Source organism: Salvelinus fontinalis, chromosome 4 (genome assembly GCF_029448725.1).
Source record: "Salvelinus fontinalis isolate EN_2023a chromosome 4, ASM2944872v1, whole genome shotgun sequence".
Taxonomy (NCBI): domain Eukaryota; kingdom Metazoa; phylum Chordata; class Actinopteri; order Salmoniformes; family Salmonidae; genus Salvelinus; species Salvelinus fontinalis.
In genome coordinates, this window is record NC_074668.1 from 51,603,131 (window position 1) to 51,747,309 (window position 144,179).

The window sequence follows — 144,179 nt, forward strand, 5'->3', positions numbered from 1 at the left end:
TTTCACAAAGTCTGCTGCCTAAGTTCGTACGATGGCAATTTGCATATACTCCAGAATGTTATGAAAAGTGATCAGATGAATTGCAAAGTCCATCTTTTCCATGCAAATTTAACTGAATCCCCAAAAACATTTCCACTGCATTTCAGCTCTGCCACAAAAGGATTCTCTCGTTAACACAGGTGTGAGTGTTGACGAGGACAAGGCTGGAGATCACTCTGTCATGCTGATTGAGTTCGAATAAAAGACTGGAAGTTTCAAAAGGAGGGTGGTGCTTGGAATCATTATTCTTCCTCTGTGTACCATGGTTACCTGCAAGGAAACACGCGCCGTCATCATTGCTTTAAACAAAAAAGGCTTCACAGGCAAAGATATTGCTGCCAGTAAGATTGCACCTAAATCAACCATTTATCGGATCATCAAGAACTTCAAGGAGAGCGGTTCAACTGTTGTGAAGAAGGCTTCAGCGCGGCCAAAAAAGTCCAGCAAGCGCAAGGACTGTCTTCTAAAGTTGATTGAGCTGCGGGATCGGAGCACCACCAGTACAGAGCTTGCTCAGGAATGGCAGCAGGCAGGAGTAAGTGCATCTGCACGCACAGTGAGGTGAAGACTTTTGGAGGATGGCCTGGTGTCAAGAAGGGCAGCAAAGAAGCCACTTCTACCCAGGAAAAACATCAGGGACAGACTGATATTCTGCAAAAGGTACAGGGATTGGACTGCTGAGGACTGGGGTAAAGTCATTTTCTCTGATGAATCCCCTTTCGGATTGTTTGGAGCTTCCGGAAAAAAGCTTGTCCAGAGAAGACAAGGTGGGCGCTACCATCAGTCCTGTGTCATGCCAACAGTAAGAGACCATTCATGTGTGGGGTTGCTTCTCAGCCAAGGGAGTGGGCTCCCTCACAATTTTGCCTAAGAACACAGCCATGAATAAAGAATGGTACCAACACATCCTCCAAGAGCAACTTCTCCCAACCATCCAGGAACAGTTTGGTGACGAACAATGCCTTTTCCAGCATGATGGAGCACCTTGCCATAAGGCAAAAGTGATAACTAAGTGGCTCGGGGAACAAAACATCGATATTTTGGGTCCATGGCCAGGAAACTCCCCAGACCTTAATCCCATTGAGAACTTGTGGTCAATCCTCAAGAGGCAGGTGGACAAACAATCCCCCACAAATTCTGACAAACTCCAAGCATTGATTATGCAAGAATGGGCTGCCATCAGTCAGGATGTGGCCCAGAAGTTAATTGACAGCATGCTAGGGCGGATTGCAGAGGTCTTGAAAAATAAAAATTGATTCTTTGCATCAACTTCATGTAATTATCAATAAAAGCCTTTGACACTTATGAAATGCTTGTAATTATACTTCAGTATTCCATAGTAACATCTGACAAAATATCTAAAGAGACTGAAGCAGCAAACTTTGTGGAAATTAATATTTGTGTCATTCTCAAAACATTTGGCCGCGACTGTATATATAAGCAATTGTTCTTCCAGGACAGCCTTGTACGTGGCTTGATTCATGCGTCCTTCACAAAGACAAAGCAGCACCCCCAGATCATCACCGACCCTCCATCAAATTTCACAGTGGGTGTGATACATTGTGGCTTGTAGGCCTCTCCAGGTCTTGCACACACTGTGAAATTTGGTGGAGTCTCTGTGATGATCTGGGGGTGCTTCGGCAAGGCTGGAATCAGGCAGATTTGTCTTTGTGAAGGACGCATGAATCAAGCCACGTACAAGGCTGTCCTGGAAGAAAACTTGCTTCCTTCTGCTCTGACAATGTTCCCCAACTCTGTTTGGTTTTTACAGCAGGACAATGCTCCATGCCACACAGCCAGGTCAAGCAAGGTGTGGATGAAGGACCACCAGAACAAGACCCTGTCATGGCCAGCCCAATCTCCAGACCTGAACCCCATTGAAAACCTCTGGAATGTGATCAAGAGGAAGATGGATGGTCACAAGCCATCAAACAAAGCCGAGCTGCTTGAATTTTTGCACCAGGAGTGGCATAGTCACCCAACATCAATGTGAAAGACTGGTGGAGAGCATGCCAAGACACATGAAAGCTGTGACTGAAAATCAGGGTAATTCCACCAAATATTGATTTCTTAACTCTTCCTAAGATAAAACATTATTATTGTATTTGCATTATTTGAGATCTGACAACACTGCATATTTGTTTCTGCAAATAAGTGCTCTAAATGACAATACATTTATTTGGAATTTTGGAGAAATGTTGTCAGTAGTTAATAGACTAAATAAAAAATTTTTTTTTTACCCAAACACATACCTATAAATAGTAAAACCAGAGAAACTGATAATTTTGCAGTGGCCTCAATTTTTTCCAGAGCTGTATATGTTTATAGATGTGTGATGTGCATTTGATGTAATGATGCAGGGCTCATCCGTAAAAGTATTGATGCAGGGCACCAAAGGTTAAACAAAATAAGTAATAGTCAACTTGAGTTCTAACTTGATTTAAAAAAATCCTCAATAGTGGTAGAGACTCTGACTATGATGAACTCTGGAAGCCAACTCCAAAGAGACCACATTCAAATTCTCCATCCCCCACTCATTCAAACATAGGAACTGGTTCCTCCAGTCTGACCCCTGCTGCTGTCTCTGGCTCCACACCTACCCCATAATGGCAAAGCAAAAACAGATTTTTAGAAATTGCTGCAACAATTTTTTATGTTTTACCTTTGGCAGCGATTAAGTCTTCTTGGGTATGATGCTACAAGTTTGGCACACCTGTATTTGGGGAGTTTCTCCCATTCATATCTGCAGATCCACTCAAGGTCTGTCAGGGTGGATGGGGAGAGTCGCTGCACAGCTATTTTCAGATCTCTTTAGAGATGTTCGATCGTGTTCAAGTCCTGGCTGTGGCTGGTCCACTCAAGGACATTTAGAGTCTTGCCCTGAAGTCACTTCTGCGTTGTCTTGGCTGTGTGCTTAGGGCACATCACCCCAGCCTGAGATGATGCTGCCAACTCCATGCTTTACCGTAGGGATGGCCAGGTTCGCTCCAGACGTGACAATTGGCATTCAAGCCAAAGGGTTCCATCTTGGTTTCATCAGACCAGAGAATCTTGTTTCTAATGGTCTGTGTGTCTTTAGGTGCCTTTTGGCAAACTCCAAGTGGGCCTTCATGTGCCTTTTACTGAGGAGTGGCTTCCGTCTGGCCACTCTACCACAAAGGCCTGATTGGTGGAGTGCATTAGAGATGGTTGTCCTTCTGGAAGGTTTTCCCATCTCCACAGAGGAACTCTGGAGCTCTGTCAGAGTGACCATCGGGTTCTTCGTCACCTCCCTGACCAAGGTCTTTCTCCCCGGATTGCTCAGTTTGGCCGGGCAGCCAGGTATATGAAAAGTCTTGGTGGTTCCAAACTTCTTCCATTTAAGAATGATGGAGGCCACTGTTCTTGGGTACCTTCAGTGCTGCAGTAAGTTTTCGGTACCCTTCCCCAGATCTGTGCCTCGACACAGTCCTGTCTCGGAGCTCTACGGACAATTACTTCAACCTCATGGCTTGGTTTTTGCTCTGACATGCACTGTCAACTGTGGGACCTTATATAGACAGGTGTGTACCTTTCCAAATCATGTCCATTCAATTGAACCTCCCTGACCAAGGCCCTTCTCCCCCGATTGCTCAGTTTGGCCAGGCAGCCAGCTTGGCCAGGCAGCCAGAGACTTGGGGTTCCAAACTTCTTCCATTTATGAATGGGGTGTGAATACTTTCTGAAAGGGGAAAGGGAGAAACCTAGTCAGTTGTACAACTGAATGCATTCAACTGAAATGTGTCTTCCGCATTTAACCCAAACCCTCTGAATCAGAGTTACGGGGGGCTGCCATATACAACATCCACGTCTTTGGCGCCCGGAGAACAGTGGGTTAACCTCCTTGATCAGGGGTGGTTACTGACCCAACGCTCTAACCACTAGGCTACTGTGTTCCTGGGGACCTTCAATGCTGCAGACATTTTTTGGTACTGTTCCCCAGATCTGTGGCGAGACACAATCCTGTCTCGGAGCTCTATGGACAATTCCTTTGACCGTATCGCTTTATTTTGCATTGACATGCACTGTGAACTGTGGGACCTTATATAGACAGGTGTGTGCCTTTCTAAATCATGTCCAATCAATTAAATTTACCACAGGTTGACTCCAATCAAGTTGTAGAAACATCTGAAAGATGATCAATGGAAACAGAATGCACCTGAGCTCAATTTCAGGTCTCAATGGGCTGAATAAGGTATCTGTTTTTTTTCTTCTTCTGTTTAAAAAAAATTAATGTGCAAACATTTTTTGCTTTTTCATTATGGGGTATTGTGTGTAGATTGATGAATAAAAAAAAATCGAATAAATACATTTTAGAATAAGGCTGTAACATAAAATGCGGAAAAAGTCAAGGGGTCTGAATACTTTATGAATGCACTATAGTTATGATTCAGTTATGGAATTATTGGATTTTCCACTGCTGGGGACAGGCTACAAATTGTTTGTGGACAACTTTTACACAAGCCCTACCTTGTTTACAGACCTGAGGAAACTGAATATATGGTCTTGTGACACCATTTGTCCCAAAAGAATGGGTTTTCCAAAAACAAAAGTAAACGACATGCCTAAGAGGGCGGATAGGGGTAACATGCGACGGATTTGTAAAGATGACCTGCTCTTTGTAAAGTGGATGGATATGTTGTTGATCCAAGATGGCGTAGCAGTGAAGATGTGTTTTTGTTCGTCCTCTCGTGTATTTTTGTATTTTTCTTATTTTTTGTAAATATTTCAATTTTATTTTCCCTCTTTTCCATTTTAATTCGATTATACCTTCCGGTAACCTGCCTCACCCAATGTGATACGGAATCGCTATTATTTTAATTTTAGAACACATTCAAGAACCACCAGAAGCTAACAAGCTAATTAGCTACAAGCTATTTAGTCATTGTTAGCCACTGCTAGCGGCTTTTACCTTCTGCACAGATACCAACCCTGTTTTTAGCCTGGATAATAACCTGTTTTTAGCCTGGATAATACTCGCCAATCTACCAGTACTGGACTGTCTCTCCACTACAACGCCGGTTTCCTGCCGTAATCCCTGGACCACTACTTCTGATCTTCATAGCTAGCTAGTGGCAAACTTCCCTGCCACGGACCTAGCCGTGAGCCAGGCGCATCTCCCGGCTAGCAAACTAAATTCTACAATACCTCTTTGCCATCTGGCTTGGATCCTCTGTCAACACGGCGCCCCGCCGCACCACCACGACTGGTCTGCCGACAAATACTCCATCCGCTGTGCCTTCAACCGGCCTCCGTCGGAGCAGACGCTCCCACTAGCCCCGGGCTACTAACTTTAAACGCCGTGTCGCCCGCGTGCTAGAGTAGTGGCGACTACTCCGCGGCTTCCCTGTTCCATCTACTGCTGCCCCCTGGACACTATGATCACTTGGCTACATAGCTGATGCCTGCTGGACTGTCCATTAATCACGGTACTCCATTCTGTTTTTTAAATTTTTTTTATCTGTCGGTCCCAGCCGCGAACTCAGGCTCTGGGTGTATTTAATCCGACCCTCTCCAGTCAACGCCATTTTACCTGCTGTTGTTGTGTTAGCTGATTAGCTGTTGTTGTCTCACCTGTTGTCTTAGTTAGCTCTCCCAATCAATACCTGCGATTACTTTATGCCTCGCTGTATGTCTCTCTCAAATGTCAATATGCCTTGTATACTGTTGTTCAGGTTAGTTATCATTGTTTTAGTTTACAATGGAGCCCCTAGTTCCACTCTTCATACCCCTGACACCTCCTTTGTCCCACCTCCCACACATGCTGTGACCTCACCCATTATTACCAGCATGTCCAGAGATACAACCTCTCTTATCATCACTCAGTGCCTGGGCTTACCTCCGCTGTACCCGCACCCCACCATACCCCTGTCTGCACATTATGCCTTGAATCAATTCTACCACTCCCAGAAATCTGCTTCTTTTATTCTTTGTCCCCAACGCTTTAGGCGACCAGTTTTGATAGCCTTTAGCCGCACCCTCATCCTACTCCTCCTCTGTTCCTCGGGTGATGTGGAGGTAAACCCAGGCCCTGCATGTCCCCAGGCACCCTCATTTGTTGACTTCTGTGATCGAAAAAGCCTTGGTGTCATGCATGTCAACATCAGAGGCCTCCTCCCTAAGTTTGTTTTACTCACTGCTTTAGCACACTCTGCCAACCCCGATGTCCTTGCCGTGTCTGAATCCTGGCTTAGGAAGGCCACCAAAAATTCTGAGATTTCCATACCCAACTATAACATTTTCCATCAAGATAGAACTGCCAAAGGGGGAGGAGTTGCAATCTACTGCAGAGATAGCCTGCAAAGTAATGTCATACTTTCCAGGTCCATTCCAAAACAGTTCGAACTTCTAATTTTAAAAATGAATCTCTCCAGAAATAAGTCTCTCACTGTTGCCGCCTGCTACCAACCCCCCTCAGCTCCCAGCTGTGCCCTGGACATTATTTGTGAATTGATCGCCCCCCATCTAGCTTCAGAGTTTGTTCTGTTAGGTGACCTAAACTGGGATATGCTTAACACCCCGGCAGTAATACAATCTAAGCTAGATGCCCTCAATCTCACACAAATCATCAAGGAAACCACCAGGTACAACCCTAAATCCATAAACATGGGCATCCTCATAAACATTATCCTGACCAACTTGCCCTCCAAATACATCTCTGCTGTCTTCAATCAGGATCTCAGCGATCACTGCCTCATTGCCTGTATCCTCTACGGGTCCGCTGTCAAACAACCACCCCTCATCACTGTCAAACGCTCCCTAAAACACTTCTGCGAGCAGGCCTTTCTAATTGACCTGGCCCGGGTATCCTGGAAGGATATTGCCCTCACCCTGTCAGTTGAGGATGCCTGGTCATTCTTTAAAAGTAACTTCCTCACCATCTTAGATAAGCATGCCCCGCTCAAAAAATGCAGAACTAAGAACAGATATAGCCCTTGGTTCACTCCTGACCTGACTGCCCTCGACCAGCATAAAAACATCCTGTGGCGGACTGCAATAGCATCGAATAGTCCCCGCGATATGCAACTGTTCAGGGAAGTCAGGAACCAATACACGCAGTCAGTCAGGAAAGCAAAGGCTAGCTTTTTTTAAGCAGAAATTTGCATCCTGTAGCTCTAACTCCAAAAAGTTCTGGGACACTGTAAAGTCCATGGAGAACGAGAGCACCTCCTTCCAGCTGCCCACTGCACTGAGGCTAGGTAATACGATAAATCTATGATAATCAAAAACTTCAACAAGCATTTCTCAACAGCTGGCCATGCCTTCCACCTGGCTACTCCAACCTTGGCCAACAGCTCCGCCCTCCCCCCCGCAGCTACTCGCCCAAGCGAACCCAGCTTCTCCTTTACCCAAATCCAGATAGCAGATGTTCTGAACAGGCTGCAAAACCTGGACCCATACAAATCAGCTGGGCGTGACAATCTAGACCCTCTATTTCTGAAACTATCCGCCGCCATTGTCGCAACCCCTATTACCAGCCTGTTCAACCTCTCTTTCATATCGTCTGAGATCCCCAAGGATTGGAAAGCTGTCGCGGTCATCCCCCTCTTCAAAGGGGGAGACACCCTGGACCCAAACTGCTACAGACCTATATCCATCCTGCCCTGCCTATCTAAGGTCTTCGAAAGCCAAGTTAATAAACAGATCACTGACCATCTCGAATCCCAACGTACCTTCTCCGCTATGCAATCCGGTTTCTGAGCCGGTCACGGGTGCACCTCAGCTACGCTCAAGGTACTAAACGATATCATAACCGCCATCGATAAAAGACAGTACTGTGCAGCCGTCTTCATTGACCTGGCCAAGGCTTTCGACTCTGTCAATCACCATATTCTTATCGGCAGACTCAGTAGCCTCGGTTTTTCTGATGACTGCCTTGCCTGGTTCACCAACTACTTTGCAGACAGAGTTCAGTGTGTCAAATCGGAGGGCATGTTGTCCAGTCCTCCGGCAGTCTCTATGGGGGTACCACAGGGTTCAATTCTCTGACTCTTTTCTCTGTATATATCAATGATGTTGCTCTTGCTGCGGGCGATTCCCTGATCCACCTCTACGCAGACGACACCATTCTTTATACATCTGGCCCTTCCTTGGACACTGTACTATCTAACCTCCAAACGAGCTTCAATGCCATACAACACTCCTTCTGTGGCCTCCAACTGCTCTTAAACGCTAGTAAAACCAAATGCATGCTTTTCAACCGTTCACTGCCTGCACCCGCCCGCCCGACTAGCATTACCACCCTGGACGGTTCCGACCTAGAATATGTGAACATCTATAAATACCTAGGTGTCTGGCTAGACTGTAAACTCTCCTTTCAGACTCATATTAAACATCTCCAATCCAAAATCAAATCAAGAATCGGCTTTCTATTTCGCAACAAAGCCTTTTTCACTCACGCCGCCAAACTTACCCTAGTAAAACTGACTATCCTACCGATCCTCGACTTCGGCGATGTCATCTACAAAATAGCTTCCAATACTCTACCCAGCAAACTAGATGCAGTTTATTATAGTGCCATCCGTTTTGTTACTAAAACACCTTATACCACCCACCACTGCGACCTGTATGCTCTAGTCGGCTGGCCCTCGCTACATATTCGTCGCCAGACCCACTGGCTCCAGGTCATCTATAAGTCCATGCTAGGTAAAGCTTATCTCAGTTCACTGGTCATGATAACAACACCCACCCGTAGCACGCGCTCCAGCAGGTATATCTCTCTGATCATCCCAAAAGCCAACACCTCATTTGGCCGCCTTTCCTTCCAGTTCTCTGCTGCCTGTGACTGGAACGAATTGCAAAAATCGCTGAAGTTGGAGACTTATTTCCCTCACCAACTTTAAACATCTGCTATCTGAGCAGCTAACCGATCGCTGCAGCTGTACATAGTCCATCTGTAAACAGCCCACCCAATTTACCTACCTCATCCCCTTACTGTTTTTATTTATTTACTTTTCTGCTCTTTTGCACACCAGTATCTCTACTTGCACATGATCATCTGATGATTTATCACTCCAGTGTTAATCTGCTAAATTGTAATTATTCGCTCCTATGGCCTATTTATTGCCTGCCTGCCTACCTCATGGCTTTGCACACAATGTATATAGACAAATGTTTTATTTTATTTTTGTATTATTTTTTTCCTACTGTGTTATTGACTTGTTTATTGTTTACTCCATGTGTAACTCTGTGTTGTTGTCTGTTCACACTGCTATGCTTTATCTTGGCCAGGTCGCAGTTGTAAATGAGAACTTGTTCTCAACTAGCCTACCTGGTTAAATAAAGGTGAAATAAAAAATAAATGTAAAAAATAAAAAATACCAGAGAGGTGGTCATGTGCTTCAGTATCCACAAATCGTACAGTGGTGATCACGTAAGCAGGCGTGTGAAGGACGCTAATGGGGTATGGACCAAGAAAAATGTCCCTGCTGCTGTAAAGGATTACAACAAGAGCATGGGAGGTGTGGACCTGTCAGACGTGCTGATAGGCTACTACAATGTTCTCCACAGACAATTAAATGTTACAAGACTTTGTTCTATCACTTCATCGACATTGCTAATGCATTCATCCTCCAGAAAGAAATTGTCAAGAGCTGTGGATATACACAGTGGTTCCTCCTATAAAAGTTGTGAGTTTAAGCCGTGGGATTTAGAGGTAATTTGTGGTTTAGCACGGTACCCTGCATCACCACTTCATCGCTCCAGACCAGCGTAAGGGGCAGTTAGAGCACTGATTATGCTTTTGTGTCCTACTGTGTCTCTAACTGACAATGAATGGGTGACATAAACCTAAATAGAGACTGATAAATTGGGCCCAACTTCAGTATCACCTACTGAAACTGTTGATACACTAAAGTTTTTATTATTTTATTTTGTTAGGATTATTTTGCTCTTACTGTAGTACTGTAGGCCACTCCCGACCAGTCACGTTCTACAGCACCTGAGTGGTGCAATGGTCTAAGACACTGTTTCCACAGTGCAAGCTGTGTTGCTATAGATGCGGGTTCAATACCCATGCGGTCCTCGACTGGGAGACCCATGAGATGACTGTAGGATTTTGGTTTTTCTCCCTAAAACAGAAATAAATCATTCTAAATAACAAACTGGCTTTATTTACAAATTAGTAACAATGTCTCACCCCATGTTCAAGAATGGCCTTTTTCCTCACTCATTTTACGTTATTTGAAAACAAAATATTCCAAATATTTAAGGTGCATTGCACTAATAATAGCGCTGACTAGGGAAACATTCCCGCTGTTCTGTTCTTAGTGTCAGTCGGCACGTTCAAACTAAAACAATGTAGCAAATGTATTTATGCTTTTATTAATAAAATGATAAAAATACTCCTTCAAAATGTCGATGTTTATTTAGTTATGGATCCATAATGAATTACTATGGGAATAAATATCACTGAATTACAGAAATATCCTCCAATCCTCTATATGTAATTATTGGCGGAGAGTCAGGTCGATATTTTTCGATATACTGTAGGCCTACCATAGACGACATGAGTCTCACTAGTGTTGCGTAATGTGCTGTTAAAAGCGGTGTAGGTCTTATTTACTTAAAGAACATATTGAAGTTAGATGCAATAGCCTACAACTATTTTAGCACCGTTTCGCGCTGCTCTGAGACAAGCATGTGTCGTGACGTTGTATTAGTTAATGTGACGACTGCTGCTCATCGAAGGATTAACGGTTTATAATTGCGTGATTAAATGAATCAGGCAATTATTAGTGACCAGTGTTCCATGACTATGTACTATCAGGTTGTGACAACTAGGTGACTAAGTCTATTGTTGTGCTATTATTGTTGTTATTATTTTTTATTTAACCTTTATTTAACTAGGCAAGTCAGTTAAGAACAAATTATTATTTACAATGACGGCCTACCAAAAGGCCTCCTGCAGGGATGGAGCTGGGATTAAAAATATAAATGTAGGACAAAACACACATGACGACAAGAGACACCACAACACTACCCAAAGAAAGACCGAAGACAACACAGCATGGCAGCAACACATGACAACACAGCATGGTAGCAACACAATATGACAACCACACGGTAGAAGCACAACATGGTAAACATTATTGGGCACAGACAACAGCACAAACGGGCAAGAAGGCAGAGACAATACATCACGGGAAGGAGCCACAAGTGTCAGTATTACAAGGGGTATTAAAAGGGGTAAGCTAGCTAATGTCACATTCAGACTCTTTTAGAGTCAAATGGCAAGTGCTCTCAAGGACCTCAGCTACCCGAGCCACAGCCTGTTCACTCTGCTACCATCCAGAAAGATAGGTCAGTACAGATGCATCAAAGCTGGGACCGAGAGACTGAAAAACAGATTCTATCTCACAGGCTGTGGTTTGGGTGGCTAAGGTCCTTGAGAGATTAGAGTCAAATGTGTCTGTTCCCTCAAAGTGAACTTAAACCTATATCTCCAGCAGCTCAACAGGCAGGGCACACGTAAAAAGAAGGGGGTGATCAAAAAAACGAGTGGTGGATTTAATAACGGCTGTAGATATTGTCAGTGGGGGCCAGAGAGGAGCACTACAGGGACCATGCCAGCATCTGCACCTCACCCATTAGCTAGCTCACCCCTTCTAATAACACATGGCGCTGGTGATCTACAATCCACCAATCACGAGGAAGTGTGATGTAAACAATGAATAGATGCGGCATACTCATGCTCTTCAGCCTTTGTGGCTGTGTTATCTAGTGGGAACCCTTTAGCACGGTAGGCGCTGGTGCTTGTTGCCGTGGTCTTAAAACGAAAGAGAAAATCATACCTGCTTGCTCTAATTGTGTAGTACCTCGTCTGTACTCCGTTTTGTTTTGCCAACTTTTTGGTATGTTCTCTGTGAAGTAGGCTACGGGAGTGTTGTAACTTCTTCCACCTTGGCTTAGTGTTGGCACGCTAGCTGGAAACGATCTATTTTTGAATTTTCTCGCTATATAGCTATTGGATTTCTCTTCCCCCCCACTTGCTTTGGTGGGCCTGCACTCTTAAAAGTTTTACCATCAAATGGGCCCAGCCAACAATCTGTAAGTCTTTGCTCTCTATTTGCTTTTGATATGCAGTTATGATTTAGTTGTGGCGGTAGGCTAATAGCTAGTTAGCTAAAGAGCTAACACTAGCTGGCCGGCTAGCTTGCTGGCTAAGTTAACTGCATATACAGTGCATTCGGAAAGTATTCAGACCCCTTCCCCTTTCCGTTACAGCCTTATTCTTAAATGGATTAAATAAATGTTTTCCTCATCAATCTACACACAATACACCCATAATGACAAAGCGAAAACAGGTTTAAAAAAATGCTTGCAAGGAGACTCGAAAATTGAGCTTAGGTGCGTTCTGTTTCCATTGATCATCCTTGAGATGTTTCTACAACTTGATTGGAGTCCACCTGTGATAAATTCAATTGAATGGACATGATTTGGAAAGGCACACACCTGTCTATATAAGGTCCCACAGTTGACAGTGCATGTCAGAGCAAAAACTAAGCCACGAGGTCGAAGTAATTGTCCGTAGAGCTCCGAGACAGGACTGTGTCGAGGCACAGATCTGGGGGGTGGGTACAGAAAACTTACTGCAGCACTGAAGGTACCCAAGAACAGTGGACTCCATCATTCTTAAATGGAAGAAGTTTGGAACCACCAAGACTTTTCATATACCTGGCTGCCCGGCCAAACTGAGCAATCCGGGGAGAACGGCCTTGGTCAGGGAGGTGACGAAGAACCCGATGGTCACTCTGACAGAGCTCCAGAGTTCCTCTGTGGAGATGGGAAAACCTTCCAGAAGGACAACCATCTCTGCAGCACTCCACCAATCAGGCCTTTATGGTAGAGTGGCCAGACAGAAGCCACTCCTCAGTAAAAGGCAGATGACAGCCCGCTTGGAGTTTGTCAAAAGGCACCTAAAGGACTCAGACCATGAGAAACTAAATTATCTGGTCTGATGAAACCAAAATTGAACTCTTTGGCCTGAAAGCCAAACGTCACGTCTGGAGGAAACCAGGCACCATCTCTATGGTGAAGCACGGTGGTGGCAGCATTATGCTGTGGGGCTGTTTTTCAGCGGCAGGGAAAGGAGAGACTAGTCAGGATCGAGGCAAAGATGAACGGAGCAAAGTACAAAGAGATCCTTGATGAAAACCTGCTCCAAAGCGCTCAGGACCTCAGACTGGGGCAAAGGTTCACCTTCCAACAGGACAACGCAGGAGTGGCTTTGGGGCAAGTCTCTGAAGTCCTTGAGTGGTCCAGCCAGAGCCTGGACTTGAACCCGATTGAACATCCCTGGAGAGACCTGAAAATAGCTGTGCAGTGACACTCCCCATCCAACCTGACAGATCTGCAGAGAAGAATGGGAGAAACTCCCCAAATACAGGTGTGCCAAGCTAGTAGTGTCATACCCAAGACGACTCAAGACTGTAATCGCGGTCAAAGGTGCTTCAACAAAGTACTGAGTAAAAGGCCTGAATACTTATGGATAGCGCATTCGTTAAGTATTCAGACCTATTCCCTTTTCCACATTTTGTTACTTTACAGCCTTATTCTAAAATGTATTAAATTCATTTTTTCTCTCATCAATCTACACACAATAACAAAGCGAAAAGGGATTTTTAAGAAAGTTTTTCAAATGTATTAAAAAATAAAACAAAATGTGGAAAAACTCAAAAGGGTCTGAAAATTTCCCGAATGCACTTTATCTAATATTTGATAACTGGTTAGCTGGTGTTATGTACTTCCAAAGCTTTGGTTAACTCTCATATAGCTATAAGCTAGGTGTTGATAGAAACTGGGTGACTCATTCAGTGCTAACGTAATGTTAGCAGGTTAGTAGGGCTAACACTAACACGGAACCCAAACGTGCGCCATCGTGCATACATTTATTTTGTCCCCCTAAACGAAACGCGATCACGACACGAAGGTTAAAATATCTAAACAAACTCTGAACCAATGACATTAATTTGGGGACAGATCGAAAATCATTAAACAACATGTATGGCAATTTAGCTATTTAGCTTTCACTTGCTAGCTAATTTGTCCTATTTAGCTAGCTTGCTGTTGCTAGCTAATTTGTCCTAGGATATAAACATTGACATTCTGGATGGCAGGATAAGACTAACATGGCCATGCAGTCATGGAGCGTAGAGCTGAGGATAGCCAAAGTGTAATGAATAAAATATTACACCTAAACAGGTGTCGTGGGGGGGTCTCCAACATATTACAATTTAAAAGGCAATTTTTTTTTAATTACAAGTTAAAAAAACTATAATCCTTTAAATTCTGCTTGGCATGTATCATTCTAAGAAACAAGAGAGGTGATGGCTAAAGTCAAAACCTGGCAGTATTAGTATTGGTACCTATCGATTCATAGTTCATAAGGCTAGATTATGCATTCAACTCCAGGCTCCTAATTAAGGGCCAGAAAGGGACCTAAACTAAGCTAGGTTCACTGGTTTTAAAGAGAGAAGGAAATCAGTAGAAGAAACCACAATCCTTAAGGACTAGAGTTGAACACCTTTGGTCTAAATGTCTGGTCTGCAGCCAGCCTCAGCAGCCAAACAGTTTGAACATCTCAACTGATTCCAAGAGGAACAATTGCACTGTGGTCAATACAAAAATGCTACACAAGAGGTTCAAACTAGTGCTGCCATCAAACTCCTCAGTTTTATATTGGGCCCACTCACCTGTAAAGCAGGTTACATTGAAGGAGTGTAGAGACAACTGGGAAAGGATGACTGGCAGTCATGAGAAGGCTGTGAAATAAAACACATTGCTGTCAAGTCAGGTGTTGGAATTCATCAGATTCTATTTCTGATGGTACTGACCTCATCCCCAGGTGTGCATAACTGGCACCTAGAGCCTGGTAATAATATGCTACAAAGAGAGACTTGAAAGGGGTGTGGTTAAAATTTAGTCTGGAGAGGGAGCGAGCCTGCTACAGATGGTGAAAATTGGTAATCAATCAAAATAAATGTTCTATCACACTGACCATATTATTTTTGGGTAGCCCAATTGATTCTGAGTTTGGGAATATAGTTTATATGTGAGAACTATTTCTAAGATGCGTCCGATTTTCCAAACTCACTTCCTTGTAAAAATCAGTTGCGCTGCTCGCGCTTTGAAGTCCACAATGAAAGTGAGGGAGGGGTTCTTAGGGTTACACTAGATGGTGGTCTGTGAGATCAGCCAATTAAAACTGGTGGCTGTTTTCGCCGCTCCTGCCAAGTCCCGTTCTGAGGCGGTGTGAAACCAGACGTCTCGACAGACTGGTGGGCGAGACTATGATGGCACAAATATCACCTCCATACTGGTAACGGTTGTTAGCTCTTGTACTGTTCCAAATGGATTCCAGCATCAACGGATTCTATGACAATAATAACAGAACACATCATTTGTCTAACATCAAATAGTGCAACTTTCATCTGCACTGAGGGACTCAAGTTCTGTAGCCACTGGAGGTGTACCTGTGGATGTATTTCAAGGCCTACCTTCAAACTCAGTGCCTCTTTGGATGACATCATGGGAAAATCAAAAGAAATCAGCCAAGATGTCAGAAGAAAAATTGTAGACCTCCACAAGTCTGGTTCATCCTTGGGAGCAATTTCCAAACGCCTGAAGGTACCACGTTCATCTGTACAAACAATAGTACGCAAGTATAAACACAATGGGACCACGCAGCAGTCATACCGCTCAGGAAGGAGATGCATTCTGTCTCCTAGAGATGAACGTACTTTGGTGTGAAAAGTGCAAATCAATCCCAGAACAACAGCAAAGGACCTTGTGAAGATGCTGGAGGAAACAGGTACAGAAGTATCTATATCCACAGCAAAACAAGTTCTATATCGACATAACCTAAGAGGCCACGCAGCAAGGAAGAAGCCACTGCTCAAAAACCGCCATAAAAAAGCCAGACCGTTTTCAACTGCACATGGGGACAAAGGTCGTACTTTCTGGAGAAATGTCCTCTGGTCTGATGAAACAAAAATAGAACTGTTTGGCCATAATGACCATCGTTATGTTTGGAGGAAAAAGGGGGATGCTTGCAAGCCAAAGAACACCATCCCAACCGTGAAGCACGGGGGTGGCAGCATCATGTTGTGGGGGTGCTTTTCTGCAAGAGGGACTGTTGCACTTCACAAAATAGATGGCATCATGAGGCAGGAAAATTATGTGGATATATTGAAGCAACATCTCAAGACATCAGTCAGGAAGTTAAAAGCTTGGTCGCAAATGGGTCTTCCAAATGGACAATGACCCCAAGCATACTTCCAAAGCTGTGGCAAAATGGCATAAGGACAACAAAGTCAAGCAATTGGAGCGGCAAGCACAAAGCCCTGACCTCAACCCTGTAGAAAATGTGTGGGCAGAACTGAAAAAGCGTGTGCGAGCAAGGAGGCCTACAAACCTGACTCAGTTACACCAGCTGTGTCAGGAGGAATGGGCCAAAATTCACTGAACTTATTGTGGGACGCTTGTGGAAGGCTACCCGAAACGTTTAACCCAAGTTAAACAATTTGAAGGCAATGCTACCAAATACTAATTGAGTGTATGTAAACTTCTGACCCACTAGGAATGTGATGAAAGAAATTAAAGCTGAAATAAATCATTCTCTCTACTATTCTTCTGACATTTCACATTCTTAAAATAAAGTGGTGATCCTAACTGACCTAAAACAGAATTTTTTTACATGAATTAAATGTCAGGAATTGTGAAAACCTGAGTTGAAATTTATTTGGCTAAAGTGTATGTAAACTTCCGAGTGTATTTTATCTTCTTTAGGTCGAGTTCCACTCTGAACACTATGACAAAAACACTAAAGACTAAATGGCTCTCCTCCAGCAACAGTTAAATCTTTAATCTAGGGTCAGCTACCTCAGGGGCACACAAAATAAATGCAGGCTCATCTTTATTTACAATTCCACTTAAGAATATGTTTCCTTTGCTAATACAGCAGCTTTTATTACTTCTGCCAACCCTTGCCTACACACTACTCAATTAGGGGACACCTTGAGGTCATTATGGAATAATTACTCATTTGTTATTGATGACAAATGTGCTTTTGGCATGGGAACCACTGTCTATTAGCGCAGTGCAAGTGCAGTAGAGCCGTGCCAGTAATTCCCATGCCGACATCCCATGTAGTGGATCCGCTTGGCTTCCTGTCTCCCAACTTTTAAAATGCCCATTTAGCACTCCCATTCTGATCATCAATTTAAAGCAGAGGTCATCTGATGTGTAATTACTGGAAGACTTTAAGGGGTTGACGTCATCGTCTGCATCCCAAATGGCACCCTATTTCCTATATAGTGCACTACTTTTGAAAAAAGAGTTGTGCACTATGTAAGGAATAAGATGCCATTTGGGACAAAGCCTTTCTCTTTTCGAAACACATGACCATCTGGGGCTAGGGCTTGATGGCAACAGTCATAAAGGATTAGGCCGCAAGTCGACAGACTTCTACAACTTTGTTTGCTAATGTGTTTTACTGCATAAGTGAGGGGATGGGGGCATGTATTTCACTAATGGACTAAATTAAGAATGACAGACCAGAAAAGACATTAGATTTATGGTATTTTTTTCTGGCAGAAAACTAGTTTTTACATTTGCTGTCCACATGCAATCATCATTTGTCCTTCTATTCCTGGAAAAAAATCAAATATAATCAGATTAAATTCATACTCAATCTTGAGAGAGTAGATTTAATTGAAGCACGGTATACAGCAACAAAGAAAACTGTTAGGGAGATTGACAAATCATTATACAGATAAACTTTTTAACTGTACAAAAATAAAGATTCTATATTTTCACAAAAGCAATTGTGGCAAATTACTGAGTCAAACAACTAAGAAAGCATAGAAATAAACAAGTGAGAATATATATTGTCTCTACTCATGTTTATGGCATATAAAACTTTATACTTAAGGTATCTAAATCAAACTGTATGCTACAGAAAGATTAACTTGTTAGTCCAGTGATATGGCTCTTTGGGTAACTCCACAGTTAAACTAATTTGCCATTGAAAAGGCAGCAAACATCTAAAAACAGGAATGTGCATTACAATAGCCCAAATGGTATCAACTGCCCTAGAAACAAACAAATGACTTGACTTTTAAATACAAGGTTATCTGTGCATATGAGAAAAATGTACACAAAAATCATAGGTTAAAGTATGTCTTGTCATCAGAAAAAATTGTAGGGAGTAATCATTCAACGAATCATAGCATACATTCTTTCTTACACAAAAACAATTATGTTAGCGAGAAACAAAGTGTACTGGTTGGGATACTGTGGGAGCTAGGCAGTTCAAAAATATAAATAAATCACACGTTACATTTGCCATACGAAAACAAATATTTTGAACAGGTAGAATGAAAGCGGCTTAGCAGTCTTGAGCACAGAAGACATGCTGGGTTTATATTTGCACTTGGTGAGAGATGCAACACCAAATTTCAAAACAACATTTTCCATATAAGCAGTGAATACATCAAATTGGGAGAGCATCCGTGTGAATATTACACTAACAATCCTTATTCAACAAATATACTTAAATACCCATGTACATGAGGATACATACATAAGATTAAATCAAACACAGGCTTAAAGCATTTATTACACTTAGGCTTAAAACTAGGATGTCTAATGTAAGAATAATAACTCATTTATCAGCATATGTGTCTCAAAACCGAAATTAGATATCGCACCTTCCAGAACAGAAAACAAAACAATGACACAGAAGAATAACATGATTGAATAAGAAATGACAGATACCATACCAGGAATTTAGTTAGAAATTAAAACTTTTTTTCAACAATCACACATTACATTTCAATCTCTCAAAATTTAAAATGTTCTACGTAAAAACACAAATCAAAAAGCAAACGCATGCTTAAAACATGATCGTTCACAAAAACAAAACTGTCATTATACTCAATCCTCAAGACTGCTAAGCCAATACCATTGTATTGCAAAAACTAGACAAAATAGATTATACGACATCTTGTTCAAAGACACATACATACATAAAAAAAAAAAAAAAAAGTATACTCAAGACAAGTATATCCCAAAATTGCCAAGTAAAATATCAGTTTTTAGGTTGAGTTATTCTACAGCGAATGCATTACAAAAAGGAAAGGTACGACGCAAAGTTTTGAAAATATACTTTAGAAAAGTCAATAGTACTGTTAATAGTTCTCTTTTCGTCTCAATGATTCCAAAGTCTTAAATAGATGGGTGTCCACTCTAATGCTCCTGGAAGACATTTTAAAAAGGAAAATGTTATGTAGTTTACCATGTACGCAAGAGCACATCCCAATACACACATGCATGTAAACTTTTCAAGACTTGCCAGTAATAGTTTTAACATAGACTGAGTGTACAAAACATTAAGAACAGCTGTGATCCCTTATTGACGTCACTTGTTAAATCCACATCAATCAGTGTAGATGAAGGGGAAGAGAAAGATTAAGGATTTTAAAGCCTTGATACAATGACACATTATTATTGTGTATGTGTGCCATTCAAAGGGTGAATGTGTAAGACAAAAGATTTAAGTGCCTTTGAATGGGGTATGGTAGTATGTGTCAAGAACTTCAATGCTGCTGGGTTTTTCACGCTTAACAGTTTCCCGTGTGTATCAATACCGGTCCACCACCCAAAGGACATCAAGCCAACTTGACACAACTGTGGGAAGCATTGTAGTCAACACGGGTCAGCATCCCTGTGGAACGCTTTGGACACCTTGTAGAGTCCATGCCCCAACGAATTGAGGCTGTTCTGAGGGCAAAATGGAGTAGGTAGGTGCAACTCAATGTTAGGATGGTGTTCTTAATGTTTTGTACACTCAGTCTATATAAAGAGAAAGTGCTGTTTAGCGGCAGAGCTGTTCATAGGCAAGGAAAGGCACTATAAAGAGGCAGAGAGAGCTGTTTGAAGGCAGAGACAGAGCTGTTCAGAGAGAGCTGTTTAGAAGCAGAAACAGAGCTGATTAGAGACGTAAGTTTAGAGGCAGAGTGGTTTAGAGGCAGAGACAGAGCTGTTCAGAGACAGAGCTTTTTTAAAGACAGAGAGCAGTTTAGAGTCATAAAGAGGGAGACCTAATTAGTGGAAGAAACCATTGTATAGAGAGCTGTTTAGAGACAGTGTTAGTATAAGTTTGGCAGTGTTGTACATTACCTGAAGATCTGGGCCCTGGGTTGCCTGTGCACCCGGCCAGAGGTACGCTCCCTGCTGCCTGTAATATTCTGCCATAGCTGCACTGTATTCCGGGAGTGAGCTCTGCTGCTGAGATGTCTGACCTTTTGGGGCACAAGCGTATAGACATTCCGAGAAAACAGCATCAAATAACGCTATCACAATTGAAATTGCAATCTTGATTATGTCTAAAGACAACTGACAAAATGAATGAGACTACTCTGTTTCTTATAATAATCCTCCCATGCTTTGCTGTAGTCATGGACAATACTCTGAGCTTGGGTCTTTTGGCCTGCAAACACAGCGTTATCTGCAATGTCTACTACTGGAGATATACTGCTCCAAACGCCAAACCTCAAGCTTTGCTGCAGTTGCACTAAATGTATGGCAAAAATATTGCAATTGTTCGAAAAGTCATGTGAGTATGACAGGGTTTTTACTGTCTCAGAGCACTTGCCTAGCTTTTTATAATACTGCTCCCAAGCTGTAGAGTAGTCCATCTGGCCTGCCTGGGATCCATTGTGACCTGTACCCAGATAAAATAACATTGCATTAAATATAGAACAAATACCAGTGTATTTCAAATGGACTCTAACTTTTTTTTTCTTGCGATACAGCCTTTTGCCCAAACCTGTCAGAAGTAATTTGATTTGGGAATAATAGGAACATTTAAATGAAACGGTTGACTAACTAAAAGCCTTTCTGGCAATTTCTTGACAATCTTTATGTGTTATTTGTTGCACATTTATGTTTCCCCAACATCATTGGTTCAAGCCATGGTAGACACCCCTTTCAATTGGCTTAGAAGTAAAATAGATGAGTGGATGAAAGCTAATGTGTACCTTCTACACCTGGTTCACTGCACGATTAATCCAATTTACATCGAAATTGTGATATTGACACGTGCAATATACATATCGCAAGAGGCGGCGAAATGATCAAATGCCACTCAGCCGCATGCAACGTCTGTTTTTATAGTTTACTCGCTGTTACTTAGGATTTTTTAGATGCTTGAGCAGCAATTTCCCACAACTACTTCACCGATTACTGAGCACCCCGAGATGAGCAAATACTCAGAGGGCACCGTTATCCTGGACACATCGAACTCTGACAATCGGCTTGTATGCATTTATGAGTCTTAACTTACATTTGAGAGATATTTGTAAGACACTGAAATGAGCAAAATGTTGCAGAGTCCATCTTCACATGTCTATTTCATATACAGTGCATTCAAAAAGTATTCAGACCCCTTGACTTTTTCCACATTGTTACGTTACAGCCTTATTCTAAAACAGATTAAATTGTTTTCCCCCCTCAATCTACACATAATACACCATAATGACAAAGCAAAAACAGGGTATTGACATTTTTGCAAATTTATTACAAATTTAAAAAACTTAAATATGACATTTACATAAGTATTCAGATTACAGCCTCGATCCTTCTTTGGTATGACACTACAAGCTTGGCACACCTGTATTTAGGGAGTTTCTCACATTCTTCTTTGCAGATCCTCTAAAGCTCTGTCAGGTTGGATGGGGAGCGTCGCTGCACAGTTATTTTCAGATCTCTCCAGAGATGTTCGAACAGGTTCAAATCCAGGCTCCGGCTGGGCCACTCAAGGACATTCAGAGACTTGTCTTGAAGCTACTCCTGCGTTGTTCTGGCTGTATGCTTAGGGTTGTTGTACTGTTGAAAGGTGAACCTTCACCCCAGTCTGACATTCTGAGCCCTCTAAAGCAGGTTTTCATCAAGGGTCTCTCTGTACTTTTCTCAGTTAATCTTTCCCTTGAGCCTGACTAGTTTCCCAGTCCTTGCCGCTGACAAACATCACCACCTCATGATGCTGCCACCACGCTTCACCGTAGGGATAGTGCCAGGTTTCCTTCAGACATGACGCTTGGCATTCAGGCCAAAGAGTTCAATCTTGGTTTCATCAGACCAGAGAATCTTGTTTCTCATGGTCTGAGTCCTTTAGGTGCCTTTTGGCAAACTCCAAGCGGGCTGTCATGCGCCTTCGAGGAGTGGCTTCCGTCTGGCCACTCTACCATAAAGGCCTGATTGGTGGAGTGCTACAGAGATGGTTGGCCTTCTGGAAGGTTCTCCAATCTCCACAGAGGAACTCAGGTTCTTGGTCACCTCCCTGACAAAGGCCCTTCTTCCACGGTTGCTCAGTTTGGCCGTGCAACCAGCTCTAGGAAGAGTCTTGGTGGTTCCAAACTTCTTCCATTTAAGAAAGAAGGAGGCCATGGTGTTCTTGGGGACCTTCAATGCTGCAGAACGTTTTTGGTACCCTTCCCCAGATCTGTGCCTTGACACAATCCTGTCTCGGAGCTCTACGGACAATTCCTTCAACCTCATGGCTTGGTTTTTGCTCTGACATGCACTGTCAACTGTGGGACATTATATACACAGGTTTATGCCATTTCAAATCATATCCAATCAATTGAATTTACCATAGGTGGACTCCAATCAAGTTGTAGAAACAACTCAAGGATGGTCAACAGAAACAGGATGCACCTCAGCTCAATTTCAAGTCTCATAGCAAAGGATCTGAATACTTACAGTTGAAGTCGGAAGTTTACATACATCTTAGCCAAATACATTATACTCAGTTTTTCACAATTCCTGACATTTAATAATAGTAAAAATTCCCTATCTTAGGTCAGTTAGGATAACCACTTTATTTTAAGAATGTGAAATGTCAGAATAATAGTAAAGAGAATGATTTATTTCAGCTTTTATTTCTTTCATCACATTCCCAGTGGGTCAGAAGTTTACATACACTCAATTAGTATTTGGTAGCGTTGCCTTTAAATTGTTTAACTTGGGTCAAACGTGTCAGGTAGCGTTCCACAAGCTTTCCACAATAAGTTGGGTGAATTTTGGCCCCTCCTTGCACGCTTTTTCAGTTCTGCCCACACATTTTCTATAGGATTGAGGTCATGGCTTTGTGATGGCCACTCCAATACCTTGACTTTGTGGTTCTTAAGCCATTTTGCCACAACTTTGGAAGTATGCTTGGGGTCATTGTCCATTTGGAAGACCCATTTACGACCAAGCTTTAACCTTCTGACTGATGTCTTGAGACATCATTTTCCTTCCTCATAATGCCATCTATTTTGTAAAGTGCACCAGTCCCTCCTGCAGAAAAGCACCCCCACAACATGCTGCTGCCACTCCCGTGCTTCATGGTTGGGATGGTGTTCTTCGGCTTGCAAGCCTCCCCTTTTTCCTCCAAACATAACGATGGTCATTATGGCCAAACAGTTGCATTTTGTTTCATCAGACCAGAGGACATTTCTCCAAAACGTACGATCTTTGTCCCCATGTGCAGTTGCAAACCGTTGTCTGGCTTTTTTATGGCGGTTTTGGAGCAGTGGCTTCTTCCTTGCTGAGCGGCCTTTCATGTTATGTCGATATAGGACTTGTTCTGTGGATACAGATACTTTTGTACCCGTTTCCTCCAGCTTCTTCACAAGGTCCTGTGCTGCTGTTCTGGGATTGATTTTCACTTTTCGCATTAAAGTACATTTAACTCTAGGAGACAGAACGCGTCTCCTTCCTGAGCGGTATGACGGCTGCGTGGTCCCATGGTGTTTATACTTGCGTACTACTGTTTGTACAGATGAACGTGGTACCTTCAGGCGTTTGAAAATTGCTCCCAAGGACGAACCAGACTTGTGGAGGTCTACAATGTTTTTCTGATGTCTTGGCTGATATCTTTTGATTTTCCCATGATGTCAAGCAAAGAGGCACTGAGTTTGAAGGTAGGCATTGAAATACATCCACAGGTACACCTCCAATTAACTCAAATGATGCCAATTAGCCTATCAGAAGCTTCTAAAGCCATGACATAATTTTTTTGAACTTTCCAAGCTGTTTAAGGGAACAGTCAATTTAGTGCATGTAAACTTCTGACCCAGTGGAATTGTGATAGTGAATTCTAAGTGAAATAACCGGTATGGAGTGGTTGAAAAAGGAGTTTTAATGACTCCAACCTAATTGTATGTAAACTTACGACTTCAACTGTATGTAAATAAGGTATTTTTATTTTTTTAAATTAATTTACACAAAAAATGTAAAACATGTTTTCACTGTCATTTTGGGGTATTGTGTATAGATTGATGAGGACATTATTTAATTTAACCTATTTTAGATTAAGGCTGTACTGTAACAAAATGTGGAAAAAGGGAAGGGGTCTGAATACCTTCCGAATGCACAGTAAACACAGTGTAAAATTATTTCAAAACAATGTTTAAGCTGAGAAAATATAAATACAAAGTAATTGCTGCAGCGTTTTAGCCAAGTGCAACCAGCTTGATCGTTGCGTTGACCATTCTGTTTCAGTGGTGAACATAGAGATCAGCCTGGTTCCACCATGTTAGCAGAGTTAATATTAATTGTAAAATACAAGACAACGTTGCCAAATGTTTACGAGATGTGCTTAAGACAAGTTGTAGCGCTAAGGTGACTTACTGTGGTCTTGCTGGCCTTGAGGCTGCCATGTTTGATAACCAGTCCCCCATCCCCCTGTCATTAAAGTCTGGACTCCACTGCCACAACTGATCAAGACAGAAAGCAGGCAGAACGACAGCAACACAAAGAAAATGCATATAGTAGACAAAAAATGACAGGGACGAACAGAAACTGTGACTTACTTTTGATGAGTTGCAGGGCTTTGAGTGTAAGGGCTCAACCCAAAACTACCATTGCTCACTATTCCTGAGCCCTGGGAAAAAAACGAGACATTCAACATTGTCAACTAGAGTAAAAAACGACAGTTAAATTAATTTAAATCATGGTGGTATTTATTTAGTCGACTAACAGTTAATAATGAAACATAGAAATTGCAAGCAATTTGCCTAGGTACCCTTGCCTAGCTTTTATTTGTTATTTAACCAGGAAAATACCATTGAGACTCCCTTTTTCAAGGGAGACTAGGCCAAGAAGGCAGCAACAATCAATACATTACATAATTAAAACATACAACATGATCCAGCCTAAAAACAGTATTTAAACTCCTCTGTAACAGAGTCTCCATCAATATTTTAAATTCATTCAGTGGCACTAACAAATCTAGATGAAGCATGGATTGTAGACTATTCAATGCGTCTTGTGCACAAGAAGAGAAGGCAGTCATGCTTAATACTGTGAAGGTCCTGGGGACTTTAAGTAGCAACCACCTAGCAGACCGGGTATGGTAACTGCTGGTGGTAAAGGAGACCAGACTACAGAGGTAAAGAGGGAGTTTACCCAAAATGGCTTTGTAGATGAACACATACAAATGTATTTTTCTGCGCATATAAAGGGAGGTCTAATCTACCACTTGGTACAATGTGCAATGGTGGGTGAGTGTCTTGGCATTTGTAATAAAGTGCAAGGATGCATGATAAACAGAGCCCAGTCTCTGTAAGACGGTGGCCATAAGCGGGAAGTAAGCCTCATTACGAAAATAAAAACCCAATTTCAGCTACCAAAACTCATTGCTTCATCCAAACGCTACGCCACGCCCACGAACGTTAGTTTCTTCTCCGCAATGAGTCTGGATCTAAGTACTTCCACAATGATTGTTCCCAGAAACCGATGGGTTGGGCCAGAGTAAGAACATACGTGGGTAAAGCGGCATTGTGAAAATTCACCATTGGCTTTGATAGTCTGAATTGTTAGAGATTATCCATTCGCTGGTGACTTTGTTTTGTACAACACCCCTCATTTTGATGTCTCCACAAACAACTTCAAAGACGGCCATCTCAGACTGAAGTATGTAGCGAACACATAGCAGTGGAAAAATTCTGTTTAAGTCGCCAGCAATAGGTAGTCGTGTTGACTTATCGAGACTTAATCGTTGGACTTAAAGGCACTTGACTTGGGGGAACTTACTCCGATCTTGTCGTCAATGAGCTGGCATGCTACCTCCATCTGTTGCGGGGTGCCTCTGATGGAGAAGACGCGAACATTGGGGTCGGTGTTGGGAGGGGGGTTCCTCTGCAGCTCCACGTGGGCTCCAGACTGCTGGTTGATACTCTTGATGGTATCTCCGCCTGGACAAACAACACACATCATCACACCACACAAGACCACTGATGGCTGGGAATAACACATCCTTTGTTATCGCCCTTGATGTTTTGGATGCAATAGTGTTGGGCCGATATGATAATGTTGGGAATTGGCAATATTTGACCTCGATGATATATGGTTAAGATATCGTGATGCGCAAGATTATTCTCCATTTGAAATCAAAACCGTGCAGTTTAACTAAATTATTTTTAAATGACAAATGATGTTTTTCAACATAACAGTATTTTTAATGAGCAACTATATTATCACAAATAAGTACACAAATAGCACAGTCTGGAATTATTTAGTCATTAGCCGTGCAAAACGATATCGGATATCCCTTTAAATCTTTTGATGATAATATGATCAACCAGTACTTCACCTGCATTCATACACACTGCATATAAAAAGGTGCATTTCTAATATTATGACTCAATGGCCGAGAGGTTTGGAGTTTGTATTTGAAGTGTAAGGGAATGTTGTACGCTTATTAACTAAAAAAGGAAGCAAAAAAGTATACCTCTCCACGTCTCAGTTTTCCTTTACATCTGTGAAAATTTGCAACAAAAATAGATCGCACATCCCACTGACCCGACATAAAGGGTGAGTGCCACCTGATGAGTGCCACCAGTCTATGTGTTGTCTGCAACTCGACTTCTGTATGTGGGGAGCAATTACACGTCAGGCCAAACAGAATCATTACGGCTGGGGAAGGATTTTTTTCTTTTATTAAACTGTATTCATTTTTTTTGTTGAATTTTGCGGTCTGTGGCTCTTTTGAAGCGAGCAGGGCAGGCATTCAGAAATCGGTTCCCCCCTGTGCCAAGTCCTCTCAAAGACCCCGGACGGCCACCCGTTCCTTCCACCTCGACTCAAAAGAGCAGGCTGGCTTCTCGAGTAGGGGCCGCTGATGTCCGAACATCAATTACATGTTTGTTCACATTTTGGTGACACGTTGTCAACCCCGCTTGAACCCGGGCTGAAAAAGACGGAGAAAAGAGTCCTCCTCCCGCTGCCAATAGACTACCCCGGGGCCATAAACCCATTGTCAACCAAATTAAACTTCTGCTTTAATGAAGCCATTATGAGGTCTCCAGTCAGAAGGAGAGAGGAATAAAGGCACTGACTATTCAGTGCCAAGGAGTGGGCCATGGTTAGTGGAGATAATAAGGCCCTCTCAATGAAGCTGCTGGTTCAGGTTGCCAGAGACAGAGAGGGGGATTTGGATTTAAGATGAATTTATATGAGGGAGACGCAGGACCACTAAGTACTATCTCTTATATGTGAATAAGAGTTTGTAGCAGTCAAACCCACATTATCTTTTCGTACGACCTGTATGATTGCGTGTGCCACGGGTGTTAACCGTACCTGTTCAGACGCGGGTGTATTAAAATGTAGCTTTAATCTGTGCAGAGGAATTAGGTTGGACGATAATTTCAGAATGGTTTAGAGACAGTGTTGTTCGAATGCATTTAGAAAGTCAATCAAGTTGTTGGAAAAACTAGCATTTGTGAAGAATTTAGTAAACAGTGTAGGTAGGTCCTGATCATGTATGTCTACTATCAATATTGTTGTGCAAAACACTTGCATCCATTTCCTACCATTTCAGATACCTGCTGCTAGCATTCAGTAGCACAAGTAGCGGAAGGCAGAACTCTGTTATGACTGCCTGCTTCTCGGGCCCAGAAGATATGATATGCATATAACTGGTAGATTTGGATAGAAAACTCTCTAAACTGTTAAAACTGTTAAAATAGTGTCTGTGAGTATAACAGAACTGATTTGGCAGGCAAAATCCTGAGAAAAATCCATTCAGGAAGTCGTTTTTTTTGTTGGTTTTGTAGTTTTCTATTCAATGCCATTACAGTATCCATTGACATAAGACTCAAATTGCAGTTTCTATGCCTTCCACTAGATGTCAACAGTCTTTAGAAATTGTTTCAGGCTTGTATTCTGAAAAATTAGGAAGTAAGAGCAGTCTGAATGAGTGGACCCTAAAGTGTCACAGAGCTTTTTCATGCGTGCGACCAAGAGAGTGCGTTTCTTGTTTACCTTTTAAATTGACAATGTTATTCTCCGGTTGAAATATTATCAATTATTTAGGCTAAAAACATCCTGAGGTTTGAATATAAACATTGTTTGACATGTTTCTATGAACTTTACGGATACAATTTTGATTTTTTATCTGCCTGTTTTGAGCCTGTGGATTACTGAAGAAAACACGCAAACAAAACAGAGATTTTTGGATATAAAGAGACTCTATCGAACAAAAGGGACATTTATTGAGTAAATGAATGTCTGCTGAGTGCAACCATATGAAGATCATCAAAGGTAAGGGATTCATTTTATCTCTATTTCTGACTTGTGTAACTCTTCTACTTGGCTGGTTACTGTTTGTAATGATTTGTCTACTGGGCTATGTTCTCAAATAATCGTAAGGTATGCTTTCGCCGTAAAGCATTTTTAAAATCTGACACTGTGTTTGGATTCACAAGAAGTTAATCTTTAACCTGTTGAGGATGGGGGCGCTGTTGAGACTATTTATGCTAATCGGGTAATTTTTGAAACGGCTTCCCACAAAATCCTTGATCGTACAATATGCATATTATTATTATTATTGGATAGAAAACAGTCTATAGTTTCTATAGGAGTTGAAATTTTGTCTCTAAGTGGAACAGAGCCCATTCTACAGCAATTTCCCTGACATGGAGTCAGATTTCAGAAATGTTGGCCACTGTTCTGGAGTCAGTTAAAAGGGCACTGTTATTGCTATGACTATACAGACACTGCTTACGTCTTCCCCTGGATGCCTTTACGTGATGACGATTTCAATGGGGTCGATTGCGCGTTCACAGGCACTACAAATGAAAAAACCCTGAGGCTAGTCATTCTTTTGGAGCTGCGTCATGCGCCTAGAGGACACCGGCCCGCACCTGTTCCAAGCATTAGTGAAGGGGGTAATATTACTCGGGTCATGTTTCTACTCGTTATGGGAGTTAAAAACATCATAAGGTAGTTAATTTAAAGCGTTTTATAGCAATTTATATCCGTTTAGTGCGATTTTGGGACATTTATTTCTGAAACGCTGTGAATAGCTGGGCACGCTTTCAGTTCATCCCGAACGCAGTTGGCATTTCCACATGGCAAGAGGACAGCTTTCCACCAAAAGACGATTACTCCCAAGAAAGGATCCTTTGCCCAAGATACTGATGGAAGAACAGCTCAAAGTAGGACATTTTTATTATGATAAATCGTGTTTCTGTCGAAACATTTTAGTGGCTTAGGACGCCATGTTTTTTGACGTAGCTTCGCTTGGCGCAAACTGTATTGAAAAGTAAGGATAAATTAAAAAATGTAATTCCGCAATTGTATTAAGAATTAAATTGTCTATCAATCCCTGTCCACCCTATATTTTTTAGTCACGTTTATGAGTATTTATGTATAAGAGTAGATCACTGTCTAAGTGGCGCAAGGACATTTTCTGACCAGCTGAGCTACATTTCACATTGTCTAACCATGATTTTGGTGGCTAAATATAAACATTTTCGATCAAACTCTATATGGATTGTGTAATATGATGTTACAGGAGTGTCATCTGAAGAATTCTGAGAAGGTTAGTGAAAAAATTAATATATTTTTGGCGATGTTGACGTTATCGCCCACTTTGGCTAGAATCAATGCTGGGCTGCTATGTGCTATGTGCTATGCTAATATAACGATTTATTGTGTTTTCGCTGTAAGACACTTAGAAAATCTGAAATATTGTCTGTATTCACAGGATCTGTGTCTTTCGATTCGCGTATGCTGTGTATTTTTACGAAATGTTTGATGATTAGTAAGTAGGTAAACACGTTGCTCAATGTAGTTTTTCTAGTCCATTTGTGACGGTGGGTGCAATTGTAACCTATGCCATCTACCTGAAATATGCACTTTTTTCTAACAAAACCTATCCCATACCATAAATATGTTATCAGACTGTCATCTGATGAGTTTTTTTGTTGGTTAGGGGCTATAAATATCTTAGTTTAGCCGAATTGGTGATGGCTACTGGTGTTGGTGGACAAATAAAAGATGGTGGATTATGCTAATGTGTTTTTAGGTAATAGATGTACATCTTTACATATTGTGTCTTCCCTGTAAAACATTTTAAAAATCGGACATGTTGACTGGATTCACAAGATCTGTGTCTTTCATTAGCTGTATTGGACTTTAATGTGTGAAAGTTAAATATTTAAAAAAAATATTTTTTTTGAATTTCGCGGCACTGGTTTTTCAGTGGGGGGGGGGGGGGGGGGGGGTGTGCCGCTAGCAGCACGCTGATCCTAGACAGGTTAAACCTATGTAAAATATGTTTTGTTTTCTGAATTTTTATAATGAGTATTTCAGTATTTGAATTTGGCACCCAGCAGTTTCACTGGCTGTTGAAGAGGTGGGACGCTAACGTCTCACGTACCCAAGAGAGGTTAACAAGTGAATTAAATTGCCACATTGTAAGTACTTCCCAAGTCAATAATATTTTCTTATTATTAACATAGGAAGTACTTACAAGGTGGCAATTGAATATATATATACATATACAGTTGAAGTCGGAAGTTTACATACATCTTAGCCAAATACATTTAAACTCTGTTTTTCACAATTCCTGACATTTAATCCTTGTAAAAATGAGTTAGGATCACCACATAATTTTAATAACGTGAAATGTCAGAATAATAGTAGAGCGAATGATTTATTTAAGCTTTTATTTCTTTCATCACATTCAAAGTGGGTCAGAAGTTTACATGCACTCAATTAGTATTTGGTAGCATTGCCTTTAAATTGTTTAACTTGGGTCAAACGTGTCGGGTAGCCTTCCACAAGCTTCCCAAAATAAATTGGGTGAATTTTGGCCTATTCCTCCTGACAGAGCTGGTTTAACTGAGTTAGGTTTGTAGGCCTTGCTTGCAAAATGTTTTTCAGTTCTAACCACACATTTTCTATGGGATTGAGGTCAGAGCTTTGTGATGGCCACTCCAATACCTTGACTTTGTTGTCCTTAAGTCATTTTGCAACAGCTTTGGAAGTATGCTTTGGGTCATTGTCCATTTGGAAGATCCATTTGCGACCAAGTTTTAACTTCTTGACTGATGTCTTGAGATGTTGCTTCAATATATCCATATATCCAATATAATCTGTCTGTAAACAATTGTTGGGAAAATTACTTTTGTCATCCATAAAGTAGATGTCCTAAACGACTTGCCAAAACTATAGTTTGTTAACAAGACATTTGTGGAGTGATTGAAAAACGTACGTAAACTTCCAACTTCAACTGTATATACACACACATATACACACAATCGTTCAAAAGTTTGAATAGGTTAGAGCCAGGCAACTCTGGGATGCTGGCCTTCTAGGCAGAGTTCCTCTGTCCAGTGCCTGTGTTCTTTTGCCCATCTTAATCTTTTATTATTATTGGCCAGTCTGAGATATGGCTTTTTATTTGCAACCCTGGATAGAAGGCCAGCATCCCGGAGTTGCCTCTTCACTGTTGACGTTGAGAGTGGTGTTTTGCGGGTACTATTTAATGAAGCTGTCAGTTGAGGACTTGTGAGGCGCCTGTTTCTCAAACTAGACACTAATGTACTTGTCCTCTTGCTCAGTTGTGCACCGGGGCCTCCCACTCCTCTTTCTATTCTGGTTAGAGCCAGTTTGCGCTGTTCTGTGAAGGGAGTAGTACACAGCGTTGTACCAGATCTTCAGTTTCTTGGCAATTTCTCGCATGGAATAGCCTTCATTTCTCAGAACAAGAATAGACGGACGAGTTTCAAAATCAAGTTCTTTGTTTCTGGCCAATTTGAGCCTGTAATCGAACCCACGAATGCTGATGCTCAACTAGTCTAAAGAAGGCCAGTTTTATTGCTTCTTTAAATCAGCACAACAGTTTTCAGATATGCTAAAATAATTGCAAAAGGGCTTTCTAATGATCAATTAGCCTTTTCAAACGGTAAACTTGGATTTGGCAACACAAATGTGCCATTGGAACATAGGAGTGATGGTTGCTGATAATGGGCCTCTGTACACCTGTGTATTCCATAAACAATCTGCCGTTTCCAGCTACAATAGTCATTTACAACATTAACAATGTCTACAGTGTACTTCTGATCAATTTTATGTTATTTTAATGGATAAAAATGTGCTTTTCTTTCAAAAACAAGAACATTTCTAAGTGACCCCAAACTTTTGAACAGTACTGTATGTGTGTATGTATGTACAGTGGGGAGAACCAGTATTTGAAACACTGACGATTTTGCAGGTTTTCCTAGTTACAAAGCATGTAGAGGTTTGTAATTTTTATCATAGGTACACTTCAACTGTGAGAGACGGAATCTAAAACAAAAATCCAGAAAATCACATTGTATGATTTTTAAGTAATTAATTTGCATTTTATTGCATGACATAAGTATTTGATACATCAGAAAAGCAGAACTTAATATTTGGTACAGAAACCTTTGTTTGCAATTACAGAGATCATACGTTTCCTGTATTTCTTGACCAGGTTTGCACACACTGCAGCAGGGATTTTGGCCCACTCCTCCATACAGACCTTCTCCAGATCCTTCAGGTTTCCGGGCTGTCGCTGGGCAATACGGACTTTCAGCTCCCTCCAAAGATTTTCTATTGGGTTCAGGTCTGGAGACTGGTTAGGCCACTCCAGGACCTTGAGATGCTTCTTACGGAGCCACTCCTTAGTTGCCCTGGCTGTGTGTTTTGGGTCGTTGTCATGTTGGAAGACCCAGCCACGACCCGTCTTCAATGCTCTTACTGAGCGAAGGAGGTTGTTGGCCAAGATCTCGCGATACATGGCTCCTTCCACCCTCCCCTCAATACGGTGCAGTCGTCCTGTCCCCTTTGCAGAAAAGCATCCCCAAAGCATGATGTTTCCACCTCCATGCTTCACAGTTGGGATGGTGTTCTTGGGGTTGTACTCATCCTTCTTCTTCCTCCAAACACGGTGAGTGGAGTTTAGACCAAAAAGCTCTATTTTTGTCTCATCAGACCACATGACCTTCTCCCATTCCTCCTCTGGATCATCCAGATGGTCATTGGCAAACTTCAGACGGGCCTGGACATGCGCTGGCTTGAACAGGGGGACTTTGCGTGCGCTGCAGGATTTTAATCCATGACGGCGTAGTGTGTTACTAATGGTTTTCTTTGAGACTGTGGTCCCAGCTCTCTTCAGGTCATTGACCAGGTCCTGCCGTGTAGTTCTGGGCTGATCCCTCACCTTCCTCATGATCATTGATGCCCCACGAGGTGAGATCTTGCATGGATCCCCAGACCGAGGGTGACCCCCGTCATCTTGAACTTCTTCCATTTTCTAATAATTGCGCCAACAGTTGTTGCCTTCTCACCAAGCAGCTTGCCTATTGTCCTGTAGCTCATCCCAGCCTTGTGCAGGTCTACAATTTTATCCCTGATGTCCTTACACAGCTCTCTGGTCTTGGCCATTGTGGAGAGGTTGGAGTCTGTTTGATTGAGTGGGTGGACAGGTGTCTTTTATACAGGTAACGAGTTCAAACAGGTGAATTCTTACTGGTTGGTAGGTGATCAAATACTTATGTCATGTAATAAAATGCAAATGAATTACTTAAAAATCATACAATGTGATTTTCTGGATTTCACAGTTGAAGTGTACCTATGATAAAAATTACAGACCTCTACATGCTTTGTAAGTAGGAAGACCTGCAAAATCGGCAATGTATCAAATACTTGTTCTCCCGTCGGTCCGTCGGTCGGTCCGTCCGTCTGTCTGTATATGACTAACACACTATGCACCCCTTTAAGGAATTTCGTACAGGATTGTTCTATCGCCATGCCCATATATTACACACTGGGGTTAGGAAGGAACATGGCTCGTCGCTTTGGTTGTCCCCTTCTTCTCACTAGGGTTGTGGTGGAATTGAAGGGTTTGTGGGGGATGTAGGTCTGACAGAGGGGTGAGCAGAGGCACTGGCTGCATGTGGCATCGTAAAGACATTAATCACTGTGCCGAAAAGGGCGTCATGACAGGGCACAGAACGGCTGCCTTCCATCCATATTGGCCCGTTTCTTATGGTAATGCCAAGATGGGGCCCTCTGCAACCAGGTTTATTTGTCCCATTCACCTCTGCACAGAAGGCACTTGACATTTCTATTGCTCAGTTCTTTATTATAGGTGAAGCCCCCCCCCTTCAACCGACCCACCCTAAACACAAATACCCCCGCCGCGGCTCGCACACTCGCGCCGAGCCAATCGCTAAATGGTCAATGACTTTTACATAGCAGGCAATAGAGTGAGCATGAATAGCAAATAAGCTAATTCGAAATAGTCATTCCCTCATTTGAGCCCATTGCCTGGAAAACGGATCTCATTAGAAGGACCGGGGCAATCTTCCAGATGATTGAGGGCTGTTATAATGAAACTCAAACAATTAATATCACATTACTTCACATGCATTATTCCCCTCATTAAGCACTTTACGTAGGAGAGAATAGCACTTTTAAAAGCCTTATACATATATATAAATATATACATATATATATATATACATATATATATATATATATATATATATATATATATATACACACACACACACACACACACACACGACTGCAGGGGGAGAAAGTGGGAGACATAAAGGGGGAGAGGGACTCCATGGCCACCCAGGTGCTTCTGGCACATTAGAGAAACTTAGTAACTTTCATTCTAAGAAATCCGATAAAAAAATTAAAAAATGCACTTCGCGAAAGAGATTGTTAAGCATAACTAGAAAAGTACAATCTGGTGTGCATGCTAGCTTGTGAAGGATTGATTGATAGGATAGCCTGACCATGTGAAAGTTGGTTTGGTGTCTAGCTTGAGCAGAACAAGAGTTTGTGGGTTATTTATACACTGAAAAAAAAGAAAAACATGTAGAATCCCAGAAATGTTCCATAAGAACAAAAAGCTTCTCAAATTTTGTGCACACATTTGTTGACATCACTGTTAGTGAGCATTTAGTTTTGACACTCATTCTGATTGGCTGGGCCTTGCTCCACAGTGGGCCTATGCCCTCCCAGGCCCACCCATGGCTGCGCCACTGCCCAGTCATGTGAAATCCATAGGTTAGGGCATAATGAACTTATTTAAATTGACTGACTTCCTTATATGAACTGTAACTCAGTAAGATCGTTGAAATTGTTGCATAGTGCATTTATATTTTTATTCAGTATAGTTACAGTTGATAAAATTATTTGGACTTGGTGTCTCTAGCTTGAACGGTTCAAGAGTCACTGTTGGTGGGTTAATTTATGCAAATGCATTCACATTTATATAGTGCATTCGGAAAGTATTCAGACCCCTTGAATTTTTACACATTTTCATATGGTACAGCCTTACTCAATGGATAACATTTATTTTTTTCCTTATCAATCTACACACAAAACCCCATAATGACAAAGCGAAAACAGTTTTTTAGAAATGTTTGCCAATTTATTAAAAATAAAAACAGAAATACCTTATTTATATAAGTACTCAGACCCATTGCTATGAGACTCGAAATTGATCTCCGGTGCATCCTGTTCCCATTGATCATCCTTGAGATGTTTCTACAACTTGATTGGAGTCCACCTGTGGTAAACTCAATTGATTGGACATGATTGGGAAAGGCACACACCTGTCTATATAAGGTCCCACAGTTGACAGTGCATGTCAGAGCAAAAACCAAGCCATGAGGTTGAAGGAATTGTCCGTAGAGCTCCGAGGTAAAGATCTGGGGAAGGGTACCAAAAAATGTCTGCAGCATCGAAGGTCCCCATGAAGTGGCCTCCTTCATTCTTGAATGGAAGAAGTTTGGAACCATCAAGACTCTTCCTAGAGCTGGTCTCCCGGCCAAACTGAGCAATCAGGTGAGAAGGGCCTTGGTCATGGAGGTGACCAAGAACCCAATGGTCACTCTGACAGAGCTCCAGAGTTCCTCTGTGGAGATGGGAGAACCTTCCAGAAGGACAACCATCTCTGCAGAACTACACCAAATTAGGTGTTTATGGTAGAGTGGCCAGATGGAAGACACTCCTCAGTAAAAGGCACAACAGCCTGCTTGGAGTTTGCCAAAAAACACCTAAAGGACTCTCAGACCATGAGAAACAAGATTCTCTGGTCTGATGAAACCAAGATTGAACTCTTTGGCCTGAATGCCAAGCCTGGAGGAAACCTGGCACCATCCTGGCACCACCACCAGCATGGTGGTGGAAGCATCATACTGTGGGGATGTTTTTCAGCGACAGGGACTGGGAGACTAGTCAGGATCGAGGGAAAGATGAACGGACCAAAGTACAGAGATATCCTTGATGAAAACCTGCTCCAGAGTGCTCAGGACCGCAGACTGGGACAAAGGTTCAGCTGGCAACAGGATAACGAGCCTAAGCACACAGTCAAGTTGGCAAGAAATTTCATAGTGTAATTTGTGGTTTGCCTTTAAAATAAATGTCCCCCAGTGAAAATGATTAAAACTGATACAAATAGTGGAATCATGCCATATTTGGACTAGATAATGCTAAACCAGGTTGGTATGTTATATAAATTCAACGAAAGACAAAAATCAGTTGAAATCGCACTGTGGATGTAAAATACTTTAGAACTGCATTGGGGAAATAAATAAACTGTACAGCCTAATGTATGGATTGTGCACCCAAGAAATGGGGTATCAGCCTACTTAATGACACTCACAGAACACAACTGTGTAGAATTTACATAAATATTAGCGTCTTAGCTCCGCTCAGCTTCCCCAACGTATTCAAAGGATCATGGCCGTTTGAGACAAAAGCCCTATGCGTACTGACCAACTATGGTTTGCATGCCCTGCCGAAGGACCCTATCATGCAGAATACGTGGTTGGAGTTCGTAGTGCGTATACAGGTATACATGGTGGTGAGTATACAGGTAACTAGACCATAGACTGCTGGTTATGTATGCGGTTATGTACAGTATATCTGAAAAGTTGTATTAAAAAACACAAAGCTTTATAAACAAGTAGGCTAATTTCACAGGCAAGCAGATACAACTAGTAGAGCCATTTTGGTTGTGAAGTACATTAGCAAAAAGCTTAGTCCTTCTTTAGAACAAAATACCACTTTGCTGTCGATTATATCACCCTGTCACAGGCCCTCCCAGTCAACACCCCCTCATAAGATTGCCTGCTCAAATCAAAGTTTATTTGTCACGTGCGCCGAATACAACAGGTGTAGACCTTACAGTGAAATGCTTACTTACAGGCTCTAACCAATGGTGCGAAAAAAAGGTATGTGTGTGTGTGTAGGTAAGTAAAGAAATAAAACAGTAAAAAGATTTGAAAAAAGAGTAGCAAGACTATATACAGAAACCTGTTAGTCAGGCTTATTGAGGTAGTATGTACATGTAGGCATCGTTAAAGTGACTATGCATATATGATGAACAGAGAGTAGCGGAAGCGTAAAAAGAGGGGTTGGCGGGTGGTGGGACAATGCAGATAGCCCAGTTAGCCAATGTGCGGGAGCACTGGTTGGTCGGGCCATTTAGGTAGTATGTACAAGAATGTATAGTTAAAGTGACTATGCATATAAGATAAACAGAGATTAGCAGCAGCGTAAAAGAGGGGTTGGGGGGGGTGGCACACAATACAAATAGTCCAGGTAACCATTTGGTTACCTGTTCAGGAGTCTTATGGCTTGGGGGTAAAAACTGTTGAGTAGCCTTTTTGTCCTAGACTTGGCACTCAGGTACCGCTTGCCATGCGGTAGTAGGGAGAACAGTCTATGACTGGTGTGGCTGGGGTGTTTGACAATTTTTAGGGCCTTCCTCTGACACCGCCTGGTGTAAAGGTCCTGGATGGCAGGCAGCTTTGCCCCAGTGATGTACTGGCCGTATGCACTACCCTCTGAAGTGCCTTGCGGTCAGAGGCCGAGCAATTGCCGTACCAGGCAGTGATGCAACCGGTCAGGATGCTCTCAATGTTGCAGCTGTAGACAATTTTGAGGATCTCAGGACCCATGCCAAATCTTTTTAGTTTCCTGAGGGGGAAAAGGCTTTGTCGTGCCCTCTTCACGACTGTCTTGGTGTGTTTGGACCAATCTAGTTTGTTGTTGATGTGGACACCAAGGAATTTGAAGCTCTCAACCTGCTCCACTACAGCCCCTTGATGAGAATGGGGACATGCTCGGTGTTCTTTTTCCTGTAGTCAAGAATCATCTCCTTAGTCTTGGTTACGTTGAGGGATAGGTTGTTATTCTGGCACCACACGGCCAGTTCTCTGACCTCCTCCCTATAGGCTGTCTCGTCGTTGTCGGTGATCAGGCCTACCGTTGTCTCGTCGTTGTCGGTGATCAGGCCTACCACTGTTGTGTCGTCAGCAAACTTAATGATGGTGTTGGAGTCGTGCCTGGCCATGCAGTTGTGGGTGAACAGGGAGTACAGGAGGAGACTGAGCACGCACCCCTGGGGAGCTCCAGTGTTGAGGATCAGCGTGGCAGATGTGTTGCTACCTACCCTCACCACCTGGGGGCAACTCGTCAGGAAGTCCAGGATCCAGTTGCAGAGGGAGGTGTTAAGTCCCAGGATCCTTAGCTTGGTGATGAGCTTTGAGGGTACTATGGTGTTGAATGCTGAGCTGTAGTCAATGAACAGCATTCTCACATAGGTATTATTTTGTCCAGGTGGGAAAGGGCAGTGTGGAGTGCAATAGAGATTGCATCATCTGTGGATCTGTTTGGGCAGTATGCAAATTGGAGTGGGTCTAGGGTTTCTGGGATAATGGTGTTGATGTGAGCCATTACCAGCACTTCATGGCTACGGACGTGATTGCTACGGGTCTGTAGTCATTTAGGCAGGTTGCATTTGTGTTCTTGGGCACAGGGACTATGGCGGTCTGCTTGAAGCATGTTGGTATTACAGACTCAATCAGGGACATTTTAAAATGTCAGTGAAGACACCTGCCAGTTGTTCAGCACATGCCCGGAGCACACGTCCTGGTAATCCGTCTGGCCCTGCAGCCTTGTGTATGTTGACCTGTTTAAAGGTCTTACTCACGTCGGCTACGGAGAGCGTGATCACACAGTCGTCCGGAACAGCTGATGCTCTCATGCATGCCTCAGTGTTGCTTGCCTCGAAGCGAGCATAGAAGTGATTTAGCTCGTCTGGTAGGCTCGTGTCACTGGGCAGCTCGCAGCTGTGCTTCCCTTTGTAGTCTGTAATAGTTTGCAAGCCCTGCCACATCCGACGAGCATCGGAGCCGGTGTAGTATGATTCAATCTTAGCGCCGTATTGACGCTTTGCCTGTTTGCTGGTTCGTCGCAGGGCATAGCGTGATTTCTTGTAAGCTTCCGGGTTAGAGTCCCGCACCTTGAAAGCGGCAGCTCTACCCTTTAGCTCAGTGTGAATGTTGCCTGTAATCCATGGCTTCTGGTTGGGGTATGTACATACAGTCACTGTGGGGACGACGTCCTCAATGCACTTATTGATAAAGCCAGTGACTGATGTGGTGTATTCCTCAATGTCATCAGAAGAATCCCGGAACATGTTCCAGTCTGTGATAGCAAAGCAGTCCTGTAGTTTAGCATCTGCTTCATCTGACCATTTTTTATAGACCGAGTCACTGGTGCTTCCTGCTTTAATTTTTTGCTTGTAAGCAGGAATCAGGAGGATAGAGTTGTGGTCGGATTTACCAAATGGAGGGCGAGGGAGAGCTTAGTACGCGTCTCTGTGTGTGGAGTACAGGTGATCTAGAATTTTTTCCACCTCTGGTTGCACATTTAACAAGTTGATAGAGATTTGGTAGAACTGTTTTAAGTTTCCCTGCATTAAAGTCTCCGGCCAGGGCGCCAGTGGCGAATTTGCCAATCTTGGTGTTCTCTGGCAAATGCCAAACGTGCTGCCCGGTGTTGGGCTGTAAGCACAACCCCCACCTGTGGACGTCGGGCCCTCATACCACCCTCATGGAGTCTGTTTCTGACCGTTTGAGCAGACATGCACATTTGTGGCCTGCTGGAGGTCATTTTGTAGGGCTCTGGCAGTGCTCCTCCTTGCACAAAGGCGGAGGTAGCGGTCCTGCTGCTGGGTTGTTGCCTTCCTACGACCTCCTCCACGTCTCCTGATGTACTGGCCTGTCTCCTGGTAGTGCCTCCATGCTCTGGACACTGCGCTGACAGACACAGCAAACCTTCTTGCCACAGCTCGCATTGATGTGCCATCCTGGATGAGCTGCACTACCTGAGCCACTTGTGTGGGTTGTAGACTCCGTCTCATGCTACCACTAGAGTGAAAGCACCGCCAGTATTCAAAAGTGACCAAAACATCAGCCAGGAAGCATAGGAACTGAGAAGTGGTCTGTGGTCACCACCTGCAGAACCACTCCTTTATTGGGGGTGTCTTGCTAATTGCCTATAATTTCCACCTTTTGTCTATTCCATTTGCACAACAGCATGTGAAATGTATTGTCAATCAGTGTTGCTTCCTAAGTGGACAGTTTGATTTCACAGAAGTGTGATTGACTTGGAGTTACATTGTGTTGTTTAAGTGTTCCCTTTATTTTTTTGAGCAGTGTATATATATTTTTTTTACCATTCAAGTCTATGGCCCTTTTTTCCCAAAGAAAAGCATTGGAAGTTCATTTAAATATTGCTATATAAAGTCTAAATGCTATCAAAAATATTTTCTCAAGCAACCCGAGTTGGGGCAGTCTGGACACATGGAAGTTGGTTTCGTGTTAATTAAACTGTTTAAGCTCTAGAGCGGGTTAAAGAAATCTAATGATATGATTTGGTAAAAAATCTAGAGTTGTGCTTTGCCTTCAGCAAGCACCCCTATTAATAATTTGAATATTTAAGAAATCTAGAGTTGTGTTTTGCTTAGCATGCACACCTAATAATAGAGAGGACAATGTATAGCTAACAGATCCCGATGCCATTTGATAGAGTGGAGAGTCCTGAATTCAAAATTGATTAAATAATTTCTCCCCCCCTCTCCCATCTATACACAATACCCCATAATGACAAAGTAAAAACAAGTATTTTGAAAATGTAGCAAATTTATTGAAAATAAAATACAGAAATATCTCATTTACATAAGTATTCTCACCCCTTAGTCAAAACATGTCAAAATCACCTTTGAAAGCGATTCCAGCTTTGAGTCTTTCCGGGTCTCTAAGTCTCTAAGAGCACCTGGATTGTGCAATATATGCACATTATTTATTTTTTTATTCTTCATGCGCTGTCAAGTTGGTTGTTGATCAATGCTAGACAGCCATTTTCATGTCTTGCCACAGATTCTCGAGCAGATTTAAGTCAAAACTTTAACTAGGCCACTCAGGAACATTCAATGTCACCTTGTTAAGTAACGCCAGTGTATATTTGGCCTTGTGTTTTAGGTTATTGTCCTGCTGAAAGGTGAATTCATCTCCCAGTGTCTGGTGGAAAGCAGACAACCAGGTTTCCTCTAGAATTTTGCCTTTGCTTAGCTCTATTCTGTTAATTTTTATCCCAAAACAACTCCCAGTCCTTGCCGATGACAAGCATACCCATAACAAGATGCAGCCACCACTATGCTGCGAAATATGAAGAGGGGTACTCAGTGATGTGTTGGATTTGCCCCAAATATAACATTTGTATTCAGGACATAAAGTTAATTTCTTTGCAACATTTTTACTTTAGTGCCTTATCGCAAACATGATGCATGTTTTGGAATATTTTTATTCTGTACAGGCTTTCTTCTTTTCAAATCTGTAACTTAGGTTAGTATTGTGGAATAACTACAATGGAATAACTACAATGTTGTTGATCAATCCTCAGTTTTCTCCTATCATAGCCATTAAACTCCGTAACTGTTTTAAAGTCACCATTGGACTCATGGTGAAATTCCTGAGCGGTTTCCTACCTATACGGCAGGTATTCCCAAACTGGGGTACACACAATGCCTTCGGGGGTACACCAAATAAAAATGTGATTCACATTTATATTTTCCAATAGGGCTATACATTTGGGTGAGTTTTTTTCCTCTCACCTGAGCAGCCTTGTTTCACTGCCAAAAATAAAATTAAACAATCTAGTGTTCAGCGAAATAACAACACAATGTCAAATACAGGTAGCCTAGTCAAATAATTAACATCCAATCACATTAACCGTTACGCTCTCACGGGAAACCTTCACTCTTGCATCGACATTTAGAAACGAAACATGACAATTTGAAAAATAATTCACGGGAGTTTTTTTGAGCGAAAATAAAGACGACTTTCAAGTAGTAAGACATGTATAAAAGCAACAGATACCATTAAGAAGAAAGGGATAGAAGCGTTTTATATGGTGAGCTACCGAGTGGCTAGGACAGGCAAGCCCCATACTATTGTGGAGGACTTAATTCTTCCTGCTGCCACGGATATAGCTTGGACAATGCTAGGGGAAAACATTATACAGACAATGTATTCATCAAACACTGTTTCACGACGCATCAATGACATGGCAGGAGATGTTTTGAAACAAGTATCTGCGTTACAGCTGGATGAGTCAACAGACGTGGTGGGCCTGGTACAGCTCCTGGTTTATGCCCGTTACGGTTATGGGGGGTCAATTAAGGAAGACATCCTCTTCTGCAAACCACTGGAAGCCAGGACAACAGGAGAGGCATTCTTTTAAGTACTGGACAGCTTTGTGACATGAAATAGACTTTGGTGGTCAAGATGTGTTGGTATCTGTACTGATGGCGCAAAAGACATGGCAGGGAGACATAGTGGAGTGGTAACGCGCATGCAAGCAGTTGCTCCCAACGCCACTTGGGTAAGGGAATGCCAAGGGAATGCCTGACAGCTTGAAAGACGTTTTGGACACTAGTGAAACTGGTGCAAGTCCCCTGAACTCTCGTGTATTTTCTGCACTATGCAATGATATGGGCAGCGACCATGTAACGTTTTAACAACATAGAGAAGTGCGCTGGTTATCAGGAGGCAAAGTACTGACACATTTTTTTGAATTGAGAGACGAGCTTAAAGTTTTCTTTACTGGCCATAATTTTCAACTGTCTGACCGCTTGCATGATGACGAGTTTCTCACACAACTGGCCTATCTGGATGATGTTTTTTCTCGCCTGAATGATCTGAATCTAGGATTACAGGTACTCTCCACAACTAAGTCACATAAACCTTAGCCAAAAACATTTAAAAACAGTTTTTCACAATTCCTGACATTTAATCATAGTAAAAATTCCCTGTCTTTAGACAGTTAGAATCACCACTTTATTTTAAGAATGTGAAATGTCCGAAAATTAGCGGAGAGATTTATTTATTTCAGCTTTCACTTCTTTCATCACATTCCCAGTGGGTCAGAATTTTAAATACTAATTGAGTGTATTTGGTAGCATTGCCTTTAAATTGTTTAACTTGGGTCAAACGTTTCGAGTAGCCTTCCACAAGCTTCCCACAATAAGTTGGGTGAATTTTGGCCCATTCCCCCTAACAGAGCTGGTGTAACTGAGTCAGGTTTGTAGGCCTCCTTGCTCGCACACGCTTTTTCAGTTATGCCCACAAATCTTCTATAGGATTGAGGTCAGGGCTTTTGATGGCAACTCCAACACCTTGACTTTGTTATCCTTAAGCCATTTTGGAAGTATGCTTGGGGTCATTGTCCATTTGACCCATTTGTGACCAAGCTTTAACTTTCTGACTGATGTCTTAAGATGTTGCTTCAATATATCCACATAATTGTCCATCCTTATGATGCCATCTATTTTGTGAAGTGCACCAGTCCCTCCTGCAGAAAAGCACCCCCACAACATGATGCTGCCACCCCTGTGCTTCACGGTTGGGGATGTTGTTCTTTGGCTTGCAAGCATCCCCCTTTTTCCTCCAAACAATGGTCATTATGGCCAAACAGCTCTATTTTTGTTTCAAAAGACCAGAGGACATTTCTCCAAAAAGTACGATCTTTGTCCTTATGTGCAGTTGCAAACCGTAGTCTGGCTTTTTTATGGCGGTTTTGGAGCAGTGGCTTCTTCCTTGCTGAGCAGCCTTTCAGGTTATGTCGAAATAGGACTTGTTTGACTGTGGATACAGATACTTTTTGTACATGTTTCCTCTAGCATCTTCACAAGTTCCTTTGCTGTTGTTCTGGGATTGATTTGCACTTTTCGCACCAAAGTACAGTCATCTCCAGGAGACAGAACGCGTCTCGTTCCTGAGCGGTATGATCGCTGCGTGGTCCCATGGTGTTTATACTTGCGTACTATTGATTGTACAGATGAACGTGGTACCTTCAGGTGTTTGGAAATTGCTCCCAAGGATGAACCAGACTCCAATTTTTTTCTGAGGTCTTAGCTGATTTCCCTATGATGTCAAGCAAAGAGGCACTGAGTATGAAGGTAGGCCTTGAAATACATCCGCAGGTACACCTCCAATTGACTCAAATTATGTCAATTAGCCTATCAGAAGCTTCTAAAGCCATGACATAATTTTCTGGAATTTTCCAAGCTGTCAACTTAGTGTATGTAAACTTCTGACCCACTGGAATTGTGATACGGTGAATTATAAGTGAAATAATCTGTCTGTAAACAATTGTTGAAAAAATTACTTGTGTCATGCACAAAGCAGATGTCCCAACCGACTTACCAAAACCATAGTTTGTAAACAAGACATTTGTGGAGTGGTTGAAAAACGAGTTTTAATGACTCAAACATAAGTGTATGTAAACTTCCGACTAACTGTATATTCAATGTGCGGGACAAAATTGAGGCTATAATTAACAAGTTGGAGTTCTTCTCTGTCTGCATTAACTTCTTATGGCTGCAGGGGCAGTATTGAGTAGCTTGGATGAAAGGTGCACAGAGGTGCCCAGAGTAAACGGCCTGCTCCTCAGTCATAGCTGCTAATATATGTATATTATTATTAGTATTGTACAGAAAACACTCTGAAGTTTCTAAAACGGTTTGAATTATGTCTGTAGTATAACAGAACTCATATGGCAGGCAAAAACCTGAAAAGAAATCCAACGAGGAAGTGAGAAATCTGAGGTTGGTCGAATAAATTCATTAAAAATCCTACAATGTGATTTTCTGGATTTTTTTTTCTCATTTTGTCTGTCATAGTTGAAGTGTACCTATGATGAAAATTACAGGCCTCTCTCATCCTTTTTAAGTGGGAGAACTTGCACAATTGGTGGCTGACTAAATACTTTTTTGCCCCACTGTATATGTATTGTGTAACATGTAACATAACACAACAAGTCCTATGAGTGTCATCTGATGAAAATCATCAAAGGTCAGTGATTCATTTAATCTCGATTTCTGCTTTTTGTGACTCCTGTCTTTGGCTGGAAAAATAGCTGTTTTTCTGTGATTTTGCTGTGACCTAACATAATCGTTTGTGGTGCTTTCGCTGTAAAGCCTATTTGAAATTGGACACTTTGGTGGGAGTAACAACAAGATTACCTTTAAAATGGTATAAGATACATGTATGTTTGAGGAATTTGAATTGTGAGTTGTCTGTTGTTTGAATTTGGCGCCCTGCACTTTCATTGGCTGTTGTCATATCACCCCGTTAACGGGATTGCAGCCATACGAAGTTTTAACAAGGACAACACACAGGTCTTTCCATCATTGTATGATGTTTTGTGTGCAAATGAACTCAAGCTTACAGACAATGAAAAATGAGACAGAGTGAAGCAGATGAGTGAGTTGGGTGCGCAATTACGCAGATACTTTCCCGAAACGGATAATACAAACAGCTGGATTCGTTATCCCTTTCATGCCCTGCCTCCAGTCCACTTACTGATATCTGAACAAAAGACCCTCATCGAAATTGCAATAAGCGGTTCTGTGGAAATTACAATTAAATCAGAATCCACGGCCAAATTTCTGGACAGGGCTGCGCTCAGAGTTTCTTGCCTTGGCAAATGTTGCTGTTAAGACACTGATGCCCTTTGCAACCACGTACCTATGTGAGAGTGTGGAAAATGATTTAAGACAGACTCTCTCCAATACAACCCATCATTGCAGAGTTAAGAGCATCCTTTCAAGCCCACCCTTCTCATTAACCTGTGGTGAGATATTCATCATTTTTTTAATGAACAAATAAGGTTTTATATGTAAGATGGCTAAATAAAGAGCAAGAATATTGATTATTATTATTTGTGCCCTTGTCTTATAAGAGCTCTTTGTCACTTCCCACGAGCTAAGTTGTGACAAAAACTCACACTCATTGTTATGTTTAATAAATCAAATAAAATTTGATTAGTCACATGCGCCAAATACAACCGGTGTAGACCTTACAGTGAAATACTTATTTACGAGACCCTAACCAACAATGCAGTTTAAAAAAATACGGATAAGAATAAGAGATAAAAGTAACAAGTAATTAAAGAGCAGCAGTAAAATAACAATAGCGAGTCTATGTACAGGGGGGTTCCGGTACAGAGTCAATTTGCGCATATGTACATGTAGGTGGAGTTATAAAAGTGACTATGCATAGATGATAACAGAGAGTAGCAGCGGTGTAAAATAGGGGCGGGGGGGGGGGCAATGCAAATAGTCTGGGTAGCCATTTGATTAGATGTTAGATGATTAGGAGTCTTATGGCTTTGGGGTTGAAGCTGTTTAGAAGCCTCTTGAACCTAGACTTGGTGCTCCAGTACCGGTTGCCGTGCGATAGCAGAGATAACAGTCTATGACTAGGGTGGCTGGAGTATTTGATAATTTTTAGGGCCTTCCTCTGACACCGCCTGGTATAGTGGTCCCAGTATGGCAGGAAGCTTGGCCCCAGTGATGTACTGGGCCATTTGCACTACCCTCTGTAGTGCTTTGTGGTCGGAGGCCGAGCAGGCAGTGATGCAACCAGTCAGGATGCTCTAGATCAGGGGTGTCAAACTCATTTCGCATCGTGGGCCACATACGGCCTAGGGAGATGTCAAGTGGGCCGGACCATTAAAATTATACCATACTCTGCTATAAATAACCAAAATATCATGTCTTTCCTTTGTTTTGGTGTAAAGAAGCACAAGAACATTAGGAAAATATTGAAATTTAATGAACTATCCTTTTACAAAACATTTCATGAAACACCTCGTATTTCCTTAGACAAATGTGCAATTTACTTTTATCATTCACAAATATGCATTGCAACTGATCCCACTGATTGTACAAAGGCACAAAACTTTAATTGGTACTGAAAAATATAGTAATGCACTTTAAGATTAAATGAGACTTTTAAAGAAAGGAATTTTTAAACCACTTACACATACGCATTGAAAATCTAAATGTAATCCCTGCGTACACCTTACAAACTAAGGAGAGTGATTTTAAATGTGTAATGAAGAAAGTGTTCGCCTGTCCTGTAAATCTGTAAACTTCATACATGAAACATACATACACATACAATACATACTGAAAATTTATGGAGTTGTATGAACAGTAGAATTCCATCACACAACTTTTGTTTTGAAGCTGCTGACTAACATTAAAGTGCACATTTTTTAAATCACCACAGTAAGGATTCATCTTCACAGAGCTGTATTCTTTCAATGCAAACAGTATCTAAGGCAGCATTTTAAAGGTGTTAGTCTAGTCTGGACTTGTATTTGTTCCTGAAACTTGGCATCTTTTGGCCTGTACAAGTGCATCAACACCAGGTGTCATGTCCTGACTAGCTGTCACTTTCAGAATGTCATTTAAGTGCTTGTTTGTGAGCCTTGAACGCATTTTTGTTTTATTGATATTCATCACTGAGAAAATTTGTTCACAAAGGTAGGTTGTCCCAAACATGCACAAAATTTTAGCAGCCAGGGCTGTTAATTTGGGGTACCCTGGTAAGTAGATACTGATAAAATCTGTCCAGACCTACAGAGGCAAATTTGCCCTTCAAATCTGCATCACACTGCAAATCAATTATCTCTAGCTGAATTTCGACCAGCAGATCAGAAGCTTTAACTGTGAAAGGTGAGCGAAAAACTGAAAATTCTGTCTCAAGTTCACCAAATACCTGAAAACGTTTCTCAAACTCCCGCAGTAGTCCTGCAATTTTGTCTTTGTACCGTTTCATGTCCGCATCAGGTCTGGTCACACACACATCTCTCAGACAGGGGAAATGAGCAGGGTTGCCATTTGCCAGTTGCATCTCCCACAAAGTCAGCTTCAACTTAAATGCATGTATGTTGTCAGAAAACTGTGTGACAACTTTTTTGCGGCCTTGCAACATTTTGTTCAGATTGTTCAAGTGTTCAGTAATATCAACCAAGAATGCAAGGTCCCGTAGCCATTCCTGAGATTGTAATTCCAACACCGGTTTTCCTTTTTTCTCCATGAACTGTCCGATTTCCTCTCGTAGATCAAAGAAATGCCTCAGCACAGCGCCTCGGCTTAACCATCTCACTTCAGTGTGGTATGGCAGGCTGTGGGTAATGTTGCTGTCGCTGAGAAGTTTGTCAAACTGACGATGGTTCAGACCTCTGGACCGGATGAAATTTACAGTGCGAACAACCACCTCCATGACGTGGTCCATTTTCAGCGACTTGCAACACAATGCCTCCTGGTGCAAAATACAGTGAAATGTCCAGAAACGATCTCCTCCATTAAGGGCTTGTACTTTGTCTTTGAACTTTGTCGCGACACCTGCTTTCTTTCCGACCATGGATGGCGCGCCGTCTGTAGCCAGGCTGACAGCGCGGGACCAGTCCACTCCAACTCTGTCCAATGCAGCAACGACAGAGCCGAAAATGTCCTCGGCTGTTGTGGTGTCCATCATTGGCACCAACTCAAGAAACTCTTCAGTAACAGTCAATGTCTCATCAACTCCTCGAATAAATATGGCCAGTTGGGCCACGTCTGTGATGTCAGTGCTCTCGTCAATTGCCACGGAAAATGCAATAAATGACTTGACTCTCTGTTTCAATTGACTGTCTAAATCTGCCGATAGTTCCGAAATCCTCTCTGCTATAGTATTCCTCGTCAGGATAATATTGGCAAAAGCTTGTCGCTTCTCGGGACATACAAGTTCAGCCGCCTTCATCATGCATCGTTTAACAAAGTCACCGTCGTAATACGGCTTCGATGCTAATGCTATTTCGCTAGATATTAGGTAGCTGGCTTTTACCGCTGCTTCACTGACTTCTCGGCTCTGGATGAAAGTTGACTGCTGTTTCCTCAGACCCGCCAGCAATTCGTTAATCTTATCTCTTCTCAGTTGTCCTTGCAAGCCGTCATATTTTTCGCTGTGATGAGTCTCGTAGTGGCGTCGAATATTATATTCCTTCAATACCGAAACTTGTTGCAAACACACCAAGCACGAAGGTTTTCCGTGCATCTCTGTAAATAAATAGGACGTGGTCCATTTTTCTTTGAAAATTCTACACTCCTTATCTACTTTTCTCCGTTTGGATAACGACATTTTGGCTAATGAGGGTGTAGCGGAGAGGTAGAGACCAAGGTATTAACAACGTCGTAACAAGCAGCAGATGGCGCATTGATACCGTCTGCTGTTTTCAGTCTGTCTCAGTGATGCGGCTTGTCTTCTACTCTGATGGAAAGAGTGCGCCCCTTAGCGGATAATCCATGAATTGCAGCGAATTAAAAATATTAATTCCATGTCTTTTATGCATTTTTTCCACTTTCAAATTATCCTGCGGGCCTGATCGAACCTCCTTGGGGGCCGGTTCCGGCCCGCGGGCCGTATGTTTGACACCCCTGCACTAGATGGTGCAGCTGTAGAACTTTTTGAGGATCTGAGGACCCATGCCAAATCTTTTCAGTCTCCTGAGGGGGAATAGGTTTTGTCGTGCCCTCTTCACGACTGTCTTGGTGTGCTTGGACCATGTTAGTTTGTTGGTGATGTGGAAACCAAGGAACTTGAAGCTCTCAACCTGCTCCACAGCAGACCCGTCGATGAGAATGGGGGCGTGCTCGGTCCTCTTTTTCCTGTAATCCAATCATCTCCTTTGTCTTGATCACATTGAGAGGTTGTTGTCCTGGCACCACACGACCAGGTCTCTGACCTCCTCCCTATAGGCTGTCTCGTCGTTGTCGGTGATCAGGCCTACCACCGTTGTGTCATAGGCAAACTTCATGATTGTGTTGGAGTCATGCCTGGCCGTGCAGTCATGAGTGAACAGGGAGTACAGAAGGGGACTGAACACGCACCCCTGAGGGGCCCATGTGTTGAGGATCAGCTTGGCGGATGTGTTGTTACCTACCCTTACCAACTAGGGGCGGCCCGTCAGGAAGTCCAGGATCCAGTTGCAAAGGGAGGTGTTAAGTCCCAGGGTCCTTAGCTTAGTGATGAGCTTTGTGGGCTCTATGGTGTTGAACGCTAAGCTGTAGTCAATGAATAGCATTCTCTCATAGGTGTTTATTTTGTCCAGGTGGGAAAGGGCAGTGTGGAGTGCAATAGAGATTGCATCATCTGCGGATCTGTTTGGGCGGTATGCAAATGGGAGTGGGTCTAGGATTTCTGGGATAAGGGTGTTGATGTAGACCAGCCTTTCAAAGCACTTCATGGCTACAGACGTGAGTGCTACGGGTCGGTAGTAATTTAGGCAGGTTACCTTAGTGTTCTTGCGCACAGGCGCTATGGTGGTCTGCTTAAAACATGTTGGTATTACAGACTTGGACACGGAGAGGTTGAAAATGTCAGTGAAGACTGCATCTCAGTGCAAGTGGCGTCACTACAGTCCCTGGTTCGAATCCAGGCTGTATCACGTCCGGACGTGATTGGGAGTTCCATAGGGCGGTGCACAATTGGCCCAGCGTCGTCCGGGTTTGGCCGAGGTAGGCAGTCATTGTAAATATGAATTTGTTCTAAACTGACTTGCCTTGTTAAAAAAAGGTTAAAAATGTCACAAGGATCTGTACACAATTCCTGGAAGCTGAAAATGTCCCAGTTCTTCCATGGCCTGCATACCAAGACATGTCACCCATTGAGGATGTTTGGGATGCTCTGCATTAACGTGTACGACAGCGTTGTTCTAGGTCCCGCCAATATCCAGCAACTTCGCACAGGAGTGGGACAACACTCCACAGGCCACAATCAACAGCCTGATCAACTCTATGCGAAAGTGATGTGTTGCGCTGCATGAGGCAAATGGTGGTCACCCAGACACTGATTGGTGTTCTGATCCATGCCCCTATATATACACATATCTGTATTCCCAGCCATGTGAAATCCCTAGATTAGGGCCTAATGAAGGTATTTCAACTGACTGATTTCCTTACATGAACTGTAACTCAGTATAATTGTTGCATGTTGAGTTCATATTTATGTTCAGTGTAAATTCAGGCTGTAACACAACAAAATGTGGAAAACGTCAAGGGGTGTGAATACTTTAAGGCACTGCTGCCAAAGCATCAGCTACTCTTCCTGGGGTCCAGCTAAATTAAGGCAGTTTATACAATTTTAAAAACATTACAATACATTCACAGATTTAGCAATACACTGTGTTCCCTCAGGCCCCTACACCACCATTACCACATATCTACAGTACTAAATCCATGTGTATGTATAGTGCGTATGTTATCGTGTGTGTGTGTGTGTGTGTGTGTGTGTGTGTGTGTGGGTGTGTGTGTGTCAATGTTTGTGTTGCTTCACAGTCCCAGCTGTTCCATAAGGTGTTTTTTATATCAATTTTTACTGCTTGCGTCAGTTACTTGATGTGGAATAGAGTTCCATGTAGTCAAGGGATCTATGTAGTACTGTGTGCCTCCCATAGTCTGTTCTGGACTTGGGGACTGTGAAGAGACCTCTGGGGGCATGTGTTGTGGGGTATGCATGGGTGTCCAAGCTGTGTACCAGTAGTTCAAACAGACAGCTCGGTGCATTCAACATGTCAATACCTCTCATAAATAAAAGTAGTGATGAAGTCAATTTCTCCTCCACTTTCAGCCAGGAGAGATTGACATGCATACTATTAATATTAGCTCTCTGTGTACATCCAAGGGCCAGCCGTGCTGCCCTGTTCTGCGCCAACTGCAATTTTCCTAAGTTCTTTTTTGTGGCACCTGACCACACGACTGAACAGTAGTCAAGGTACGACAAAACTAGGGTCTGTAGGGCCTGCCTGGTTGATAGTATTGTTAAGAAGGCAGAGCATCACTTTATTATAGACAGACTTCTCCCCATCTTAGCTACTGCATCAATATGTTTTGACCATGACAGTTTACAATCTAGGGTTACAAGAAGCAGTTTAGTCATCTCAATTTGCTAAATTTACACATGATTTATTACAAGATTCAGTTGAGGTTTAGTGAGTGTTTTGTTCCAAATGCAATGCTTATAGTTTTAGAAATATTTAGGGCTAACTTATTCCTTGTCACCCATTCTGAGACTAACTGCAGCTCTTTGTTAAGTGTTGCAGTCATTTCAGTCGCTGTAGTAGCTGACATGTAAAAGTGTTGAGTCATCCGCATACATAGACACTCTGGCTTTACTCAAAGTCAGTGGAATGTTGTTAGTAAAACTTTTTTTTTTTTTTAAAGCAAGAGGCCAACAGGTAACTGTGCTTAGGCCTACAAGTACAAAAACACTTCCAACATTTACAGCATCATGCTAAATGAGTAGAAAACACGTGGTAAAGGAAATCCATATTTTCTACAATGGTTCAATACAATTAAGTGAATTTCGGACATTTCAGTGTTCTGAATGACATAGTGCATTCCGAAAGTATTCAGACCCCTTGACTTAATATAAAATTGATTAAATAAAACATTTTCCTCATCAATCTACACACAACACCCCATAATGACAAAGCGAAAACAGGATTTTAGATTTTTTTAAATTTAAAAAAGAAATACCTTATTTAGATAAATTTTCAGACCCTTTGCTATGAGACCCGAAATTGATGTCAGGTGCATCCTGTTTCCATTGATCATCCTAGAGGTGTTTCTACAACTTGGTGTCCACCTGTGGTAAATTAAATTGATTGGACATGATTTGGAAAGGCACCTGTCTATATAAGGTCCCACAGTTAACGTCAGAGAAACAACCGGCTTGAGCGGTCGAAGGAATTGTCCGTAGAGCTCAGAGACAGGATTGTGGCGAGGCACAGATCTGGGGAAGGGTACCAAAACATTTCTGCAGCATTGAAGGTCCCCAAGAACACAGTGGCCTCCATCATTCTTAAATGGTAGAAGTTTGGAACCACAAAGACTCCTCCTAGACCTGGTCACCCGGCCAAACTGAGCAATCAGGGGAGAAGGGCCTTGGTCAGAGAGCTGACCCCGATGTTCACTCTGACAGAGCTCCAGAGTTCCTCTGTGGAGATGGGAGAACCTTCCAGAAGGACAACCATCTCTGCAGCACTCCACCAACCAGGCCTTTATGGTAGTGGCCAGACAGAAACCACTCCTCAGTAAAAGGCACATGACAGCCAGCTTGGAGTTTGCCAAAAGGCCCCTAAAGACTCTCAGACCATGAGAAACAAGATTCTCTGGTCTGATGAAACCAATATTGAACTCCTTGGCCTGAATGCCAAACGTCACGTCAGGAAGAAACCTGGCACCATCCCTAGGGTGAAACGTGGTGGTGAGAGAATTACAGTATACTGTGGGGATGTTTTTCAGCGGCAGGGACTGGGAGACTAGTCAGGATCGTGGGAAAGATGAATGGAGAAAAGTAAAGAGAGATCCTTGATGAAAACCTGCTCCAGAGCGCTCAGGACCTCAGACTGGGGCGAAGGTTCCCCTTCCAAAAGAACAACGACCCTAAGCACACAGCCAAGACAACGCAGGAGTGGCTTTGGGTCGGGACAAGTCTCTGAATGTCTTTGAGTGGGGCCCAGCCAAAGCCCACACTAGAATCCAATCAAAAATCTCTGGAGACCTGAAAATAGCTATGCAGCGACGCTCCTCATCCAATCTGACAGAGCTTGGATCTGCAGAGAATGGGAGAAACTCCCCAAATACACGTGTCAAGCTTGTAACGTCATACCCAAGAAGACGAGGCTGTAATCTCTGCTAAAGGTGCTTCAACAAAGTACTGAGTAAAGGGTCTGAATACTTATGTAAATGTGATATTTTGGTTTCAAAAAATCTGTTTTTGCTTTGTCATTATGGGATATTGTATGTAGATTGATGAAGAAAAAAAACAATTTCATCCATTTTAGAGTAAGGCTGTAACGTAACAAAATGTGGAAAAAGTCAAGGGGTCTGAATACTTTCCGAATGCACTGTACACTTGTGTTTGTAGCTCTGAGGTTCTACGCTGCTTTGCGCACTGAGGGACTGAGTTGCATTACCTTTGCCGATCACCAGACCACACTTGTCTGCAAGTATCGTGTAGGTGACCTCCTGCAGTCCCCCTGGTGAGCCCATGCCCCAGTTCCCGCGACCTCTTCCCCTTCCTCTTGGTCCTCCAGAGCTTCCAAAGCCATCACGTTCCTGCTCCAATCACACGTCAGATAATGACGTTATTATCCCCATGGGGAAATTTTGTTTGTGGTATACATTAAAACAAATCATCAAGCATAGACAAATGGACAAATCAAGACAATTACAGACAATAAATACAATGAAAATAGAGTGCAGCGATACATAATGATCCAACATTAAATTAAAACTTTTTACATACAGCAAGGAGACACTCACCAGCTAGTACAGATATACCTTGGGTGCTTAACCCAAGCATGGAGTGACATTTATTGACAATGTCCTTCTGATATGACATTTCAAACAATATATTAAAATACATGCCATGCAATATCTTATCAACCCTGATATCGTCTGCGCCTACAAAGTCAACCAAAGGTATGACATATCTGTAAACTGTATTTGACTAGGAGTTGCAGATCTTATTTGCATATCTAAATGGTAATTCTCTTGTAATGGCCACCTGAGCAATACACGCCAGGAGACGAGGACAACATAGGCCCAAGTCCCAAATGGCATCCTATTCCATACGTAGTGCACTATTTTTGACCAGAGCACAATGCAGGAAATAGCATGCCATCAGGACGCAGCCATGGGTCAAGAGGCAGCTTGGTGGAAAATAAATTGACTGGGAAATAAGAATCACAAGTGGTACGTGTGCTTGCTTGGCACATGAGGTTTGTGTGTGTGTGTGTGTGTGTGTGTTAGCTTGCTGTGATGCGTTTGTGTGTGCACTCTACTTGTCCATAATGTGTGCATTCTGTGTAATGTGTTCCTTGCTCTGAGTGTTACCTTGCACTCTGTGTGTGTGTGTGTGTACCTGTGCTGTTTGGGTGAGCTCGTTGATGAGTTGGACAGCGTGCTGACACCTGTCTGGTTGTCCCATCACTTGGGCGATGCGCTCTGGGCTGATGCCATCATCTGTTGGTGGGAGGGAGTAGGGTCAACACTAAGCTAACAGTGGTGACTGACAGCAGATACAGACACACACCAACACACAGAAAGTTGCCTTTCCTCATATATAATTGGTCATGGTACGATAAGAGACATGGCATACCCCAATATAATTCCAACTCTACAGAGAAGAGAAACCTTCGTTCAAATGACACATCTGACATATGCTAAAAGAAATACACGCACACACCTGGTTTGAATTGGATCCTCACTCCGGAATCTTCCTGGATCTTCTTGATCATCTCGCCACTCCTGCCGATGACAATCCCCACTGCAAACCTGGGTACAGCCACCTGAAGGGAGGGATTGGCCTGAAGCATGTGAGCTCAAACATCAAGGGTTTGTTCAAAATGGCACCTTAGTCATTGGTTGTGACATTCACTGGACGTCCTGTACATTGCATTCTTACATCCAAAGTACTTCCACCCAATCTTGACGCAAAGTCGTTTCGGCCACTGCGGAAGTCTCCCTGGTATTTGTCGCGGATGATCTCTATCACCAATTCCCGCGCTTGCTGTGAAGGGGAGAAGAAAATGGGATTCACGTGACGGTACATCCCAGAGGTGACTGAGATGCCATAACGGGATCTACAAAGGAGTGAAGAGTGACCCCCTAATGCATTTTTTAAGTGCAAAATTATCTGTATCACAAATCAGAAATAGTCTAAATAATTGTCAACAGAAAGCCTCACTGGAATGTAGAGAGGAGGGTCTGTGTTGGATTGAAAAGTGAGGATTTCTGCAAATAATTCTGCGTGCACCGTGACTGTCGACTGAAGCCGCACCCCCACCCCACCCACTCTTCACTCACCTGGACCTTGTAGGGATCCCCAGTGATTCTCAGGGGTTTGTCCGCCCCGGTGGGCATGGGGCCATCCTGGATCATCATCATCTTCACTCCTATTCTCTCCTAAGAAAGATCACACACAGTGAATGAATGTGTTGTGCAAGTTGTTTTCCTCTCAATCAGCTGAACGCATTGCTTAGTTCATAGAACTGTGGTTATATGCGTAACCATCCTGGGACAAACAGAGCAGTTTCAGTGTAGAATCTTGCAATTGTATCTAGCTTTGAACATTTGGAGCTATTATCTATTATGACCCCAATGATGAAAGCTTAAGACTTTCACGTACATGTCTTCCGTTTCCCTCTATAACACTCGCAAGCCGTGCAGGTCTCGTTAGAAGGGAGTGTCACAAATCCGCACAGAATGACTGGGGAAAATCAATTGATTCTCTAAAGAACATGACATCATACACAAAGATTGCCTGATCCCTGATGTTTTCCTAAAACTTTCCAATAACCTTCAGACCCATTTTAATAATTTCAAAGCATACTTCCTTCAGACAGAAATTTGGCATTACCTGATTTGATATAGCTTTGTGTTATTTTATCACTTTTATTGAGATAATGACAAAAAGGCCAGCTGAAAAAAAATTGAATCATTTTTACACATTTGTTTCTGATACCCCAAAGTATGCTAACATAGATAATTGAAGAGCTTGATGGTCCATGTTAATACTATCTTAAAACAAATCTACATGCTAGGGCAGTAAATATCATACAGAAAACACTTTTTAAAATATAGTTCAAATGGCATCTCTTGCAGGTTCAACATTTTCAATTATAACAATAAGCTTTGCAAGTTGAAAAAGGTTAGCCTGGAGCCCTGACTATAGGTTAATGCTTTTAGATCTTCCTGACTGAATGAATAAAACCTCTTCTTCTTAGGGAAGCCAATATGAACCTGAGAAATATTGCTTTGATAGCCTAATCGTCCTCTCAAAAAATATGTTTCCATGAAATATCCACTTTCAATGAATTAGGCCTGCTGTCCACAATTAAGTGTAAAACTGACACTGTTTGTTTTTAAAGGAGAATGTGATATCATGTATGAATCAACTTGCCTTTGTAACCTCCCCAACTTACCTTCTACGATGGGTATGGCAACTCGCATCCAGTGAGGTAGTTTCACAAAAGTGGTTGCCTTAGAAATATTAGTGACTACTACTGATGCAGAAAGACATTAAGTAGGGAGAGTATGGAGAAACAAATCTGTGCTAACAAGCCTCGTGAGCTTTGTGTTAATCCATATGAGGGAGATAACGAAAATGGTGAACATGGTACAGGGAACTGCCAAAATAAAGGAAACAGCAACAAGTGTTAGGCCACTACGAACCGCCAGAACAGCTTTGGCATAGATGCGCCTTGGCATAGATTCTATAAGTGTCTGGAACTCTATTGGAGGGATGTGATACCATTCTTCCACGAGAAATTCCATAGTTTTGTTGGTAAAGGAAAACACTCTCAGGTGCCACTTCAGAATCTCCCATAAGTGTTCAGTTGGGTTGAGATCTGGGGACAGAGACGGCCGTGCCATATGGTTTACATCGTTTTCATGCTCATCAAACCATTCAGTGACCACTCTGTGGATGGGGGCATTATGTTGGAAGAGACCACTCCCATCAGAATAGAAATTATTCACCATAGGTTGCAGGTGATCACGCAGAATGGCTATGTATTTATTGGCGTTTACCTTGCCCTCTAAAGAGTTGAGTGGACATAAACCATGCCTGCAAAATGCACCCCATATAGGGGTTAAAGCAACAACAACAAAAATCCCATGACTGAAATTTAAATCCATCTCAGATCAATTGTCTGGGGCCCAGTTAAGATCCTTTTCATGTAAGAAAGTCATGACTATCATGCTTTTAGGGAAAGAAGATCATTTTGTACATGTATTAAACCTGCGAGTTTGACCAATTCCAGGCCCCTTGCTTGGGGGGGTTGGGGGTCCTCCCAGGGATAATTTTTATGTTAAAGGACTGAGAAACTCAGTCCTGGTGTCTTATTAATTTATATTATTTTTCAAACAATAACAACCATACATAAACACAATAAATTGACAAACACATATTTCTAACAACATCACACCTGCTCAGACCCACGTTCCCACCGCAACCATACAAATAAAATAAAATCGTATTTGTCACATGCGCTGAATACAACAGGTGTTGATACTTACAAGCCCTTAACCAACAATGCAGTTAAGAAAATAGAGTTTAGAAAATATTAACTAAACAATAAAATAACATCGACGCTATATACAGGAGGTACCGGTACTGAGTCAATGTGCAGCGGTACAGGTTAGTCGAGGTATGTTTCACAACCACACTCATCCTTCGTCCCCTGGAATATTCCATTGTTTGTAGCACTATGCCATATGGCCTTAAACCTGAACTGTTAGATTTATCTTCGTAGCACACATATACATTTGATTCATCCACTGGCATAGTGATGGAGGATAATTTGATTTCCAGCTTTTAAGTACAGAAAAGTATGGTCCACCCCATTGGGTATCTCACCGCACCCCCATGTGCCATGTCTTGAAATACGCTGATTGTAAGTTTAATTGTAATCTGTCTTTGTAAAACTTCTGATAGCCAACTTTCTAAGTCTGCCCATGACTTTTGGACTTTATAGCACTCCCAGAAGGCATGAATTATTGAGACCTTGTTAGTTTTACACTTAACCTGTTATGGCTGGGGGCGCTGTTGTCACTATTTATGGTAATCGTGTAATTTTTGAAACGGCTTCCTACAAAATTCTTGATCGTACAATATGCATATTATTATTATTATTGGATAGAAAACAGTCTATAGTTTCTATAGGAGTTGAAATTTTGTCTCTAAGTGTTCTGGAGTCAGTTTTAAGGCCAATGTTATTCCTATGAGTATACGGACACTGCTTACGTCTTCCCCTGGATGCCTTTACGTGATGACGATTTGAATGGGGTCGATTGCGCAATCACAGGCACTATAAATTAAAAAACCCTGTAGGTAGGAGCTCCTTTCCAGCTGCGTCATGCGCGTGGAGGACATCGACCTGCTATTTTTCCAAGCGTTAGTTTAGCCTGTTATATTTCTCCGGTCATGTTTTTACTCGTTATAGGAGTTAAAAACATCATAAGGTAGTTAATTTAAAGCGTTTTATAGCAATTTATATCCGTTTAGTGCGATTTTGGGACATTTATTTCTGAAACGCTGTGAATCGCTGGGCACGCTTCCAGTTCATCCCGAACGCAGTTGGCATTTCCACATGGCAAGAGGACAGCTTTCCACCAAAAGACGATTAGACCCAAGAAAGGATCCTTTGCCCAAGATACTGATGGAAGAACAGCTCAAAGTAGGACATTTTTATTATGATAAATCGTGTTTCTGTCGAAACATTTTAGTGGCTTAGGACGCCATGTTTTTTGACGTAGCTTCGCTTGGCGCAAACTGTATTGAAAAGTAAGGATAATTGAAAAAATGTAATTCCGCGATTGTATTAAGAATTAAATTGTCTATCAATCGCTGTCCACCCTATATTTTTTAGTCACGTTTATGAGTATTTATGTATACGAGTAGATCACTGTCTAATATGGCGCACGGACATTTTCTCACCAGCTGGGCTACTTTTGTCATTGTGTAACCATGATTTTGGTGGCTAAATATGCACATTTTCGAACAAACTGTATATGTATGTTGTAATGTGATGTTACAGGGGTGTCATCTGAAGAATTCTGAGAAGGTTAGTGAAAAAAATAATATATTTTGGCGATGTTTATGTTATCGCTCTCTTTGGCTAGAATCAATGCTGGGGTAAAGTTTGCACATGTGCTATGCTAATATAACGATTTATTGTGTTTTCGCTGTAAGACACTTAGAAAATCTGAAATATTATCTGTATTCACAGGATCTGTGTCTTTCGATTAGTGTATGCTGTGTATTTTTACGAAATGTTTGATGATTAGTAGTTAGGTAAACACGTTGCTCATTGTAATTATTCTAGTCCATTTGTGACGGTGGGTGCAATTGTAAACTATGCCATCTACCTGAAATATGCACATTTTTCTAACAAAACCTATCCCATACCATAAATATGTTATCAGACTGTCATCTGATGAGTTTTTTTCTTGGTTAGGGGCTATAAATATCTTAGTTTAGCCGAATTGGTGATAGCTACTGGTGTTGGTGGACAAAGTAAAGATGGTGGATTATGCTAATGTGTTTTTAGGTAATAGATTTACATCTTTACATATTGTGTCTTCCCTGTAAAATATTTAAAAAATCGGACATGTTGGCTGGATTCACAAGATCTGTGTCTTTCATTAGCTGTATTGGACTTTAATGTGTGAAAGTTAAATATTTTAAAAATATATTTTTTTTGAATTTCGCGGCTCTGCCTTTTCAGTGGGGGTGGGGGGGGGGGGGGGGGGTGTGCCGCTAGCGGCACCCTAGTCCTAGACAGGTTAAGACATGACACTGCCATTGTGCTGTAGAATTTGTGAATTTTGTTTCTTGTATAATACATTCTATACATTAGTTTATACTGGGTTAAGAGTACATTTTCGTTAACTGTAATTTTGTTAGTTATGTTCCAACACTCCATCTTGTGCCTATATCAGTATATTTTAAGTCTTGATTCCAATAGTTTATATTTTTTTCTAAGAGATTGTCAGTTGGATAGGATTTCTGCAAGGTACATATTACCTATCATATGGGTATCCTTTTCTGAGTCAAATGGGGTTCCCTCAACTTTGCGCTGATGTCCAAAAGATTTCAGGTGGAAATGTATATATATATATAACTTTTAAGTTGCATGTATTGGAAAATGTCTACATTGGTCAGTCAAACATTGCTTTTGAAATCTGTGAATCTGTTTATTTTTGTGTGCTTACCAGCATTACGACTGTTCCAAATTGGATCCTTTGTTCTTACCCCCCAGGGCAATTGAACTTCTCCCAGAGGCTGCTCCAAGATGCCGCTGGCGGAGAATAGGTATTCAGAGCGGACTTCTAGTCTGACTCAGGAGGCATGCACACCATCCACCGCTTCAGAGTATATTACTCGCTAATGTTCAGTCTTTGGACAATAAAGTAGACGAGCTCAGGACGAGGATCTCGGTCCAGAGAGACATCAGAGACTGTAACATCCTCTGTTTCATAGAATCATGGCTCACTTGGGATATACTGTCGCCAGCTGGGTTCTCAGTACATCGTGCAGACAGGAAAAAAGAACTCTCCCGGAAGAAGAAAGGCGTGGTGTGTTTTTCATGAAAACATACAGAAACTCAAGTGTTTCTGTTCACCCAATCTAGAATACCTCAATCAAATGCCAACCGTATTACCTCCCAAGAGAATTCTCTTTGGTTAGTCGTGTATATTCTCGCTCAAACTGATACCACGACAGCCCTCAAGGAACTAAACTGGACTTTCTGCAAACTGGAAACCGCATATCCTGAGGCTGCATTTATTGTAGCTGGGGATTTAACAAACCAAATTTGAGGAAAACACTACCGAAGTTCTGTCAACACATTGACTGTAGTACTCGTTCTGGAAAAACACCTGACCACTGCTAATCCCCCTTTCGAAATGCCTACAAGGCCCTCCCCAGTCCTCCCTTCTGCAAATTAGATTGCGACTCCATTTTGCTCCTTACCTCCTATAGGCAAAAACTCAGGAAGTACCCGTGCTAAAGTCTTTTCAATGCTGGTTCAATCATGCTTCAAGATTGTTTTGATCACGCGGACTGGGATATGTTTCGGGTAGCCTATGAGAATAACATTGGCGTATACATGTACACAGTGACTGTTGTTCCCACTGTGACTATTAAAACCTACCCAAACCAGAAACCGTGGAAATATGACAGCATTCACACAAAACTGAAGGGGTGAACCACCGCATTTAACCATGGCAAGGTGACTGGGAATATGGTTGAAAACAAACAGTGTAGTTATTCCCTCCGTAAGGCATTCAAACAGGAGAAATGTTAGTACAAAGAAAGTGGAGTTGCAATTCAACGGCTCAGATATGTGGCAGGGTCTACAGACAATCACGGATTACTAAGGGAAAACCACTCACGGACACCGACGTCTTGCTACCGGACAAGCTACACCTTCTTTGCCCACTTTGAGGATAACACAGTGCCACCGATGTGGCTCGCTCACAAAGACTGTGGGCTCTCTTTCTCAGTGGCCGATGTATGAGTAAGACATTTAAGCGTGTTAACCCTCGCAAGTCTGCCGGCACAGACTTCATCCCTAGACGCATCCTCAGAGTATGTGCAGACCAGCTGGCTGGAGTGTTTATGGACATATTATTTTCTCTCCCTATCCCAGTCTGCTGTCACCACTTGCTTCATGATGTCCAACATTGTTCCTGTACCCAAGAAAGCAAAGGCAACTGAAATAAAGTATTATTGTATATTGTTTTTTTTTACCACTTTTGATACGGTAAACTATTCCATTCTTGTGGGCCGGCTAAGGAGTATTGGTGTCTCTAAGGGGTCTTTGGCCTGGTTTGCTAACTACCCCTCTCAAAGAATGCAGTGTATAAAGTCAGAACATCTGCTGTCACCAAAGGGAATACCCAAAGACTCGATCCTAGGCCCCACGCTATTCTCAATTTACATCAACAACATAGCTCAGGCAGTAAGAAGCGCTCTCATCCATTTATATGCAGATGACACAGTCGTACACTCAGCTGACCCCTCCCCGGATTTTGTGGTAAACGCTCTACAACAAAGCGTTCTTAGTGTCCAACAAGCTTTCTCTGCCCTTAACTTCTTGCGACTACAGGGGGTGCTGTTTACTCATATTTGCATTACAGATTAAACGGCTTCCTACTCTCCTACTTTATCGTACAATATACATATTATTAATATTATTGGATAGAAAACAGTCTCTAGTTTCTATAGCCGTTGGAATTTTGTCTCTGAGTGGAACAGAACTCATTCTACAGCAATTTCCCTGACATGGAGTCAGATTTCACACATTTTGGCCCCTGATCTGGAGTCAGTTTAAAGGCCACTGTGAATGCTATAAGGATACGGTCACTGCTTACGTCTTCCCCTGGATGCCTTTACGTGATGACGCTTTGAATGGTATCGATTGCCCAATCACAGCCACTATAAAACAAAAACACGTGTAGGTAGGAACTCCTTTCCAGCTGCGCCGGATGCACGGTGGACACCGACCCGTTCTTTTTCCAAGCATTAGTGGAGCCAGTAATATTTCTCAGGTCATGTTTTTACTCGTTATAGGAGTAATAGGATACAGATCCTGTGAATTACTCTGAGCATGCTTTTCATCCGGACGTGAAAATACTGCCTCCTACCCCAAAGAAGTTAAGAACAAATTCTAATTTAAAATGACATCCTACCAAAAGGCCTCCTGCGGGGATGGGGGCTGGGGTAAAAAATAATAATATAGGACAAAACAGACGATTATTTCTCTGAGTGAAACAGAAGTCCTTCTGCAGCACTTTTCCTGACCAGGAAGTGAAATGTCAGAAATCGATGCTCTTTTCAACTTGATGCCTATACATGGTCTTAACACTTAGGAGTCTGCTGACACTCTATACGCCTTCCTATTGGTGTAAAGAGGATGTCAGAGAAGAATTTTCTTTGCTCCTCTTGGTCTGTGGCGGAAAAAAACCTATTTCTTTGACGTGAACGTCCACTTCCGGTACTCTGAAGGAAGTGGGATTGACTTCTGTTTTGCCTTGATAACGAACGGCTAACGTCTCCGGCTCGAATTTTTTTTGATACATGTGACCATATCATCGTAATGTATGTTTTTTCAATATAGTTTAATCAGATTATTGAAACTTTATTCGGGAGTTTTGCCGTGTTCCGTCCTCTGACTGTGTTTACGTTGGAGAAATTTATGCCACTCGGCTAGTGCCAATGCTAATTGAAGAGGGACATTTGCCATTCTGAATCGAAACAACGACTCATCTGGACAGAGGACACGTTCTTCAACATTCTGATGAAAGATCAGCAAAAGTAAGACCCATTTTATGATGTTATTTCATATATCTGTCGTGCATGTGAATTGGCCGTGGGCGCCCAATTATTTCTGTCTATTGTAGCTACGCTAATATAGCGATACATTTTGTTTGCGCTGTAAAACATTTAATAAATCGGAAATATTGTTTGGAATCACAAGATGCCCGTCTTTCAATTGCTGCAGACTATGTATTTTTCAGAAATGTTTTATGATGAGTATTTAGTTATTTGACGTTGGTGTCTGTAAATATTATGGCTGCTTTTGGTGCAATTTTGGATTGTAGCTGAAATGTAAACTATGGTTTATACATGAAATATGCAAATTTTTCGAACAAAACATATGCTATACAATAAATATGTTATCAGACTGTCATCTGATGAATTTGTTTCTTGGTTAGTGGCTATTTATATCTTTATTTGGTCGAATTTGTGATAGCACCTGATGGAGTAAGAAATTGATGGAGTTAGAAAAAGTTGTCTTTTGCTAACGTGGTTAGCTAATAGATTTACATATTTTGTCTTCCCTGTAAAACATTTAAAAAATCGGACATGTTGGCTTGATTCACAGGATGTGCACCTTTCATTTGGTGTCTTGGACTTGTTAATGTGTGAAAGTTAAATATAAAAAAAAAATAGATTTTGAATTTCGCGCTTTGCACTTTGAGCTGGATGTTGTCATAAGTGTACCGGTGTCGGGCTGCCCCCGTAAAAGGTTGCCATTATTTTGTAAATGTTCTATCCTGAGATTTTAGAGTATTCTGAAAGTTTTCAATATTAATCAGGTATATCAGGAGATCGTCAGCAAATACATTTTGTTTATATTCATGTTTACCAATACTGATACCTGTTATGTTTGGTCCTGTCTCAGTTCAATTGCCAAAGCAAACAGGAGGGGGGAGAGAAGACATCCCTGTCTTGTGCCCCTTTCTAAAGCAAATTCATCAGATAATTTATTATTGGTTTATATTTTTGCTTCTGGATATTTATAAAATATTTTTATGAAATGTATTGTTTCAGCTGGAAAGTTGATGGCTTTCAAAGTTTTGAATAGAAAAAAAAGCCATTCAAGATGGTTGAAAGCAGTGTTACGAGTCTGTTCTTGAGATGAGTGTCTTGGTCTCGTCTCGGTGTCAGATACATTTGTACTCGGTCTTGACTCTATTTTCTTCCCGAGATGAGCCGAGAAAAAAACTAAATTATCAATTTCCATTCATTCAGAGAAAAAAGATGCTTTGCCAGGCCAAATATACACTCCTTTCTTGAAACATTAATATCTTAAGTCTTCATATCTACACTGAACAAAAATATAAACTCAACATGTAAATGTTTGTCCCATGTTATATGAGCTGAAAAAAACATGCCAGAAATGTTCCATTAGCACAAAAAGATTATTTCTCTCAAATGTTGTGCACAAAATTGTTTACATCCCTACTATTGAGGATATCTCCAGGAATGCCGGCCAGAGCAGTTGCCAGACAATTGAATGTTAATTTCTCTACCATAAGCTGCCTCTAACGTCATCTTAGAAAATGTGTCAGTATGTTCAACTGGCCTCACAACTGCTTGCGTCGTGTGAGCGACCGGTTTGCTGATGTCAACATTGTGAACAGAGTGCCCCATGGTTGCAGTGGGATTACGGTATGGACAGGCATAAGCTACGGACAACGAACAAAATTGCATTTTATTGATGTCAATTTCAATGAACAGAGATACCGTGACGAGATCCTGAGGCCCATTTTCGTGCCATTCATCCACTGCCATCACAAATCAAATCAAATGTATTTATATAGCCCTTCTTACATCAGCTGATATCTCAAAGTCACCTCATGTTTCAGCATGATAATGCACAACCCTATGTCGCATGGATCTGTACACAAATCCTGGAAGCTGAAAATGTCCCAGTTCTTCCATGGCCTGCATACTCACAAGACATGTCACCCAATGGGTATGTTTGGGATGCTCTGAAACGACAAGTATGAGAGCGTGTTTCAGTTCTCGCCAATATCCAGCAACTTCGCACAGCCATTGAACAGGAGTGGGACAACATTCCACAGAGTGTAAAAAAAATAGACCACAAGTCTGGTCCATCCTTGGGAGCAATTTCCAAACGCCTGAAGATACCACGTCCATCTGTACAAACAATAGTACGCAAGGATAAACACCATGGGACCATGCAGCCACCATACCGCTCAGGAAGGAGATGTGAAAGTACTTTGGTGCGAAATGTGCAAATCAAGCCCAGAACAACAGCAAAGGACCTTGTGAATATGCTGGAGGAAACGGGTACAAAAGTATCTATATCCACAGTAAAACGAGTCCTATATCGACATAACCTGAAAGGCCGCTCAGCAAGGAAGAAGCCACTGCTCCAAAACCGCCATAAAAAAGCCAGACTACGGTTTACAACTGCACATGGGGACAAAGATCGTACGTTTTGGAGAAATGCCCTCTGGTCTGATGAAACAAAAATAGAACTGTTGGGCCATAATGACCATCGTTACGTTTGGAGGAAAAACGGGGAGGCTTGCAAGCTGAAGAGCACCATCCCAACCGTGAAGCATGGGGTGGCAGCATCATGTTGTGTGGGTGCTTTGCTGCAGGAGGGACTGGTGCACTTTACAAAATAGATCGCATTATGAGGATGGAAAATTACGTGAACATATTGAAGTAACATCTCAAGATATCAGTCAGGAAGTTAAAGCTTGGTCGCAAATGGGTCTTCCAAATGGACAATGACCCCAAGCATTCTTTCAAAGTTGTGGCAAAATGGCTTAAGAACAACAAAGTCAAGGTATTGGAGTGGCCATCACAAGGCCCTAACCTCAATCCTATAGAAAATATGGGTGCAGAACTGAAAAAGCGGGTGCGAGCAAGGAGTCCTACAAACCGGACTCAGTTACACCAGCTCTGTCAGGAGGAATGGGCCAAAATTCACCCAACTTATTGTGGGAAACTTGTGGAAGGCTACCCGAAATGTTTGACCCAAGTTAAACAATTGAAAGGCAATGCTACCAAATACTAATTGAGTGTATGTAAACTTTTGACCCACTGGGAATGTGATGAAAGAAATAAAAGCTGAAATAAATTGTTCTCTCTACTATTATTCTGACATTTCACATTCTTAAAATAAAGTGGTGATCCTAACTGACCTAAGACAGGGATTTTTACTAGGATTAAATGTCAGGAATTGTGCAAAACTGAGATTAAATGTATTTGGCTAAGATGTATGTAAACTTCCGACTTCAACTGTATATACTGTATCTTTGTCTATGCCGCTCTGACACCATTCCTTAGATATGTGTGTATTGGGTAAATGTTGTGAAATTGTTAGATATTACTGCACAGTCAGAGCATTTCGTTACACCTGTAAAAACATCTGCTAAACACGTGAATGTGACCAATAACATTATTTTAAAGAACAGCGCAAATAAGCAATTACAAACGACAGTCCATCATTACTTTCTGAAAATTTCGAGAACATTTAAAGTTTCTTGAAATGCAGGCGCAAAAGCATCAAGCGCTATGATGAAACTAGCTCTCATGAGGACCGCCACAGGAAAAGAAGACGAAGAGATTGCTGCAGAGATTAAGTTCATTAGAGTTACCAACCTTAGAAATTGCAGCGCAAATAAATGCTTTACAGAGTTCAAGTAACAGACACAACTCAACATCACCTGTTCAGAGGAGACTGCGTGAATCAGGCCTTCATGGGTTGAACTGCTGCAAAGAAACCACTACTAAAGGACACCAGTCATAAGAAGAGACTTGCTTGGGCCATGAAACACAAGCAATAGACATTAGACCAGTGGAAATCTGTCCTTTGGTCTGAGTCCAAATTTGAGATTTTTGGTTCCAACCACTGTGTCTTTGTGAGACGCAATATAGGTGAACGGATGATCTCCGCGTGTGTGGTTCCCACCGTGAAGAATGGTGTTGGGGTGCTTTGCTGGTGTCAGTGATTTATTAAAAATTCAAGGCACACTTAACCAGCATGGCTACCACAGCATTCTGCAGCGATACGCCATCCCATCTGGGTAGCGCTTAGTAGGGCTATAATTTGTTTTTCAACAGGACAATAACCCAACACATCTCCAAGCTGTGTAAGGGCTATTTGACCAAGGAGGAGAGTGATGGGGTGCTGCATCATATGACCTGGCCTCCACAATTACCCGACCTCAAACCCAGATGGTTTGGGATGAGTTGAACTGCATAGTGAAGGAAAAGCAGCCAACAAGTGCTCACCATATGTGGGAAGTCTTTCAAGACTATTGGAAAAGCATTCCAGGTGAAGCTGGTTGAGAGAATGCCAAGAGTGTGCAAAGCTGCCATCAAAGCAAAGTGTGGCTACTTTGAATAATCTAAAATACATTGATTTGTTTAACAATTTTTTGGTTAGGACATGATTCCATGTGTGTTATTTCATAGTTTTGATGTCTTCAGAATTATTCTAAAATGTAGAAAATTGTATAAATAAAGAAAAACCCTTAAATGAGTAGGTGTGTCCAAGGTGTAGGAACTGTATGTGCAATGTTAAAGCCTATCTACCCCCTTTGGGATAAAATACTGAGTTTGAACTTTCCAGTTCCTTTTTTGTCATTTAGCAGATGCTCTTATCCAGAGCAACTTACAGTTAGTACACTCATCTTAAGATAGCTAGGTGGGACAACCACATATCACAGGAATAGAAAGTAAATTTTTCCTCAATGACGTAGCTATCAGTACAGTCAGATCTAGAAGTGTGTGTGTGTGTGTGGGGGGGTCAAGTGCTGGTGAGGGTGAGCATTATTTAAGATACTGTTTGCAGAGGTAGGGTTTCAGATGTTTAGGGTAGGGAGGGGACTCTGCTGTCCTAGCTTCAAGGGGAAACTGGTTCCACCATTGGGGTGCCAGGACAGAGAAAAGCTTGAACTGTGCTGAGCGGGAGCTGCCCTCCCGTAGGGTTTGGAGGACCAAGAGACCTGAGGTGGCGGGTTGGGGTATAGGGTTGGGGTATAGGGTTTGAGCGTAGCCTGAAGATAGGGAGGGGCAGTTCCTCTTGCTGTTCTGTAGGTAAGCACCATGGTCTTGTAGCGGATGCGAGCTTCGACTGGAAGCCAGTGGAGTGTGCGGAGGAGAGGGGTGACATGAGAGAACTTGGCAAGGTTGAAAATCAGGCGGGCTGCAGTGTTCTGGATAAATTGCAGGGGTTTGATGGCACAAGCGGGGAGCCCAGTCAACAGCGAGTTGCAGTAGTCTAGACAGATGAGGACAAGTGCCTGGATTAGGACCTGCAACACTTCCTGTATGATGTAGGGTCGTACTCCACGGATGTTGTAGAGCATGAACCTGCAGGAGCGGGTCACTGCTTTGATGTTTGTAGAAAACGATAGGGTGTTGTCCAGGGTCACACCAAGGTTTTTTTTTTTACTCTGGGAGGGTGACACTGTGGAGTTGTCAATTGTGATGAAATGGTCTTTGAGCGTGCAGGCCTTCCCCGGGAGGAAGAGCAGTTCCGTCTTGTCGAGGTTGAGGTGGTGGGCCAACATCCAAGTTGAGATATCTGCCAGGCACGCGGAGATGCGTGTCGCCACCTGGGTGTCAGAAGGGGGGGGGGGGTAGAAGTTGAGTGTCATCTGCATAGCAATGAAAGGAGAGACCATTTGTGGATATGACGGAGCCAAGTGGCTTGGTGCATAGAGAGAAGAGGAGAACCGAGCCCTGGGGGACACCAGTAGGGAGAGTACGTGGTGCAGACACACGTCACCTGGTAGGAGCGGCCTGTCAGGCAGGTTGCAATTCAAGAGTGTTCAGAGCCTGAGATGCCCAGCCCTGAGAGGGTGGAGAGGAGGATTTGATGGTTCACGGTGTCGAAGGCAGCGGATAGATCTAGAAGGATGAGAACAGAGAGAGAGAGTCAGCGTTGGCAGTGCGGAGAGCCTCTGGGACACAGAGAAGAGCAGTCTCAGTTGGTGAGGGTCAAGAAGATCGTTCTGAGAGAGATAATGAGAAAGTTGGTGTTGGTTTCTTGAGGAGGGGAGGAACTTTGGACATTTTGAAGTCAGAGGGGACGCAGCCAGTGGTCAGGGATAGGTTGATGAGGGAAGTGAGGAATGGGAGAAGGTCCCCAGAGATGGTCTTGAGAAGGGAGGAGGGGATGTGGTCAAGTGGGTAAGTTGTCAGGTGGCTAGAGGTCTGGAGAAAGAGGTCAAGGTGTAGGGTTGATCTGTGTACGTGAATTTGTCAAGCTTTTTCCCAAAGTGGTTGACAAATTCATCCACAAAGAGGGGGGGGGGGGGGGGATTAAGGAGGGAGGAGAAAGACCTTTAAGTCTTTACTGAAGACTTATCTCTTCAGTAGGTCATATGATTGAGTGTAGTCTGGCCCAGGAGTGTGAAGGTGAACGGAAAGGCTCTGGAGCAACGAACCGCCTTTGCTGTCTCTGCCTGGCCAGTTCCCCTCTCTCCACTGGGATTCTCTGCCTCTAACAATATTACAGGGGCTGAGTCACTGGCTTACTGGTGCTCTTTCATGCCGTCCCTAGGAGGGGTGCGTCACTTGAGTGGGTTGAGTTACTGACGTGATCTTCCTGTCTGGGTTGGCGCCCCCCCTTGGTTTGTGCTGTGGTGGAGATCTTTGTGGGCTATACTCGGCCTTGTAAGTTGGTGGTTGAAGATATCCCTCTAGTGGTGTGGGGGCTGTGCTTTGGCCAAGTGGGTGGGGTTATATCCTTCCTGTTTGGCCCTGTCCGGGGGTATCATCGGATGGGGCCACAGTGTCTCCTGACCCCTCCGGTCTCAGCCTCCAGTATTTATGCTGCAGTAGTTTATGTGTCGGGGGGCTAGGGTCAGTTGGTTATATCTGGAGTACTTCTCCTGTATTATCCGGTGTCCTGTGTGAATTTAAGTATGCTCTCTCTAATTTTCTCCTTCTCTTTCTTTCTCTCTCTCGGAGGACCTGAGCCCTAGGACCATGCGTCAGGACTACCAGGCATGATGACTCCTTGCTGTCCCCAGTCCACCTGGCCTTGCTGCTGTTCCAGTTTCAACTGTTCAGCCCGCGGCTATGGAACCCTGACCTGTCCACCGGACGTGCTACCTGTCCCAGACCTGCTGTTTTCAACTCTCTAGAGACCGCAGGAGCGGTAGAGATACTCTTAATGATCGGCTATGAAAAGCCAACTGACATTTACTTCTGATTATTATTTGACCATGCTGGTCATTTATGAACATTTGAACATCTTGGCCATGTTCTGTTGTAAGCTCTACCCGGCACAGCCAGAAGAGGACTGCCCACCCCTCATAGCCTGGTTCCTCTCTAGGTTTCTTCCTAGGTTTTGGCCTTTCTAGGGAGTTTTTCCTAGCCACCGTGCTTCTACACCTGCATTGCTTGCTGTTTTGGGTTTTAGGCTGGGTTTCTGTACAGCACTTTGAGATATTAGCTGATGTACGAAGGGCTATATAAAATAAACTTGATTTGATTTGGTGTAAAATCCTTTCCTAGGGTTTGAGGCAGAAGCTTGACATTTAGAGTGGTGGAAAGGGGCTTTCGCAGCGGATACAGAGGAAGAGAATGTAGAGAGGGGGAGTGAAAGGATGATAGGTCCTCTGGAAGTTTCGTTTTCATTCACTTTCGCTCAGCGGCCCGCAGCCCTGTTCTGTAAGCTCGCAATAAGTCACTCAGCCACGGAGCAGGACGGGAGGGCCGAGCCAGGCCGGGAGGAAAGGGGACAGTGCGAGTCATAGGATGCGGAGGAGGAGAGTAGGGTCGAAGAGGCAGAATCAGGAAACAGGAGGGAGAAGGATTTGGCAGAAAGGAGAGATGATAGGATAGAAGAGGAGAGACTAGTGGGAGAGAGAGAGTGAAGATTGCGATGGCGCATGACCATCTGGGTAGGGGGTGAGTGGTTAGTGTTGGAGAAAAGGGAGACTGAAAAGGAAACAAAGTAGTGATCAGAAAGCTGGGGGGGGGGGGGGGGGGGGGGGGGTCGCAGCGAGATTAGTAGGCAAGCAGCCTCTAGCAAAGATGAGGTCAAGAGAGGCAAGGAGGGGAAAGAGAGTTGGAAAGAAATTAATAAAAGGTAGACGTCGGGAGGTTGAAATCGCCAGGTACGAAGAGCGGTGAGCCATCGTCAGGAAATTAGGTTATCAAGGTGTAAAGCTCATTGAGGAACTCTCCAAGGGCACCTGGTGTGCGATAGATCACAATAATGTTAAGCTTGAATGGACAAGTGACAGTGACAGCATGGAATTCAAATGAAGAGATGGACAGGTGAGATGGAGAAAAGAGAATATCTTCACTTCGAGAAATGAGTAGACCTGTGCCCCGACGACCAGATGCTCGAGGACTACGAGAGAAAACATGGTCAGATGAAGATAGAGCAGCTGGAGTAGCAGGAGTAGCAGTGTTCTCTGGGGTGATCCATGTCTCCGTCAGGGCCAAAAAGTCAAGGGCCTAAAGGGCAGTATAGGCTGAGATGAACTCTGCGTTCTTGACCGCAGATCGGCAGTTCCAAACGCTGCCCGAGACCCGGAATTCCAAATGGGTTGTGCACGCAGGATACACTAAATTAGAAGGGTTGCAACCAAGGGGTGGAGAGCGTCTGTAAAGCCTACAGGGAGAGGTGTGAACAGGTATAGAAAACACACACATGGTTGACTAAGCTACAAAATAGCAAAATGAAATAATCAGTAATTAACTATGTAAGATACTCAAGTGAGAGACTGGTGTGGAGCATTCCTGTTTCCTTCCACGAACACCTCGGCAGAACCGTCTTTGTTTCAGCGACAAAACCGCCATGACCGCCACTTACATCTCCCGCTGAGAACCCAGGAGAGACTGAAGAACTAACTAATTGCTAATTCCCTAGCAGAGGTAGAGAGCACACCGCCCTGTACTAACTGCTGATTGTCTAGGAGACGTGAAACCACTCCCCCTCCAATACAGCCACTGATTACCAAAACAAGTCACAAATTGCACTGCCCTTTGATCCTGGTTGATGTGTAAACAACTATCTGCAGTCAGCATTTCTCACACCAAGTAGGCCACTGGGAAAACAGGCATCACTTTAAGTAAATGGCCCTAGCTAGCAAAAATACAGTACTAGGCCAAATAAGATAAAAATTATACTTATCACTCCTGGAGATATCAGGAAACACATTGAATAACACATTCATAAATGGCAGAGAAAAATAGTCAAAAAATAAATCATAAGGAATAAGGTTTTGAAGTGTATGTCCTATACAGTATCTAGGAGAATATTTTTGTTTTTTGGAAACATATTTTACCCCTTATTTTTGTTAGCACAAAACTACCTCCACAATGCCTTCCATTTGTATGGGTTCCCTTCAGACGAGTCCCGTGACACTAATGGGAGACTTAGAGGAAAACGATGAACACCCTCATGCTTGTGAGAGTCTCCCCAATTCCACAATGGGGTCATATTACACCGAACAAAAATATAAACACAATGTGTTAAGTGTTGGTCCCATGTTTCCTGAGCTGAAATAAAAGATCCCAGAAATTTGTCATACGCACAAAAAGATTATTTCTCTCAAATGTGTGCACAAATTTGTTTATACCCCTGTTAGTTAGCATTTCTCTTTTGCCAAGATAACCCATCCACCTGACAGGTGAGGCATATCAAGAAGCTGATTAAACAGCATGATCATTACTACACAAGTGCACCCTGTTCTGTCGACAATAAAAGGACACTAACATGTGCAGTTGTCACACAACACAATGCCACAGATGTCTCAAGTTGAGAGAGCATGCAATTGGCATGCTGACTGCAGAAATATCCATCAGAACTGTTGCCAAAGAAGTCAATGTTAATTTCTCGACCATAAGCCGCCTCTAACGTTGTTTTAGAGAATTTGGCAGAACGTCCAACCGGTCTCACAACAGCAAACCACATGTAACCACACCAACAGTTGCAGTTCGGCATCGTAACAGACTTCAGTGGGCAAATGCTCACCTTCGTTGGCACGCTGGAGAAGTGTGCTCTTCACAGATGAATCCCGGTTTTGGGCAGATGGCAGACAGCGTGTATAGCGTTGTGCGCGCAAGCGGTTTGCTGATGTCAACTTTGTGAACAGAGTGCCCCATGGTGGCGGTGGGGTGTTGGTATGACCAGGCATAAGCTACGGACAACGAACACAGTTGTATTTTATCAATGGCAATTTCAATGCACAGAGATGACGTGATGAGATCCTCTTATGTTTCAGCATAATAATGCACGACCCCATGTAGCAAGGATCTGTACACAATTCCTGGAAGCTGAAAATGAATTTATTTAAGTTGACTGATTTCGTTATATGAACTGTAACCCAGTAAAATCTTTGAAAATGTAGCATGTTGCTTTGATCATTTTTGATCAGTGTAGTTTGTAGCTAAGGCTGTTGTAGTAACTATTTTACCGCCACACTGGCGGCCACGAGTCATGAAGGCAGTCAAATTCCACGTGAATGTTTAGTAACGGTTATAAGTGTTCTCCAAGATCTGATGCTGCTGATGGTCATCAGTAGCCTACCAAACTTGCTAACTGCCTGGTCCTCAGCACTCTATTGTCCCTCTAATCACTCTGACATCCATGCAAATGTAATCGAAAATCTAAATCAAACACTTCATGAGAGCCCAAGAGCTCATTTTGTGCAACATTTCTATAGGCTATGCAATTGCGAGAGATAACAGAGTGATGGCCTATTATATTATAAAGAGGAGGATCCCATCAGCTTTCTATAGACTACGCCTATAATATATACACGGCTCAAAAAAATAAAGGGAACACTTAAACAACACAATGTAACTCCAAGTCAATCACACTTCTGTGAAATCAAACTGTCCACTTAGGAAGCAACACGGATTGACAATACATTTCACATGCTGTTGTGCAAATGGAATAGACAAAAGGTGGAAATTATAGGCAATTAGCAAGACACCCCCAGTAAAGGAGTGGTTCTGCAGGTGGTGACCACAGACCACTTCTCAGTTCCTATGCTTCCTGGCTGATGTTTTGGTCACTTTTGAATGCTGGCGGTGCTTTCACTCTAGTGGTAGCATGAGACGGAGTCTACAACCCACACAAGTGGCTCAGGTAGTGCAGCTCATCCAGGATGGCACATCAATGCGAGCTGTGGCAAGAAGGTTTGCTGTGTCTGTCAGCGTAGTGTCCAGAGACAGGCCAGTACATCAGGAGACGTGGAGGAGGCCGTAGGAGGGCAACAACCCAGCAGCAGGACTGCTACCTCCGCCTTTGTGCAAGGAGGATTAGGAGGAGCACTGCCAGAGCCCTGCAAAATGACCTCCAGCAGGCCACAAATGTGCATGTGTCTGCTCAAACGGTCAGAAACAGACTCCATGAGGGTGGTATGAGGGCCCGACGTCCACAGGTGCAGGACGTTTGGCATTTGCCAGAGAACACCAAGATTGGCAAATTCGCCACTGCGCCCTGCTCTTCACAGATGAAAGCAGGTTCACACGCACATGTGACAGACGTGACAGAGTCTGGAGACGCCGTGGAGAACGTTCTGCTGCCTGCAACATCCTCCAGCATGACCGGTTTGGCGGTGGGTCAGTCATGGTGTGGGGTGGCATTTCTTTGGGGGGCTCGCCAGAGGTAGCCTGACTGCCATTAGGTACCGAGATGAGATCCTCAGACCCCTTGTGATAATATGCTGGTGCGGTTGGCCCTGGGATCTTTCTAATGCAAGACAATGCTAGACCTCATGTGGCTGGAGTGTGTCAGCAGTTCCTGCAAGAGGAAGGCATTGATGCTATGGACTGGCCCGCCCGTTCCCCAGATCTGAATCCAATTGAGCACATCTGGGACAACATGTCTCGCTCCATCCACCAACGCCACGTTGAACCACAGACTGTCCAGGAGTTGGCGGATGCTTTAGTCCAGGTCTGGGAGGAGATCCCTCAGGAGACCATCTGCCACCTCATCAGGAGCATGCCCAGGCGTTGTAGGGAGGTCATACAGGCACGTGGAGGCCACACACATTACTGAGCCTCATTTTGATTTGTTTTAAGGACATTACATCAAAGTTGGATCAGCCTGTAGTGTGGTTTTCCACTTTAATTTTGAGTGTGACTCCAAATCCAGACCTCCATGGGTTGATACATTTGATTTCCATTGATAATTTTTGTGTGATTTTGTAGTCAGCACATTCAACTATGTAAAGAAAAGTATTTAATAAGAATATTTCATTCATTCAGATCTAGGATGTGTTATTTTAGTGTTCCCTTTATTTTTTTGAGCAGTGCATTTCAACTTTCCTAATATTAAGCACATTGCTTATCTTTACAACAGGAGTATAGCCTACCTGGCCGGCATGAAAATGAACAATGGGAAAAGTGTCCTCCATTCGCTAATTAAGTGCATAGATGGCATGTATTTTTTCCTGTTGCCAGTTTCCCGTTTCCAGACAGGTGCATGATAATGGTCCATTCTAAATCAAAACAAATGTCATACATATATTACTTAATACATGTAAAGACAAGATTAAATCAAGAATAGTCTGATTGCGGAAAATATTAGCCTATCACTTTTGAATGATACCCAGCGTAAGGCAAGAAACAACTTTTTCCCCCTACTTATTCTAATCATAGTCGCACACCTCATGTAGCCTAGCCCATAGGCCTATGTTTTGATAAGGTTTGTGTCACAACTAAAAAGTCTACAAATAACTTCATAAAATTAAGCACATTCATCCGCTTTACAAGGGTTGTTGTAGAGCCTAACTGGCATACATAAGCAGCACGTCAATTTCAATTTTGGGGAAGATCATTTTCACCATAAAAATGAACCTTTATAATAGAAGCATTTACATGCATAATCACATTTGCGGTCACTTTTGATAATGGTGTTTTCCCACTAATAGAACATTCGCGCATATAGTCTACTGCCGTGTGTGCATTGCTGCGCTTATGTGAAGAAATAACCTAATAGTTTATCACATTTTAAGCTAAACTTTCTGATTTGTTGCGTCAGCCTCATTGGGTCATTTTTTAAATGATTGTATTAATTTGAGATCTATCGCATCCCACAACTGTTCCATAAAAATTCAGATTATTTCATGCACAGAATTGGTAAACTTTTATACTATGGGGGATAGTAGATTGATATAGGCTAGTGCTTTTGATGTTCGTTAGGCCTACACATCTTGTTGGCTGACGAAAAGTAAATGTGGACAGTTCTTCCAATATCTTCAATATACACCACGGATAAAGACGCACGCAGTTGTGACCCCGAAGTGTCTGTCTTCACTTGTAGCCTGTGAGAAAGAGCCGATCACGTGATGGAGAGCCATGTGAGTGAGAGGTGCTTCAGGGGCATGCAGCACTCAGGGAGAAGGGAACAACGGCCACAAAAGGTATGGATTTTTTTTTATTCGAGGCATTGTCAAAATTGTGAATGAGAGACTGATGAAGTGTGTACGGCCTGCGCAAAAAATAACTTTTTCAAATCATCATTAGGATCGCATCATGAAGCCTTACAATGTATTAATAATCAAAAAACGTGTAACCCAATGTCTGTAGAACAACTAAAGTTAAATGAATAAGCATATTGGAGTATACATTTATTTGTTAACCGCTCAACACAGAACAGCCACATGTGCGTACTCCCTCAAATCGTTTGAAGAAAATATCCTTTCTATTTCATTCAACTTTGTTCAATTGTATTCTTCATACTATAAAATAATGCCACGGAATTCAAACCAGATCTTGTCTGCTAAATTAACTAGTGGAGCCCACAGCCATATGGCATAGCCAGATCAGGACTTGACATAAGGACAAGGATTAATTGAGAAGGTGTAGGCTGTATTACATAGATTTATTAGACTTTTTAAAATGTAGATGTTCCAAAGGTCTGCATCAGTGGCTTATGGGCTATGTGTAGAAGCCAGGAGATGATAATTGTGTTTATGTTAATTAAATGGTAAATTACCGTGAGACTGACAGTTATTTGCTTGACAATTACCGGCTCACTAAATTTCGTGACCGCCACAGCCCTATTTGTAGCCCAAACGGTTCAGACGCTAAAGACAGAAGTTGGCACATCAGTGTTCAGACGCTAAAGATGTTTTGGTGAGAAGACTTTCAGGATGTCTCATTGTCTGACAAAAACCGCTGTAGCTCGGCCACAAAAAAAAGATGCCCAGGGTCCCTGCTCATCTGCGTGAACGTGCCTTAGGCATGCCGCAAGGAGGCATGAGGACTGCAGATGTGGGCATGGGTAATAAATTGCAATGTCCGTACTGTGAGATGCCTAAGACAGCGCTACAGGGAGACAGGACAGACAGCTGATCGTCCTCGCAGTGGCAGACCAAAGGGTAACACCTGCACAGGATCAGTACATCGGAACGTCACACCTGCGGGACAGGTACAGGCTGGCAACAACTGCCAGAGTTACACCAGGAACGCACAATCCCTCCATCAGTGCTCACACTGTCATTGCAGGCAATCTCAACGCTGTGCATTACAGGGAAGACATCCTCCTCCCCCATGTGGTACCCTTCCTGCAGGCTCATCCTGACATGACCCTCCAGCATGACAATGCCACCAACCATACTGCTCGTTCTGTGTGTGATTTCCTTCAAGACGGGAATGTTAGTGTTCTGCCATGGCCAGCAAAGAGCCCGGATCTCAATCCCATTGAGCACGTCTGGGACCGGTTGGATTGGAGGGTGAGGGCTAAGGCCATTCCCCCCAGAAATGTCCGGGAACTTGCAGGTGCCTTGGTGGAAGAGTGGAGTGACATCTCACAACAAGAACTGGTAAATCTGGTGCAGTCCATGAGGAGGAGATGCACTACAGTACTTCATGCAGCTGGTGGCCACACCAGATACGGACTGTTACTTTTGATTTTGATCCCCCCCCCCTTTGTTCAGGGACACATTATTCCATTTCTGTTAGTCACATGTCTGTGGAACTTGTTCAGTTCATGTCTCAGTTCTTGAATCTTATGTTCATACAAATATTTACACATGTTAAGTTTGCTGAAAATAAACGCAGTTGACAGTGAGAGGACGTTTCTTTTTTTGCTGAGTTTAACTGGTTTGGCGAGTGTTCCGTTTTGTGAGAGGTGTGAGATGTTTACCAGGTTTATTTTCTATTAAATAGTATGCTTTACTGGAGTTTAACCTGTAGTTGTTGGCTCTCTTCAAAAGTAAAATATATTATTGCTGCTTAAGTTCAGGAATTGTATTTTCATCTTTACCTTGTAAATATTTCTTAAGGGTTCTTTCTAAAAAATATATTTTGATTTCTCTGTCTACATTTGCAACGGTAAAGATTTATTTTAAATCATTTACGTATTTCATAAATTTCAGGGTCTTGAAAATGTGCACTGTTCATTCTCCATATTCTATCACTAACTGTCCTTTGTAGTTGGGAAAAGTAATATCCAGGTGTCCTGTAAATGATTTGTATGTAGATATGACATTTTTCAGCCTCTTTGGAGGCTCTTTAAATGTGCCTTTTTAATTGCTATGTCTGTCTAACTTGTCAAATGTGTGATTTAAGTCACCTGCTAAAAAAATTGTTCCTGTCTGGATTTGAGCTAATATAGCTTGAATTACACTACGTTCAAAAGTTTGGGGTCACTTAGAAATGTCCTTGTTTTTGAAAGAAACGCAATTTTGTTGTGCTTTTCTTTCAAAAACAAGGAAATGTCTTAGTGACCCCAAACTTTTCATCGGTAGTGTATATCTAAAGAAAACAGATTTACCCCTAGGAGGATATGCAATGAAATAATGTGTATTTCACCCCACGTAAGGTACATTGCAAGATTAAAAAGCAACCTTCTTGGTTTGGGGGCTGGGATATAAGAGAAGAAAATGTGTATTATTTATCAGGATGCCTACAACTCCTCTTTAAATGTTTTTTTTATGCAACTCTTGCAGGAAAACCACATCTGCTGACAATTCCATGTAATATAAAAATGAGAGTCATAGTATGAATACATAATTATTATATACAGTCGGTCAAAAGTTGAGAATGACACAAATATACATTTTCACAAAGTCTGCTGCCTCAGTTTGTATGATGGCAAGTTGCATATACTCCAGAATGTTATGAAGAGTTATCAGATGAATTGCAATTAATTGCAAAGTTCCTCTTTGCCATGCAAATTAACTTAATCCCCAAAAAACATTTCCACTGCATTTCAGCCCTGCCACAAAAGAACCAGCTGACATCATGTCAGTGATTCTCTCGTTAACACAGGTGTGAGTGTTGACGAGAACAAGGCTGGAGATCACTCTGTCATGCTGATTAAGTTTGAATAACAGACTGGAAGCTTCAAAAGGAGGGTGGTGCTTGGAATCATTGTTCTTCCTCTGTCAATCACGGTTACCTGCAAGGAAACGCCGTCATCATTGCTTTGCACAAAAAGGGCTTCACAGGCAAGGATATTGCTGCCAGTAAGATTGCACCTAAATCAACCATTTATCGGATCATCAAGAACTTCAAGGAGAGCGGTTCAATTGTTGTGAAGAAGGCTTCAGGGCGCTCAAGAAAGTCCAGCAACCGCCAAGACCGTCTTCTAAAGTTGATTCAGCTGCAGGATCGGGGCATCACCAGTACAGAGCTTGCTCAGGAATGGCAGCAGGCAGGTGTGAGTGCATCTGCACACACAGTGAGGCGAAGACTTTTGGAGGATGGCCTGGTGTCAAGAAGGACAGCAAAGAAGCCACTTCTCTCCAGGAAAAACATCAGGGACAGACTGATATTCTGCAAAAGGTACAGGGATTGGACTGCTGAGGACTGGGGTAAAGTCATTTTCTCTGATGAATCCCCTTTCCGATTGTTTGGGGCATCCGGAAAAAAGCTTGTCCGGAGAAGACAAGGTTACCATCAGTCCTGTGTCATGCCAACAGTAAAGCATCCTGAGACCATTCATGTGTGGGGTTGCTTCTCAGCCAAGGGAGTGGGCTCACTCACAATTTTGCCTAAGAACACAGCCATGAATAAAGAATGGTAACAACACATCCTCCAAGAGCAACTTCTCCCAACCATCCAGGAACAGTTTGGTGACGAACAATGCCTTTTCCAGCATGATGGAGCACCTTGCCATAAGGCAAAAGTGATAACTAAGTGACTCGGTGAACAAAACATCAATATTTTGGGTCCTGATGAAGACAGGTTGGCTGTCGAAACGTTGTTAATTAAAATTTTGCATCTGAGCTCCTAGAGTGTGCGGCTCTCCTTTATTTTCAGGAAACTCCCCAGACCTTAATTGCATTGAGAACTTGTGGTCAATCCTCAAGAGGCGAGTGGACAAACAAAAACCCACAATTTCTGACAAACTCCAAGCATTGATTATGCAAGAATGGGCCGCCATCAGTTAGGAATTAGCCCAAAAGTTAATTGACAGCATGCTAGGGCGGATTGCAGAGGTCTTGAAAAAGAATGGTCAACACTGCAAATATTGACTCTTTGCATCAACTTCATGTAATTGTCAATAAAAGCCTTTGACACTTATGAAATGCTTGTAATTATTCTTCAGTATTCCATAGTAACATCTGACAAAAATATCTAAAGACAATGAAGCAGCAAACTTTGTGGAAATTAATATTGGGTCATTCTCAAAACTTTTGGCCACGACTGTACATTACGCACATTATATAACGTGTGACCATGTAGAAAGAACAAACATTTAACAGAGAACATACAAAACATATAAAGTAAAGTACTTCTTTGTACTTTGAGGCACTGTGCCTTTTTAGAGCTTTTAAACTCCAACTCCTCTCCTAACAAATTAAAAATATAGAGGCTGGTGGGGCTCTAGGAGAGAGTGGGTCCACAAAGAGACCCGAAGGCATCACACCTAAATCAGAGAAGTGTCTGATTTAGCCACACCATCCCAATCCCATCTCCACTCTCACCAATAACAACCATTGAATATTAGCTATAAATGGCAAACAAGGAATAATAATGACTAGACAGCCTCTCCTAATCTACCCAGAACGCTTATTCATTTTACTGCCTCTCCAACCTAATGTGTGTTTGTGTGGATGTGTGTGTATATCTGTTAGGTTGGATAAAAAGCAGAAGACATATTTCAACCCTGTATGGACTAATAAAGGCTGTATCACAACCGGCCGTGAATGAGAGTCCCATAGGGCGGCGCACAATTGGCCCAGCGTTGTCCGGGTTCGGCCGGTGTAGGCCGTCAATGTAAATAAGAATTTGTTCTTAATTAACTGACTTACCTAGTTAAAAAAGGTTGCATTTAAAAAATGTATTTAACATAAAGTCTTATCTTATAGCTGTTCATGGATGTGCGTGGGTGTGATTGTGTATATGAACAGGAGTATGAGGGAAGAGTAAGGGATAGTGAATATGAATCTGTCTAGGAGGGTGGGAGAGAATGGGTGTGTGGAATGAGAATGGATGAGTAAGTCGATGGATGGATGGGTAAGTGTGTCTGAGAGGAAGGGAGAACTTTAACCCCTGACCCCACAGCATAACAGAGATGCCAGAACCCTCATTTACTCAAGTGATTCCTTTATTTTGGTAATTACTTGATGTTCAAATCACAAATGAGTTTTACAGGTGGATACAGTTGAGAAAAGACTGCAGAGACTAGATAAATAACATTTCCAAATGAAAATGTGTGTGAATGCTTGTCTTGAAGTATTTATGGTTGCGAAATAAGTTGTAGTGGGGTTAAAAAAAGCTTTGAAGGCCTGGTACCAGTAGTGACTGCAGTTATAATGGTAGTAATAAGGCCAGTTGTAGATCATACTGGATTAGTATAGTAGGCTAGAGGGAGTACTATGGCCCAAGAGAACTGATTACATGTTTTTCTCTCTTAGAAGGCATACCTGCAGTTGCTTGATGGTGTCCCCTCCCCTCCCGATGACTAGGCCCACTTTGCTGGCTGGGATGAGCATCTCGTGGACTGAGCTGTTGTCCTCAGCCTCGCTGTGGAACCCAGAGCTGTTTCGACAGCGGTCCACTATCTGCCCAAGCATTCTTTTGGCCTGCCTGGTGGAGAGCAAACAGTTGCATATCAATGATGTATAGATGATGTGATGTATTATAGTCAATACCAATTACATACTGTACTATGATTGCCTAGTGTCAACATTTTATGATTGGTCCACAATGTGGTTTTTAAAACTGTATTATGTATTGTCAATTACTGTAATATTTTGGAGTAACAGTTAAATAAATGTGTATCAACAGAGTTGCAGTTAATACAGTGTGTGAGCATCTATAGAAACCATCAATAAGGGGACATATTGTTCTTTTCAAAATGACAAAGGATTGTTGACGATACTGCTACTGAGTTTATAGAATTTCTGTCACGTTCAACGTCTCAATATAAAAACTCACTCAATGCTCTCTGGGGTTCCATTGAGGGAGCAGGCTCTGTCCATCATACCGCCACTCTCTACAATGAGAAAGAACCGCTGGCATACAGTTAAAGGAGTCAAGTTTTGACATAGAACCCTTTCGGTACAGAACATAAACAGTCATGATAATGCATTTTGCATCATCACCTCATTGCTGACAGCCTTGAATAGCATGTGTCCTACTGTATGTTGCTGAGATATAAAATTAAAAGCAATCTGATATTGGTTATTATCTAACATAAGGACAGGAAGTGTTGGGAAGTGTGTGTAGTCACAGACATTAAGGGACATACTGTACGATGGGGCCAACAAATATCGCAGCTCTGCTTCTAGCTCCTACGCAACTTTGCAGTATTTTGTTTTTTGGTGTGTTAATTCTTACATTAGTAGCCCAGAATGTTTTTGTGTTATTACATACAGCCGGAAATAACTTTAGGATATCAGAGCGGCGGTAACTAACCAGCATTGCGACCAGGAATACGCCTTTTGCGAATTGGATTCTTTGTTCTTACCGCTCAGGGCAATTGAACTTACCCCAGAGGCTGCTCCAAGATGCCGCCGGCGGAGAAGAGGTATTCTAGTCCGACTCAGGAGGTGTGCACACCATCCACCGCTTCCGAGTATATTATTAGCTAATGTTCAGTCTATGGACAATAAAGTAGATGAGCTCAGGGTGAGGATCTCCTTCCAGAGAGACATCAGGGACTGTAACATACACTGTATCACAGAATCATGGCTCTCTCCCGATATACTGTCTCCATCCATAAAGCCAGCTGGGTTCTCAGTACATCCCGCAGACAAGAATAAAGAACTCTCCTGGAAGAAGAAAGGCGGTAGTGTATGTTTCATGATAACACACAGAAACTCAAGTCCTTTTGTTCACCCAACCTAGAATACCTCACAATCAAATGCCGACGAATGACCTCCCAAGAAAATGATCTTCGGTTATAGTCAAAGCCGTGTATATTCCGCATCAAGCAGATACCACGGTGGCCCTCAAGGAGCTACACTGGACTGTGTGCAAACTGTAAACCACATATCTACACAAACCAGATTTGAGGAAAACACTACCGAAGTACTATCAACACATTGACTGTGGTTCTCGTGCTGCTAAAACGCTCTATCACTGCTACTCCCCCTTCCGGGTTGCCTACAAGGCCTCCCTTCGGCAAATCAGATCACAACCCTATTTTGCTCCTCCCTTCCTATAAGCAGAAACTCAAACAGGATGTACCTGTGCTAAGGTCTATTCAACGCTGGTCTGACCAATCAGAATCCATGCTTCAAGATTGTTTTGATCACATGGACTGGGATATGTTCAGGGTAGCCTCAGAATAACATTGGCGTATACACAGACACGGTGACTGTCAGGAAGAGTATAGGCGATGTTGTTCCCACTGTGACTATTAAAACCTACCCAAACCAGAAACCGTGGATAGATGGCAGCATCCGGGCTAAACTGAAAGCGCAAACCACCTCATTTAACCATGGAAAGGTGACTGGGAATACGGTTGAATACCAACAGTGTAATTATTCCCTCTGTAAGGCAATCACACAGGCAAACCGTTAGTAAAGAGACAAAGTGGAGTCGCAATTCAACGGCTCAGACAAGGAGATGTATGTGGCAAGGTCTACAGACAATAACGGATTACGAAGGGAAAAACATCCATGTCACGGACACCGACGTCTTGCTCCCGGACAAGCTAAACACCTTTTTCGCCCACTCTGAGGATAACACAGTGCCACCGACGCGGCCCGCTACCAAGGACTGTGGGCTCTCGTTCTCCGTGCCCAACGTGAGTAAGACATTTAAGCATGTTTACAGACATATTCAATCTCTCCCTATCCCAGTCTGCTGTCCCCAATTGCTTCAAGATGTCCACCATTGTTCCTGTCCCTGAAAAATCAAAGGTAAATTACCTCAATTGCTTTGAGAGGCTAGTTAAGGATCATATCACCTCTTCCTTACCTGACACCCTAGACCCACTTCAATTTGCAATTGCAATCGCACTGCCCTATCCCATCTGGACAAGAGGAATACCTATGTAGGAATGCTGTTCATTGACTATAGCTCAGCCTTCAACACCATAGTACTCTCAGAGCTCATCATTAAGCTTGGAGCCCTGGGACTGAACCCCGCCCTGTGCAACTGGGTCCTGGACATCCTGATTGGACGCCCCCAGGTGTTGAAGGTAGAAAACAACACTGCCACTTCGCTAACCTCAGTTTACAGGGAGGAAGTGAAGGCCCTGGCGGAGTGGTGCCAGGAAATTAACCTCTCCCTCAACGTCAACAAAACGAAGAAGCTGATCGTGGACTTCAGGAAACAGCAGAGGGAGCACGCCCCTATCCACATCGATGGGACCGCAGTGGAGAATGTGAAAAGCTTCAGCTCCTCGGCGTACACGTCACTGACTATCTGAAATGGTCCAACTAAACAGACAGCGTGGTTTAGACGGTGCAACTGCACTTCTTCAAAGTACAGAGAGATCCTTGATGAAAACCTGCTCCAGAGTGCTCAGGACCTCAGACTAGTATCAAGGTTCACCTTCCAACAGGACAAAGACCCGAATCACACAGCCAAGACAACGCAGGAGTGGCTTCAGGACAAGTCTCTGAATGTCCTTGAGTGGCACAGCCAGAGCCCGGACTTGAACCTGATCTAACATCTCTGGACAGACCTGAAAATAGCTGTGCAGCAACGCTCCCCACCCAACCTGAGATAGCCTGAGAGGATCTGCAGAGAAGAATGTGAGAAGCTCCCCAAATACAGGTGCCAAGCTTTTAGTGTCATACGCAAGAAGACTCGAGGCTGTAATCGCTGCCAAAGGTGCTTCAACAAAGTAAAGGGTCAGAATAAGTAAAGGGTCAGAATACTTAAATGTCATATTTCCGTTTAAAAAAAAATCGAAATTAGCAAACATTTCTAAAAACCTATTTTTGCTTTGTCATTATGGTGTATTGTGTGAAGAGAAAAAAAAATGTGGAAAAAGTCAAAGAGTTTGAATAGTTTCCGAAGGCACTGTACTAGTGATGCACCGATATTACAGTTTTGGCCAATACCAATAACCGATATGTAAAATTTTAGCTGCCTTTTAAGCATGCCAGTACAGTTAAATAGTTAACACACACACAAACACACGGACGCAGCGGTCTAACGCACTGCATCTCAGTGCAAGAGGCGTCACTACAGTCCCCGGTTCGAATCCAGGCTGTATCACATCCAACCATGATTGGGAGTCCCATTGTGCGGCGCACAATTGGCCCAGCGTCGTCCGGCCGTCATTGTAAATAAGAATTTGTTCTTAACTGACTTACCTAGTTAAATAAAGGTTACACACACCAAGACATTATTTGTTGGCATGTACTTATGTCCCCATTACCAGTAAAACATAATCAAAACCTATTTCTGTTACTTACTTGCTCTGCTGTTTCGTTGTTCATTAGTTCAGTCGTTTCATTCTCAACCAGGATTCCTATGGAACGCCGTTTGGGTCTTTGCGTGTCAAAAAATATACTATTTAACACGATTTGACACGTCAAATAACACAATTTGACATGTCAAATAAGTTTGTTGATCAATCAGGACTTGAATATGACTGAACGTCACATAATAATCTTTTACGTAGTTATTACACATTGATTACACTATCACTCGTATTCCATATGTCACAACGATTCATCGATACGTATGCTATGATGCTGGTAAAGTTGTCTCGCGCACCTACAGTGCTGATCATTAAAAAAAGCTAGCTAGCCCATTGATGCAAACAATGTAGTTCTTCCCCAAAAACATAGCAAAACGACATAATTTGTTTCAGTAGCTATAGCTAGCTAGCTAACTATATTGCTAGGTGTCATCTAAATTAAGCCTAATTTATAAGACAGTTCTTATTTGATTAATGGTGGTCGGACCATCTATGTGAAGCTAGCCACAATAAGGATTAGACACAATAGCGGACTTTGCGGTTAGCCTTCAAAATAAAAGTATGGCATAATGCTACTATTTGTAATAATTTGCATCACTGTCAATTACATACTTTTATTCTGAAGGCAAACTGCAAATTCCACTATTGTACTTTAACAGTGTTAATGTATATTTTTTGACACGCAAAGACCCAAACGGTGTTCCATAGTATCTATGTCGTGAAGCTAATAGCAGTGACGCTATTACTGTGTAACTCCGGTAGGGCAACATCAGAAAAATAGCCCACTTGGTAGTGTGTACCGGTGTTCGACCAGTCAGCAAAAGCCAGCATCACCCATGACAGAGAACGGTTGATTGTCAAGGGCAATGAATTCCATTTTCTTGGCTTTAATGGATTTCGCCTTTGAGTTGTCTCACTGAAATGTTCTTACTCTTTCAAATGACTGCTCGACTTGTTGACTGCTTGATCCACACAGCAGACATTGTGGGCTAGGTTAACAATGCTTTGTTGCACGTGAAGCCCAACATTTTACGTGGCGTCATTATGTCCTGTACCTACGTTATATAGGTATGCATGGTAGCTTTGACATCGGTTTTTAACATTGCCGTTAAACTAAACATCGGGCCAACACCGATGTTGGCATTTTTAGCTAACATCGGCCGATTCCGATATGTTCACCAATATATCGCGCATCCCTACACTGTACATAGACATGGAATCACTGGCCACTTTAATAATGTTGGCATACTGCTTTACTCATTTCATATGTATATACTGTATTCTATTCGACTGTATTTTAGTCAATGCCACTCCAACATTGCTCGTCCTAATACTTTTATATTTCTTAATTCCATTATTTTACTTTAGATTTGTGTGTATTGTTGTGAATTGTTAGATACTACTGCACTGTTGGAGCTAGGAACACAAGCATTAACATCTGCTACATATGTGTATGTGACCAATAAAATTTGATTTGTATATTTAGAACTGCTTACCAGAGGCAATTTGAATCTTGCACCCGGACTCCAGCTGGATTCTCGTAATTTGTTCACCTCCTCTGCCTATGACTAAAATAAGAGGGAGAAGGAGGGGAGAAAAAAAGTGGGATGGGAGTGGAGAAAGTAGTTCAGGTAATGTGTCAGTTTGACAAAATAAATACATCCTTCAACATAACTCAAAATCAAGCATCCAAGGACAAAAACATCCCAAACCACATAACGTACCTCCCCATAACATGTACTTACTGAATCCAACCATTCTATCAGGCACTTTAAAGTCTTCTGTCAAAACAGCCCTAAATTACAAGAGGGTGGGGTGAAAAGAGACAAGATATATACTAAGCGTACAAAACATTACGAACACATGCTCTTTCCATGACAGACTGACCAGGTGAAAGCTATGATCCCTTATTGATGTCACTTGTTAAATCCACTTCAAATCAGTGTAGAGGAAGGGTAGGAGACAGGTTAAATTAAGATTTTTAAGCTTTGAGATAATTGAGACATGGATTGTGAATGTCTTCCATTTAGAGGGTGAATGGACAACAAAATATTTGGGGTATGGTAGTAGGTGCCAGGTGCACCGTTTTGACAAGTGATGCAACGCTGCTGGGTTTTTCACACAGCAGTTTCCCAGGTGTATCAAGAATGGTTCACCATCCAAAGAACATCCAGCCAACTTGACACAATTGTGGGAAGCAGTGTAGTCAACATGGGTCAGCATCCCTCGGGGGGGGGGGGGGGGGGGGGGGGGGGGCAACTCAATATTATTAAGATGTTCTTAATGTTTTGTACACATAAAAAAATGACCATTTAATATCTGTTTGTGGACAGTAGCAGTAGACGGATACAGTGTAGAAAGTCAATAAATGATTATGTTGCGCACCTACACTACAGGGCTATGGCTAACACTTATCTGCTGTTCCATCACTGTGATAGAACATATGAACTACAGATAATGTAAACGCTTGAGTAAATGAGGGATGCCAAGTATATTTTAGAAAGCAGGTGCTTCTACAGAGGTGAGGTTCCTGAGTGAATTAAACAATTAACATCCCATAAGATGCTATGCTCCCATAAGCTGACAATGCCCCCATCCACAGGGCACGAATGGAGCATGAATGGTCACTGAATGGTTTGATGGCCATGGCTTATATCGTTTTCATGCTCATCTCTGTCACCAGATCTCAACCTAATTGACCACTTATGGGAGATACTGTAGCGGCGCCTGGGACAGATCATGGAATTTATTGGTGTTGGTTCTTGGTGTCGCATCCCTCCAATAGATTTCCAGACACCTGTAGAATTTATGTCAAAGGGCATTGAAACTGTTTTGGCTCAAGGTGGCCCAACGCCCTATTAAGACACTTTATGTTGGTGTTTCCTTTATTTTGGCAGTTATCTACACAAATAATACTTTAGACTTCACTATATTTGCAAAGCAGAAGACGGTGAAGCTGTCCACAAATCATTATCTGGTCTAAGTACTTCAGCGCTATCCCGCTGGGGATCCAGTGCTGTGTATTTGGGTTGGATAGTGAGCTAAAATGAAGTGGAGGAGAGGGAGTAATCCCACAGATTGCTCAATCAATATGTATTTACTGTCTGTCAATACAGCGGGTAAATTGGTGCTGGCTACAGGCTTACCTTTGATGTACCATGGCTCCCAGCTGGTTACCTACTATGAGGGGAGGCGGGAAGAGCCAGCCGGAAAGGGAACCAGTGCCAGAGGGAGACACAGAGGAGGGAGAAAAATATATTAGTGAAGGTAACTTCGTTTTCTTCAAAAATATTTGAATACAAAATATAATAAGAAAAAATTACTGGCTGCACCCATGCCAAAGAGCCTGAAATGCGCTGCAATGGATGCCCTTTTATGGGTTCCAATTCAACTATTTTGTGTGTTTTTTGGAGCCGATAATAAAAGGTGCAACATGCAGAAATTGCTCCGCCATTTACTGGTTGCAAAAATTATAATAGTTTGCCTAATTTGTTTGTGACAAAACAAGCAGTCATTGCTTAGAGAATCAATGTACCGTCTAAACTGCTGTGATATATCTTTTCCATAACCAAAAACACTGTATTTTCAGCTGTTCAAACCTGGTGTACAAAACCAAAAGAAAAAGACAAAAACGAAACTTAACGGAAAGCATAGAAAAAGCACACATAGAACAGATCAACTGCTTCTTTGACTTACTTTCAACGAAGACATTAACTCTACATACAAAACTATGTGGACACCCCATCGAATTAGTGGATTCCGCTATTTCAGCCACACCCGTTGCTGACAGGTGTATACAATCCAGCACACAGCCATGCAATCTCCATAGACAAACATTGGCAGTAGAATGGCCTTCCTGAAGAGCTCAGTGACGTTCAACGTGGCACCTTCATAGGATGCCACCTTTCCAACAAGTCATTTCGTCAAATTTCTGCCCTGCTCGAGCTGCCCTTGTAAACTGTAAGAGCTGTTATTGTACATTGGAAAGGTCTAGGAGCAACAACATCATCTCAGCCGCAAAGTGGTAGACCACACAAGCTCATAGAACGGGCCCAATGAGTGCTGAAGCATGGAGAGCGTAAAAATAGTCTATCCTCGGTTGCAACACTCACTACCGAGTTCCAAACTGCCTCTGGAAGCAACGTCAGCACAAGAACTGTTCATAAGGAGTGTCATTAAATGGGTTTCCATTGCCGAGCAGCCACAAACACAAGCCTAAAGTCACCATGCGCAATGCCAAGCGTCGGCTGGAGTGGTGCAAAGCTCGCCGTCATTGGACTCTGAACCACGTTTTCTGGAGTGATGAATCACACTTCACCATCTGGCAGTTCAACGGACGAACCTGAGTTTGGCGGATGCCAGGAGAATGCTACCTGCCCCAATGTAGAGTGCCAAGTGTAAAGTTTGGTGGAGGAGGAATAATGATCTGGGGCTATTTTTCATGGTTCGGGTTAGGCCCCTTAGTTCCAGTGAAGGGAAATCTTAATGTTACAGCATACAATGATATTATAGACGATTCTCGGCTTCCAACTTTGTGGCAACAAAGGCCCTTTTCCGTTTCAGATTGACAATGCTCCAGTGCACAAAGTGAGGTCCATACAGAATTGGTTTGTCGTGATCAATGTGGAAGAACCTGACCCGCCTGCACAGAGCCCAGACCTCAACCCCATTGAACAACTTTGGGATGCATTGAAATGCCGACTGCGAGCCAGGCCCAGTCGCTCAACATTATTCACCGACCTCACTAATGCTCATGGCTGAATGAAAGCAAGTCCCCGAAGCAACGTTCCAACCCATATGAGTGGAGGCTGTTATAGCAGCAAAAGGGGGACCAACTCCATATCAATGTCCATGATTTTGGAATGAGATGTTTGACGAGCAGGTGTCCACATACTTTTGGTCATATAGATTATCTATAACTCACATTTCTATGCGAATTTGGACGGGTCATTCAAAAAGTTGAATATTGTAGCTTTTTTTGTAAATAATGATTACTATGACCGAAAAGAGCTTCTGGACATCAGAACAGCGATCAATCACTAACCACGATTTGGATGGTTTCTACTTCAACGAGTCGGCAGTGCAAGACATACTGCTCACCCTGGATCAGGCCCTAATCCCTGCAGGCACCCTGACAAAACTACATTGGCAAATAAATAATCTGCCTCTACCCTCTGTTCTATTGGCGAACTGAAGAACTGTAATATCCTATGTTTCTCGGAGACGTGGCTGACACGGATAATATACATACGTCAAGACCGTATTGCAGCATGGGGTCTTTGTTACAACTTCTTAGGGCTAGGCCCCTTTTTTCTCCACTTTCTGTCTGAATGACATGCCCAAAGTAAACTGCCTGTAGCTCAGGCACTGAAGCCAGGATATGCATATAATTGGAACCATTGGAAAGAAAACTCTTTGAAGTTTGTAGAAATGTTAAAATAATGTAGAATAATATAACACAATAGGAGTAGGAGTAGGAGAAAATCCAAAGAAAAACCAAACAAATGTTTTGAGAGAGACCATCCTTTTCGAATTGCAAGAGAACAGTCATATTGAAAATTAGCTCCCTGGATGCAATTCCTATGGCTTCCACAGGGTGTCAGCAGTCTATGATCAAGGTTTCAGCCCTGTGACTTTAACTTCTCTCGGATAGGGAGCAGCATTTTCACCTTTGGATGAAAAGTGTGCTCAGAGTAAACTGCCTCCTCAGTCCCAGATGCTAATATATGCATATTATTAGTAGTATTGGATAGAAAACACTCTGAAGTTTCTAAAACTGTTTGAATCATGTCTGTGACTAAAACAGAACGTATTTGGCAGGAAAAGCCCAGAGGACAAACCATTCAGATTCTTTTTTTTTGTTTGAGGTCACTTTTCAATGGGGTTTCATTGGGAATCTAGATTTCTAAGGGACCTTCCTGCAGTTCCTATCGCTTCCACTGGATGTCAAAAGTCTTTAGAAATTGGTTAAGGTTTTTCCTTTGAGAAATGAAGAAGTAGCCGCGTTCAGAATGAGGATCCAGTGAAGTGTACTGTTAGAGGCGCGTGACCAGAAAGCATGCTATACATTGTTTTCCTCCGGTATTGAACCCAAATCATCCCGTCTTCAATTTGATCGATTATTTACGTTGAAAAATACCTAAGGTTGTATTACAAAAGTAGTTTGAAATGTTTGGACAAAGCTTACAGGTAACTTTTGAGATATTTTGTAGTCACGTTGTGCAAGTTGTAAACGGTGTTTTTCTGGATCAAACGCGCCAAATAAATGGACATTTTGGATATATATCGACGGAATTAATCGAAAAAAAGGACCATTTGTGATGTTTAGGGGACATATTGGAGTGCCAACAGAAGAAGCTCGTCAAAGGTAAGGCATGAATTATATCTTTATTTCTGCGTTTTGTGTCGCGCCGGGAGGGTTGAAATATGATGGTCTGTGATTGTTAGCTGGGGTGCTATCATCAGATAATAGCATTGTTTGCTTTCGCCGTAAAGCATTTTTTAAAATCTGACACGTTGTCTGGATTCACAACAAGTGTAGCTTTAATTTGGTATATTGAATGTGTGATTTCATGAAAGTTTAATTTTTATAGTAATTTATTTGAATTTGGCGCTCTGCATTTTCACTGGATGTTGGCCAGGTGGGACGCTACCGTCCCACATATCCCAGAGAGGTTAAAAACAAATAAGAAATACAAGTGTTAGTAGAGGGACACAGTCTTGGAAAATCATGTTTGAGCGCGCCATGAAGACATCTGCTAAAATCGGTTTCCTACTGAACATACTTCTTTCCGAATTGAATATTATAGTTTGATTACATTTTAGGGTATCTGAGGTGTAAATATAAACTTAATTTGACTTGTTCAAACAGAGTTTAGGGGTAGATTTTCTGATTCCTTTCTCTACCTGATGAACGAGTGGATTACTCAAATCGATGGCGCCAACTAAACTGACTTAACCTGTCTAGGACTGGGGTGCCGCTAGCGGCACACCCCCCCCCCACATTCCCCCACATTCCACTGAAAAGGCAGAGCGCGAAATTCAAAAAATATATATTTTTAAATATTTAACTTTCACACATTAAAGTCCAATACAGCTAATGAAAGACACAGATCGTGTGAATCCAGCCAACATGTCCGATTGTTAAAATGTTTTACAGGGAAGACACAATATGTAAAGATATAAATCTATTAGCTAAACTCATTAGCATAAGACACCATCTTTTATTTGTCCACCAACACCAGTAGCTATCACCAATTCGGCTAAACTAAGATATTGATAGCCACTAACCAAGAAAAAAACTCATCAGATGACAGTCTGATAACATATTTATGGTATAGGATAGGTTTTGTTAGAAAAATGTGCATATTTCAGGTAGATGTCATAGTTTACAATTGCACCCACCGTCACAAATGGACTAGAATAAATATATAGAGCAACGTGTTTACCTAATTACTAATCATCAAACATTTCGTAAAAATACACAGCATACACTAATCGAAGGACACAGATCCTGTGAATACAGACAATTTCAGATTTTCTAAGTGTCTTACAGCGAAAACACAATAAATCGTTATATTAGCCTACCACATATGCAAACGTTACCAGAGCATTGATTCTAGCCAAAGAGAGCGATAACGTAAACATCGCCAAAATATATTAATTTTTTCACTAACCTTCTCAGAATTCTTCCGATGACACTCCTGTAACATCATATTACACAATCCATATACAGTTTGTTCGAAAATGTTTATATTTAGCCACCAAAATCATGGTTAGACAATGACAAAAGTTGCCCAGCTGGTCAGACAATGTCGTGCGCCATATTAGACAGTGATCTAGCCGTATACATAAATACTCATAAACGTGACTAAAAAATATAGGGTGGACAGCGATTGATAGACAATTTAATTCTTAATACAATCGAGGAATTACATTTTTTTAATTATCCTTACTTTTCAATACAGTTTGCGCCAAGCGAAGCTACGTCAAACAAGATGGCGTCCTAAGCGATTAACATTTCTCGACAGAAACACGATTTATCATAATAAATTGTTCCTACTTTGAGCTGTTCTTCCATCAGAATCTTGGGCAAAGAATCCTTTCTTGGGTCTAATCGTCTTTTGGTCGAAAGCTGTCCTCTTGCCATGTCGAAATGCCCATTGCGTTCGGCATGAACTGGAACCGTGCCCAGAGATTCACAGTGTCTCAGAAATAAATGTCCCAAAATCGCACTAAACGGAAATAAATTGCTATAAAACGGTTTAAATTAACTACCTTATGATGTTTTTAACTCCTATAACGAGTAGAAACATGACCGGAGAAATATAACTGGCTTCACTAGTGCTTGGAAAAAGTGCAGGTCGGTGTCCACCGCGCGCATGACGCATCTGGAAAAGAGTTCCTACCTACACGTGTTTTTGTTTTATAGGGGCTATGATTGCGCAATCGATACCATTCAAATCGTCATCACGTAAAGGCATCCAGGGGAAGACGTAAGCAGTGTCTGTATGCTCATAGCAATAACAGTGGCCTTTAAACTGACTCCAGATCAGGGGCCAAAATGTGTGAAATCTGACTCCATGTCAGGGAAATTGCTGTAGAATGAGTTCTGTTCCACTCAGAGACAAAATTTCAACGGCTATAGAAACCAGAAACTGTTTTCTATCCAATAATAATAATAATATGCATATTGTACGATCAAGAATTTAGTAGGAAGCCGTTTAAAAAATTACACGATTTACATAAATAGTGACAACAGCACCCCCTAGCCTCAACATATAAAGAAGGATTTTATATAACAAAATTACACTACATGTTTTAGCTGGGACCCTGTGGGTGACAAATCAGAGGAAGATTTTCAAAAAGTAAGTCAATATTTAAATGGTTATTTGTGAATGTATGAAACCTGCAGGCCTGTGTTTGCAGTAGATTGCAACACCGCCCCCTTTGGCAGTTCTATCTTGGCGGAAAATGTTATAGTTGACGATGGAGATTTCAGGGTTTTTGGTGGTTATCCTAAGCCAGAACTCAGACACGGCTAAGACATCCGGGTTGGCAGTGTGCTAAAGCAGTGAGTAAAACAAACTTAGGGAGTAGGCTTCTAATGTTAACATGCATGAAACCAAGGCTTTTACAGTTACAGAAGTCAACAAATGAGAGCACCTGGGGAGTGGGGCTAGGCACTGCAGGACCTGGATTAACCTCTACATCACCAGAGGAGAAGTAGGATAAGGGTACGGCTAAATGCTATACGAACTATCCGTCTAGCACGTTCGGAACAGAGAGTAAAAGGAGCAGGTTTCTGGGCTCGATAGCATAGATTCAAGGCATAGTGTACAGACAAAGGTAAGGTAGGATGTGAGTACATTGGAGGTAAACCTAGGCATTGAGTAATGATGAGAGAGATATAGTCTCTAGAGACGTTTAAACTAGGTGATGTCATCGCATATGTAGGAGGCGGAACAACATGGTTGGTTAAGGCATATTGAACAGGGCTATAGGCTCTACAGTGAAATAAGACAGTAATCACAAACCAGGACAGTAATGGACGAGGCATATTGATATTAGAGAGAGGCATGCGTAGCCAAGTGAACATATGGGTCTAGTGAGTGGTTGGGCTGACTGGGGATACGGCGATTCAGACAGTTAGCAGGCCAATGCTAACAAGCTAACACTTAGTAGGCCGGGGGTAAACAAGCTAGCAGTTATCAGACCGGGGCAGGCAAGCTAGTAGTTAGCAAACCGGGGTAGGGTTCCAGGTAGCTCTAGGTAGCTAGCAGGCCTAGCAGGTTAGCAGAATGGGCCTTCAACGGCCGTCGCGCCTGAGGGGCCTGTTTGAGTCCTCGGGCAGATTATGTCGGTATTCCAGTCGTAGAGGATCGGCAGGGTTCCGTGCCCCGTACCGGCAGTAGAAGGGGTCCGGATATTGTAGCCCAGGAGTGGGCTTCGGTGGTAGCACAGGAGCCCTGGCCGGGCTAGCTTCAGGCCAGTTGGTTCTTGCTCCGGGATGGAAACGCTAGCCAGGAGTGGTCACCCGGGATTGCGGTTAGCTAGTTGAAGATCCAGAAGAAAATGTTCCGAGTTTGCGGTAGGAATCCGGGTATATGGAGAGAAATAGGTCCGTTAAGCTCTGGTTTGAGTCACGTTGTTCGAACTGGCGAGAGCTTTCCAAGCTAAAGGTTAGCTGATGAACGCTAGCAATGGTTTGCTAACTGATAGCTGGTAGGTAGTTAGCTGGCTAGCTTCAGTTGAGGGATTCCAGATCCAAAGTAAATAGAAATACTTTAGAAAAAAGCAGATCCACGCCACATTGGGTGAGGCGGGTTGCAGGAGAGTATTTAGAAGTTGAGGTTTTTGAAAATATTTTTAAAAGATATGCGAAGAAAAATACACTGCTCAAAAAAATAAAGGGAACACTTAAACAACACAATGTAACTCCAAGTCAATCACACTTCTGTGAAATCAAACTGTCCACTTAGGAAGCAACACTGATTGACAATAAATTTCACATGCTGTTGTGCAAATGGAATAGACAAAAGGTGGAAATTATAGGCAATTAGCAAGACACCCCCAATAAAGGAGTGGTTCTGCAGGTGGTGACCACAGACCACTTCTCAGTTCCTATGCTTCCTGGCTGATGTTTTGGTCACTTTTGAATGCTGGCGGTGCTTTCACTCTAGTGGTAGCATGAGACGGAGTCTACAACCCACACAAGTGGCTCAGGTAGTGCAGCTCATCCTGGATGGCACATCAATGCGAGCTGTGGCAAGAAGGTTTGCTGTGTCTGTCAGCGTAGTGTCCAGAGCAGGGAGGCGCTACCAGGAGACAGGCCAGTACATCAGGAGACGTAGTACATCAGGAGACGTGGAGGAGGCCGCAGGAGGGCAACAACCCAGCAGCCGGACCGCTACCTCCGCCTTTGTGCAAGGAGGAGCACTGCCAGAGCCCTGCAAAATGACCTCCAGCAGGCCATCTTGAAAACAATCGCTTGGCATGTTTTCGCTGTAATAGCTACAGTAAATCAGACAGTGCAGTTAGATTAACAAGAATTTAATTTCAATGTCCGTACTGTGAGATGCCTAAGACAGCGCTACAGGGAGACAGGACATACAGCTGATCGTCCTCGCAGTGGCAGACCACGTGTAACAACACCTGCACAGGATTGGTACATCCGAACACCACACATGCGGGACAGATACAGGATGGCAACAACTGCCCGAGAAACACTAGGAATGCACAATCCCTCCATCAGTGCTCACATTGTCCGCAATAGGCTGAGAGAGGCTGGACTGAGGGCTTGTAGGCCTGTTGTAAAGCAGTGTGCGGTGTGTCACTGCATCTTCGGACTGAGCTTGTTGTCATTGCAGGCAATCTCAACGCTGTGCGTTACAGGGAAGACATCCTCCTCCCTCATGTGGTACCCTTCCTGCAGGCTCATCTTGACATGACCCTCCAGCATAACAATGCCACCAGCCATACTGCTCGTTCTGTGCGTGATTTCCTGCAAGACAGGAATGTCAGTGTTCTGCCATGGCCAGTGAAGAGCCCGGATCTCAATCCCATTGAGCACGTCTGGGACCTGTTGGATCGGAGGGTGAGGGCTAAGGCCATTCCCCCCAGAAATGTCCGGGAACTTGCAGGTGCCTTGGTGGAAGAGTGGGGTAACATCTCACAGCAAGAAATGGCAAATCTGGTGCAGTTTCATGCAGCTGGTGGCCACACCAGATACTGACTGTTACTTTTGATTTTGACCCCAGCCTTTGTTTAGGGACACATTACATTTCTGTTAGTCACATGTCTGTGGAACTTGTTCAGTTTATGTCTGTCTCAGTTGTTGAATATTGTTATGTTCATACAAATATTTACACGTTAAGATTGCTGAAAAATAAACGCAGTTGACAGTGAGAGGACGTTTATTTTTAATCTGGAGTTTACATCTCTCATATATAGGACAAACTTTCTTTTTTGACCATCTGTTTTTCCATCGGTTATTCAAAGTGTTTCTATGGGCTAATAACATTAAAGTATATATATTTTTTTATACCTAAAGGGGTCTTAAAATTCCAAAGTAAATATCTAAATGATCCGAGATTTCAACCCCCTCCCCCCCACAGTGCATTGACGATGTCGTCCCCACGGTGACAGTACGTACATATCCCAACCAGAATTAGCTTTTGTTGAATAAAACATGTAATACATAACAAATCTGTAATCACAAGCAACTAATATATTTCATATCTTTTAATTGGCAAAATATATTCTAATTGGTCAGACATTTTGTTTTTACATAGAGTGTGACACTATTAGAAGACTATCCGTAGCTGATGGGAACTTTTACAGTAGGTGCCTCACAAGAAAGGTGGCTTAGACCTAAGAGATTTATGGAGGATTTCCATTGTAGCAAACCAGCAGTCATGGATTTCAAATTTTACATTTTCTTCTCTCTCCGACAGACAATACACAGACAGTAATCCAGTCGGGTATCATTGGCTACAGTCAGCTCCAGTAGGACCACATTTAAACAGTATTTAATCTTCCCACTCAGTATGGATCTTCCCACGATGAGCCTGGCAGGCCCTCAAAATGGACAAATAAAAAGAAGTGACTTAGAGGAGCAGCGGGATAGTGCCATCATAGCAAACAATGGCATTTGTCACTCAAATCCAACTTTCCTTAGCTTGGCTTTTTAAGACTGTACGCTTTTCCATCGCCGCAGGATAGGGCATCCAGTGCAGGAGAACTGGCCAACTCTTATACCCTTTTCACACTGTCATGCAGTCCTGAACCATACTGTGCTGGCTCTGATATTTTCTTTTCACATTGTCCTGGTTACAGCAATGATGGTGCATGCGTAACGAGGCCAGCGCAGAACAGCTTGGCTCAGCTCAGTAGTGTCAAAACGCTGATTGTTTGGGATCTCAAAAACAAATCTCTACCCCTTTCCTATGGTCCATTCGACAACTCCCATATGTTTTCAGTCTCAATGTCCTTTGTATTAAGATTAAATTGATGAAAGTGTCTCTAAACTGTTCCCCTTATCATCTTCGTACCTAGCTTAGATTGGGTTGTGGATGAATGGATTTGTGATTTAGAAAATAAAAAAACTGTAATATTGAATAAATACCTTTGGATCCTGACAGATTACCAGGGTCCAAAGGTAGCAAATTGCTACCTTGCTACATTGGAATAATATTCAAATCTATTTTTCATGTACATAAAAAGGGTTGCACATTTTGGGGAATATTCAGAGGTGGAATTGAACTTTAATTAAATGAGTTAACTCTCCACATGGGATGCTTTCACTAAACAACAAAATAAAATATTGAATGATCCCCAATGAACCATCGCATCTCCCAAAAACGTTTTCAACATGCATCTGTAAAATGATGTCTAGAAACTAAAGCTTTGGTTTTCTTTTCAGGCTTCCATGTCTTCTCCCTGGACCTCCTCAATGTCCACCTCTTGAACATCAGACTCTGGGGCCTCATCTCACTGTCACTTTCCAACCTTGTTGAGGATAGCTCGCTGTCAGGCTCAAAAAGCCTCAAATTTGCCCAGATGGCCACCAATTTTTCAACCCTTGTATTGATCAGCCTGTTGCGTGCTTTGTTGTGTGTGTTCCCAAACAAGGACCAGTTGCGCTCTGAGGCGGCTGATGTTGGTGGGATTTGGCGGCTGATGGAGGCAACTGGGGAAAGAGCCTCAGATCCACAAAGTCCCTTCCACCAGGTGGCTGATGGATATGTTGGCACGACTGCCATATTGCATCTCCATCCCAAAGCCCTTGCTTGGAAGTGTACTTCGCCAGACTGCCAAGAACCTTGACCTCATCCATGCCAAGGTGGCGAGACACAGTAGTGATGGCACTATAGGCCTTGTTGATCTCAGGACCAGACAGGATGATCTTGCCAGCATACTTGGGGTCCAACATGTACGCTGCGGCATGTATGGGCTTCAGGCAGAAGTCTTCTCGCTTTTTGACGTATTTCAGAACTGCAGTTTCCTTTGCTTGGGGCAACAATTTACAGATTTCTTCTCTTACATCTGCAAGCAGAGTCTGAACATCAGACAGGATGGCATTGTCTCCCTCAATCTGTGCAATGGCTACTGCTATAGGTTTCAGGAGTTTCAGGCTGCTTACCACTCTCTCCCAAAATACATCATCCAGGAGGATCCTCTTGATGGGGCTGTCCATATCGGTAGACTGTGATATGGCAATTTCTTGGAGAGACACATTCCCCTCCAGGAGACTGTCAAACATGATGACAACACCACCCCAACGGGTGTTGCTGGAAAGCTTCAATGTGGTGCTCTTATTCTTCTCACTTTGCTTGGTGAGGTAGATTGCCCTTCACATACCTAACCATTTCCTTGGCTCTCTTGTAGAGTGTATCCATTGTTTTCAGTGCCATGATGTCCTTGAGGAGCAGATTCAATGCATGAGCAGCACAGCCAATGGGTGTAATGTGAGGGTAGGACTCCTCCACTTTAGACCAAGCAGCCTTCATGTTCGCAGCATTGTCCGTCACCAGTGCAAATACCTTCTGTGGTCCAAGGTCAATGATGACTGCCTTCAGCTCATCTGCAATGTAGAGACCGGTGTGTCTGTTGTCCCTTGTGTCTGTGCTCTTGTAGAATACTGGTTGAGGGGTGGAGATGATGTAGTTAGTTATTCCTTGCCCACGAACATTCAACCACCCATCAGAGATGATTGCAATAGAGTCTGCTTTCTCTATGATTTTCTTGACCTTCACTTGACCTCTGCATCCAGCAAATGAGTAGATAAAGCATGTCTGGTTGGTGATTAATCATTCATGGACTCGTTTCAAGGCAACAAAAAAAAATATGAAATTGTGAAAACCTCAGGAAACTATTCCTTTAAATCGCCGGCAAGAGAAGAATGAAATGGCTAATAGCAACCAGCTTACCTCCGTCTTCCACCGATCGCTTCTGGTCTCCGTAGCCATACATGGAGGGGTCTACAATAGGTGGGGAACTGTTTAGGTGTGAAATCTGCTCAATCCTATTTTTTTCTGTCATCTGAAATGTGAGGAAAATAATAATTACTTCACAGATTTTCTATACAACAGTTCATCCATCCATTGTATTCATTGTTGTTACAATCTGAGAAACATTTCACCCAAAAATTGCTTTTTACATTTATCAAAATTGCCAGTCCTATGACCACTAAAGCCCATTCATACGCTACCTTTAGTGACAATAGTATCTTCTGGCCAGGGAAGTTTTGTTAAGAGCTCCGACGCTTGTTCTGAACATTAAAACGCATTGCTTGCGGTACGGTTTTGGAAACATAAGGAACGTATCGTTCATATCAGCAAGAAATTATTTTCAAAAAACAAATTACTACACATCTTTATATGGTTAGGGTTCCCACACAGCCATATGTCCATGTTACAGTGCTTGTTTATGGAAAACAGACAGAAGACCCCTGCACATCGACTTGGTACTGGTACCTTGTGTATATAGCCAAGTTATTTTCACTCATTTTGTATTTATTATTATGAGTTATTACTTTTCTATTATTTCTCCATTTTCTCTCTCTCTCTGCATCATTGGGAAGGGACCGTAGGCATGCATTTCACTGTTTGTAAACAAAAGATGTAGACTAAGCATGTGACAAATAACATTTGATTTGATCGCAGGTTTTAAGCGACTGGGCAGATAGGGTGAAAATGAAATGAGATTGATCTGTCAATATTTTCCATATCAGACACACAGCTGGATGGGCATATGTTCGTTTATGTGTGCGGTACACATCCCCACTAAGGGATGAGCCTACGGCAGGTATAAAGCTGAGTGTGCTAGCTAAACTAACCCCCTCCCAGCCCTAAAGTAAGGAGCAGGCTGAGTTAATAGCATATTAGACAGGCCTCCCCCTGGCCAGAACCCAATGGGCCAGGGGACGAAGGGTGGGACGGCACCAAGTCTAGCTATTCCTTCATCATTTACAGACCAGAGATAATAATACAACAGGCAGAAAACAACTGGAGAATCAGAGTGGGCTTGTCTGAAATGCAGTGTGTCATGTAACAGCCCAGCTAAGTAAAGGCTACACTGTCCATGTTACAGTGCTTTTTTATGGAAAACAGAAGCGTACATGCACTAATTAGCCATCGGCGTCTCAAGAAGACCTGTGTGTAAAGGGAAGACTGACGCCACAAACGTCTTGTCGCTGAAAAATACTGTTGGCTGCAACTACGTTTAGGTGGAGTATTTGTCTGTTTTGAATGCCAGAGCCAATTTGCCTCTATACAGAACATGTAAGGTCCTTGGACTATAAGGAGTAATGTTAGGCCCATTTTGTTCATTATTGGGCTATATGACCACGTCAGGCAATTGCAATATGTTGGTCAAAAGCACTTATACCATGAGAGCTAGAGTTATTATCTGCTGAACAACACAACAAGGCTGACTCATCGGCAACTGAAATGTCTAATCCAAATAGCCTAACCTTGAGAAATCAAATGACAAAGTTTTAAAAAATTAAAATGTGCAACACTGTATAGAATCATTTTCTGTTGATCTTATTCACCGTCACGTGCTTTAAAATACATGGGGACGTTGTAAGTGTAAAGGATTTAATAATGTATCATCTGAGCATTGAGCAGCCAATGGAGCCATGCAGTTCTACCATTCCCCTTCCAAAAAACGTATTGTCGACACTTGAGGTGATTTTGAATCTTTCAGAGACCGAGTTGTTATCACATCTATCCATGAGTTTTGGGGCCAAAGAGCTAGTTAGTGAGCATTCTGTCAAACAATGTGATAGATGGTTCAATCAAACAAATCACATATATTTTGCATGAGGGAGCATTGTAATATCTAAGTTTACCCAAAACCTTTATGTAGCACAAATAGGCATATTAGCTATGGTATCTAGTGAAAAATCATAATATAGTACTAAGGTGTTAGGTGACGCGATAAACAATGGACGCTATGCGAGAATTCTACAAAAATAACTGCAGTAATCAAATCAATTTTCACTAAATGTCAATAATATTGTCGTCAAAATACATAAATCATTTGAAAACATAAATGTGGGAGTTGTCTAAAAATCCCAATACTGTACGTTATGATATTTACGCAATATGAGCCCAAATTTAAATCAAGTGTCATGCTTAAAACGTTCAATTCTTTGGGACAGCCCTTTTTCTGAATCTGTGAAATCGGTGTGTTCATATTTGCTCTTTGCGAATGGTATTCTTCACTATACCAGAGTAAGATTGATGTGACATTGTCTTGCCAACAAGTATTGGAAAGTCCTGAGGGTGTTTTACAGTTATCAAATGTACTTGGGACTGAAATATAAGGTTCATCGTTTTTCCTTCGCGTCGGTCATTCAGATGTTCTCAGAGACACTGAAAAAACATAGCAGGTTACAAAGTAGAGCTTCGTAGGTACATTTTGCTGATGGGTTGTCAGGGATTGGTCCAAATTCACCATTCGCTACCCCCATTTCCATGACCTGTGCTAGCTTGCTAGCTGTGTGGGACAGCCTGATACCGTTCACTGAGGCAACGAGCCGGGCGAGAGGCTGTAACGTGCCATTGCGGCTGTATTGTACCAAAAGCAATTTTTGTGACTGATGATTTTATTCCTTCAATTAAAAACTACAATAACACAGTGGCTACAGCCAATACAATCAATAAAAACATAGCTAAATATCAGTGAATTGAAAATGTGTCCTAACAATCTTTCTGTGCAGCTGGCTCGCAGCAGCTCACCAACTGTCTCCTATCGGAAATGGTTGAGTTTATCCTCCCATCACCAATGTAACGCATCAACACCAAAAAATACATTACAATGTAACCCAACTCAGATGTAGGCCTACCTTAAACTGTGTTACAGTTTAGTCTTAGTGAGAAGTGTGTGTCTGTGCTAGCCTAACACAGACATACCCAGCCTATGTGTGATGTGCTGTGTGTTAGAGATGCACGATATATCAGTGAACATATCGGAATCGGACGATAAAAGCTCAAAATGCCAACATCGGTATCGGCTGATGTCTAGTTTAACGCCCGATGTGCAAAACCGATGTCAAAGCTGACGTGCATACCTGTATAACGAAGGTACATGACGTAATGACGCCACATACAATTTTGCTCTATACGTGCAACACAGCATTCCTAAACTAGCCCACAATGTCTGCTGTGTGGATCCAGCAGTCAACAAGTCAAGCAGTCATTTGAAAGAGTAAGAACATTTCAGAGACGACTGAAAGGCGAAATCCATTAAAGCCAAGATAATGGAATTCATTGCCCTTGACAATCAACCGCTTTCTGTTGTGGGTGATGTTGGCTTTCGCTGACTGGTCGAGCACTGGTACACACTACCAAGTGCGCTATTTTTCAGATGTTGCCCTACCGGAGATACACAGTAATAGCGTCACTGCTATTAGCTTCACGACATGCATACTATGGAACGCAGTTTGGGTCTTTGCATGTCAAAAAAGATACAGTAGCACTGTCAAAGCTGTACAAAACAGGTCAGCAAACACCAGCCACGAACGATGTGTTTGCAATACCGAATTGGTAATAAAGCATAATTTGTTCGACCACAACTTCTGGGGTAGCTAGCTTTAGCTTGGTACCTAGCTAGCACCAATACAACCAGCCTGAAAACAATGACCAGTAGAAACTGCAGTCATTTTCATTCTTCTTAGCAATGATTTAGGAAATTGAACTTCAGTTCATGAAAATAAATAGCTATAGCTAACTATAGCTACTGAAACAGATTATGTATTTTTTCTATGTTTTTGGGGAAGAACATTGCTTGCATCCATGAGCTAGCTACCTTTTTTATTTTTATGGCCAGCACTGTAGGTGTGCGAGACAACTTTACCAGCATCATAGCACACGTATCGATGAATCGTTGAGACATATGAAATACAAGTGATAGTGTAATCAATGTGTAATAACTACTTAAAAAAATTAATGAACGTGTTAAATTATTATGTGACGTGCAGTCCTATTCAGGTCCTGATTGGTCTACAAACCTATTTGACAAGTCAAAGTCAAGTCAACACAGCAAGTAAGTGAAAGAAATAGGTTTTGATTGCGTTTTACTGGTAATGGGGACATAAGTAAATGCCAACAAAATAACTTTTTGGTCAGTGTGGTGTGTGTAACCTTTATTTAACTAGGCAAGTCAGTTAAGAACAAATTCTTATTTACAATGACGGCCTACCCCAGCCAAACCCGGACGACGCTGGGCGAATTGTGCACCGCCCTATGGGACTCCCAATCATGGCCGGACATGATACAGCCTGGATTCGAACCAGGGACTGTAGTGACACCTGCTGCACAGATGCAGTGCCTTAGACCGCTTCATCCATGTGTGTGTGTTAACTATTTAACTGTACTAGAATGCTTAAAAGGCCACTAAAATGTTTAATATCGGTTATCGGTATCAGTTCTTTTGGCAAGGAAAATATCAGATATCGGCCAAAAATGTTATATCGGTTCATCACTAGTGTGTGTGGGGATGCTGAGAAGTGTGTTTCTGTGTTAGACTCTGTGTGTGTAGGTGGCACAGGCACAGGGTTGGGCGTATTATTTTGCACTCGAGGCCTAATCAGTTGGCCTACTGAATGCAACATTACTGTGATATATACCGCCTAACAGTTACTAATTGGTAAATAGTATCCCTGCTTTTTGTTCATGATTATGTAATCTCAATTATATGTCCTCCATTACCATCTCAGGTGCGTGCGCAGGCTGCACCTTACTCCTCAGTATAAACTTGCAGTTCCGCATAAAACAGCAATACTTAATTCAATTCCATACAAACTAATTAGCATAATATGTATCTAATTTGCATAAAGCAGTATACAAAGTTGTATTCTAATTTCATAAATTGTTTCAAATTGTTACCCACTCTGTTTTTCATCAACCATGAAGATTTGTTAATATGACCACCCTACTTTAAATTATTGGGCTTACATTTACATTACATTTAAGTCATTTAGCAGACGCTCTTATCCAGAGCGACTTACAAGTACATACATTCATACTTTTTTTGTACTGGCCCCCCGTGGGAATCGAACCCACAACCCTGGCGTTGCAAGCGCCATGCTCTACCAACTGAGCTACACGGGACAATGTTAAGATCTTAAATGACTGAAATGACATATTCCGTACTGCCTAATTAGTAGCCACCCCATCTGAAGTGCCTCTTGCATAATATAGCGTTTTAATCTTTTTTTTGGGGGGGGGGGGGGGGGGTGTCATCTCTGTGTTCTACAGCAATTGTGACTACCCGATCTTGTGTTATTGGACAAAAAGTGTTGAATTTAAGAATCCAGACAGGTTATTTGGTGCTTTATTGACAAGGGATTAACATTGACCTGTCCTTTTCCGATCAATTTAAAATAAGATCTCTCAGATTTGGTAATCCTATCCTCATGAAATAAAATGTTCTGTGTTCCTGGGAAGCTTCTCTATAACATGGAATACAAAGTATAACACCAGAACCACAGTTTCATTTTGTCCTCTAAAACAGTGTTTTAATGGGTCGTAGAATAATTATGTTTCTAATGTTCTTCTTTTTTCATAAAAAAAAATACTCCAATCTGAACTATTTAAACCATATTGAAGTGTAGAAATTATAATTAAATTAATCTCTGAACAATTTTTCTTCAATCACAGTATTTTCAATATATAATATATTTTTGTTTGATTTGTCTCAAACCAGTGAGTTTATTAACATTCCTCAAGAACATGAACAAAATGTAATTGCTGACAGTGAAAGAGGTGGGAATGTTGTTCCTTTGTCATATAATTGCTACATTTACTATAAATATAGCATCCAAAATAGTTTTCCAGATTGAATTTTGGCGATGCAATATTGGTTCAAGACTGATACAACCTGGTTCAATTTGGGTCAGGAATCTAACACCCTAATACTAGTGACAATCTACCCTTACCTGCTCTTTAATCGGGTTCCTAACTAGACACACCCGCACAGTGCATAATATGGTGCTTGCCAGTTACATAATGGAGCCTACTTACATGGGGGACAATTGACTCAATGATGTTTACAACTGGGAAACAATATGGATAACTGGGAAACAATATGGATAACTATCTGTTTAAAAACGTGTGGGTGTGTTTGGAATCTTTGCCTACTTGTCACTGATTGTTATGGGTTTGAGAGCACGGCCACACAGTTCAACCCCAGAACTTCAGTGACTGAACAACAAGTTGCATATGGACACGTGTGGAAAACGTAGCTAGCTACTGTAGTGATCTTAACATAAATTAACTTGAAGACTTCGTGGTAACAACACGGTAAACTACATAAAAACATAGTTTCCAGTCGTGACCTGTTGCAGCCAAAATGAACACGCGCGAGTAGTCATTGCAAACTCGAAGCTATTGTGGTTGTCAACTAGCTTAGAATGTTAGCTAGCTGGCTAGGTCGCTGGCTAGTGTTTTTCATGAACACATAGCACAAGCTGCAGAGGTGGGCGAGTTAAAATAAAAGTTATTTATCGTCGTTTAAAAGGCCTAGCTCAACCTCAGTTGGTTCCTTTGCGAATTCCTCTACTCCTATTACCTGTCGGGCCCGATGTAAAGCTTGGGCGAAGCCGTCAGCTTTCATTCCGGACTGAGAAACGGAGGCCTGTCCCTGCACCAACTCCGCCATCATCATCTCCACCCAGACCTCTCGGTTGTAAATAGTTACCACAGCCACAAAGTCAGAATTGGCTATTTAATTAAAATAAATTGCACTTTTGTCTTAATTTATGGTTAGGCACAAGTTTATCAGTTGGGTTAATGTTAGGTTTATAATCAGATTGTGGAAACAGGTGGGGTTTAGCTATAATTATGACTTTGTAGCTGTGATAACTAGTGACGGTCAGACTGCTCAGTTGTTGGACGCGTTCGAGTAAATCACTTTTGTCAGGGCTGCAGTACAAACACTTAAGACACACCCTCGTCCACTTACCCTAGCCTTATGCCCTTGGGGGAATCCCCGTCGCCGTCTTGGCCGGCGGTCCAAATGATTAGCCAAGCAAAGGAAGTTTGCAACCTAAGCCCTCGTTCTTAGTCGGTTTTGTGAGTGTACAATTATGTTAACTCAGGGGCCAGAAACTCCCCATAATCCGCTAATAAAAGTCCCTAATTTAAAAACAACATCACTGTAGAAGTCAACATACACGTGTAAGTAAGAACGAATACAAATAAGTTAGAAACTGTGCTATTGATGCACATGACGGCACAAACGTCTCGTTAAAAAGTACATATGTTTTTGTTTGGTAATCTTTTGGAAATTGTAGAAGTTCCAGCTAGGCAGACTAACTTTAGTTAACTAATTAATTTGCTGGCTATCATAGTGTAGGCTTATATTAAATGATATATTTAATATAAGTAGACATGCACTCATAATTGACTGTAGCTCATATAAAGCACTCACAAACTACCGGTGGCTGAAAACATAATCACGGGATGAACGAGTGACGAATTTCCGGCCAAGGCTGGTCTGGAAATTGTCTGATTTGCGCCTACTGCATGAACTTCACATAAATCATGTGATCAAAGGTCATGGCGTTTTGACTGCAGCCGACTGTAATGGTGCGTTCATGACAACTGGGAACTGTGAAAAATACGAGGTCAGATCATGACGTTAGTGAAATTAATGTCGGAACTCTAGAAAGAGGCCCGAGTTCCCGAGTGGGAATTCCGAGGTGGATGACCGTTTAAAACAATTTCCCCCAGTCGGAGCTCGTTTTTTCCGAGTTCCCAGTCGTGTTGAGATCTCGGAAGAGTGCCCAGTTGTTTTGAACATGGCACAAGTTTTTGCAGTTGCTCGTAATATTCATCCTGCAGCAATCGCTTGCCTTGTGGGAGGCTCTATTGTCAACCAATCATGTGGGTGATTTTGTTTGACGCACGCGGACATGAACAAAGACGTGACCAAAACAGGAACCAATTTTGCCACAGTTTGTAAAATAGGCCTACAGTGGATATGTGCAAATTAATGTGATATTTGAGATAATTGATTGTACAATGTACACGTTTTCAGTTTGTGAGTGTGTGTGCTACAGGAGTTGGATACATGTTTATTTGTAGGCTACATTATAAAGATATACTTTTATTCACAATGGCAACACAAACCTTGCTTGGAAAAAACATAATTAACCTGGTTTCCATACAGCCATTTCATGCATATTAATTACCTGACTCATGAAAAAAGTAATGCCCGGGCTGATGGAAACACAATATGCCGGTACAATTTTATAAATGCTGACAGACATTTTGTTCGACATGGTAGGATCTTTTTGTGTCGGTAACATTAATTATGCGAGAAATGGCGGTGGAAAGGCCTTTATACGCAAATATCTTGCAGTCACTCGAATCACTGCAGCACTTAACAAAGAGCAGCAGTCAGTTTCAGAATGGGTGGCAAGAATAAGTTATTACTAAATATTTCAAAAACTAAAAGCATTGTATTTGGGACAAATCATTCACTAAGCCCTAAACCTCAAATAAATATTGTAATTAATAATGGGGAAATTGAGCACGTTGAGGAGACTAAACTTAACCCTAGATTGTAAACTTATGGTCAGAAAATATTGATGCAGCAGTAGTTAAGATGGTGAGATGTCTGTTCATAATAAATCGCTGCTCTGCCAACAATACCAGCAACAATACTGCCCAGTTGTGTGATCAGGTGCCACAGAGGGACTTGGGAAAATTACAACTAGCCCAGAACAGTGCAGCATGGTTGTCCCTTATGTGTACATGTAGAGCTAACATTAATAATATGCATGTTAATCTCTCATGGCTCAAAGTAGAAGAGAGATTGACTTCATTACTACTTGTTTTGTAAGAAGTATTGACATGTTGAATGAACCGAGCTGTCTGTTTAAACTACTAGCACACAGCTCGAACACCCATGCATATTGTGATAATGGCGCCGGAGGGAATGGCTGCTGTTTTCTAAACCAACCGTGCTATTTTGTTTGTTTTTTCGCATTGTTTGTAACTTATTTTGTACATAATGTTGCTGCTACCGTCTCTTATGACAGAAAGTAGCTTCTGAACATCAAAACAGCGATTACTCACCTTGTTACTTTTTTTATTTATTTTTATTTTTTAACTGCATTGTTTGTTAAGGGCTTGTAAGTAAGCATTTCACTGTTCTATTCGGCGCATGTGACAAATAGCATTTGATTTGATACCCTACAAGACATGCCACCAGAGTTCTCTTCACAGTCCCCAAGTCCTGGACAGACTATGGGAGGCACACAGTACTACATAGAGCCATGGCTACATGGAACTCTATTCCACATAAAGTAACTCACGCAAGCAGTAAAATCAGATACATAGAAGAAAGAAATTGGTTAAATACACCTTATGGAACAACGAGGACTGTGAAGAGTCACACACTGAGATACAAACACACATAACATACACACTATGTACACCTGGATTGACAAACACACATAACATACATACTATGTACACCTGGATTGTGTGTTGTAGTGGCCTGAAGGGACATACTTAATGTATTGTGAAATCTGTTTTAAAATGTATTAATACTTTAAAAAATGTATTATAATACAGTTGAAGTCGGAAGTTACACTTAGGTTGGAGTCAATAAAACTTGTTTTTCAACCACTCCACAAATGTCTTGTTAACAAACTATAGCTTTGGCAAGTCGCTTAGGACATCTACTTTATGCATGACACAAGTCATTTTCCCAACAATTGTTTACAGACATTATTTCACTTAAAATTCACTGTATCACAATTCCAGTGGGTCAGAAGTTTGCATACACTAAGTTGACTGTGCCTTTAAACAGCTTGGAAAATTCCAGAAAACTATGTCATGGCTTTAGAAGCTTCTGATAGGCTAATTGATGTCATTTGAATCAATTGGATGTATTTCAAGGCCTACCTTCAAACTCTGTGCCTCTTTGCTTGACATCATGGGGAAATCAAAAGAAATCAGCCAAGACCTCAGAAAATAAATTGTAGACCTCCACGCTCTGAATCATCATTGGGAGCAATTTCCAAGCGCCTGAAGGTACCAAGTTTATCTGTACAAACAATAGTACGCAAGTATAAACACCATGGGACCACGCAGCAGTCATACCGCTCAGGAAGGAGACGCGTTCTGTCTCCTAGAGATTAACGTACTTTGGTGCGCAAATCAATCCCAGAACAACAGCAAAGGACTTTGTGAAGATGCTGGAGGAAACAGGTACAAAAGTATCTATATCCACAGTAAAACGAGTCCTATATCGACATAACCTGAAAGGCCGCTCAGCACGGAAGAAGCCATTGCTCCAAATCCGCTATAAAAAAGCCAGACTACGGTTTGCAACTGCACATGGGGACAAAGAAATGTCCTCTGGTCTGATGAAACAAAAATAGAACTGTTTGGCCATAATGACCATCGTTATGTTTGGAGGAAAAATGGGGAGGCTGGCAAGCTGAAGAACACCATCCCAACCGTGAAGCACGGGGGTGGCAGCGTCATGTTGTGTGGATATATTGAAGCAACATCTCAAGACATCATACAGGAAGTTAAAGCTTGGTCACAAATGGGTCTTCCAAATGGACAATGACCCCAAGCATACTTCCAAAGTTGTGGCAAAATGGCTTAAGGACAACAAAGTCAAGGTATTGGAGTGGCCATCACAAAGCCCTGACCTCAATCCTATAGAACATTTGTGGGCAGAACTGAAAAAGCATGTGCGAGCAGGGAGGCCTACTAACTTGACTCAGTTACACCAGCTCTGTCAGGAGGAATGGGACAAAATTCAAGCTTGTGGAAGGCTACCTGACACGTTTGACCCAAGTTAAACATTTAAAGGCAATGCTACCAAAGACTAATTGAATGTATGTAAACTTCTGAGCCACTGGGAATGTGATGAAAGAAATAAAAGCTGAAATAAATCATTCTCTCTACTATTAGTCTGACATTTCACATTATTCAAATAAAGTGGTGATCCTAACTGACCTAAGACAGGGAATTAAATGATTAAATGTCAGGAATTGTGAAACTGAGTTTAAATGTATTTGGCGAAGGTGTATGTAAACTTCCGACTTCAACTGTATAATGTATATTACTGCCTTAATTTTTGCTGGACCCCAGGAAGAGTAGCTAATGGGGATCCATAATAAATACAAATGTGTTGTGTGGTTTTCCCATTACGACTCAGGAAAAATTCAGTTTTTTAGGCTACAGATTAAATAAAAATGATGAACATCACAGGATGGTGAAAGTTCACATGATGAGCTTGATGCTCCTTTCTAATAAAAATCTATATTGATTAAATTTTGGTGTTTTCAAGGAAATATCCATAACAAAATATTCATAAAATTTACTTTTTTTTCACCCACAAATGTAGCTTTTCAAGTTGTCAGATATAACAATTTTAATTCTATATTTTAACCACAATTTCTTCTGTGACAACGTTACTGTGCAAGTCCTAGGGTAACAAAAGACTTTGAGCAAGCCATTCAAATCAAAACATTTTATTTGTCACAATTTTCTTTTAAAATAAAAGTAACATAATTAAACAGTAGCAGTAAAATAAAAATAGCGATGCTATATACAGGGGGTACCGGTACAGAGTCAATGTGCGGGGGTCCCGGTTAGTCGAGGTAATATGTACATGTAGGTAGAAAGTGACCATGCCTAGATAATAAACAGAGAGTAGCAGCAGCAGCGTAAAAGAGGGGTCTGGGTAGCCCTTTGATTAGCTGTTCAGGAGTCTTATGGCTTAGGGGTAGATGCTGTTTAGAAGCCTTTTAGACCTAGACTTGGTTCTCCGGTACCGCTTGCCGTGCTGTAGCAGAGAGAAAGTCTATGACTAGGGTGGCTGACCATTTTATGGCCTTCCTCTGTCACTGCCTCGTAGAGATCCTGGATGGCAGGGAGCTTGGCCCCGGTGATGTACTGGGGAGTACACACTACCCTCTGTAGTGCCTTGCGGTCAGAGGCCGAGCAGTTGCCATACTAGGCAGTGATGCAACCAGTCAGGACGCTCTCGATGGTGCAGCTGTAGAACTTTTTGAGGATCTAAGGACCCATGCCAAATCGTTTTAGTTTCCTGAGGCGGAATAGGCTTTGTCCTGCCCTCTTCACGACTGTCTTGGTGTGTTTGGACCATGTTAGTTTGATGGTGAGGTGGACACCAAGGAACTTGAAGCTCTCAACCTCCTCGGTCCTCCTTTTCCTGTAGTCCACAATAATCTCCTTTGTCTTGATCCTGTTGAGGGAGAGGTTGTTATCCTGGCACCACACGGCCAGGTCTCTGACCTCCTCCTTATAGGCTGTCTCATCGTTGTCAGGGATCAGGCCTACCACTATTGTGTCATCGGCAAACTTCATGATTGTGTTGGAGTCATGCCTGGCCATGCAGTCATGGGTGAACAGGGAGTAGAGAAGGGGACTGAGCACTTACCCCTGAGGGGGCTCGTGTTGAGGATCAGCGTGGCAGATGTGTTGTTACCTACCCTTACCACCTCGGGGCGGTCCGTCAGGAAGTCCAGGATCCATTTGCAGAGGGAGATGTTTAGTCCCAGGGTCCTTAGCTTATTGATGAGCTTTCAGGGGACTATGGTGTTGAATGCTGAGCTGTATTCAATGAATAGCATTCTCAGATAGGTATTCCTTTAGTCCAGGTGGGAAAGGGCAGTGTGGAATGCAATAGAGAGTGCATCAAAAACATGTTGACATACTCTGTATATATATATCCCAAAATAAATAAATTCTCAATACATTTTAATAGAAAGTTATCAAAAAAGATAAGATCTTGCTACCACGGAAAGGAAAAAACCTGTCTATTTGTGGAAAAATCACCCTGATTAACTCTTTAGTCATATCCCAGTTTACCAATTTGCTTATGGTCTTGCCTACACCTAGCGACCTGTTTTTTATTTTTATTTTATGAGCAAAAAAGATTACATTTTATTTGGAATGGCAAGCCAGACAAAATTAATTAAATAGGCCTATTTCTATAATGAATACGAATTCGGTGGGCAGAAATGATTAAATATTAAAGCGTTAGACCTCTCACTAAAGGAGTCAGTCATACAAAAGTTATACTTAAATCCAAACTGGTTCTCTAGCAGATTAGTAAGAACGTCTCACCCCATGTTCAAGAAAGGCCTTTTTTTCCCCTTAAATCAGATTACAACTTTCGGTTATTTGAAAATGAAACCTCCAAAATATAGATATTTTTAAAACGAGCCATAGAAAGTTGGTTGCAATTTCAGTTTAATCCACCAGAAAAGACAGAACAAATAATACAACAAATATTGTGGTAAAAATCAAATCTACTAACTGATAAAAAACATATTTTTTTCAACAAATGTTTAAAAAAGGTATAATCTTTGTAAATTATATCATAAATAGGACTGGTGGAGTTATGTCATTCATGCAGCTAACAAAAATGTATGGAAATGTGGGCTCTACACAAAATTACTAATTGTAACATTACTGCAAAAATGGAAGAGGCAAGTGGAAGGGGGGGAAAAGTAAGGTACTTGTCTGTAGGTCCTGCAATTAAAGACCAAAATTGCTGAAGGAAAATTGTGATAAATAAAAAAGTATACCAGTTTTTAATTTTAATTCTTTTAAAGGAACAAAAAAATTGACAACAGTGCCATATAGAAATAGATTTTTGATTTACCGATTCCATGGCACATGGTTTATGAACTGATATGCAAAAGGATGCCGGATTCAAAACTTAATTTTTCCATTTGAATTATTATACAAAATTCTTACAACCAATAGAATGTTTATATATATATACAGTATATATATACAGTGGGGAGAACAAGTATTTGATACACTGCCGATTTTGCAGGTTTTCCTACTTACAAAGCATGTAGAGGTCTGTAATTTTTATCATAGGTACACTTCAACTGTGAGAGACGGAATCTAAAACAAAAATCCAGAAAATCACATTGTATGATTTTTAAGTAATTAATTTGCATTTTATTGCATGACATAAGTATTTGAAACATCAGAAAAGCAAAACTTAATATTTGGTACAGAAACTTTTGTTTGCAATTACAGAGATCATACGTTTCCTGTATTTCTTGACCAGGTTTGCACACACTGCAGCAGGGTTTTTGGCCCACTCCTCCATACAGACCTTCTCCAGATCCTTCAGGTTTCGGGGCTGTCACTGGGCAATACGGACTTTCAGCTCCCTCCAAAGATTTTCTATTGGGTTCAGGTCTGGAGACTGGCCAGGCCACTCCAGGACCTTGAGATGCTTCTCACTCCTTAGTTGCCCTGGCTGTGTGTGTTTGGGTCGTTGTCATGCTGGAAGACCCAGCCACGACCCATCTTCAATGCTCTTACTGAGGGAAGGAGGTTGTTAGCCAAGATCTCGCGATACATGGCCCCATCCATCCTCCCCTCAATACGGTGCAGTCATCCTGTCCCCTTTGCAGAAAAGCATCTCCAAAGAATGATGTTTCCATATCCATGCTTCACGGTTGGGATGGTGTTCTTGGGGTTGTACTCATCCTTTTTCTTCCTCCAAACACGGCGAGTGGAGTTTAGACCAAAAAGCTCTATTTTTATCTCATCAGACCACATGACCTTCTCCCATTCCTCCTCTGGATCATCCAGATGGTCATTGGCAAACTTCAGACGGGCCTGGACATGCGCTGGCTTGAGCAGGGGGACCTTGCGTGCGCTGCAGGATTTTAATCCATGACGGCGTAGTGTGTTACTAATGGTTTTCTTTGAGACTGTGGTCCCAGCTCTCTTCAGGTCATTGACCAGGTCCTGCCGTGTAGTTCTGGGCTGATCCCTCACCTTCCTCATGATCATTGATGCCCCACGAGGTGAGATCTTGCATGGAGCCCCAGACCGAGGGTAATTGACCGTCATCTTGAACTTCTTCCATTTTCTAATAATTGCGCCAACAGTTGTTGCCTTCTCACCAAGCTGCTTGCCTATTGCCCTGTAGCCCATCCCAGCCTTGTGCAGGTCTACAATTTTATTCCTGATGTCCTTACACAGCTCTCTGGTCTTGGCCATTGTGGAGAGGTTGGAGTCTGTTTGATTGAGTGTGTGGACAGGTGTCTTTTATACAGGTAACGAGTTCAAACAGGTGCAGTTAATACAGGTAATGAGTGGAGAACAGGACGGCTTCTTAAAGAAAAACTAACAGGTCTGTGAGAGCCGGAATTCTTACTGGTTGGTAGGTGATCAAATACTTATGCCATGCAATAAAATGCAAATGAATTAGTAGTCCTGGAGGGCAGGTAGTTTGACCCCAGTGATGCGTTGTGCAGACCCCACTACCCTCATAAAATGTATATAGTATGTATAAGCTGGAAGTAGAAGCCTAAGTGGTGTTGTTCATTAGTTTACTCCAATTATGGAAGGGGTGGAAGGGTTAGTGGAAAATAATGAAGAAATATATATTTTAAAAAGGTGTGTGTGTGGTTGTAGGATTGATGGACAAAATGAACTGGCAACAGACAAACAGAGAACACAGGTATAAATATACTGGGGATCATGGGGAAGATGGGAGACACATGGAGGGGGGTGGAGACAAGCACATAGACAGGTGAAACAGATCAGGGTGTGACAAGAACTGTCAATAACTTTAATAATAAAACATCTGATTGGCTTAGAATAAAAACTGCTATGGATATAATAACCAGATGAATTGGTTGAAACATTTAATCTAAAAATGGAAGTGGGTTTAACGGGTACGTGGCCTTAATATGCATATTTACCCTAACGGACTACCGTGTAATCTGTGACTCCCCAACCCTGGATACTTTGAATTGATGAGTTGCATCTAGGTCGCACGCACACACACACATTCTATTTGATATATTATTTGCTTTATTTGAACAAATTATTTATTTTGACAAATTATTTTTCTCTGAGAAAGTTAAAGAGAAAAGGCAATAAATGAAACCCAAATGACGGTAGATTTATTCCTGAGATGAACACACCAAAAGCTCTATAGAATGAAAAGAAGGAAAGCACTTGGTAGTAGGAGATGCACAATCTAATCTCTTTAGGGTAGTCCCCTGCATTATTACACCCCTTTGCTTTTATTCATCTCTGTATCTGTGTTTTTAGCGACTCAATTACACTGCATCCTGTGGTGAAAATTACAGATGTTTCCCCATACCTTTCTCTGCTGGGACAAGAGAATAGAGGATGTCCCTGTCCCCCCAACCCTCCCCCGGCCTTTTTCTATTTCTCTACCTTGCCTATCCTATCATCACTCTTCTCACTACGCTATTCCCCATTTCTCCCATCTCTCCCAGACATTCACACATTGAGGTTTGTCTGAATGCAGAGGGAGAATGAAAGGTGAATTAAGTTGTTAGAGAGATACTTTTACCATCACGGCTAACATGCTCTGCCGCTGGGTTGTAATTCCTCTGCAATCATCTCTGAAAAAGTATATGCAAAACAGCTGTCTCCAATGACTAATTTCCAGTGTAAATATGGTATTTGATCTCTATTTGAATTCTATATTTTTATACTTTTATTAGATAACATAATTGAGAGGATAGTTTTCAAGTAGGCAAAGCATTTCAATGTACTTTGCTGTACCCTGTGCGTATGACAAATAAACTTTGATTTGACTTTGGTGCAGTTTTGTTAAATATACCCACAGTGGGACAGAAACATTTAGTATCAAATCAGGTACATTATTTTAAACAGCTGAAATGACGTGAACTAATACTAAAGATTCCTCAGCATATTTACGTGATCCTGATACGTATTTAAATACATCAGGTATCCCAATGTTCAGTTTAGAAGTGAGTATCAAGGCATTCAAATGGGGTTGCCAACAAAGTCAAAAAAAATTGCCATCACCACAGCCCACACATTTAGGCATCAGTCTGAAGGTTGCCTCCCAATTGTAAACTCACTTAACTGTAACTGGATATACATTTACAATGCTTCTTGTAGTTCTAATATGAATCCATTTCAATTTTAGTGAGTGCACTATGCTCACATTAAGTTATTCTCTGACCGTTAACTTCTTTAGATTTTCCACCTGTTTTCTTAACGAGAAATATGTATTGTCCTTTAATCAGGGCTGATCTGAAGAAGTAAAACCCATTCAATGGAGAGAGCTTTTAGTGAAATGATCGCTCCTTTTTTATTGCATCAATGCTTTGGTTGTTAGTATTGCTCTAATTGACTCAATTGTCTGCCCCCCCATCTCTCTCCCTCTGTCTCCTTCTCACTCACTCACTCACTCACTCACTCACTCACTCACTCACTCACTCACTCACTCACTCACTCACTCACTCACTCACTCACTCTTTCATTCATTCTCTAAGTTGCTGTAATGCCTCTGGTGCCTGTTTGCAGATATTAGTAAACATATATAGTACTACAGCCAAAGCATTGGATGGATTGGTCCAGGGAGTCCAATCTGCAGAAATATTTCTGAGTATCTTAATGCTTGGGTACACTAGCCTATTCTATCTTGCATTATTCTAATATTCTAGTATAAGAAAACAAGAAGAAGGTTAAGTGGAGGAGAAATTAATGGTGGGGAGGTCAGATGTGCCTCTCACCATCCTAATGCACTCTTGGCTTTTGGCTGTATGTTTCCTGTTGTTGTTCAAAGAGCTCTTCAGAAACCATTATTTTCCACTTGACAGACCTCTAAACACACCAGCACAGCCCTGCCATGTGGTGAAGAGCTGTGTTGATGGAACAGTCTTATTTACTCTGTTGTGCGTGTGCATGCACACATGCGCGCATGGACGCACACATGCACGCATGGACGCACACATGCACATGCAGACACACACCCCCACATGCACACACACTCTCATATGTTGACACGCACACAAATGTTTTTAATAAAGCATAAACAAATAATGATATAGTTGAAGTTGGAAGTTTACATACACCTTAGCTTAATACATTTAAACTCAGTTTTTCACAATTCCTGACATTTAATCCTAGTAAAAAATCCCTGTCTTTGGTCAGTTAGGATCACCACTTTATTTTAAGAATGTTAAATGTCAGAATAATAGTAGAGAGAATTATTTCTTTCAGCTTTTATTTCTTTCATCACATTCCCAGTGGGTCAGAAATGTACATACACTCAATTAGTATTTGGTAGCGTTGCCTTTAAATTGTTTAACTTGGGTCAAATGTTTTGAGTAGCCTTCCACAAGCTTCCCACAATTAAGTTGGGTGAATTTTGGCCCATTCCTCCTGACAGAGCTGGTGTAACTGAGTCAGGTTTGTAGGCCTCCTTGCTCGCACACGCTTTTTCAGTTCTGCCCACAAATCTTCTGTAGGATTGAGGTCAAGGCTTTGTGATGGCCACTCCAATACCTTGACTTTGTTGTCCTTAAGCCATTTTGCCACAACTTTGGAAGTATGCTTGGGGTCATTATCCATTTGGAAGACCCATTTGCGACCAAGCTTTAACTTCCTGTATGATGTCTTGAGATGTTGCTTCAATATATCCACATAATTTTCCTACCTCATGATGCCATCTATTTTGTGAAGTGCACCAGTCCCTCCTGCAGCAAAGCACCCCCACAACATGACGCTGCCACCCCCGTGCTTCACGGTTGGGATGGTGTTCTTCGGCTTGCAAGCGTCCACGTTTTTCCTCTAAACATAACGATGGTCATTATGGCCAAACAGTTCTATTTTTGTTTCATCAGACCAGAGGACATTTCTTTGTCCCCACGTGCAGTTGCGAACCGGAGTCTGGCTTTTTTATGGCGGTTTTGGAGCAGTCGCTTCTTCCGTGCTGAGCAGCCTTTCACGTTATGTCGATATAGGACTCGTTTTACTGTGGATATAGATACTTTTGTACCTGTTTCCTCCAGCATCTTCACAAGGTCCTTTGCTATTGTTCTGGGATTGATTTGCACTTTTCGCACCAAAGTACGTCCATTTCTAGGAGACAGAACGCGTCTCCTTCCTGAGCGGTTGACGACTGCGTGGTCCCATGGTGTTTATACTTGCGTACTATTGTTTGTACAGAAGAACGTGGTACATTCAGGTGTTTGGAAATTGCCCCCAAGGATGAATCAGACTTGTGGAGGTCTACAATTTTTTGGAGGTCTTGGCTGATTTCTTTTGACTTTCCCATGACGTCAAGCAAAGAGGCACTGAGTTTGAAGGTAGGCCTTGAAATACATAGGCTAATTGACATAATTTGAGTCAATCAGAAGCTTCTAAAGCCATGACATCATTTTCTGTAATTTTCCAAGCTGTTTAAAGGCACTGTCAACTTTGTGTATGTAAACCTCTGATCCACTGGAATTGTGATACAGTGAATTATAAGTGAAGTAATCTGTCTGTAAACAATTGTTGGAAAAATGTATTGTCATGCACACAGTAGATGTCCTAACCGACTTGCCAAAACTATAGTTTGTTAATTATAATATCATTTCATGAAATCACAAGTCCAATACAGCAAATGAAAGATAAACATCTTGTGAATCCAGTCAACATGTCCGATTTTTAAATGTTTTACAGCGAAAACACAACATATATTTATGTTAGCTCACCACCATATCCAAAAAAAACACAGCCATTTTTTCACAGCAAAGATTGCTTTCACAAAACCCACAAATAGAGATAAAATTAATCACTAACCTTTGAACAACTTCATCAGATGACAGTCATATGACATCATGTTATACAATACATTTATGTTTTGTTCGATAATGTGCATATTTATAGCCAGAAATCGTGGTTTTACATTGGCACCATGTTCAGAAATGGCTCCAAAATTGCGAGAGTATTTACAGATAGCCACGTGAAATACAGAAATACTCATCATAAAACTTTGATAAAGATACATGTTGTACATATAATTAAAGATACACTGGTTCTTAATGCAACCGCTGTTTTAGATTTAAAAAATAACTTTAGTAAAAAGCACAGCATGAAATAATCTTGCAATAATCTAATAATCTCGCCATGTTGGAGTCAACAGAAATACTGAAATTACATCATAAATATTCCCTTACCTTTGATGATCTTTCATCAGAATGCAGTGCCAGGAATCCTAGTTCCACAATAAATCGTTGTTTTGTTTTATAATGTCCATTACTTCTGTCGAACTAGCAACTTTGGCTAGCATGTGTAGTTCACGTGTCCATCCAAGTTTACGCTAATGAACGAAAGCTTCAAAAAGTGATATTACAAATCGAATAAACTGGTCAAACTCAGTTGAGAATCAATCTTCAGGATGTTTTTCTCATATATATCCAATAACGTCCCAAACGGAGCATTTCTTCATATCTATATAACCGATAGCAAGGAAGGACATCACATGCGCAGTGTGCGTGGCCAAGAACTGGCAATATGCCTGACCAGTCACTCCAATGGCTCTCATCCGGTCCCACATTAGGCTAGATGCTTCTTTCCACGTTCTACTGCCTGTTGACATCTAGTGGAAGGCGTATGAAGTGCATACAGATCCATAAATATAAGACATTTGAATAGGCGATGCCCCTCACAGCGACCCATTTCAGAATTTTCACTTCCTGTTTGGAAGTTTGCCTGCCATATGAGTTCTGTTTTACTCACAGATATAATTCAAACAGTTTTAGAAACTTCAGAGTGTTTTCTATCCATTAGTAAAATAATATGCATATCGTATGATCTAGGACAGAGTACGAGGCCGTTCAATTTGGGCACCAATTCATCCAAAAGTGAAAATGTTGCCCCCTAGTTCTAAGAAGTTAAGATATTTGTGGAGTGGTTGAAAAACGAGTTTTCATGACTCCAATCTAAGTGTATGTAAAATTCCGACTTCAACTGTATATGTGCCGTAGTACAAGGTCGTAAAATAATTATAGCATCAGTACTTATACACTGATTTATAGTATCAGTACAAACAAATATTTATGCTGTTGCAGCAATAAACAATGTAGCCTATTTTCTGTACTAATACGAATAAACAGGGTTTATTAAAAATCTCTTAGATGTTAAGTCCCTTATTTAGGGGACTTTGAGAGGTCTTGGATTGGTTCCGACCGATATTTCTGTGTAAAGCGCGCTCTGTAAAGAGCACAACATCAACTGCTTTACACTCCCTAATTAAAGCACTGGTTGTCCCGTATGGAGCCAGATACTTGCCAAAATGTTGAACGTACGTATCGTAAGAAAAGACATACATGAAACGTAAATGTTTAAATAGATCTGTAACGACTATGAATGAACATTTACACGTTCAATTCTTACTTTATGTCTCCCTTTACTCAGTTACAGATCTTTTTATGCGTACAAACTTGTGTCAGTAATTTGGCATCTGCAAAGGACATGAACTGAATGTAGCTAGTCGAATTTAGCTAGTCAATCAAGCAACTCTAGCCCAGACGTTAGAGTTGCTTTGCAGCTTCTGGTTTCATTTCCAAAATACAAGTCTACAGCTTGTTTTAGAACTGCGTTCAATAATGACGTTATACCAGTAGATGGCGTAGTATAGGCTTGGGCCATGAGAAAATGTGTGAGAACATGTGTAGAATAACCGCCTGAGCTGCAAAATACAGTGTAAATATGATTTAGGCTAGACCTATTCCGCTATCTAAATAAGCCATGTTTTTGTGTGTTATTTAATGCTCATATAATTGCATAATTTATTTTTATAGCCGCGTACCGCTATTGTGGTGATCATGTAACCTAATGATTCACACTTTTTCCAGTATTTGGGAGCACGGACTGTAGGCCTTTTGTTAGGCATTCTGACTGTTGTATTAGTGAATTCCACTCTGTAATTCCACTCTGTAATGTGGTCTGGAGTCCAAATTTGACATTTTTGGTTCCAATCGCTGTGTCTTCATGAGGTGCGGTGTAGGTGAACGGATGATCTCCACATGTGCATTTCCCACCGTAAAGCATGCAGGAGGAGGTGTTATGGTGTGGGGGTGCTTTGCTGGTGACACTGTCTGTGATTTATTTTGAATTCAAGGCACACTTAACCATCATGGCTACCACAGCATTCTGCAGCGATTCGCCATCCCATCTGGTTTGCACTTAGTGGGACTATCATTTGTTTTTCCACAGGACAATGACCCAACACACCTCCAGGCTGTGTAAGGGCTATTTCATCAAGAAGGAGAGTGATGGAGTGCTGCATCAGATGACCTGGCCTCCACAATCCCCCGACCTCCACCAAATTGAGATGGTTTGGGATGAGTCCGAGCGCAGAGTGAAGGAAAATAATGTATCTCACAGTAGAATGAGTATGACATTGTTGCCGCCCGTAGCATTGAAAGTAAGGGAAGTCAGCGAGCGCCTGGCCTCCCTTGACCATTTTTTTTTTAATGTGCCAATCAGCATTGACCTAAACTGAGCGAGCTCAACTGTGAATGGTCCTTGTGCACCAAAAAATTGTCAAAGGAAGCCAGCTTGGATTTGGCGTCACTCCTATCCAATCCTGTTGAGAGCATACGTCATTGGCATACGCCAGCACTGACTGAAAAATCTAATTGTTGCATCTTGTTGTGTTGTTGTCCTCCAGTAGCTAGCTAGTCAGTTAGCTAAAATTGGCCCTTTCCTAAATTAGCCATGGATGGAGATAGGGATTTAGACTTGTGGTTTTACTTCATTCTCCTTACTGGCCAATGATTATAATGGCGATTCTGAACCGACCATTAATTCATACATATAGTGCCCCTGGCCTGAGGATGGAAGTTCAATATGTAGCTTGATGTAGAATGCTAATGGAAGTTAGGGTAGCGAGCAAGCATTTTAGCAGGTAGCCTAGGACAACAAAAAAGAAAAGCGTGAACTGTATGCCAGGGTGATAGACCGTTTCATCAACATTAAAGAGAGGAGGATGGCACTGGCGTTTCTCTACAAGTAGGGTGAGTCAATATTTTCTACTTGCACGAATGCACACACACATACGCACACACAGAAATCAGAACCGTGGACAGCCACATCATATTTAGATTACGTTGATTGGACTAAATTGTTTTGGTATCTTTTAGTTTTCACTGTATTAGACTGAGCAGAGGTGATAAATATTGAAGTTGAAATGGTGCTGGAATAGTGGCGGCAGCTTCTGTTTTCTTTGACTTGCTGTAACTCTCTGTGGTTCTAAATCAATAGTTGTTTAGTGGTCCGAAAATGTCGGAAACATTGACTCGCTTGACCATGCTGTAGGTCATGTAACTGTCTGTTGCTGTACACACGATATGCTTTGTGGACTTCACTGGCCAGAGGTTGCTATCCAGTTGTGTGATATAAAAAAAAAGGTGTGGTTGAATTTATTCTGCCACTATGTCTTCTTATTGTCTCGGCCTATGTATCATGAATGAACATGTTATATAGCAAACAACGCAATTATCACAACACATCGATTGTTGTATGGCTTTTTTTGGGGTGGGGGGTGCTTAACTTCCCCAGTGATTTTACCCACGAACCGCTACTGTATACGTCAGAATTTGTTCAAGCCTAGAAATGCTAGTCCATAATCGTAACATGGTGTTTGTATGTTCACAGATTAAATTTCACGTTCATGTTTCACGCATGGCTTTTCTTACAATCCTAACAATTTATGTATGGATTTTCTTACGATCCTAACGATATGTACGTTCAACCTTTTGGCAGGTATCTGGCTCCATAGCCCCGATTCATATGCGCTAATGCAAGCGCATATGAAGGTTCAGACACAAGAAATCTGCTATTTGCATAGGGAGCAACACTTCACATTTTCTGGCCTAAGCAGACAAAATAACGATTTCCTGTGCCTGTGAACCTTGTAGCTGTGCTTGCAATAGCGCATATAAAATGGGAGAGTCTAGCGAATACAAAAATAGCAGTTTCATCTCACTGTGATGTTCTCAGATTGATTTTTAGCTCTCAATCAGGAAAAATACAAAATAATTTAGTTTAATTGAATTGAATCGAGACCACTTTCTCTTGGTCACAGATGTACGAAATCACTCTATGCTTAAAGCTGATCGTAACGAGTCTGCACACATTTGAATGGTGTCTCTGTGCTTCTCAGTGGATGCTTGGCAGAAAATATTGTATGATCAATAGTATGATCATATTTATTTTACGGTTATAAGAAATGTGACATCTTATAGTTAGTAGTTTATAATTTTATTGTTACTATATTTAGAAAGCCTTTCAGTCATTTCAAGCGCTATTGCCCCACTTATGTTGAATATTTTCATAATACTGTATTTCTAGTATGTACTTGAGCTTGTGTCCTCAAATGTGAGTAAACCTCAGCAATGTATAACTATTTTTATCATCAAGGTGAGTTCCATACCTGTCTACAACTATACAGCATTACCAGTTATTATTTATGGCCATCTCATGAAAAATAATGTTGTTTGGGTATGTCTTTTTAGGCAGAAATCTACATGTTTCCCTATTGTTCAAGAGGTTTTAAAGGAGCATTATGAAGTTGACTTACCCTGTGACATTGTCAAAATCAAACATGCTCTCCCTGTGCTCAAGCAGATGGGTTGTTGTTGCCATAGACATACCCTGAACGTGAAAGCTGATCTAGCCATCCACAATGCATTACAGAAACAAATCGAAAGCCATAATAAGAATGGTTGCAAACAAACTACAGGACTCCAGAGATTAAAGGAGACATCAGTGAGAGTGAAAGGATTGTATTGATTGGCATGAGCCAGCACTGAATTATTGTTACCCTGAGGTTGATGTAGGAGGCTGAAGCTGTGTGGTTCTGTGTTGAAATAGAAAGAGGGACTAAACATAAGGCAGCTTGTGGCAAAGGTTTAGGGACTTCTCCCACCCCCTGTTCTCCTCTGTGGTTTTGTCATCTCTATTTTGGAACTGGTCAATAATTGACTCCAGACGACCTTCTTGTCCACTCCATATTGGAGTCGGTTGAGTGAAAGGGAAGAATGTGAAGAGGATGCTGCAAGGAGTTTAAAATGGCAGAACAGATGTAGCTCTGACTCGCTCTGTGAAAATGGAACAGCATCTCTTGAGAATTAGTAGACATATAGTATGGAAAAGTACTGCTGAATACACAACAGTCAGGCACAGATACCCACCACATATGCTGCAATGAGCTAGTAAGATACTCTATTTCAATCATTTCATAAGAAATGTAAAAACTAACAATCCAACATATTCATCACCATGAGTGGTTCTTATCTCAAATCAAATCACATTTTATTTGTCACCTGCTTCGTAAACATCAGATTTGGACTAACAGTGAAATGCTTACTTAGGGCCCTTCCCAACAATGCAGAGAGAAATAAAGATAAATAACAGAAAAATATTAACACAAGGAATAACTAAACAATGAGTAACGATAACTTGGCTATATACACCAGTACCGAGTCAATGTGCAAGGGTGTGAGGTAATTCAGGTAGATGCACTGCATGGCCAAAAGTACTCATCGAACATCTCATTCCAAAATCATGGGCATTAATATGGAGTTGGTCCCCCCCTGTGTTTCTAAAACAAGCTCCACTTTTCTGGGAAGGCTTTCCAATAGATGTTGGAACATTGATGCGGGGAATTGCTTCCATTCAGCCACAAGAGCATTAGTGCGGTCGGGCACTGATATTGGGCGATTAGGCCTGGCTCGCAGTCAGCATTACAATTCATTCCAAAGGTGTTTGATGTGGTTGCGGTCAGGGCTCTGTGCAGGCCAGTCAAGTTCTTTCACACCGATCTAGACAAACCATTTCTGTATGGACGTCACATGCTGAAACAGGAAAGGGCTTCCCCAAACTGTTGCCACAAAGTTGGAAGCACAGAATCGTCCAGAATGTCATTGTATGCTGTAGTGTTAAGATTTCCCTTCACTGGAACCACAGGAGACTGGTGGCACCTTAATTGGGGAGGACGCGCTCATAATAATTGCTTGAATGGAATAAATCATGTGTTTGATTCCATTCCAGCCATTGTTATGAGCCATCCTCTCCTCAGCAGCCTCCTGTGACTGGAACTAAGGGGCCTGAACCATGAAAAACCATGAACCATGAAAAACAGCACCAGACTATTATTCCTCCTCCACCAATCTTTACCGTTGGCACTATGCATTCGGGCAGGTAGCATTCTCCTGGCATCTGCCAAACCTAGATTCATCTGTCGGACTGTCAAATGGTGAAGTTCGATTCATCACTCCAGAGAACGCGTTTCCTCTGCTCCAGACTCCAATGGCGGCGAGCTTCACACCACTCCAGCCAAAGCTTGGCATTGCACATGATGATCTTAGGCTTGTGTGTGGCTGCTTGGCCATGGAAACCCGTTTCATGAAGCTCCCGATGAACAGTTCTTGTGCTGACGTTGCTTCCAGAGGCAGTTTGGAACTCGGTAGTGAGTGTTGCAACCGAGGACAGACGATTTTTACAAGCTACCCACTTCAGCACTCGGCGGTCCCGTTCTGTGAGCGTGTGTGGCGCAGTTGTTGCTCCTAGAAGTTTTCACTTCACAATTACAGCACTTACAGTTGACAGGGGCAGCTCTAGCAGGACAGAAATTTGACGAACTGACTTGTTGGCAAGGTGGCATCCTATGACAGTGCCACGTTGAAAGTCACAGTACGGGTCATTCTACTGCCAATGTTTGTCTACGGAGATTGTATGGCTGTGTGCTCGATTTTATACACCTGTCAGCAACGGGTGTGGCTGAAGTAATCGAATCCACTAATTTGAAGGGGTGTCCACACACTTTTGTCCATATATTGTATTTTTATTATTGATCCTCATTAGCTGCTGTCAAGGAAGCAGCTACTCTTCCTGGGGTCCGTCAGAATTAAGGCAGTTATACAATTTAAAAAACATTACAATACATTCATTACAGGCCCATACTCCACTACCACACATCTACAACACAAAATCCATGTGTACGTGTGTCTATAGTGCGTATGTTATCGTGTGTGTGTAGGCATGTGTCTATGCCTATGTTTGTGTTACTTCACAGTCCCTGCTGTTCCATAAGGTGTTTTTTTACCTGCTTTTAAATCAGATTCTACTGCTTGCATCACTTACCTGATGTGAAATAGATTTCCATGTAGTCGTGGCTCTATGTAGTACTGTGCACCTCCCATAGTCTGTTCTGGACTTGGGCACTCTGAAGAGACCTCTGGTGGCATGTCTTGTGGGGTATGCATGGGTGTCTGAGCTGTGTGCTAGTATTTTAAACAGACAGCTCGGTACCTTCAGCTTGTCAACACCTCTTACGAAAACAAGTAATGATGATGTCAATCTTTCTGCATGTCTTTAATGCATGTGTAACAGATTAACTTTACGTCGTCCCCTCGCCCCGACACGGGCGCGAACCAGGGAACCTCTGCACACATCAACAACGGTTGCCCACAAAGCATCGTTACCCATCGCTCCACAAAGGCCGCGGCCCTTGCAGAGCAAGGGGCAACCCTACTTAGTGTCTCAGAGCAAGTGACGTAACTGATTGAAATGCTACTAGCGCGCACCCGCTAACTAGCTAGCCATTTCACATCCGTTACACTCACCCCCCTTTCAACCTCCTCCTTTTCCGCAGCAACCAGTGATCCGGGTCAACAGCATCAATGTAAAAAATTTAACTTTACGTCGTCCCCTCGCCCCGACACGGGCGCGAACCAGGGAACCTCTGCACACATCAACAACGGTTGCCCATGAAGCATCGTTACCCATCGCTCCACAAAGGCCGCGGCCCTTGCAGAGCAAGGGGCAACCCTACTTAATGTCTCAGAGCAAGTGACGTAACTGATTGAAATGCTACTAGCGCGCACCCGCTAACTAGCTAGCCATTTCACATTCGTTACACATGCATGTCTTTACATGCATGTCTTTAATGTTAGCTCTTAATGTTAGCTCTCTGAGCCAACTCCAATTTTCACAAGTCCCTCTTTATGGCACCTTACCACACTACTGAACAGTAGTTCAGGTGCGACAAAACCAGGGCCTGTAGGACCTGCGTTGTTGATAGTGTTGTTAAGAATGCAGAGCAGCACTTTATTATGGACAGACTTCTCCCCATCTTAGCTACTGTTGTATGTACATATAGGTAGGGATAATGTGACTAGGAAACATGATAGATAACAAACAGTAGCAGCGTATGTGATGAGTAAAAGAAACGCAGAAAACGGTCAATGCAGATGGTCCGGGTAGCTACTGGTTAACTATTTAACTAACTATATAGCCGTATTATGGCTTGAAGGTAGAAGCTGTTCAGGGTCCTGTTGGTTCCAGACTTTCTACATCGGTACCACTTGCCATGCAGTAGCAGAGCGAACATTCTATGTCTTCGGTGGCTGGTGTCTGTGACAATTTTTAGGACCTTCCTCTGACACCGCCTGGTATAGAGGTCCTGGATGGCAGGGAACTCGGCCCCAGTGATGTACTGGGCTAGTGATGTACCTTCTGTGGCGCCTTGCGGTCAGATCCCAAGCAGTGTCCATACCAAGCGGTGATGCAGCCAGTCAAGATGCTCTCAATAGTGCAGCTGGAGAACTTTTTGAAGATTTGAGATGCCCATGCCAATATTTTCAGCCTCCTGAGGAGGAAGAAGCATTGCCTACTCTCACCACCTAGGGCGGTCCGTCAGGAAGTCCAGGATCCACCTGCAGAGGAAGGTATTCAGTCCCAGGGTCCTGAGCTTAGTGATGAGCTTGGAGGGCAGTATTGTGTTGAACACAGCTATAGTCAATTAACAGAATTCTCATCTAGGTGTTCCTCTTGTCCAGGTGGGAGAGGGAAGTGTGAAATGCAATAGAGATAGCATGATCTGTTGGGGCGGTATGCGAATTGGAGTGGGTCCAGGGTGTTTGGGATGATGGTGTTGTGAGCCAGGACCAGCTTTTCAAAGCATTTCATGGCTACATACGTGAGTGCCAAGCAATAGGCTTTCTTGGGCACAGGGACTATGGTGGTCTGCTTGAAACACGTTGGCTACAGAGAGAGAGAGATCACACAGCTGATTCTGGAACAGCTGGTTCTCTCATGCATGGTTCAGTGTTGCTTGCCTCGAAGCGAGCATGGAACGCTTGCTTCACTGGGCAGCTTGTGGCTAGGTAGCTCTTTGTAATCTGGGATAGTTTGCAAGCCCTGTATATTTTTTTATTGTAGGCAAATGTGAAGTAATGCACATAGAAACTGAAAAATACACAAAATACAAAAAATATTGAATTGTTTGAAAAAATGTAGAATTCAAATGAAAGCCTTAAGTTTATGTTTGCATCCAATCTGGAACTTTCTTTGGTTTTTAATCTCGGTTCTTGTCCTTGCGGACATTTTTTCTTTTTTCGGTCCTTCAAGTCATCAAATCAAATTTTATTTGTCACATACACATGGTTAGCAGATGTAATTTGAGTGTAGCAAAATGCTTGTGCTTCTAGTTCCGACAATGCAGTAATAACCAACGAGTAATCTAACCTAACAATTCCACAACTACTACCTTATACACACAAGTGTAAAGGGATAAAGAATATGTGCATAAAGATATATGAATGAGTGATGGTACAGAACGGCATAGGCAAGATGCAGTAGATGGTATCGAGTACAGTATATACATATGAGATGAGTAATGTAGGGTATGTAAACATAAAAGTGCATAGTTTAAAGTGACTAGTGATACTTGTATTACATAACGATGGCAAGATGCAGTAGATGATATAGAGTACAGTATATACATATATATTATATTAAGTGGCATTGTTTGAAGTAGCTACTGATACATTTTTGATCAATTTCCATTATTAAAGTGAGCTGGAGTTGAGTCAGTATGTTGGCAGCAGCCACTCGATGTTAGTGGTGGCTGTTTAACAGTCTGATGGTCTTGAGATAGAAGCTGTTTTTCAGTCTCTCGGTCCCTGCTTTGATGCACCTGTACTGACCTCGCCTTCTGGATGATAGCGGGGTGAACAGGCAGTGGCTTGGGTGGTTGTTGTCCTTTATGATCTTTATGGCCTCCCTGTGACATCGGGTGGTGTAGGTGTCCTGGAGGGCAGGTAGTTTGCCCCCAGTGATGCGTTGTGCAGACCTCACTACCCTCTGGAGAGCCATATGGTTGTTGGCGGAGCAGTTGCCGTACCAGGCGGTGATGCAGCCCAACAGGATGCTCTCGATTGTGCATCTGTAGAAGTTTGTGAGTGCTTTTGGTGACAAGCCGAATTTCTTCAGCCTCCTGAGGTTGAAGAGGCGCTGCTGCGCCTTCTTCACAACGCGGTCTGTGTGGGTGGACCAATTCAGTTTGTCCGTGATGTGTACGCCGAGGAACTTAAAACTTAAAACTTACTACCCTCTCCACTACTGTCCCATCGATGTGGATAGGGGGGTGCTCCCTCTGCTGTTTCCTGAAGTCCACAATCATCTCCTTTGTTTTGTTGACGTTGAGTGTGAGGTTATTTTCCTGACACCACACTCCGAGGGCCCTCACCTCCTCCTGTAGGCCGTCTCGTCGTTGTTGGTAATCAAGCCTACCACTGTAGTGTCGTCCGCAAACTTGATGATTGAGTTGGAGGCGTGCATGGCTTGAAACACATCATGGGGGAACAGGGAGTACAGGAGAGGGCTCAGAACGCACCCTTGTGGGGCCCCAGTGTTGAGGATCAGTGGGGTGGAGATGTTGTTACCTACCCTCACCACCTGGGGGCGCCCCGTCAGGAAGTCCAGTACACAGTTGCACAGGGCTGGGTCGAGACCCAGGGTTTCGAGCCTGATGACAAGTTTGGAGGGTACTATGGTGTTAAATGCTGATCTGTTGTCCATGAATAGCATTCTCACATAGGTATTCCTCTTGTCCAGATGGGTTAGGGCAGTGTGCAGTGTGGTTGCGATTGCGTCGTCTGTGGACCTATTGGGGCGGTAAGCAAATTGGAGTGGGTCTAGGGTGTCAGGTAGGGTGGAGGTGATATGGTCCTTGACTAGTCTCTCAAAGCACTTCATGATGACGGAAGTGAGTGCTACGGGGCAGTAGTCGTTTAGCTCAGTTACCTTAGCTTTCTTGGGAACAGGAACAATGGTGGCCCTCTTGAAGCATGTGGGAACAGCAGACTGGGATAAGGATTGATTGAATATGTACGTAAACACACCAGCCAGCTAGTCTGTGCATGCTCGGACGACGCGGCTGGGGATGCTGTCTGGGCCTGCAGCCTTGCGAGGGTTAACACGCTTAAATGTTTTACTCACGCCGGCTGCAGTGAAGGAGAGTCCGCAGGTTTTGGTAGCGGGCCGTGTCAGTAGCACTGTATTGTCCTCAAAGCGAGCAAAGAAGTTATTTAGTCTATCTGGGAGCAAGACATCCTGGTCCGTGACGGGGCTGGTTTTCTTTTTGTAATCCGTGATTGACTGTAGACCCTGCCACATACCTCTTGTGTCTGAGCCGTTGAATTGCAACTCTACTTTGTCTCTATACTGACGCTTAGCTTGTTTGATTGCCTTGCGGAGAGAATAGCTACACTTTTTGTATTCGGTCATGTTTCCGGTCACCTTGCCCTGGTTAAAAGCAGTGATTCGCGCTTTCATCGCCGAGGCACTTTCTAATGAACTCGCTCACCGAATCAGCATATTTGTCAATGTTGTTGTTGGACGCAATGCGGAACATATCCCAATCCACGTGATCGAAGCAGTCTTGAAGCGTGGAATCAGATTGGTCGGACCAGCGTTGAACAGACCTGAGCGCGGGAGCTTCTTGTTTTAGTTTCTGTCTGTAGGGTGGAAGCAACAAAATGAGGTCGTGGTCAGCTTTTCCGAAAGGAGGGCGGGGGAGGGCCTTATATGCATCGCAGTTAGAATAACAATGATCCAGGGTTTTACCCGCCCTGGTTGCGCAATCGATATGCTGATAGAATTTAGGGAGTCTTGTTTTCAGATTAGCCTTGTTAAAATCCCCAGCTACAATGAATGCAGCCTCAGGATATGTGGTTTCCAGTTTACATGGAGTCAAATAAAGTTTGTTCAGGGCCGTCGATGTGTCTGCTTGGGGCGGAATATATACGGCTGTGATTATAATCGAAGAGAATTCCCTTGGTAGATAATGCGGTTGACATTTGATTGTGAGGAATTCTAAGTCAGGTGAGCAGAAGGACTTGATTTCCTGTATGTTGTTATGATCAAACCACGTCTCGTTAGTCATAAGGCATATCCCCCCCCCTTCCCCCCTCCAGAAAGATGCTTGTTTCTGTCAGCCCGATGCGTGAAGAAACCAGCTGATTGCACGGACTCCGATAGCTTCTCTCAGGTGAGCCATGTTTCCGTGAAGCAAAGAACGTTACAGTCTCTGATGGCAACCCTTGCTCGGATTTCTTCAACCTTGTTGTCAAGAGACTGGACATTGTCCACAAAGTCATCTTTTCTTTCCACCGAGTCTTGGTACTCTGTTGACGTGGAGGAGGGGATAGGGGGGAAGGGTGTGTTTGTAATGTAACCTTTATTTAACTAGGCAAGTCAGTTAAGAACAAATTATTATTTACAATGACTGCCTACACCGGCCAAACCCGGAAGACGCTGGGCCAATTGTACGCCGCCCTATGGGACTCCCAATCACGGCCGTTTGTGATACAGCCTGGATTCGAACCAGGGTGTCTGTAGTGACGCCTCAAGCACTGGGATGCAGTGCCTTAGATCGCTGCGCCACTCAGAGGCCCAATAAATGTCATGGCGAACTGCTTCCGGTGAACTATTTCCTGTTTTTTGCCATTGGTCGCCCATATTAGTATTAGCTCGCAATTTCTCTCAGGTCCTTCTATTTGTATTGTGTGTGTATATACGGTGCCTTTGGAAAGTAGGCACTGTAATACAGATTTACATAAGTAATCAGAGCCTTTGCTATGAGACTCGAAATTCAGCTCCGGTGCATCCTGTTTCCGTTGATCATCCTTGAGATGTTTCTACAACTTGATTGGAGTCCACCTGTGGTAAATTCAATTGATTGGACATGATTTGGAAAGGCATACACCTGTTTATATAAGGTCCCACAGTTGACAGTGCATGTCAGAGCAAAAACCAAAAACCATGAGGTCGAAGGAATTGTTGTAGACCTAGACAGGATTGTGTCGAGGCACAGATCTGGGGAAGGGTATTCTTAAATGGAAGAAGTTCAGAACCACGAAGACACTTCTTAGCGCTGGCCGCCTGGCCAAACTGAGCAATCGGGGAAGAAGGGCCTTGGTCAGGGAGGTGACAAAGACCCAATGGTCACTCTGACAGAGCTAGAGCTAGAGTACCTTGTGAAGATTGTAAAACCTTCCAGATGGACAACCATCTCTGCAGCACTTCACCATGAGAAACAAGATTCTCTGGTCTGATGAAACCAAGATTGAACTCTTTGGCCTCAATGCAAAGTGTCAAGTCTAGAGGAAACCTGGTACCATCCCTACGGTGAAGCATGGTGGTGGAAGCATCATGCTGTGGGGATGTTTTTCTGCAGCAGGAACTGGGAGACTAGTCAGGTTCGGGGCAAAGATGAACGTAGCAAAGTACAGAGAGATGCTTGATGAAAACCTTCTCCAGAGCGCTCAGGACCTCAGACTGGGGCGAAGGTTCACATTTCAACAGGAGAACGACCCCAAGCACAGCCAAGAAAATACAGGAGTGGCTTCGAGACAAGTCTCTAAATGTTCTTGAGTGGCCCAGCCTTGAACCCGGACTTGAACCCGATCGAACATCTCTGGAGAGACCTGAAATTAGCTGTGCAGCAACGCTCCCCATCCAACCTGACAGCGCTTGAGAGGATCTGCAGAGAATTGGAGAAACTCCCCAAGTACAGGTGTGCCAAGCTTGTAGCATCATACCCAAGAAGACTCAAGGCTGTAATCGCTGCCAAGGTGTTTCAACAAATCACTGAGTAAAGGGTCTGACTCCTTATGTAAATGTGATATTTCAGTTTTTTGTTGTTGAATAAATTAGCAAAAATTTCCTTAAACCTGTTTTTTTATTTGTCGTTATGGGGTATTTTTTGTAGATTGAAGAGAAAAAAAACGATTTAATACATTTTAGAATAAGGCTGTAATGTAACAAAATGTGGAAAAAGTCAAGGGGTCTGAATACTTTCCAAATGCACTGTATATAAGTTTTATATATATATATATGTATGTGTGTGTATATGTGTGTGTGTGTGTGTGTGTGTATATACATATATACATACACACACAACTTAAGTGTTTTTTGTATGTAATAGTCGTGTAAGTGGAATACTATAGCTAGTGTAAGTATGGTGTGTTTCTTCAAATGAAGTATTTTCTAATTCAAGTAGCTGCATCTACTGCTAGCTAGCTAAAGTTAGCTAATAAGTGCTAGCTAGCTGTCGGAACATATCGACATCACCATAAAGAGGATCAAGACGTGTACCATGAAGAAGAGAGGTTAGCTGTTCTGAACATTGCTGTGCAGCTCATCTGCAAAATTCAATGAAGAGCTGCCAATGAAGAGCTACAAAAGAAGCGGGTGATAACATCCGGTGAAACAACTTCAACATCGGGAATCGCTTAATGTCTGTGGCTGAAGATGTAGTTGAGCTAACTCCAGGAGGGTTGTGTTGTCTGAGGATGGGGGCAGTGCCATTTCTTTTCCAATGGAAAAGTTCTTCCCTCAAGGCCTGTTGTTTGGGGGAGGAGATAGAGACCGAGCACCGACCATGCAGAGGATGGTGGAGATTAAATTGATGATGAGATTAACTTTGCCCAGGACCACGACTACTGTGCAGTACCTGATCCAACAGCAGTTGATAGCTAGGCTTAGGAGAGACCTGGAAGAGGTGACTGTCAGATGTTGTATTGGTCTGCAGCAGTTTGTGGGATCAGATAAGGACATATGATTCTACACTAGGTAGGTTGATGACTCTAAACCAACACAACTTGTATTGTATGTTATCAATAGGTAGGTAATGGTGAAAGTTATACTTTTGCTGAGTCTTTATCAGTCTGCTTTTGTTTCATTCTTCCAACAGATTTCCAAGTTATGACCATCTTGTGGCTTTTTGGAGACTGATTGAACCAGCAACTGCCAAGTTTGTGCAGGTCACTCAAGCAGCATGAGCATGAGGTCACTCTTCCATCCAAGGACACTGTAAGATTGTTATAATTTTCATGTTGTGAATTGGTTGAAATGTGTTATTGTCAATAATTATTTTCAGGAGAACGTGATGTGAAATTAAATACACAATACAATGTTAAATGAAATACATGACGCATCCACAGTCAACCTCCTTGAAAACATTATTATGCTGCAGACTATACAATGGAACCATCTGTGTGGTGATGGGGCAGGACAGGAAGTCTGCTACAACATTGTCTTTTCCTGGAGTGAACTGTACTTGGAAATTGTACTGTTGTAGGCGATCTGATCACCTATGGAGACGTAGGGGCCTGTGTCCCCTGTCAGTTGTGGACATCAGGGCTTGATGGTCTTTTCTGAAGGCGATGGAGCGACCATAAAGGTAGATATGCCACCGCTCCCAAGCCCAGAAGCGAGAGCCTTGCGCTCCCCTACTAAGTTATTTGCTCTGTTGGACTGAGAGCGTGAGTGGCGAAAGCGATGGGATTTTCCACGTTATGTCACACCACGCCATGTCATCTAGGTAGACCACAACACCAGGGCAGCCAGCAAGGGTGGTGATAATGATTTTCTGAAAGCAACTTGGTGCTGACCTCAGGCTAAAAGCCATGCGCTTGTAGAAATACAGTCCAGTGTGAGTGATGAAGGTTGTTAAGTTCCTGCTCTTCAGATGAAGAGGAACCTACATATAGCCCTGTCGAAGGTCGACGTTGGAGAAGACGCGGGAGCCATGGAAGTGTGTTGTGAGCTCCTCCATTGCATGTCAATGCAGGTTCTGATGCCTCTTGATTTCTTCTGAACGATCACCAAGTTTGACACCCAGGGAGAGGCGTCGATGGGTCGACTAGATCCTCAGCCAAGAGACATTGGAGATCCTTCACGACGTCATTGCGGAGGGCCAGGGGAATATGACTCAGCGGTTGATTTACAGGAGGAATCTTGGAGTCAAACAGCGTTTTGTGTGTGAATGCAGTCAGGCACCCCAAACCACTGCACAAACAGCTCAGGATACTGTTGATGCCATGGAGAAGACACATGTAGTATCTTGGCCCCACTGTTGTCCTGTAGAGAGAATCGAAGACTGACAAAAAGGTCCAGGCCCATAATGTTTGCACCCTGTAGCGGTACGTGCTGGAAGAACTGGTTGTATGTTGTTGCATTTAGCAAAGACACTTTGGCACCGGTGTCAAGGAGAGTGGGAACGCAGCTCTCTTCCAGGTAAAGAGGGCACATAGTAAAGTTCACTGAGTGGGGCCCCACTGTATGGATCACTGCTTGTGTGTTGTGGCTGTCATAGGCACGTGGTTGCGCTGATGCATTAGCGGGTGTGGAGAGGCACCACTTTGCAAAATGGTTCAACTTTTGACAACGTCTGCATGTCTGGCCCTTGGCTGGGAAACCTGGAGCCCTTGAAGCATGACGGGTAGATCCACAATTTCCCCAGCACCTCTGTTAGAACCCTTGGTGAGGCCGTGCTAGCTGTATTGCAGCGGTTGAGTTTGTCACACACTTAAGAACTAGAATGTAGCTGCTGCACTGACTGCTCCCTAATGCTAGCACTTGTTTTGCGGTAAGCTTGTGTTTCAGCTATTTTAGTAGCACATTCAGTGACAGTTTCAATTTGTAGAGCAAGTGTGAGTGAATAAGCATCTAAATTACCATCTTGAAATAAGTCTTTCTTGTACCTGGGGTTTAATGTTTTTATCAGTTCGTCTTGTATTGCACCAAAATTACATGACTGTGCTAGAGCTTTCAAAACAGATACAGACTGTATATCTGACAGATTTTTGAGATTTCAGAAAATATCCATTAAGAGCTGCAAACTACTTGAGCAAAGAGGCAATGACATGCTGTAAAATGTTCCGCAGGCTATTTGGTGTTGTTGAATTGCTACATTTAAGTTAATATATTATTTTTCATTAGGCACACATGTACATATATGTATTATTTGCAGTTGATACTATGATAATGAACACACCCTGAAAAAAATGGTCTGAATCATTATCTGCACGTTAGAGACCTCATGAATGGTCTTGTTACCATCTTATTAGTTGCCAGCTTGCAGTAGGCCGCGTTTTCAGTTGATTGACAGGTTCAGGACTGTAGAACGATAAACTATCCTCTAGTGTGGATGCTCACCAACGTTTTCTAGTTATGTAGCCTATAGTTTATCATTATAGTTATTGGTTTGGTGGATGGCCCTTAACATGACACAACTAACGCAAATATCACAACATAACTACTAGTAGGTCTAGCTAACGTTAGCGAACTTGAAATGCATAGAAAATTATATTTGCACTTGTTTACTTGACTTTTATACTCTATAAATTAACTCCTTTAAATAATTTAGTCAGGCAAGTTTGCCACTGGCATGCTATAGTAGGTCAGTAAAGCGGAAGTCAAATCCATCACTTCCGTTGTTTGACTGTGCCCAAAGCAACTGTTAGAAAATGAGGTGGATAGGATTTTATCTTATAGGATCCTATAAGATTTCAATACAAGAATCCAATAGAAAAACATTATCAGATTTTCGACCAAGTGTATTATAGGACAGATTCCAAAATCTGATAGGATTTTGGATTGGATTCTAATATGATTTATTTTTATTTTATTGGAATACTAAAGGATCTTTTGACTAGGGCTGAAACAGGTTTAGTGCTGTGGCTTCACAGACAAGTACTCTTCGGCATGCACACTTTGAAGTAATAGGAGTCTGTCTTCTCTCTGGTCACCCCTGTGACCTCCGGGTCTAGAGGTAGGGTTGGATTTGGTGGAGCATCTTGGTGGAGTTTGATGTGCTTAATAGTAAGCTTCAGCTCCTGGTAAGAGAGGACACTCTCCTTCTGCACCAACCCGGAAGCAGATTCACACTAGAGGCCTGTCGACAGCCATGCCAATGGTGGTTACAAGTGGAAATCCATGTAGGTCTCTTCCACCTTCAGCACAGAGAGATCTGGCAAAAGTACAACCATTCCTTTGCAGAGTGTGCTTCTGTAGAATACAACATAGATACACAGAATCAATGTAGACAGAAATTATGAGATCTTAAACAATAAAATAAAGTAACTTCATAGCTTACCTCACTCCTTTTGCCATGCAATTTGGATATAACCATCTTGTTGATGGTCCCAGGTTTCACACCCTGTGAAACAAATACAGCAGAGCTATTTTTGCAACCTCTGAAAAGGAGAACAATCGTAGATCAGGAAAACACTGTTTTTGTAAGCACTGAATGTGGACTACTGACAGTGAACAGTAATCAATGAACATCATTTTCTCACGGAAAGAATGACACCGGAGGGGATGGCTTTTCCGTTTTACGGCCTCCTAACCAATTGTGCTATTTTGTGTGGTTTTTTGCATTGTTTGTAACTTATTTTGTACATAATGTTGATGCTACTGTCTCTTATGACCGAAAATAGACAAAGATTTTTTCTTTAATGAGCCTGACGCAAAGGATATAATGTTGCTGCCGTACAAGGCCCAAATCGCCGCCATTCGCATGAAGAAAATAAGGAAATACAGGGGGCAGAGATCAGGGTGCCTTGTGAGAATTCATCGACGAGTGGGTGACCCGCCTCTACCATCCGTTCTATTGTCTTACATGCAATCAGTGGAGAATAAACTGGATGAGCGCTGTTCGAGACTATTCTACCAACGGGACATTAAAAAGTATATTATCTTATGTTTTCACCCAGTCGTGACTGAACGACAACATGGATGATATGCAGTTGGCTGGGTGTAATCATTTGAGTCAATTGGAGGTGTACCTGTGGATACATTTTAAGGCCTATTTTCAAACTCAGTGCCTCTTTGCTTGACATCATGGGAAAATCAAAAGAAATCAGCTAAGACCTCAGAAAACAATTGTAGACCTCTACAAGTGGGAGCAATTTCCAAATGCCTGAAGGTACCATGTTCATCTGTACAAACAATAGTACGCAAGTATAAACACCGTGGGACCACACAGCTGTCATACCGCTCAGGAAGCAGACATGTTTTGTCTCCTAGAGATGAACGTACTTTGGTGCGAAAAGTGCAATTCAATCCCAGAACAACAGCAAAGGACCTTGTAAAGATACTGAAGGAAACAGGTACAAAAGTATCTATATCCACAGTAAAACGAGTCCACAGTAAAAAAGCCAGACTACAGTTTGCAACTGCACATGGGGACAAAGATCGTACGTTTTGGAGAAATGTCCTCTGGTCTGATGAAACAAAAATAGAACTGTTTGGCCACAATGACTATTGTTATATTTGGAGGAAAAAGGGGTAGCTTGCAAGCCAAAGAACACCATCCCAACCGTGAAGCACAGTGTGGCAGCATCATGTTGTGGGGGTGCTATGCTGCAGGAGGGACTGGTGCACTTCACAAAATAGATGGCATCATGAGGTAGGAAAATGATGTGGAAATACAGTGGGGAGAACAAGTATTTGATACACTGCCATTTTGCAGGTTTTCCTACTTACAAAGCATGTAGAGGTCTGTAATTTTTTATCATAGGTACACTTCAACTGTGAGAGACGGACTCTAAAACAAAAGTCCAGAAAATCACATTGTATGATTTTTAAGTAATTAATTAGCATTTTATTGCATGAACCAATTCGCATACCACCCCAACAGATCCACAGATGATGCAATCTCAATCGCACTCCACGCTACCCTTTCCCACCTGGACAATAGGAACACCTATGTGAGAATGCTGTTCATTTGACTACAGCTACACGTTTAACACCATGGTGCCCTGGGACTAAACACCTCCCTCTGCAACAGGATCATGAACTTCCTGACGGACCGCCCCCAGGTGGTAAGGGTAGGCAACAACACATCTGCCACACTGATCCACAACACGGGGGCCCCTCAGGGGTGTGTGCTTAGTCCCTTCCTATACTCCCTGTTCACCCAAGACTGCGTGGCCAAGCATGGCTACAACACAATCATTAAGTTTGCTGACAACACAACAGTGTTAGGCCTAATCACTGACAATGATGAGACAGCCTATAGGGAGAGGTCATAGACCTGGCAGTGTGGTGGCAGGACAACAACCTCTCCCTCAACGTGAGCAAGACAAAAAATAAATAATCGTGGACTACAGGAAAAGGAGGGCCGAACACACCCCCATTCACATCGACAGGGCTGTAGTGGAGCGGTTTGAGAATTTCAAGTTCCTTGGTGTCCACCTCACCAACAAACTAACATGGTGCAACCAAACCACGGAAGTTGTGTAGAGGGCACGACAAAGCCTACTCCCCCTCAGGAGACTAAAAAGATTTGGCATGGGTCCTCAGATCCTCAAAAGGTTCTACAGCTGCATCATCGAGAGCATCCTGACTGGTTGCATCACTGCCTGGTATGGCAACTGCTCGGCCTCCGACCACGAGGAGGGTAATGCGAACGGCCCAGTACATCACTGGGACCAAGCTTCTCGCCATCCAGGACCTCTATACCAGGCGGTGTCAGAGGAAGGCCCTAAAAATTGTCAAATATGCCAGCCACCCTAGTCGTATACTGTTCTCTGCTACCGCACGACAAGCAGTACCGGAGCGCCAAGTCTAGGTCCAAAAGGCTTCTTAACAGCTTCTACCCCCAAGCCATAAGACTCCTGAACAGCTAATCAAAGGGCTACCCAGACCCCTCTTTTACGCTGCTCCTACTCTGTTTATTATCTATGCATGGTCACTTTAACCCTACCTACATGTACACTACCGTTCTAAAGTTTGTGGTCACTTAGAAATGTCCTTGTTTTTGGAAGAAAAGTACACTTTTTTTGGTCCATTTAAAATAGCATCAAATTGATCTAAATACAGTGTAGACATTGTTAATGTTGTAAATGACTATTGTAGCTGGAAACGACAGATTTTTTTAAATGGAATATTTACATAGACATACAGAGGTCCATTATCAGCAACCATTACTCCTGTGTTCCAATGGCACGTTGTGTTAGCTCATCCAAGTTTATCGTTTTAAAAGGCTAATTGATCATTAGAAAACCCTTTTGCAATTGTTAGCACATCTGAAAACTGTTCTGATTAATGAAGCAATAAAACTGGCCTTTAGACTAGGTAGTTGAGTATCTGGAGCATCAGCATTTGTGGGTTCGATTACAGGCTCAAAATTGCCAGAAACAAAGACCTTTCTTTTCAAACTCGTCAGTCTACTCTTGTTCTGAGAAATGAAGGCTATTCCATGCGAGAAATTGCCAAGAAACTGAAGATCTCGTACAACGCTGTGTACTACTCCCTTCACAGAACAATGCAAACTGGCTGTAACCAGAATAGAAAGAGGAGTGAGAGGCCCCGGTGCACAACTGAGCAAGAGGACAAGTACATTAGAGTGTCTAGTTTTAGAAACAGACGCCTCACAAGTCCTCAACTGGCAGCTTCATTAAATAGTAGCCGCAAAACACCAGTCTCAACGTCAACAGTGAAGTGGCAACTCTGGGATGCTGGCTTTCTAGGCAGAGTTCCTCTGTCCAGTGTCTGTGTTGTTTTGCCCATCTTAATCTTTTCTTTTTATTGGCCAGTCTGAGATATGTATTTTTCTTTGCAACCCTGGCTAGAAGGCTAGCATCCCGGAGTCGCTTCTTCACTGTTGATGTGAGACTGGTGTTGTGCGGCTTCTGTTTAATGAAGCTGCCAGTTCAGGACTTGTGAGGCATCTGTTTCTCAAACTAGACACTCTAATGTACTTGGCCTTGTGTGTGTGTGTGTGTGTGTGTGTGTGTGTGTGTGTGTGTGTGTGTGTGTGTGTGTGTGTGTGTGTGTGTGTGTGTGTGTGTGTGTGTGGGTGTGTGGGTGTGTGGGTGGGTGGGTGGGTGGGTGGGTGGGTGGGTGGGTGCGTGTGCGCACACACAGCACTAGTCAAGTTTGGACATACCTACTCAATCTTAGACCTGTACTGACGCTTTGCCTGTTTGATTGCTCGTCGGAGGTTGTAGAGGGATTTCCTATAAGCCTTCGGATCAGCGCAGGCCT

The 144,179-nt window shown here is 42.4% G+C and overlaps 1 protein-coding gene across 2 annotated transcripts; it reads right to left on the reverse strand.

Annotated features, from left to right (window-relative positions):
* Nucleotides 1-17,733: 17,733 nt before the first annotated feature.
* Nucleotides 17,734-109,665, reverse strand: LOC129853976 (far upstream element-binding protein 3-like). 2 transcript variants are annotated; one of them, XM_055920550.1, is made up of 18 exons: nt 109,201-109,665; nt 102,159-102,270; nt 90,375-90,408; nt 88,974-89,023; nt 88,725-88,796; nt 83,781-83,838; nt 83,267-83,429; nt 56,438-56,536; nt 56,037-56,141; nt 55,818-55,920; nt 55,494-55,594; nt 54,544-54,685; nt 26,140-26,300; nt 24,918-24,988; nt 24,736-24,821; nt 20,714-20,782; nt 20,239-20,360; nt 17,734-19,314 (listed from the first exon to the last, which is right to left on the reverse strand). In XM_055920550.1, exons 2-18 carry the CDS (start codon nt 102,268-102,270, stop codon nt 19,306-19,308), a joined length of 1,557 nt encoding a protein of 518 aa, XP_055776525.1. In that variant the 5' UTR covers nt 109,201-109,665; the 3' UTR covers nt 17,734-19,305. The 2 variants fall into 2 exon arrangements, with proteins under 2 accessions (XP_055776525.1, XP_055776524.1); XM_055920549.1 differs by lacking the exon at nt 109,201-109,665 and adding an exon at nt 108,808-108,931.
* Between the last annotated feature and the right edge of the window lie 34,514 nt (nt 109,666-144,179).

Bases quoted from the DNA above. Each gene is read 5' to 3' on its own strand.
- LOC129853976 (XM_055920549.1), bottom strand. From the start codon at position 108,903: ATGATGATGGCGGAGTTGGTGCAGGGACAGGCCTCCGTTTCTCAGTCC. The intron at 89,024-90,374 runs GTAAGCCTGTAG...CTTGTAATTTAG, and splicing joins GGAGCCATGGTACATCAAAG to GGCTGTTTTGACAGAAGACT. The intron at 24,989-26,139 runs GTAAGTTCCCCC...TTTTTTTCCCAG, and splicing joins TCATTGACGACAAGATCGGA to GGCTCAGGAATAGTGAGCAA.